This window comes from Pipistrellus kuhlii, unplaced genomic scaffold (genome assembly GCF_014108245.1).
Source record: "Pipistrellus kuhlii isolate mPipKuh1 unplaced genomic scaffold, mPipKuh1.p scaffold_m20_p_3, whole genome shotgun sequence".
Classification (NCBI taxonomy): Eukaryota; Metazoa; Chordata; class Mammalia; order Chiroptera; family Vespertilionidae; genus Pipistrellus; species Pipistrellus kuhlii.
In genome coordinates this window covers 159,318,366-159,462,544 of record NW_023425529.1, presented here as the reverse complement: position 1 = coordinate 159,462,544, position 144,179 = coordinate 159,318,366, and the positions used below count along the sequence as shown (strand labels likewise).

General features: G+C 41.9%; 1 protein-coding gene, 1 long non-coding RNA gene and 1 pseudogene across 8 annotated transcripts; 1 reads left to right on the top strand and 2 right to left on the bottom strand.

Moving 5' to 3' along the window:
- Positions 1-70,814: 70,814 nt before the first annotated feature.
- On the bottom strand, positions 70,815-71,535 carry LOC118729256 (annotated as a pseudogene).
- Positions 71,536-83,201: 11,666 nt separating this feature from the next.
- On the top strand, positions 83,202-112,687 carry IRS2 (insulin receptor substrate 2). Of its 7 annotated transcripts, XM_045588780.1 has the most exons (4): positions 83,203-84,949; positions 84,983-87,943; positions 99,302-99,525; positions 110,209-112,687. In XM_045588780.1, the coding sequence occupies exons 1-3, from the start codon at positions 83,758-83,760 to the stop codon at positions 99,508-99,510; spliced, it is 4,362 nt and encodes a 1,453-aa protein (XP_045444736.1). In that variant the 5' UTR covers positions 83,203-83,757; the 3' UTR covers positions 99,511-99,525; positions 110,209-112,687. The 7 variants fall into 7 exon arrangements, 6 of the variants coding, with proteins under 6 accessions (XP_045444736.1, XP_036314780.1, XP_036314785.1 ...); XR_004991600.2 differs by lacking the exon at positions 99,302-99,525 and adding an exon at positions 105,661-106,131 and having other exon boundaries at positions 83,202-87,943; XM_036458887.2 differs by having other exon boundaries at positions 83,203-87,943.
- Positions 112,688-125,768: 13,081 nt separating this feature from the next.
- Positions 125,769-127,289, bottom strand: LOC123653103. Its single transcript, XR_006742732.1, has 2 exons — positions 126,553-127,289; positions 125,769-125,963 (listed from the first exon to the last, which is right to left on the bottom strand). It is a non-coding gene; the product is annotated as an uncharacterized LOC123653103 (long non-coding RNA).
- Positions 127,290-144,179: the final 16,890 nt, after the last annotated feature.

Genomic DNA, 144,179 nt, shown 5'->3' with positions numbered 1-144,179 from the left:
TCTGTAAAATAGAGATGCTAAAAATAATAATACCCACCTTATAGGGCTGTTTGATGGGTTGGATTAGAAGTTAGAACAGTGCCTACCACAAATAAATGCTACAGAAGCACGAGTTATTTTGACATATGGCATGTTGATTGATCTGCAACACTCACCTCTTACATAGCTGTTACTGGCAGTGGTGCTGATGTTACATTGGCATCTCTGATGGGAATAGAAAAGCCATCTCCCAGTAAGTAAGACTGGGTACCTACAGCCACTGCTCCATGGAGGTATCTCAGACTTCAATACAATAGTCAATATAATACACATAATTACCTGACTAATATTAGCTAATTACAGAGGTCATGGGGCCACTCCATGCCTAAATTATCTAAACTCAGGTAGTGCAAAATGGGGATATGTGTTCTTCCTCCAGAGACTTCTACTTCCACTTTCTGTGGTTCCATGAAGGCCCTACTCATCCCTTGGTAACTCACAGAAAAGGCTTTGGAGCCATCTTCAATTCCTCCCTCTCTCTCAACCCTACTTTGCTTCACTCCTCAAATCCTGTCCATTTTATCTGATAAGTATGTCTCTTGTCTATTATACTCTGGCTCATGGAGCATCCTAATTGATGCCTGTCAGTACTGCAGCTAATCAGTTTGGATTAATGCAGTGGCCTTCCCTCCACCCACAGAGCCCCAAGTCCACACAGGTGTCCTCTCTAAACCCGAATGGGGTTGAGTGCTGCCCCGCACAGAAGACAAACAAGATAAATAAGTAATTTTCCCAGGATCAGCCTTTTGCCTCTGGCCCTGTTAGGGCTGTTGCACCCACTCACCTTTGCAGGAGATTATTCTCGATTCTGCAAACTTGGGCTCCTAGCCTTTAGCATACTTTCTTTCTACTGACTGATATATTCCATTTTATTCATCCCTGAAATTCCTTCTCACACTCTAAAAACCAAGGAAATATCCACCTCTTCTATTCAGCCATCCCCTTCACTCTTAAGGAACCACACAGCTCTCCTGGCATGGACCACACTGTTTTCTAATTATTCCTTCCATACCCAGCTTGAATGAAGCAGCCACATATTCTTCATCATGGTATCCCAGGGCCTTCCCTGACACACTACAGTTTCTCAATCAGCATTGTTAAAGAACCATAAATTGTTGAGTCAGGCCAGAAACCAACCCTCACTCCAAAACTTTCATTCATTCACTCATGTATTCATTCATTGAATTGCCCTGATGTAGCCACAGCCCCAGCCCTTTGTTTTAGGCATTTGTCATTTCCAAGTGCAGCTGCCAGTGTGCAGCCTTTGATGTCAGGCTGGCCAATAGCACTACTTCTGATCATCTCAGTGACTTCAAACGAAATCCCTGCTCAAGTGGAAGCACATTGAAAACACCCACCCAGTGCTGTCCCCTAGTGAAGACATCCGGCACTGGCTCCCAAGCTGGCCTGTGCATTGCAATCATCTGGGAGTCTCCAGCGATCACTGGGAGTTGTGGCCCCTATGATTATTATTTAACTAGAGGCCTGGCACATGAAATTCGTATGTGGGTATGGTCCCTAATACTGGCCTGTGATCAGGGCCATCTTCCTCAGCTGCCCCCAGCCAGCCTTGCCCCCCCACTGCCACCCACCCCCAGGTCTCTATTTGCCATCGGGTGATCAAAGCCTGCTGGCCAGGGGAGGAACCAAGAGGTCAACCAGTCCATCCACTTGCTGGCCCCACCCAACTGTGGGTTGCCCTCTGTTTGTAGGGCAACCTGTGGGGCGGGGGCTTTGGCCTGGCACCACCTGCATCCCCCACCACCTACCCCCAGTTCCCCATTTGCCATCAGGCAATTGGAGCCTGCCGGCTGGGGAAAGGGACCAATAGGTGGCCAGTGTGCCTCATAGTGACTGGTCGAGTGGTCGCTCTGGTCATTCCACTGTTAGGGTCAATTTGCATATTACCCTTTAATTATATAGGATTGGTCTAGGCCATGGCCTAGAGTTTGAAAAAGACCCCCAGGTGGTTCTGACCTGCACACATTTAGGAACCACTGGTTTAATAGGTAGCTATCGTTACCTCTGCTACCATTATAGTTACATTTGATATAATAGATAATCATATATTTAAAAATATCATAAAATATGTTTAACATACATCACATGATTTAATCATGTCCAGAGATGTAGGAAAAGTGTATTGCAGGTTTTACTTGGGAAGATAAATTTATTAAGATAATTTTTATGAGTTTGGGTTAATTTATCAGATTATTTCTATTCTCTCTGAGGGAGATGATCTAGGATGCATAAACCATTCTGAGAGACGGAAAGGGAGGCCCTGGAGGGCTGTCTCCTCTGGCTCATCTCGAATGGCTCAGGGACCTTGGACCTGTGAGGGGGAAAGAGACTGAGCTGAGGGAGAACACAGGTCTCCAAAGGGTCACTGCTTACCTCTCAGGGTATAAAAGCAAGATGGCAGCAGTGCTGATGTTCAACAAACAGCTGAAACCACACCAGCCCTTTGCTCAGGTGACTTGCTAAACTGTATGGTTTATACCCAACAAGCTAAATAGTTCATCTAGCTGAGCCCATGACCAGGCTTCACTCTCATATTAGAATAACTTCCCATTCTTTCCTATCACCCTCTCTGATGTTTTATTATTATTATTATTATTATTAAATTATTATCTGTGTACATATCTTACCATTCCATCACCTCCCATACATGCCCTCCCCTCCAGAGTTTTGTGACCATTGGTTGTACTTATATGCATGTATGCAAGTCCTTCAGTTGATCTATTATCTCCCCCAGATCTCCCTACACTTCCCACTGTAATTTGACAGTCTGCTTGTTGCTTTACTGTCTCTATATTTATCTTTTGGTTCATCAGTTTATAATGTTCTTTATTATACATAAATGAGTGAGGTCATGTGGTGTTTCTCTTTCATTGACTGGCTTATTTCACTCAGCATGATAGTTTCCAATTCCATCCAGGTTGCTGCAAATGATGAGAATTCCTTCTTTTTTATGGCAGCATAGTATTCCATTGTGTAGATGTACCATGGTTTTTGGATCCAATCATCTGCTGATGGGCACCTAGGCTGTTTCCAAATCCTAGCTATTGTAGATTGTGCTGCTGTGAACATAGGGGTGCATATATCCTTTCTGATTGGTGTTTCTAGTTTCTTGGGATATATTCCTAGGAGTGGGATTATTGGGTCAAATGGGAGTTCCATTTTCAGTTTTTTGAGGAAACTCCATACTGTTCTTCACAGTGATTGCACCAGTCTGCATTCCCAACAGCAGTGCATGAGAGTTCCTTTTTCTCCACAACCTTGCCAACACTTGTCGTTTGTTGATTTGTTGATGTTGGCTATTCTGACAGGTGTGAGATGGTACTGCATTGTTGTTTTGATTTGCATCTCTCGGATAATTAGTGACTTTGAGCATGTTTTCATGTGCCTTTTGGCCTTCCTTCTGTCTTCTTTTGAAAATATTCTATTTAGGTCCATTGTCCATTTTTTAATTGGATCATTCATCTTCCTTTTATTTAGTTGTATAAGCTGTCTGTAGATGTTGGAGATTAAACCTTTATCAGTGGTAACATTTGCAAATATGTTCTCCCATACAGTGGGCTTTCTAGTTGTTTTGTTGATGGTTTCTTTTGCTGTAAAAAAGCTTTTTATTTTGATACAGTCCCATTTGTTTATTTTCTCTTTAGCTTCCATTGCCCTAGGGGCAGTATCAGTGAATAAGTTCTTTTGGCATATGTCTGAGATTTTGCTGCCTGTGGATGCCTCTAGTATTTTTATGGTTTCTCGTCTTATGTTTAAGTCCTGTATCCATTTTGAGTTTATTTTTGTGTATGGTGTAAGTTGATAATATAGTTTCATTCTTTTGCATGTATCTGTCCAATTTTCCTAATACCATTTATTGAAGAGACTGTCTTGACTCCATTGTATATTCATGTCTCCTTTGTCAAATATTAATTGAGCATAGTGATTTGGTTTGATATCTGGGTTCTCAATTCTATTCCATTGATCTATATTTCTGTTCTTGTGCCAGTACCAGGCTGTTTTGAGAACAGTGGCTTTGAAGCAATCTATAGGTTCAATGCACTCCCTATTAAAATACCAATGGCATATTTCACTGACCTAGAAACAACTCTCCAAAAGTTCATTTGGAACAACAAAAGACCCCAAATAGCCACAGCAATCTTGAGAAAGAAGAGTAAATACCTGATTTCAAGCTGTATTAAAAAGCCACTGTTCTGATTGGTTTTATATGTCTTTTTATGAGCAGAAATTTTTCCACATTTTTTTTTTGGTTATTATGCTAGTTGTTGTTGTTTTTTTTTTTTTTGGTATTGTTTGAATTACTATTATGAAAAAATAACATTATATTTTTCTTTAAAAGGGTAGAATATTAATATTTACAATCAGTAGAAAGAACACTTGCTTTGTTTACACAATTATATTTTCCAGACACAGAAATCATCATACATAGAGTCAATTGAATTACTTAGCTTCCATTTTCTTATTGTCATTATTTGATACATTTGTTGCACATTTGTCAAATTATGTAAATAGGTAAGGAAGCTGTCATTACTTGAAAATTCTAACAATAATAATTGCAAAATTATAGAGAAACTTCCAAGCATTCAAAAATCAGTCGATAAAATGTTTGTGTTCGAAAACAGGTGTGTAAAAACAGATCTAGTTGGACCACAGCCAAACTTCTGATAATATTGGGAGGACAAGCCACATGTTTATGCATTTTTTCCTATTAGACATGGAGGTCGGAGAGTATGGATCTGGAAGTGGGGTACCCCTACTCTGGAAGGCACAGCCTGGGAAAGGGAAAAAAGTGTTACCTTGTGCATATGAGGATGGCCCCAATTCCTGATTCCTAAGATCCTTGTAAGTAGGAGGAGGTGTAGGCTGGACTTTCAATATTAAAGATACATTTTAAAATACAATAAATAAATATTCTCCCAGTATTCTACTGGGTCATTAAGAAATTAAATATCTATTTAGAGCAACATAAACTAGAAAGAATGAAGGGAGGATAAACTCTATAAATAGCGCCTCCCTTCTAGCTGCTGACCACATCCTGTCTGTGACATTTGAAAACCTCTGAAGGGACAGGACACTGACCTGGGCTGCCTTTGCTAAAGGGAGTGTCTGGGGCAGCCTCCACATGCGAACGCCACAAAGTAATGTAGCTTCTCCCTTTCTGGCGGTATCTGAATTCCAGCCTCTCCCTTTCTGGTGGTATCTGAATTTGCTGCCCAGAATCTCTTCCTGGTGCAGACACAGACCTCCTGGGCCCCCAGGGTAACCTCTGTGGACCTCTATTACAACATCAAGCTCCCGATTGAAAACCGTCCCCTGGATTTGCAGTAGCCTGGTCTTGTTTACCTTCGTGCGGCTGGGTCTGACCCTGGTCCCTGGTGCACAATGAATGTGCAATGTGTGTCTCTTGAAAACAGGGCTAGAAGTCTTCCCAAGGCTTTGCTTCTCAGCATGTGGTCCAGGGACAAGGCATGGGCATCAGCAGGAAACTCAGAGGTTCAGACTGTCAAGCCCCACCCAGGCCTACAGAATCCATCTGAATTTTAACCAGCTCCCCAGGATGAGTACCCACAGTGAAAGCTGAGAAGTGCTATCCTGAGCGACGTGGAGTTAACTGGATTGTCTTAGGTGAACCTCTGTTCAGTGCAGTCTTTGCTTTCTAAATGCATTATAGATAATGGGAGGCATGGAGAGAGATGGTGAATTCGTGAATCTCTCATGTCTACATTTAACTTCACCCTACCATTAACTAAGATATGAGGGCTCTTGATGTTAAAGTGGCTATTTCTGTAACTTTGCTCAACATTTTTTTTGTTTTTTTTTCTTCATTTCAAAATAAAGAGCACTAAAGTCTGAATACCACTTGCATGTTTGTCTTATTTTCAGCTCAATATGGCACCTAGAGAACTAAATACCAAATCCAGGTGTCATGGAATACAGCCTATTATTTCCTTTGATGAGAAAAAAAACACAACAACAAAACACACTACTCACCTTAGCTATCGAACTAATTTTTTTTGAAGCTTATCCCATTTTTCTGATCCATGACCTATATATCTGTTTATTTGTTAGTTTACATTCTGTATCATTCCAAACTGCATTTGGGTTGCCTTGAACTCTCTCTCTCTCTCTCTCTCTCTCTCTCTATACACACACACACACACACACACACACACACACACACACATATATATATATATATATATATATATATATATATATAATAAAACTAAGAATGTGTGACTTTCAACTGAGCTTGACGATGTGTGATCTCCATTTATATAATGTTTCTTTGGAATTTTTATTCAATGATTTTTTTACATCTGTTTTTAAAGTTTGAACTGAATTTGAAGCTAAACTCCTAGGGACCATAAGCTGTGTGTTTGCAGTGTTTTTCTTAGAGTGACTCACATTCTGTGACCAGGCTAATCCTGCTGGCGTTCTGGCATGGAATTCTCCAGGTACCCTTGTCATGTCTGAATGTAATACCTGGAATGTTCGGGCTGACATTTCCTCCCACCTAGCCCTTTCCTTAAAGAGGAGACTCACTTGGGGTTCAAATATGGACCAAAACCCTGGTATTCTTGCTCTTTACTAATTATTTAGCACAAAATGTCTCTAGAATGGAGAAATTGAAATCTGCTTACCTACAGGCATGGCCAAGCACAGTGACCTGAGCCCTCCTAGGACTGTGTCTGGAGTAAAGTGTAGAACTGATGACACTGAGATCCATTGTCACTGGAAGCAACACCAAGAAAAAGAAGAACACAGATGCCTTTGATTCAGCAACATGTGTGGTCTTGAATGTATTATAGCTTATCTCTGCCTCTTAAGACTGTTAGCCTGGCCTCCCTCCCCTCTCTGTCCTCTCTATGTTCACAATACTGTTCTGCATATATTGGGAACATAAGAAGTATATAATACATGCCTTTTTAGATTAAAATTCTCTGAAATATTTTATTGGGGATGGCATTCTAACTGTATGCCTGGCATCCTTAATTGTGCATCATCGGGCAATCCTATCTAATAAAAGGGTAATATCACTCCATCGCAAAGATGGCAGCACTCATAGCCATAAGATGGCAGTGCCCAGTCCCCTCAACCTGGCTAGAATCCCCAGTCCTGGGGGGACTGCAGCTGAGAGCAGGCAGCATAGCAGCCTCGTGGGATGCTTTCTTCATCGCCACGGTGATGTCCTGGCCACAAAGGGCCTCTGAGGGACAGGGAGGCCGCCCTCAGCCTCTGAGGCTGAGCACAGGCCCAGAGAGGAGACAGCAGGCCTGCCTCTTATGGAAGCAGCACGGCTCCCTCCTAGTGCCCATGCTCACTTCCGCCTCCTGTGGAAGCTGCCTGGCTCCTGTAGAGGCAGCACAGCTCCTGATGGCGTGCTGTGGTTCTCAGCCTACTGCACAGGATATCGCGCAATGGACTACTAGTGATAAATAAAATGTTACTATATACACTAGTTTAAGTCTTGATTTAAAAGGCGAGTGTGGGTGAAGAAGAGATTCTTTGTTTAATCAAGAAGAGGACCATAAAGAACAGATCTTAAAACACTGGAAAGTGAGATTGAAGTGAAGATTTTTTTTTAAAAGAGAAAGTCAGCACTGTATTATAGGATGCTGATTTTCCATAAATTGAATTTATTTAAATATACCTAAAATTACATGCTTAGCAAGTGTGGCAGCTGCCCCTGTCTCATTGGGGAGACACCATGTGTATGCTGCTCTGTCTCACCTTCCAATGCTCATTGGTCACAGGAGCCAGCATACCTGGGACTCTTCCTTGGGGAGAATAATGTGACACACCTAATAGACAAATTCCACCGGGCATCTAAGTCATATTTGTGACCTCTGCAGCTCCACTTCTAACAGAATGGAAATGATGCTTCTCCCTGACTGAAGCTTGTCTTTGGACTTGATTTCCTACCTTTTCCTGTGCTTTGCTTTGAGAAGTTTCTCAGGACAATGACCTTTCCCTCAGCCACTCTGAGCTCTCTATGATGTTCTTTCATTCACGTGACTTAAATTTAGCTGCCAGGAGAGAAACCAGAGGGATATCCTGAGCCATGGGAGGGTGGAGCTCTCTTCATGGTGCCAGCAAGCACTGGCTGCAGGTGGGAACAGGGTTGTGAGAGCAGACCATCCTAATGCATAAAAAGCCAAGGGCTGTCATGACTGAAACAATCAGATGGACGACCGAACACAGGCTGTGTGGGGCAAACAGGCAGGCAGGGGGGTTAGTGAGGGACAACCAAATGACTGAACAGCAAGATGTGTGGGGTGACCAGTCTGGCAGGGGGAACAGTTGGGAGCTACCAGGCCAGTGCGGGGAGGCAGTTAGGGGCAACCAGGCCAGCAGAGGGGGAGCAGATGAGGGTGACCAGGCCAGCAGGGTGGTTAGTGAGAGATGACTAAATGATTGAACAGCAGGTTGCATGAGGCAACCAGACCAGTGGTAGGGGGAAGTTGGTGGCAACTAGGCTGGTGGTGGTGGGGGGCAGTTGGGGGTGACCAGGCAGGCAGGGGGGCAGTTGAGGGTGACCAGGCCAGCAAGGATGACAGTTTGGGGTGGTCAGGCCAGTGGTGGGGGGACAGTGAGGGGCAACCAGGCCAGCAGAGGGGGGGACAGTTGGGGGTGACCAGGCTGGCAAAGGCGCAGTTAGGGTCAATCAGGCAGGCAGGCAGGCGAGCAATTAGGAACCAATAGTCCCAGACTGTGAGAAGAATGTCAGACTGCTAGTTTAGGTCCAATCCCAGCAGTCAGACATCCCCTGAGGAGTTCCGGATTGGAGAGAGTTCTGGGCTGAGGGGACCCTCCCCATGCACGAATTTTGTATACCAGACCGACCTCTGATCCAATAAATAAATAACTGCCTGCTTTAAAGGCTTTTCAGAAAAGAAAGGTGCACTCATACCTCCTCTTCCTCCCCTCTCCCTTCCCCACACACCCACACCACCATTCTCTTTCCTGTGACCCATGTTAGAATCTATTTAATATCATGTTCTTCTTTCCCACCATTTGCAGCCTTGGCTGTTCATTTTACCCACCCCTTCTCCCCCGTCCACAACACCTCGGATTGCCATTCTGTGAAATAATAGCTCATGTGAGTTCCCAAGGCTGCCATGGCCTTCATGGACTCAAGGTCACCCAACACTGGTGTGACACATGCCCATGAACATGTTGGGATGGATGCGAGGTTTTAATGTTTCAGTACTGTCTCATTGTGAATTTCCTTGACATGCCTGTTTTACATGAATATAGAGTTCCTCTCAACCATACAACAGCCTTAATGCAGTGACACAGATCAGCACTGGGATTGCCCCACATCTAACTGTTGCTGCTTCTCCAGGTGAACATTTTAGGCGTTATCGAATCTATTTTAGCATCTCTGGTCTGAGCTGTTCAGCAAAGGCCTGGACCTAAGGTTAAAGCTGATCAAATGGGCCTTTCTCCCCACAGATGAAGAAGAGGAAGCCCAGGACTCAGATTATTTGACATGTTAATGTTGGAGGCGAACTTTAACTGTCTTATCTTATTCTTTACCCAAGTGATTGGATATGAAATATATATTGGATTCTAAATATGGATTCCCCCATAACTAGCAGGGGGAAATGACAGTAAAATGTACTAGAAAGAAGCATATCTGGGTTATTGATCTTATTCTACAGCTTAGGTTCTGTGTGATTTTTGAGAAATCCTCTTCAAGCTTCTAACACACAGTTGCCTCATTGTACGAATTAATTGAATAGCCCCTTACCTGCCTAAAAATACAGGCTGGGTCCATTGATGTACTGAGGTCACATCTGACTCCTGGACAGATGGTTCCTGTAAAGAATGTGCTCTGCTACATACAGATATCGATAGGATTCCTAGGCAGGGGGTGTGTTCCTGTGTCACAGGCTGGTCAGCATCCTTACTAAATGCTCAGAATATATGTGAAGAGGCTGATAAACATTTTTAATATATTTATGTTGATTCCAAAGAGGAAGAGAGAGATAGAAACATCAATGATGAGAGAATCATTGATTGGCTGCATCCTGTATATACTTCACACTGGGGATTGAGCCCACAACCTGGGCATGTGCCCTGACTGGGAATTGAACTGCGACCTCCTGGTAAATAGGTCAATGCTCAACCACTAAGCCATGCTGGCCAGGCTGTTAAATATTCTTGACATTACTCCTATAACAATATGTGATTTTGAGATAAAGATTATTCTTCCTGTTTAAAACCACCTGACATTAATTTGATTTTGAGACCCTAGCAGGTATCTTTCCCTACAGTTTCTGGACTCTAGCAGTGTTCTTCACACAACATTATCACCCTTGCAACATGTGTTTTATTTCCAATCAGAAAGTTTCCCCTCTCTCCAGCAATATCCTAGACCTCTTCCACATTTTTCCAGGATGCATCTTAAAGTTTTCCCAATGCATAAGTTTTCCAACTTGTACTGAATTCCTATAACAGAACTATAATTTCTTTTCACTTTCCTTTGGAAAAAATTATGCTTAATTCAGTCTATGCATATGCTTATTTGACTTTCTGAATTAAAAAAAAATATTATTAAATTATCTGCTGCAAGAACTTCATCTTTAACTTGAACAAAAATAGATTATTAACCTATTTTTAGGAACAAATGTTTGCAGAATAGGAAATGTCATAAATTTTAGTAGTAAGTTCAATAATAGAAATACATTGCCAAAAATAAAATAATTCTAATTCTTTAAAATCCTAATTATTTTTAAGAAAATATTAAAAGTAGCTTATTAAGTATTTAAAATACAGTTATGCATGTGCTAAAGCAAGTGAATAGTCAGATAGACTTTTTGGCTCACTGTATTTTCCAAAGATTGCCACACTGATATATAATTGCCACACTCCGTCCACATGTGCTTATACTGCCATTTTGAAACCCTTCCATTTAGAGAGGGGACCCTACATTCCTTCCCCATGTTTATAATAGCCTCAAACAACATAATGTGATGAAAGTGATTGGACATCTTTTAAGGTTAGGTGGGAAAAGCATTATGGTCTCTCTCAGTGGTTGCTCTTGAAATCCAGCCACCATGTTGTGAGGAAGCCTAGACCACATTGGGAATCTATGTGTGGGTATTCTAGATCAACTACTGCAGCATAAACTACCCTTCATATAAACATGAGTCCTCAGAGGTGTGCATGCTAACAACATGCATTTTGCAGTTACCTGTCTGTTTCCCTCCCTATTATTATATTTTACCAGTGACCTTTGAAGACGCCTGTGACAGTTGTGCTGCTCTGACACAAACGTCCTCATGAGCAATGAGTGCTCATCTGACAGGTTCCCAGGGCTGCTCTTCCGAATTAGTAGCAGGGCAGTGGCACTGCTCTTATTGTCACAAGCTGATGGGCCCCCTTCAGAGAAACTGAGATGGACTTCTCTGAGGCCAGGCAATGGGTTACCAGGGACCCGAAGAAGATTATTTCTGGGTTACCTATCTATTGGTTGACCTGGTTTCTAGTCTCCTGAATCTCACAGCAATTCCTTTCACTGACGCAAATAAAACGTGGTGGCATTAATAAGGAAACATATTATTAACTAGAAAAAGATCCATTTATGCTCTGCCAGTTCTTAGATACTTGGGGTGAAGAGAGGACTGGAAACTCAACAAAAGCCCATCTTGTCCCCAGTCCGGGCTTCCCACATGGCCACAGCTCCCTGAAGCTGGCACCCCATGTGGCCCCTCACTCCATTGGACAGTGGCTGTACATGTATGTGAACCTGGGAGCTCAGGATTGACAACACGGCTTCCAACCAGTGAGTGTGTGATTAAAAACCGTGTCCATTTTCTGTGATCAAATCTTGGCATAGACTCTAAGTGAAAACAGTACCAAATGAATGAACCTTCCTCATTTCCATGGTCTTTACCTCCCTTTTCTCTTTCTTTTCTTCCCTCTTTCTCTCCTTCCCTGCCTCCTTCCTGCTCTCTCCTTCCTTCCTCTCCCTTCTTTTCTGTCCCCTCCTCTCTATTTCTGCATTGCATTGCCTTTCTTTTTCTTTTATCTTTTTAGTCTAAGTACTCAGTGTCTCCATTAAAGATGTTCTAAAAATGTTATTTTGAAGGGCATTTTGCATGAACCTAGCCATGGTTTCTAACTAGGGCAGCCTGTCCTGTGTCACCAGCATTAGCTCCTGCTCTGCAGGCCATCACAAAATGAAAAGGCCGTCCTCAGATAATGGTCTTCATTTTACTCATTGTGGAGATGAATCGGCTCTAATAGTTTGAAACCTGTCAAAACCTGGCCAGAAACCAGGAGCAGTCAGGCTTGTTGTGGTTTTGTTTTACTCGTGAATCAGTATCAAAAAGCACTGGTGTGGCTGGCTCTTAAGTTTCTTGGATTTTTTTTTAATCAGTGACCTTTGTAGACTAACTGTAATAAACAGGAAAATATTCAGCTGCGATGAATTATGTAATACTTTGAAATTGTCTAGACAGTGTTATGAGGTCAACAGATGGAGCAAATTCTTAGAAATGAAAAGCAATTTAGCAATAGAATTCCCAACCAAGATGATGTCCATCTCTCTCCTGTCACAATCCCTCGGTCCCTCTCCTCTGCCCTTTAGCTCCCCAACCCTTTTTGGCTGTAAGACACAGAAGGGTTTTTTGGAGTTGTGGCCTACCCTTTCTACTGATTTAGTAACGGGTGCAATGTCAGCTATGTGCTCATCTGTCAGATTTCTTTCTCAGTCTTCTTGCTGCCTGGTGAAGTTTTAATAGGTGAAGGGTCAAGGGTTTTCCATAGCAAGTGGAATCCTCCACCATGGAGGCTGTGGCCACGGTGCTTTATGAACACAGTGGGGGAAAAAACAGAAAGGGCCATCCGTGGGCCCCTTTGGATTACACAAGCATCATCTTCCTCATACAAGTGTTTTCATTCCTTCCACTACAGGAAGTGGCAAGTGTTCCTAAGCCTGTCTTCGGGTGTATTTACATGGTGGGAGTGCTACGCAAAGATAAGAGGCTCCATAATCCAATAATCACTTACTGGGCAGCCAGATGAATGTCTGATGAATGAATAAAGGTGAACAAGCATCAGCAGAACTTTATTTCCTAATGAAAACAATATAAAACAAACCTATATGCAAAAGTCTGTGGAAGCTACAAAAAAAGAGAACATGAACCAGCTCTAAAAGCTTACGCATTCGTTTGGGAGCAAGGTGGCATGCCTATGAGGAAGACAAATAAACTATCTATGATAGGACCCACTCAAAGGATTGAAGCAACAGAGCATATAAAAGACCAAGTCATCTTTGTGCCCCGGTTGTTAGAAATAGATCTGCAAGGGAGATGGAAGGAGGGTAAACTCCAGATGGATAAATGAGAAGGACACAACCAGTGGCAAGAGCATCATCAAACTTTGAAAATAGGAAATAACCCTTAGCAGGGAGGAGCAAGCATGGGAAGGCTGGGATATGGAATCCATGTAGGGCACAGGCGTGGAGCATGGTGTATGGATCAGTGAACTGCGAGCTGTCACACATATTTAGCCCTCTAAGACCTGTTGCACGTACCATGTGAACTTACATGTGAACCCACACAAGGTTAGTGCAGTTACCTGTCTGTGTCCCTCCCTATTCTGCAAACACCTGGTGGGCAGCATCTTTGCAGGGCTCCCCCCACACAGATTGTAACAACAGACTTGCGTGAAAATAGCTTAGGTGGAAGCATAACGGCAGAGCGTGGCAGCCAATGGAGCGAATTGCCCAAGGATGCGGAGTGCTTTTCCGCCCGTGGCCACCTCCAGGCGTGGCTTCAGTGGCACCGGGAGATAGCTATCCCACGCAGGCTCAGGCAGGTAATCACACACCACAGCCCTCCTGAGCCCCTCTGCGGCCAGGAGTCTCGGGTGCAGGAAAGCCTTCGGGAAGGTGCTCAGTGGTCAGGCCTGAAAAGCAGGGGTTTGGGCACCAACAGGTGGGAAACCCCTTACCTTCATAGTAGCCATGATGTCCAACACAGTATCTGGCCACAGGACTGAGTGAGAGTCTGATGGATAAAAAACTGTAGAACTACTGTCAGCAGAACTTTGTGCCCCCGTGAACACAAACCAAAACAATGCAAAATCACTATTTCTATAGCTTTTTAAAAATTTCTCCTCCCCCCCACCCCATCTCTATCTGCTATCACATTCCTGCATCACAGATTATCTGAGCTCCAGGGTCAGAGGTTGGAGGTTGGCCCTTTTCTGAATGGCTGCCACCATCTCCTCCCTGGGGGAGTCAGTGCAGGGGAGGAGGGAGAGTCAGTGCAGGGGAGGAGGGAGTCAGTGCAAGGGTGGAGGGAGAGTCAGTGCAGGAGAGGAGGGAGAGTCAGTACAGGGGAGAAGGGAGAGTCAGTGCAGGGGGGGAGGAGGGAGAGTCAGTGCAGAGGAGGAGAGAGAGTCAATATAGGGGATGAGGAAGGGTCAATGCAGGGGTGGAAGAGGAGTCAGTGCAGGGGAGGAGGGAGAGTAACAGTGTCTGCCCTGTTAGGAATTCTCAACCCTCTCCACAAATACACTAATGGGAGATTGATGTGAAAGATACTGGAAGTATGTTAAGAAAAGCACTTGGGGGACATTATTGGAAAATTGTCCTTGAGAAATTCTGTAAGATACATAACAGTGTATTCATTCCAGGTGAGGTTACCTGTGGCTAGCTGCCTGCCCCTTCTCCACTGGGAACAAGCTCAATGTTTTCCGCAAACACAACGACGGACGCTGACATACCATGGGAAATGGAAAGTGTGCCTGAACGGAGACCAGCTCCCAGCATCTCTATATCCCTTTTAAAAGCACGTGGGTGATTCAATTAGTGGATTCAATTAAAATTGATTGAGAGCCCCAAGACAGCACAGGATCAGGTGTCCTTTCCAGCCTTCTCACCTTTCATTGTCTGGAAATTAACCTCCTCGGGGTTGTTGTGCCAGAAACATTAGCAGGGTCTTTATGCAATTACTTGAGAGAATAAAATGCAACCGGCGTTTTCCATAAGCCTTTAAGAAATAACCTCTCCGCTCAGCTGTGCCCTCCCCAAACCAATAGACCGCCCCTCCCTCGTTTTAAATTTCTTTCCTGTGTCTCACTGAGAGAGACCCTGTGGCAGGCGTTGCATTTAGGGAAGAAAGTCAACTCGGCAGTCAAGTCACTAAGTCACTAGATGTCTCCTTGCCTCTGAGGAGGTCATGTGTTGTTGGCTGAGTCTTCCAGTTCAGAAAAGACTTCTCTATGAAACAAGCAGAAGACAAACTGAGAGTGAAGGGGTGTAGGGTTAGTTACAACCCTCTCTGGTTACCATTTAGACAGATACCCATATTAAGTATATATATGTCTGTGTTTATCAAGGTAGGATTCTAATTGACCTCTACCATTAATATAAAACTAACTTACTCATTCATTGTTGACACCAGAATAAAAATTGAGAGAAAAAAACATGTGTCTGTATATATACGAAGCCCTGGATTTTGCTGGTTTTGAATAAAACTGCGAGGTGTTTTCTCATTTAAAATGTCTATCACATAGGGGATTGCTGCCTTCATACTTGATGGTACTAACCAGAAGAAACACGTGGTGGGTTGTGTCTACTCTTCCCACCTATATTGAGGGCCTGGAAATTGAAACACTGTTGACCTTTGTCTTTGTCCTGATGTCTCAGCTGAGGTTACTGTGTCCTCTTGGTCTGGGTGTCAGCATTCCCTGCTTTTCTGCAGGAAAGACTTTTGAGGTGGAGCTATAAAATAAAAATGTAAAAGGCTACCTTTCCCGGCGCCCTCTAAACTATATGACAACTCCTGTGTCAACTGTTCTTGTAACCACTTATGGAGCACTGGCTAGGTGCAGAGAAGACAGGTCAGGTACATGTGCTTGGCCAGCTCTCTCTCGAGGGGCTCTGGGGCTGTCATGGGGGGCAGTTTTGGCTTATTCCCTGGAACCCCCTCCTCTACTCCTACCTGGTTAAGTCCTGAACTGTCAACTCTCACTGAAGCATCATTTCTTCTTGGAAGTCTTTCCTTGCTGTCCAACATAGGGATCATGTACCTCTCATGTCATTGTTCTCCTGACACATGTAATGTATTCATCACCCTTGATTTGTCTGAATTCCTACCCGATTCTATTTGCAGATGGAAGTAGGGGCTGCTCTGTCAGGTGGCTGGGCACATAGCAGAAAACCCATACATATTTTACTACAGAATGAATAGAATCAGCTGAGTGCAGTTCACAGAGATGAGCTATTTGGTGGGTGTGCATGCCATGCAGATTTCCAAGTCCATCATCACAGACAGTTATGACAATAATGAAGAGCTTGTCCCACAAAGAGCAGAGAGCAGCCTCACAGGCAGAAAACCAATACGCCCAGAGGCACCGAGCTGTGAAACTGTGTGGCTGGAACTCCCACACAAATCTCCACTGGGTGCGAGGGCACCTGAGAGAGAGAGAGAGAGGACGGGAGTCAGAAGGACAGGCAGGAGGCTGAGTGGAGCGGGCATCGCAGAGGTAACCGGTGGGGCCATGGGAGGACATTCCTAAGTCTACAGTCGCTGAGGATCCCTGAGGCTGTGGGCAGGCTCCATAATCCAAAGGTTCTGAATGATTATCTATGTGGCAGCTCCACGCAGTCTCCTGGAAGGACTTCCTGAGACAGACTTGCCTAAGTCTCAGTCTCAGGGGCTCTGTTCCATAGGTGTGGGTGGGCCTCCCTGTTACTTAGCAAACACCAACAGAGCAGTTACAGCCCAGAGATGCTATCCTAAAACTTCAGACCAATATTAACTCACTCAACCATCTTAATACCCCCATGAACTGGTTCTATATGACACAGAGAGGTGCCTGGTGCTAAGATGTAAGGTCAGGGCGATGCTGACCTCTCCAGTACCCACCACGGGGCATCTCAAGGTCCTTCTGACTGGCAGCCAGATTGGGAAGAACAGGTAAGCCATGCATCTTCCTCCAGGTCACAGGTATTTTCTGTAGCAGCCTCCCAACCCCCTCCCCCCCCCCGGGGTGGGGGTGGGGGACACAGACGGGAAGGTCGGAGCCTTACCCTGAGAGATGCTGGTACTGTCTTCACTGCAGCCAGATGCCGTTATTGTACCCTTTTTATTAACTATGGTTGTTACAAAATTACTAACAGTTTGGTCCGGAAGGGTAGCATTAATCATCCCATCTTTCCTGTGAAGCCTTCCTGAGAGAAGGGAGTCATTGCTTCCACCCTCAGTCCCACCCCTGCCCTTTAGAATTTGATGGGATTCCTTTTGGATTCCTCCTCTGGTTTCTGCTCAGGGCAGTTTTTCAGAGGCCCTCATTCATTCTCTCCCAGTGCAAGGAGGGCCTTCTGGGGATCAGTGAGAGAATGGCAGTCTCCCCTTTGTAAAAGGAACCGGCCAGGGCTGTGGGCAGCGTGGGGAGGCCTCCTCCCAGGCCTGCAGCATCTGCTCTTTTGTGTGCAAGAGAGCGGAGGATCAGCCCTGCCGCCTTTTGTCTGAGCTCCCGGGCTGTGCTCATTGCCTGGCAACCTGCTGGTGCCTCCAACTTCAGAAACCACTTTCTCTTCTCCCCGTGTCATGTGTGTACTCACCCAGAAAGATGACAGAATGACTCCCGGGTCGATCGTCTTCTCCTCCGTGGCTTCGCTTCGCCCCGTGGTCTAGGAGCTGCAGATGGTTTATATGCAGCTGATGCCTGATTGTTTTTCAAGGGACTGTTCTGCGCGGTTCCCAGAAACGTGGCCTTTTGCTCTCCGTCTGAGAGGAGGCTGCCGTGTCTGCCTCCGGGAAGGAGCGAGGGGAGAGTTTTGAAACGAATGGCATGTTCCTCGGCTTCTCGGGAGCAGAAGCAACTGGGCCAGGTCTGCTTTGCCACCTGCCATGAACCTCCTTGACAAATGGGCGCCCATATTGGCCGGGGCCTGTTTCTGTTCCCTGTGCAGCTCCCCCAGGCTGGGATTTTCTGAGGAATTATGATCACAGCTAGACTTTAGTCTCATGCATCCTAGACTCTCACGTAACAGTGGATCCAACTGGTGGACAGAGATAGTCATAAAGCCATCCTATTGTTTATCTAGATGTGACCCACTGGTTTACTCACAAGTCTCAACCTTTGTTTCAGTCGTATTGTGTTCAATACTTTCAGGCGATAGGAGGAATTGCTGATGATCTAAGGTCAAGATCTCTCTCAACTTCATGAGCCATGTGATCTTGGGGAGGTAATCACAATAAAAAAAAAAAATTAGTGTAAAAATGAAGGCTGGAAATGTTGAGCCTTTTCTGTGTACCAGGTATTGTGCTGAGCACTTACCAGGAACGGCCACATTCAATCTCATAGGCCCCCGAGGAGGCAGGTGAGTCTCTCTCCTCATGGGTTTACCATAGGTTAAGGTAAGGATGGTTAAGCTGCCTTACTGAACCCAGAGAACGTCCAGGGGATCAAAACAAATAACCTGCATGAGAGCACGCTGTTTCCTCCCAGGGGCTATACAGATGTGAGCACTGTTGCTTCCCATATGATCCCATTATTGACTCATCATTCATAGGATAAGCATGCAGAGATGTTTTGCCAAGAGCAGAGTAAGGTTTATACAGCTCAGCTCAGCACACACTTCTGAGTGGGGTAGATGCAGCCCCCATGACCACAAACAATGCTGCCATCTCAGGGCAAGAACCTGGCTCTTATCACCCCACAGCCCTGTGCTGTAATGACCTGTGCACGCGAATCAGAATTTCCATCACTCACAACTCTTTGGTAGTGTTAGTTCTAACAATGTTTTCTTAATTTTTAATAAAAAGCTGACATGTTTCTGTGTAACTCAGTCAGACGTAGCAACTGAATCTAGTTGTAATTTCTGCTAGTGACATGATTTCCTCCACGGAGTAATTTTTTATTAAGGACCAATAATTCTACTTAAAAATGATGTTGGACTCCCTTCAATGTTTTAGTCATACATGGAGAGCTAAAAGTTATTGTGGCTGCATTTTTTTTTTCATTGTCCCAGGTCATGTGTAAATTAAAAAAAAATACATCTGTACTTTGAACTTAGCTATAAAATTTTGCCAGTATGTATTGGAATAAAATTGTATTTTCTAGGAAGAAGCTTTGATAAAAAGCCAGGATTTTATTAAAAGAATGCAAATATTTTATGGCCCTTTTTAAGTGTGTGCCTGTGTGCCTGTGTGTGTGTGTGTGTAGACATAAATAGATGGTGTTATTGGTTGAATTACGTCCCCCCAATTCATATGTTGAAATGCTAACTCCCAGTACCTCAGAATGTGACCTTATTTGGGAATAGGTCCTTTGCAGATGTGTCCAAATGAAAATGAGGTCATTAGGGTGGGCTCTAATTCAATATGACTGCATCCTTATAAAGAGGGAAATTTGGACACAGAAGCACATGCACTGAGAATGTAATGCGATATGCCTACAAGCCAAGAAATCCCAAAGATTGCCAGCAAGCCACCAAAAGCTAGAGGAGAGGAACAAATGCTCCCTTACAGTCTCAGAGGGAACCAACCCTGAAACAGCTTGACCTGGATTTTCTGGCCTCAGACTGTGAGAGATGAAGTATCTATTGTTTAAGCCATCAGTCTATGGTATTTTGTTATGTCAGCTCTAGGAAGTCAATATGAATTTATAGATGAACAGATAAATGATAGATGGATGATAAATAATGATAAATAGAGAGGTGATAGCAATCCACTTTGCATCCACAATTTTTTCTTGTCTGTTTAATATTGCTGCATTTTTATTGAATTAAAATATACATTCAGACAATTGTGCATGTAATAACCATACAGATTAATAACTTTCTCACAATGTATACACCTGTTAACCACCATCCAGATGGAGAAACCAAACATGACCAGCATGCCAAGGGGCCACTTTACCAATCTTCCCAAAAGCTACTGCTACCCTTATTCAATCAACATTGATTAGTTGACTGATTTTGAAACTTACAAACATGAACTCATATAAAATGTAAGAGCTTGTATCTGACATTTTTTCCTTAATGTATTATATGACTCATTCATGGTGTTGGGTATAGCTACACATCATCCAGTTTTATTTCTAGTTTTTTACATATAAATATATCACAATTTATCACTTTACCATTGAATGGTATAATGGTTATAATTTAGAGCTATTACAAATAATATATTCATTGATGTCTTTAGTGTACATTTGTATCCATTTTGGATAATATGTGTGCTAAGGAATAGAATTGCTGAATTATGGAGTACACCTATGTTGAGTTTTAGAAAATACAACCAGTTTTAGATGAGAGTTCCAGTTGCTCTGTATGTCCACCAACATTCTGAATTGTTGTTTTCTTTCTCTGTCCTTTCCTTTTTAGTGTTTACTTGCTTTCTTCTGTTCTCTCTCTCTCTCTCTCTCTCTCTCTCTCTCTCTCTCTCTCTCTCTCTCTCTCCTTCCCCTTTTTCATTTCTATTTTCTATATCTGTAGTCACTCTAGTGACACAAAAAATATTTTTTTATTGATTTCAGAGAGAAAGGGAGAGAGAGAGAGAGAGAGAGAGAAACATCAATGATGAGAGAGAATCATTGATCAGCTGCCCCCTCATTGGCGATCTAGCCTGGAATTCGGGCATGTATCCTTGACTGGATCGAACCTGGGATGTTTCAGTCCTCAGGCCGACATTCTATCCACTGAGTCAAATCAGCCAGGACACATATTTTTATTTAATTTTGTTTTCATTTTCTTGTTGAGTTTGAGCACCTTGTCATAAGCTTATTGGTTACTTAAATAGCTTCTTCTGTGAAGTACCATGAGACACCATTTTAAGTCCAGGGTTTTGTTTTTTTCTTAAGGTACTTTTCCCCCCTTATAGATAATGCAGGAATTCTCCATTTTCTGACAAGTCTCTTACCAGACATATGTATTGCAAAATTTTTACCTACTTGGTAGTATGCATTTTCAAGTTTTCTTAATAGTTTCTTTTCATGAATAGATGTTTTTAATTTTAATGAAGAAATATTTATCTTCACCCCCCCCCCCCCTTTTCAGGCTAGCACATTTTGCATTCTGTTTAAGAAAGTTTGCCTTCTCCAAGGTCATAAAGATACTTTACATTTTATTTTCAGATTTACAACCCATCTGGAATTAATTTTTGTGTATGGTGTGTGGTAGGAGTCAAAATGTATTTGTAAAACACAATCACACCATTGATTCTATAGCATTTATTATACAGATAATCCTTTCCCTCTGCATTACTATGTCACTTTAATTCTTATATTAAACAAATACATGTGAATGGGTCTTATTCTAGGTGTCCTAGTATACTTGTTTATCCTTGTGACAGGTAACACTATTTTAATAACTGTAGCGACTAGTAAGACTTAATATCTTCTAGTACAAGTTCTCCAGTTTTGCTGTTCTTTTTCAAGATTGTTTTGGCTATTCATAATTTCAGAACACCTGGTGGTATTATATAAATTTAATATATAACTGTATTATGTAATATATAAGTTAAGGCTATAAATTTCCTTCTCGATTTAGTTTTTACATCATCCCACTAGTTTTATTATTATATTTTCATTATAATTTAGTAAAAAATATTTTCTAATTACTTTTGTTATTTTCTTTAACTCATACGTTTTCTATAATTCTATCACTCAATTCCCAATATTTGTCAGTTTCTGGTTATATGTTTTGATTTCTAACTTATTTCCACTATGGTCACATAAGATAATCTTTCTAATTTCAATGTTTTGAAGTTTGTTGAGATGTGTTTTATGGTCCAGAATATTTTCAGCTTAGGCAAATCTTTATGTATGCTTACAAAAATATATCATATTCCTTCTTTGTTGATTGGTGACTACCATTGTACTTTTGGGAGTTATTAAAGAATACTTGTGAACTTTATTCTGTCCATTGGTCTTCTGAAGAAAGAGCAAAGAGCTTTATTATTATTATTTTTTTAGTAGGTACAAAGCCTTTATTGTTGCTATTATATACAAGCCTAGAAATGGTTTCTTCCTAAAGAAAAGTACAACCTATTCCATACTTAGGACAAGTTATAAAAACCTCTCAGTGCCCTGGCTGGAAATTGAACCAGCAACCTTTCAGTGCATGGAACAACACTCAACCAACTGAGCCACACTGGCCAGGGTGAAAAGAGCTTTAAAGTTTTGAAGCATATGTAGACATTGTCAAAAATGCATGCTTTATTAATGCCACTTGGTATCAGTCAAGCAAAGGGCAGCCCAATATGTGGACAGTAGAGTTGCTCTTTGTTAGAGGTCCTGCACATCACTCGGATAGACTTGCTTTTCTTTGTAGAGGAGAGCAGAAATATTTTAGGATATTGCAAAGGTGTGCTTTCCTTCCTTGGTCCTATGAACTTGCATTTAACCTTTCTCTCTTTCCCTTGTACCTTCACTTTCGTTGCCCAGGTTCTCATCTGTATTTCTCAGAAAGAACTGCAAAGCTCAATGCTTCTGATCTCTCACCTTTGCAAATAATATTGTTCTTAAAATCCAAGTATGGTTCACCCACATCCATAGACTCCTTCAGGTAGCTTAATGCAACCCATGTAATAAAGTCCAAACATACTATCATGGCATTTGAGGCCCCGTGACCTAGTCTTACTTTTGTACCTTACCTCAACACCTCCTGCACTATGTGGCTCAGCTCTGCCTGGTCACAAAATGTTTAGTACAGCCCTCTCATTCTTACGATGTTTTGCTATACCATCAGCATGGAATGCTTGTCCCCCCTCATTAAAGCCTTCTTATTCTTTATCTTTGCAAATTCTCTTAAAATTTCCCCATCCCACATCAAGATCTCACATTTTGTCTTTTTTCTGAGATTCTATCCCATTTTCTCCCAACTGCTCCAGTTGTTTTGTTCCATGCACAGTGTCTTGTTTTTCTTTCTCTACCTGACTCACTAGAGTTCCAACTCCGGAAGTACAGTCCCCTCCCCCACCTTGTTCAAAGCATTTTTTATATCCTCACCAGCATTTTACATGGATCTTTGCAAGCCCACTCAATAATAGAACATGGAGCTGAAATCTCCTGGAGTCTGTTATTGCTCATGGTAATTTGGAAAGTGTATGTACTTCTTAGAAACAGTTTTTCAAATGAAATGAGTCACCTGAAGGTCAGGCTGTATCAATGTGATATTTTGTAAGTAAGTCTAAAGCAGGAAGCATTAAGAAAGCAGCAGTTCAAAGTTGGGGGATAAATAAGATTAAGGAGAAAGAGAAGTATGAGTTGCCTTCCAAGTTAGAAGATTAGAATTTCCACTTTCTGTGTATGAAAAATAAATCTAGTATCTGAAATCAAAGAATGTGGTCAAGAGGTGTTCCCTCTCTCAGCTCCTTGGAGAGCTTTTTTTTTGTTGTTGTTTTGTTTTTTGTTTGTTTGTTTGTTTGTTTGTTTTTGAGTCAAGAGTTTCCGAGTTTGCTTCTATAGTCCTGAGTTCAAATACATCAGCTGCAGATTGAGATGGAGATAAGAGCTATTGAGCTCCTTGGTCACAAGGAGCTCATATCTTAATCTCTTTCTGAAATGAAAGGGAGACAACTTTTTTATTGTGTGCCATAATTTAGATGACTTCTCATCAACCCAACACCCAGGCTAGAGACCTTGACTCAAGTTTCAACTTTGCATGCCTCTCATTCTCTTCTTTCTTTGCTAACAACTGCTGTTATTTCTTCCCCTGGAAGTGACCTCAAATTAAATACTTTCTTTCAATTCTGTGCCCTCTAATCACCCTCTGCCCACATTGTTTCCTGCTGGTTCTCTTGCTCCCGGTGTCTCTCCTTTTGAGGCCACTCTGCATATGTCTGCAGAGTTATCTTCCTTGATTGAGGTTTAAACTTGTTGATGTCATTATAATAACATGATTATTATTTAACAGAAGAGAAGGGGCAATCAGATAATATAGTCATGCCATTTATACAGCTTTGCCAAAAAGCTACATTGAACATTCTCTAAGTCTGTTCCTGATCAATGAAAGAAGGAACTAGATAAAGGCAGTTTAAGCTTTTTAAACATTTTTTTAAATTTTTTATTTTTTTATTGGTATCAGAGAGGAAGGGGGAGGGAGAGAGCGATAGAAACATCAATGAGGGGAGAGAATCATTAATCAACTGCCTCCTGCATCCCCCTACTGGGGATTGAGCCCAAAACCTGGGCATTTGCCCTGATCAGGAATCAAACCGTGACCTCCAGGTTTATAGATCAATCACTGAGCAATGTTGTCTGGGCAAGGTAGTTTAGATACAGGCCCAGTAAGCTCTGAGTAACATGGGAAGGATCCTATCTATCTACCAGTCATACCTGGGAACAAATTAGTGGCCCGGATGGGCAAAGCCACTGCAAATGCAAGAAACCTGAATATTTAAGCTTCTAAGTAAACTTTCTCTCTCGCTCACTGGCCCTTTTGGGGACCTGCTGCAGGGGCTGTGCTCCCCTGTGCCCACATGGTGCACTGCCGTGCTGTACTCCACACATGGACTGATGAACTTTAATTAGCTTGAATGCTGAACCATACCCCTCTGGATATTGGCCTTGCTTCTGCTATCAGCTGCACCCTTTCTAGGACTGGTATAAGGGGAGGGGACTTTGGAAGCCGAGAAATGTAACTCCTCTCCAATAAAATCTTCTGTCACCTTTCATCATCCTGTAGGGGCTTTTGAAAAGTCTTATTTCAATGGCGCCCCAAGAACCTCTACCTCACTTTCACGAGTGACAGGAGAATTTAATTCTCCAGTAACAACATCACCCTTTTCTGAAGAGCAGCTAGAGGATCCACAGTGCCTGTGCCACCATTTCCATTTCCTCTGCCTAATTGCCAAGCCCATCCATAACTTAGGCCCACCTTATTTATCCAATTCTGTTTCCTTCTTTTCAAAATGCAAAATCTAGGTCAGAGGTTGTATGACCTAATGGGACTTCTTAATCTTCATAATAGTACCGGTATGAGCCAATTCTTTTTTATCTGCTTACTAGAGGCCCAGTGCACAAAATTTGTGCAAGGATAGGGTCCCTAGGCCTGATGAGTGATTGATCAGGGCCAATCAACACCTTCCAGCTGCTGGCCTGGACCTTCCTTTGTTCCATGCCACCCTCTGGTGGTCAGTGCACATCATAGAGAGCGACTGAACTCCTGGTCAAACTCCCGAGGGACACTTTGCATATTAGCCTTATATATATATAGAGAGAGAGATTATCTATCTATCTATCTATCTATCTATCCATCCATCCTGTTGGTTCTGTTTCTCTGGAGAACCTGGACTAATGTATCTTTCAAGTAGGTTATGTTGATCTCCCCAATTAAATTTTAACCTTCATTCATTCATTTATTAATCCTTTTTTTAACCAAGATTTATTGATATCCTGTTCAATAATGTATTTTTGGTTTACTTATAATCTGTGTCAATATAACATAAAATAAAATAACAGGCTACTTTTAAAAATGTATTGTCATTTTTATTTCAACAAATATTTACAGACATTAGGTGTGCAAAGATAAGACAAAAACCTGCCTTCAAAGAGCTCCCAGTCTAGAAGAAGATATTTATAAACTGATAATTTTAGTATTTATATTATCAGAGTTTACATTTAATTGTGTTCTGGACATTTTCATATTTGCACTTTTCATTTTTAATACAAATTTCTGTGTATTCATATATATACATATATGTGTATATATGTATATAATATATTGATATTAAAATTCCATTGACATGTAAATTTCATACATATTAATAGTACATAGTTCAGGCTACCCCAGATATTTCTACCTGTGAAAAAATGTTGATTGGTTAATGCCTTGTTGTTTTCACTATGCAAGAAAGGATTCCTGTTCAAAGAAGATTTGAAAATAATGCTTATTAGAAGTCCCTCTTTGAGATTTACAATGGACATCAGCAAGTCTAGGCTGTAAGCAAGCCTTTAGTAAAGAAAGTAGTTTACCTTGACTTAATTCAGCATTTTCCACACTTACATGACTTTAGATATTTTCCCCTGGGAAATGTGGTGCTAGAGTAATTATGACTGAAATTCTATTTCCTAACAAGGAGTTATCATGAGATTTTATAGAACTGAATGTACCCACAATAGATTGTAAAAGATGAAATATTAAATGAATAATCAGGCTACCAACAATTATACTATGTGTGTGCATATACGAAAGTTAATTATCTGATTAAGCTTATTATTGAACTCCTAATATCCCGTTTATTCATTACCTAGCTGATAAAAGTTAAAAAGAAACATAAAAGCATGCTAAGTTACATTTCTGTAATATTCAAGTTTAGCTTTTTTAATGATCTGTTTGTTCCTGAAAATGTTAGGAACATGTGATTTGGCTGTAATTAAATTTGATTGGTTAATAATGCAACCCAAAATTATCCATCATTCCCCTGTTTCAGTGATAGCTGTGTTTCACTTGGGATTCACATGATGTCCTTTCTTTGTGTTATAGGCAATTAAAAGAATATATAGGCTTTTACCATAATTATACTACTACACTAAAATGGCCTTTGAGATATGTGGAAGTTCAGAAGGAGCCATTTTTCCTTGAGAAATATATATATATATATATATATATATATATATATATATATATATATATATATATATTTTGTGGTAGACAGAATAATGAACATGTCTACAGAACATGTGAATAAGTGATATCCCAAGGCAGGAAGAATCAAGGTTGCAGATGGAATTAACATTGCTAATCAGTTGACCTTGAGATGGGGGGAGTACCCTGGGTTATCCAGGTGGGACCAATGTAATCCTACAAGCAAAACAGGGATGGGATTCAGAGCCAGACTGATGTCATGTGAGTGAGGCTCAACCAGCCATTTCTCTCTTTGGAGATGACAGGTGGCCATGCACCAAGGAACTTTTGAATCACTGCAGAGATTTCAAACACCAAAGCATCAATGCTGGAAACCTGCTCCAAATAAGAAACTCTGGGAGTGGAACCCCAGTATTGGTGGCATGAATATTAGAAGAGGAAGAGATGGGGTTCCTGAAATTCAAGGGCATACCACTTCCCACGGCATTCTAGCAGGTGGCATCTGAAATCTGACCCTATCTTTAAGAATAATCCTTATTTGTGGGGGAAAATAAGAGAGAATGAGGGAGAGAGAGGGGGGGGGGAGAGAGAGAGAAAGAGAGAGAGAGAGAGAGAGAGAGAGAGAGAGAGAGAGAGAGAGAGAGAGAGAGAACATTCTTCTCTTTGCAAAGGCAACCTTTCTTGTAATATCCATAATGGATTTTACTTTCATTCCAATTTAGTGAAGATGAAAGCAAATGTAAGGAGTGCAGTAAAATATGATCTACTAGGAATTAAAATATGCCAGGGGATGCATTAACTTAATTGGTCTATATTAATAGAATGAAGGAAAGTAACATAGTGTGCTTCATGATATATCACAAAAGCATATTTGTTGCCTCAATTTTCAGAGAAAAATCATATTGTGGCATGTGCATATGAGTGTATGTGCATATGTGCATGTGTGTGCCTACATATGTGAGCATGCTAGTGTGTGAGTACTGTGTAACTGTCTGTGTGCAAGTGTGTGGTCTTGAATTCTCTTTAAATTTACACTTTCTCTCTCACACTGATGTTTCTCTCTCTCTTCCCCCTCCCCTTTCTCCCTTCAACTCTTCCTAAAAATCAATGGAAAATATGCTTGGATGAGAATTAATAAAAACAAACAAACAAAACCTCTCACAGTACAAGCAGGAGAGCACAGCAGAAATTAAACAAACAATGTCCACAAAATAACTAGGTAAGATATCTCCACAACCCTCAGAATGTCAGAGAGGGACCAATAGCAGCCATAAAACTTGGGTGGATCATTATTTGTTTGAAAGGAGGCACTGGGACAGCTGATGGAGATGGGACCCAAAGCAGCCTGGAAACTCTCACCAGAAAACATGGGGTCCAGTCTGAGAACAGTGGTGAAAATGGGAAAGGCTCTGTGAACTCAACTTGTGGGTGAGTGTAAGGGGTCCACTCTCAACCTGGCCAGCCAAGCTCCCATCCAGGACAAAGCCCCACACAGAGGAAAAGCTGCTGGGGGTAGAATCCAAATGAGCAAACCTGAGACAATCAGAGAGGGAGTCGGGGGAGCTGAGGGCTGGTGGTAAACACAACCAGGAAATCTCAATGAGGACTAGCCACATCCTGTACCCCTAAAAACAAGAAAAAAGGGAAAGTGTAAAAGCTCTTTAAAACAATCTCACTCCTAAAAACTCATCTCAGGTAAAAATGAGCAACAGAAAAAGATCACAGCATAACTCCATACACAGTGACTCAGATAAAGGAGAAGAAACAGAATAATGTCCCTACAGATAATGAGACTACACACTTGAAAGACATGTTCATAAAACCAGTGAAAAATGAAACCCACATATCTCAACACAAACTAAAAGGCATTAAGGAAACAATAGGAAATATTGAAAATCATTGTAACTTAAAACTCAGGAATTTGGTAACAGTATTCAGGGATAAATTAGAATTAAGAGAAAGCTCATTTTAGTAATGAGAGCTAAATTAGAAGAACTACACAATGCCTTTATAAAGGTGAAAAAAAAGAAATGTTTTAAAATCAAGCCTGGCCCAGTGTGGCTCAGTGGTTGAGCATCAAACCAGGAACCAAGAGGTCACTGGTTCCATTCCCAGTCAGGTAAGGGCACACACCTCAGTTGTGGGCTCAATTCCCAGTGGGGGGTATGTAGAAGGTAGCCAATTGATGAATTTTCTCTCATCAATGTTTCAATGTTTCTATCTCTCTATCCCTCTTCTCTCTCTAAACATAAATAAAAAAATAAGTTAAAAAAAGTAAGGAATTCAATAAAAAGTGGAAAAAATAGATGATAAGCAAAGAAGTTTTAAATAAAATATAATAGAATTTCCCAAAGAAGAAAGTAATGAAATAAAGAGTAAAAACTCTTTGTTCAATCAATATTTCCTGAAATAAAAAGAAAGACAAACTACATACTGAAATGGACCAATGCATTCCTGAGCACATTGAACAAGCAGGGCCATAAAATTATAGAATTTTTTGAAGAGAGGAAACATCTAGGCAAAGGGATTATTCAATGTTTTTTTATTTTATTTTATTTATTTTATTTATTTCTTATTTTGTTATGTTTAATAACACAATGTGAGGTTTACTCGCAACAACTTTTTAAGTGAACAATACACTAGTGTAATCTATAGGCACAATGTTGTATCCCAGATCTCTGGACCTTATTCATCTCACATAACTGAGATTTTTATACCCATTGATTAGCCAATTTATAAAGGAAAGAAAATCAGACTGTCTTCAGAATTTTCAACAGCAACTTTGAGTAATATTTATGGTACTCAAGGAAAAAATCCGAGTCAAAGATTTTGTGTTTCAGCAACTGACTTTCAAATATAAAATCTGTAGTTAAAAACTTGTTGAAACTCTGGGAATATTGTTCTCATCATAGCCTCCCTGAGGAATGTACTGGAGAATGAGCTTCAGACAACCAAAATCGACCTGCAGATGGGTGATGAACACTACATGAGAAGGCTCCAGGTGATACACTGTGGGCATCACAGAAAGAAACATCCTTAACTGCCTACTTTGAATTATTTATTGAATGGTTATTTTCCAGCCAGAAACTTTGGCCATGAAAGATTACTGTGAAGCCAACCCACAATATATACAGAAGTTTGATGGCTGCAGTGGTTGTAACTTGAATACTACTTGGGCTATCAAGATAAATCATCTTTTATAAAACACACAAGAAGAACTCTGGTCTTTTATTGATAAATTATCATTGGGAAATTATATTTTACTAGAGGCCTGGTGCATGGATTCATGCACTGGTGAGGTCCCTTGGCCTGGCCTGTGCCCTCTCTCAATCTGGGACCCCTCGGGGGATGTCAGACTGCCAGTTTCAGCCCAGTCTCTGCAGACCAGGCCGAGGGACCCCATCTGTGCATGAACCTGTGCACTGGGTCTCTAGTATACATATAAGATCTTTGATTAATCTCTTCCCACCTTCCCCCTCCTCTCTCCCCTCTGAGATTCATCAGTCTGTTCCATGTTCCCATGCCTGTGCATTGAGCGTCTGCCCCCTGATGGTCAGTGAGCATCATAACTACTGGTCAAATGGTCGAATGGTCAAATGGTTGCTTTTTTTCTAATTACAATTTCAATCTATATAGATTGAAATTGTAATTAGGAACATTGTATTTTCCAGATAGGAATGTGATGTTATACCTTGCCAGTGGAGTATGACCTCACTGCTGTATATTTTAAAATAGTTTACAAATTGTTCTTAGAAATGATTCTTTCAAATATATTTTAGTTCTTTCCAAAATGTCCCACCCTTAAGGTTTATTAGTGGATATTGCCCTCTTGGCACATTCTCTTTCTAAAGCATTATCCTAAGTTCCATCAGGGGAAGACATAGGCCAGTGCCATGAGATGAGCTGGCTCTCACGGTAGTAAATTAAGAAGCTCTTAGGGCAACCCTAGCTAAATGGCAAAGCAATTTCTTCCCTTAATTAAAAGAAAACAAAACTGTGTGGGCTGAAGTGTTTACCTACACTATTGACATTTATTTCCTGTTTGGAGATGTCATGGACTCAGAGAATTGACAATGTTCGTACCTGCCCTCTTTCCTGTGATAGTTGTTATGATATTCTGATAATGAACAATACTGTCTTGTGGTCACAGCCACCTTCACCATTGCACTTGTGTATGTTCCCTCATCCTTTTAAAATAAGAAACTAGTAGATCAATAAGACTCCATAGGTTTCAGAATTGCAAATTTCTTTAGTTGTGAAAAATAAAAAGCGAGGATGTGTGAAAAAAGTTTATTCTGTGTACTTTTAAAAACAGCTAAATGCTATGGCACCAAAACTGGTCACTTAATCAGCTCTTTATATGTGAAGGTATACAATAAGTTCATTGGTAAAGTAAGTCTGATGATTCTTTTAAAGACAATTCAAATTGATGAAAAAATAATAGTTTTCCATTTTTATATTAGAAAATAGATGAGGCTTAACTATCTTATGTATTTTCATCAATCCCCAAGAAAAGGATTGATGAAAACAAGTAAATGGCTTATTATACTAAAAATAAAATTAGGAAGATGTAAACAAGGGTTATTTACTCTATCTTTTATTTTAATTTTTTTTTAAATTTACTCTTTTACTTAATTAATGAGCAAACTTTAAAGTTCTATAGGTATTTTCCAGAAAGGGTATTATAAGGTAGAGAATTACTAGAGGGACTATTACAACTAAACAAAAATGAGGAAATATTTGGTAAAGAGAGTATGTAACATATTATCACACCTGTAAGGAACTATGGGTTATCAATACCCATGGGAAAGAATAATGGATGTGTCTTCATTCATACCTTCCTTTCTGACTCCACCTTTTGTAGTGTTCAGGGATTATAACCCTACAGGACAGCCTAGTTGGTCTTCTCATAGGCCCATATTCAGGTTCTGAAGCACACATTAACCCTAAAACCCTGAAATGACACTCCCAAGTACCGTGATGCCATATTGAATTAAGTCCAAACTGGTACTAAGACCCTCCAAAATACAGGCTTGATCTGCCAGCCAAATTGTCAATAAGAGGGTTAGTCTCCCCATATGAATGTGGGGCAGGTCACTCACCATTCCTATCCCAGACCTTTCAGCCAAGACATTCTTTCCAATAGGAATGCCCCATTTCTGCCTAATTAAAAAAAAAAAAAAAAAAAAAAAAAAAAAAAAGGCCATACATTTGGCTTTCATTTTTATCCTCTATCCTTCTATATATTTTCTAGAAAGTATATAATTTATAATTAAAACATTTGAAGGGAATCACTGTCCAACTAGAAATTTCCTGAAAATATAAACATCTTATATAATAAAAGGCTAATAGGAAAATTGACTGAACAACAGAATGACTGGTCGTTATGATGGGCACTTACTACCAGGGGGCAGACACTCAACGCATCAGCTGAGCTCATGGCTGGTGAATGCAGCGGTGGTGAAGGGATCCTCTCACATCTCAGCAGCAGTATTAAGGACCCTTGAGGGATGTCTGCCTGCCAGTTTAGCCTAAACCAACAGGTGGACATTCCCTGAGGGGTCCCAGACTGTGAGAGTGCACAGGCTGAGCTGAGGGATCCACCCCCTACCTCCTAGCCCCCAGTGCATGAATGTCATGCCCTGGGCCTCTAGTTTATAATTAAAACATTTGAAGGGAATTCCTGCCCAACTGTTCCAGCTCCTGCTGATGTGGCCCATCTTCCTGACACTTCCCAATTGTTCAGCTAGAGATTCTCTCTTCATTTCCTAACTCTTAAATGAGTTTCTTTATGCGCCATGCTCCTCCTATGTCACCTGCCATGTGCTTCTTGGCAGCGAGGATGAATCTTTGATCAGGAATCTTAAAGATCCACATCTGATTCAGGGTTGTATCCATCAGGGTGAATTAGGACACTTTAGCCTTTTTCTAAAGACATTCTGACAATGTGGATAGACCTTGAGGCCATTATGCTAAGTCAGATAAGCCAAAGACAAATACTGTATAATCTCACTTCCAGGTGGAATCTAAAAAAGCAGAGAGTAAAATGGTCCTTACCAAGGACTAAGGAGTTGAAGGAATTAGAGAGATATTCTTGAAGGGTAAAAACTTGTAACTAGTAGATAAATAAGTCCTGAAGATCTAATGCATAGCATAGAGATAATAATTGGAAATATGATACTATAAACTTCACAGTTGCTAAAAGACTGGATCTTAATTGTTCTAAACACACACACACACACACACACACACACACACACACTAATTATGTAATGTGATAGAGTGTAGCTAACACTTAAGTGGTAATCATATTTCAATATATAAATGTATCCAATCAACTGGTTATACACCTTAACCTTACACCATGTTATATGTCAACTAGACGCCTGATGCGTGAAATTTATGCAAGGGGCTCAATCCTCACAACTGTGGTGGCTGCCTTGGCCCTCAAAGCCCTGGCTTCATCTAGAAGGTCGTCTGAAAGGTCATTCAGCTTTTATTATTATAGACTAGAGGCCCAGTGCATGAAATTCGAGCACAAAGGGGGTGGGGAATTCCCTCAGCCGACCTGCACCCTTTCCAATCTGGGACCCCTTGGGGAATGTCCCACTGTTTATTTAGGCCCAATCCCACAACCAGCAGTCAGATATCCCTCTCAATCTGAGGCCACTGGCTCCTAACTGCTCACCTGTCTGCCTGCCTGATCAACCCTAACCACTCTGCATGATTGCTTGATTGCCCCAAACCACTCTGCCTGCCTTCTTGCCTAATTGCCCCTAACGGCTCACCTGCCTGCCAGTCTCTGCCTACCTGCCTGATGCCCTTAACTGCATCTCTAACCACTCTGTCTTCCTGCCTGATGCCCTTAACTGCTTCTCTGATAGCCTGATTGTCCCTAACTGCTCTTCCCTGATTGCTTGATCATCCCTAACTCCTCTGCCTGCCTACCTGGTCGACCCTAACTGACTCTGCCTCGGCCCCCGCCATCATGGCTTTGTCCAGAAGGTCGTTCAGAAGATGTCCAGTCTTTTTGGTATAATTAGCATATTACCCTTTCATTAGTATAGATTACATCTCAATACAATAAATAAAGACAGTAAATAATTTTTGTCCTACAAGTTGCCTCCAGGTTCATACATCTGTTACCTCCCAAGAGAAAAACAACATTTTGGTAAAAAGTGGTGGTTTTTACTGAAGGATGAGAAGACATGACTTTGCATCTGGGAGTATGTCAAAATGAGCCCTTGCTTGGCAAGACTCTACTAATATAAGCATTGGCTATACCTGGTTACCTCAGTGAGATAGAGTGAAATGTTAATACTCTGCCTTCTAACTAATCTTCTTTCTAAAATTTACCTTTATCGCTGAAAGTTATACAGATGCCCCCTTTTTCCACATTGACTCCTTCTATCCCCCCTGCTGCCCTCTACTCCCAGGCCTTCACCACACTATTGCCTGTGTCCATGGGTTATGCATATATGCATTCAAGTTCATTGGTTGATCTTGTCCCACCTATCCTCCGACTATCTTCAGATGCATTAGTGATCGATGGCGATATACCAGGAGATTTTTGTTTCAATAGCAAAGTAAATCCTTGCCTTAAATTGAGGTGTGTCCTCCACCATCTCAGACCCACCAGAAAACAAGGTCTGACAAGAGGGTAAGAACAGGTGCTAAGAAATGTGTTCTCAGCTGGCACCCTGGAAGAGGGATGAGATCATCAGGAATTCTTGGTATTTTATGGAACACTTGTGCAGTTTTGAAATTTTGCTTGATTTTCATCTGCTGCCTAACTTTGTCATCCCTTAAAATTCTTTTGCCCTTTCACTAGCTATTCAGAACCAAATAAAAAGTTGGAGTTCTGGCCTATTATTTTTTAAGAGATGTGTTAAAAGTTGGAACCACTAAATAATGGTCTTGATTATGAGGCAGTGTGGGGCACTGAAAAGAATAGAGTGTGGACTGACAAACCTGGGTTTAATCACAACTCTGGCATTTATTAGCTGTGCAACTTTAAGTGGCTTAACTGACTTCTCTGAGCTGCAACTTCATTATCTGTAAAAATCTGGATGACCACATCTCCTGCTGGTTTGTAAGAAAGAATAAAAAGAGATCAAGAATGCCCAGTAAGCATTTCTGAAGTCTCAGTTTCCTTCTGCAAAGTTCACTCAACCTTCCCACCTCATTAGCATGGGAAATTGAAAGTGGGCTGTGGTTATATATATTTAAATACTTTAATGTTCCTGCACAATGTATCTCTGGTCTAATATCAACGGACTTGGAATTTTCTTGCTTAGGAAGGGTGGCCGTGCACCCAGGAGGAAATATTTTTGTACCTCGTGGTATGTGGGGTTTGGGATTTGGTGGAGGGGCATGGTAGCCTTCACCCCACAAGACCAGCTAAGCCAGTGACTCAGAGCCAGGAGAGGGAGCTGCTCTGCTTCCTGTTGCACCCCAAAGGGGTTCCCGAGCCCTGCCACCTGCCAGCCTCAGTCTCCTCCACGGGCTTCCCTTTTCCTGTCTTGGGTTTCATGTCGGTCAGCTGGGGTGGGCACTCAAACACCCAGTGGTTTCTCTCGTGGCACCAGATAATTCCCGTCCTTCCCAAATATGGGGACAGCTGAGTTCCTTCCCCAATCCTGATGCTGGTTCACTTGCCCTGTTATTTGCATGTGTTTTGAGATCTATGTTGCTTTCCTTTGAGTCAGCTGAGTAACACTTGCTAAATGAATTTCCTCTAAATGGTTTTTGCAGAACAAAGTATTGGATGTTTTAAAACATCCTAATAAGAGATAGAAAGTGGCTAAGTGCAGGCTGTTGGGTGTGGAAGCTTGATGTAATTCAGCAAGCATCTGGATGGTCTACCTTCTCCAGGCCTCAGAAGGACACATTGGTGTTTGAGACTTCTTTAAGGATGAAGGTTATGTCTGCTGAACACCAGGTGTTGTGTCATTGGGAAGATGGGTGCTGAAAAAAAGAGCTCTACTGATTCATATCCTGGATCACGTTGGTGAAATGAAATGCAGTGGTTAGGTTTAGTGTTCCAATCTGTTCCTGTGAAAGAGCAGTTGGGCCCACACTGTTTTTAATAAATGAGGTCACAGAATATTTATATGTACCCAGGGGCAGGCCCCGATTGAAACAGGAACCAACAAACTTGCACTTTAGTAACCCCACTGCTCACCAACTTCTAGTTTCATTTCATTTAGATCAGTTTAATATTTGGTCCATGAAAGTAGAGAAATTAAGCAACAGGAAAAAAAATTAATAGATGGAGGAAGGATTTTTATTTTTACCTTTCTCTTTTTCTTTGTTTAAAAAGAGAAGACAGATAAACAACCTGGTGTCCATCCTTACAATTAAATAGTATTCAGTGATAAAAAGAAATGATCAAGCCATAAAAGGGCATGGTGGAACCTGAAGTGCATATTGCTAAGTGAAAGAAACCAGTCTCAGAAAGCTACACTGCATGATCCCAACCATATGACATTCAGAAAAGGGCAAAACTATGGAGACAGTAAAAGATCAGTGGTTGTCAGGGATTAATGGGGAGGAGTGATGAACAAGTAGCATGGAGGATTTTTAGGGTGTGAGACTATTCTGTATGATACCATATAAGGAATGCACATCATTATACATTTGTCCAAGTCCACTTATATACACCAAGAGTGAGCCTTAAAGTATGGACATCTATAATAATAAAAGTGTAATATGCTAATTAGGCTGGACAGCTGAATGACCATACTGACATCATTCTGGATGAAGCTGCTTCAGCTGGGAACAAGGCAGAGGGGTTAGGGGCAATCAGGCAGACAGGCACGGTTAGGGGCAATTAGGCAGGCAGGTGAGTAGTTAGGGGTGATCAAGCAGGCAGGTGAGCAGTTAGAGGCTATTAGGCAGGCAGATGAGCAGTTAGGGGTTATCAGGAAAGCAGGCAGAGGGTTTAGGGGCAATCAGGCAGGCAGGTGAGTGATTGGGAGCCAGTGGTCCCAGATTGCGGAGGGATATCTGACTTCTGGGGGATTGGGCCTAAACAGGCATGTGGACATCCCCCTAGGGGTCCCAAATTGTGAGAGGATGTAGGACCCTACCCCCTTCCCCCCCATGCACAGATTCTGTGGCCTCTAGCTTGTTAATAATAAGATATCAACATTGGTTCATCAGTTGTAACAAATATATTACATTAATCCAAGATGTTAATAATAGGGGAAACTGTTGGGGGCATATATGGGGGGTAGGGAATACAATAGTTCCTCCTTATCAGAAGGGAATATGTTTCAAGACCCTCCCAGTTGGATGTCTGAAATCACTGATAGTACTGAGTGAACCCTATATATATATATTATGTTTTTTCCTGTACATACCTACCTATGATAAAGTTTAATTTATAAATTAGGCACATATGAGGTTAATTACAATCCTATAATAAAAGGCTAATATGCAAATCAACCAGATGGCAGAACAACTGGTTGCTATGATGCATACTGACCAACAGAGGACAGATGCTCAATGCAGGAGCTGCCCCTTGGTGGTCAGTGCACCAGAAGTCGGGGTCATAGTTGGCAAGCACAGTGGCAGTGGTGGGAGCCGCTCCTGCCTCCTGAGCAGCAGACATCCCCCAATGGGATGCAGCAGGAAGGGTGCAGGCTCCGGTGACGGATCTCCCTGTATACATGAATTTTGTGCACTGGGTCTCTAGTAATTAATAATAAAATAGAACAATTGTAACAGTATACAGTAATCAAAGTTAAGTGACTATGGTCTCTCTCTCTCAAAGCATCTTGTTGTACTGGACTCACCTTTCCATTTAAAGGAAACACTTTATGTATTCTCTTTAAAATATTAGAATTGCCAGCATCCCTACTCTTGCCCATTGGGGCAATTAGTAAGTAAAACAGAGGTTACTTGAACACAAGCGCTGCAATACCAAGAGAGTGGATCTGATAGCTGAGATGGCCATGCCGTGATTAACGGGCTTGGAACATGTAAGCATGGATCCACTGGACAAAGGGACGGAGTGGAAATCCTGTGAGACCTCCCTCATCATGCTCCAAAGGACGTTCACAGTTTAAATGGTATAAACTTCTTTATTTCTGGAATTTTCCATTCAATATTTTTGGTCTGCAGTTGAACATGAGTAACTGAAATAGTCAAAAGCAAAACCACAGATAAGGGGACTTCTATAAATGGGAATTCTATATTTTTCACTCAATTTTTCTTTTTTTTCCAATTTATTTTATTGATTTTTTACAGAGAGAAAGAGAGAGGGATAGAGAGTTAGAAACATTGATGAGAGAGAATCATTGATCCATTGCTTCTTGCACACCCCCTACTGGGGATGTGCCCTCAACCAAGGTACATGCCCTTGACCGGAATCGAACCTGGGACCTTTCAAGCCAAACTGTTTTCAGCTTCACTCAATTTTTCAATAAACTTAAACTACACTAAAAATATAATCTATTAAAATTTGTATATGGAGACATACATTTGGAATTCCTAGGGTGATTGCACTATGCTCTAAAAAGGGGACTTTTTGCAGAAACCGGTTTGGCTCAGTGGTAGAGCATCGGTCTGCGGACTGAAAGGTCCCAGGTTCGATTCCGGTCAGGGGCATGAACATTGGTTGCGGGCACATCCCCGGAAGGGAGTGTGCAAGAGGCAGCTGGTCGATGTTTCTCTCTCATCGACATTTCTAGCTCTCTATCTCTCTCCCTTCCTCTCTGTAAAAAATCAATAAAATATATTTAAAAAATAAATAAAATAAAATAAAAAGGGAACCTTTAGGCCACTTGCTTCTTCCTCTTCATCGGCTCCTGCATTTCCCTGCCTCGCCGCCCTGAAGAACCACTCCCAGGAGGCAAGGGTGCCATGAAGTTAGCTGCCGATTTTGTTCCTGTGACTCCTTTCCTGGCCTCAGAGCAGCTAGAGGTCAAGCACACTTTGCAAGCTTTAAGCTGCTACCTTACTAAGACTTCCAGTGAGACTGTATTGTTCCCTTCAGGTGACTTTAGTAAAAACCAGCACTCTCTGCCACATTCCTGAAGTCCAGTGAAGCATGGGCTGTGCTTCTTTTCCATTGAGATGACTGGCCCTGGGAGGAGGAACCACAGGTGGTTAGTAACAAGGTCTTCTCACACCCATGGAGGCCCCTAGAACTCCTGAGAGGTGCTTGGAGGATGCCCCTTGGCCAGCACTTCCGTGGGCAGAGTCTCTGGCTGACACTGACCCTGCCTGGGCAATGGGTGTCTACTGGTCATCTACTAAGTGCCACGCTCAGTACCAGGCAGGGGATGGACACAGTGAGGCAATGGACTTACTTCCAAGAGACTGGGCAGAAAGGGTGAATCCAGGAGCAAGGTAAGTGCTATTCAGAGAAAGGGGTTCTGTAAGAAGGGGTGTTTAGGGCCAGACTCCAGGATTAGTAGGGACTCCCAGACCCCCAGGAGGGGAGGAGAGGAAAGCTCTCCCTGGCTCCATTTGGTGCCCAGAGATACTATCCCTGCAGCCTTCAAAGCGCCAGGTTGCTGTTCCACATGCTCCCCTAGCTCTGCTCAGCTCAAACTCCCAGCAACAGCTGGGGTGCAAGGACCTGGCTTCCTCCTCTGGTCGGACTTACCTTGCTCTAGGGTTCTTTCGTGGATTATAAAAAACAAACAAACAAACAAACAAACAAACAAAAAATCATTCCAAAATCTTTTAGGACAGTTGCCGTACAGAGTAAGCCCCTGAATCATCATAACATCTAACACGTCATGTAGCATAAATGCCTCCATGCAAAACTGAAGCCTTGAAAGCTGTCTGATTAGGGTTTTTCTTCCACCTCATAAAGAGTTCTCAGAAGCAAAGTAAATGGGGCATAGAGGTCTGTTTTGAGATAAGCCCACAGATTACTATGTGCGTACAGTACATGATGTGACCTTTCTCAGAATGCTGCCCGCACTCTCCCATTCCCGGTTCACCTGGGCAACCAGCACAGATGTGGGGCTTTCTGTGGCATATGACCCTCCTTGGATCCCCAGAAGAGTGATGCTAGCTAAGTTGTCAGCACTACTCCATCAGCAGTTAGACATGGGGATGCTGACCAGAATTCCCAATGCAGATTCCCAATCACCTAGCAACGGTTATGAACAATGTCCACTGAAGAAAGCACTGTTGTTTTGCCTCCTACGCATTATGTGTTGCTTGTTTTTGTTTTTTTATTATTAGTTTCCATTTATCTTAAAAGAAGATGAGTGTAGTGCAACCCTAGGTATGCAGGCAGTGGCTTTGCTTTGTGGCCTTCATGGAAAAAAATGCTGGCCTTGACATTATGGGTGAGTTGCATGCTGATGACATCTTCAAGCAAAAGTATCTAAAGAAGGCCGATCTACATGCTTTCTCCAGACACCACCACCAAAAAATAAACTTGTAATATTAAAATGTAAGTGTTACAGCCGAAACCGGTTTGGCTCAGTGGTAGAGCGTTGGTCTGGGGACTAAAAGGTCCCAGGTTCGATTCCAGTCAAGGACATGTACCTTGGTTGCGGGGCACATCCCCGGTAGGGGGTGTGCAAGAGGCAGCTGGTCCATGTTTCTCTCTCATCGACGTTTCTAACTCTCTCTCCCTCTCCCTTCCTCTCTGTAAAAAATCAAAAAAATATATTAAAAAAAATAAAATAAAATGTAAGTGTTACAATTCCAAACTTTTAAATTAGTTTTATAGTTGTGGTAAAGAGAAGTTCTATTCTGCTGTGTGTGTGTGTGTGTGTGTGTGTGTGTGTGTACGTGTGTATGCACGCCGCAATCTTGACACCACTGATATAACATTTTGGCTATAAAGTCCATGGGCTCTTGATGCTGAAAGTATTTTGTCTGTATGGGTTCTAGTAACATTGAGGAATACATTCTGCAGTGCAGGGAGAAAGAAGGCCTGGGTGGCTGTGCTGGGCAGGCCTGAGTCTCACCCTCCCAATAACTTTAGAGCCATAGAGTGCCCCCGCCAGTGCACTTCTCAAGTTACAGCTGTAAAGTGACTGTAGTGCAAATGTCACCAATGCCACCACTGCATACACCTCACCACCCAAAGTAAGCCAGGACTTTTTATAGAACAGAGTGAGTGGAATACAATAATATGCAGTTGTTCCAGTTGAATCTTTCTTTTAAATATATATTTTTATTAATTTCAGAGAGGAAAGGAGAGGAAGAGAGATTGAAACACCAATAATGAGAGAGAATCATTGATTGGCTGCTTCCTGCTCGCCCCCTACTGAGGATTGAGCCCGAAATCCAGGCTTATGCCCTAAATGGGAATCAAACCACGATCTCCCGGTTTAGAGATCAATGCTCAACCACTGAGCCACGCCAACCGGGCCCAGTTGATTCTTAAATGCACACCAGAGAGAGGTTTAAACCAGATTTGCAAACAGGTTTGTGTGCAACCATGATTGGTCCCCTAGGGTTAGCTGACTGCTGTTCTTCAACCTCTGTGAGTCCTTCTCAGAGGGTGACTGTAAACATATTTGAGAAGGAAGTGGGGATGGGGGGTGGCTAAGCCATAGGGAATGTGGCTTGGTTTGCTAATTCTGAGGACAAGGCTCAGGGTTTACACTTGTCTTCTTTCCTTCTCTGAAACTCAGAGAGTGGGGTGGGCACACTGCGTGTGAGCTCTTGGCGCTTGCTTGAGTTTGACTTTGCAAAACCTGGCCATTCTTCTACTTGCTTGCCCAGCTGTGCAGTTCCTCATTCTGTGAACAGCTTAGGTAATACCTCTGGAAAAACATCCCTTCCCTAAGACACCCTGTGCTCTATTTCATCTGTGTGCCCCAAAACCTTCCTTCAGGGTGGCAATGTCGCTATGTGTCTGTGTCCTGCTTGTCCCACTGCACCTGAGCCCCAGACAGCAGCCGTAGTATGCTGCGTCTCTGTGTCCCCAGCACCAGCCAGGAGGCTGCCACATTCTAGGTGTTTATCACACACGCCTCTTTAGGAAGTATTTGAGATGAATAAGAGCCTGGGGGTCATTAGCAGGATACGGACACTGACAACCAGCTGGTGGTGCCCACACTGGCTCTTGTCCAGGCACCGCAGTGAAGCTTGTGATTCCCAGACCACAGGAAGTAGACCCTGTGCTCCTTGGGGGCTGCATTGTCTTACCCTTAGGCTAATCATTCCTGAACATGCTTCCTGCTTTCTCATAAATGCCTTTTTGCCTTTCATAATGATACCAGTATATTTTAAATGCTTCCTGCGCCTTTGTTCTTTTGATATTGGTTGCCTCAATTAGAAAAAGTGGCTGCCTTCTTAGATTAAGTTATATATCAGTCTCACATACCACTTAAGTTATGTAACAGATATCATTTGGAATGTAATACTAATGGAAATGTTGCCTGTTATCCTACCCACAATTTATACCACAGACTGGTTGTTCCAGGTTAATTTATCCACAACATACTTAATTCGTTCAAGGCAAATGCACTAATCTTTATTTTGATGTTTCATGATTTCAATTAAATGTCTTTCATTTCAGTATATGCTCTGCCCAAAATGGATATATTATGCTTCACCACGAAAGAATATTTGATGGCATAAGAAAAAGCAGGCCCTACATTGTTTATTAAATAATAAAGTGTGTTAGAATCTCTATTATGTGATGACCCCAAATATAAAAAGAAAATAATTAGTAAATATCTCAGGTTGGTAGGCTTATGAATGATTTAAATTTTCTTCATGTTTCTCTAGCCTTTGGAGTTTTCTTTGATTAAGAGAAATGTCTTTGTATCAATGAGGAAAACTATTTTAATAGTCTTTGACATAGCTGAAGCTCTCTTTTTCCCTCAAATATCCAGAGAGTGAGGGACCCTTAACTCACAGAGACAACAGGAGATTCCTGCTGCTCTCCAGGAATGCAGGAAATCACTTCCACACTAGGTCTGAAGCAGGTGTGATGTCATTAGGGTTAGAAGGTTGAAAAGCTGGATTTGTGAAAGATGAGAGTGTTCTATAGCTAGATATCATCAATGAGCAGGGAGAGCCATACAGATGTTCAACCTTTTGGCCATGAATGGAAACTCAGTCAGGTAAACTTTGGTCAGCCCTCCAGGCACCAGTCTTCTCACAGACAACCAATCACCTTCCTCATATGGGTACACACCGTTACCTCCTTAGTTATCTTCTCATGTAGCTTTAAAACATCCAGGGTTGTCCCAGGAAAGATCACACCAGACAAGGGCATAATAGAATGTCTGGTACAATTGGATGACTCGAGACTGAAGTCAGCTGGTCTGCCATAGTCCATCTGCAGCTCAATCTGCTTTTAGAGAAAGGTGTAAAATAACATTTCTGAGTATATACTCTATAAACTGGACATTTCACATATGGCATTCTGTTTAATGTCTATAGAAAAGGTGGTGTCTCCACTATACAGATGAGGAAACTGAGGTCCAGGGAGGTAATATCTCTAGAGCTAGAAAGAGGCAGAGTTATAATTCACGCCTGGTTCCAGATTCCATCCAAATTTTATGTTTTTCCCACTAGCGTGTGCCCCGTCTACAAAAACATGAGATGGCTGCATGAGCCAATGTCTCTGAGCCTCCATTTCTGTCCATGAAATGAGGCAACTGAGGGAAGTGGATTTTGAGGTCCTCTCCAGCCCTTGGATTTTATTATTCTTAAACAATTTTGCTCTTATACTAGAGTGACCACTTAATACAATTTTTAATGAAATGCTACATTCTTTCTGGCATTAACTTCACACAGTCCCTTGAGCAAAGCAATGTTATGGGTTCAGATGATAGAAGGATCCAGGAAGGCCATAATTAGAACTGCTTTTCCATAAGGCTTGTGCCTTCCCCCACTGAACAAGAAAAAAATGCTGGTGAAATTGAAGCATTGCCTGTAATGTTTGAAAGGGAGTTTCTGAAGTAGTACATTTACTTATGGATTTATATCACTATATCTATTGACCTTCTAATTTTTACCTGACATGTACAGCTTGGGGTATACAAATTAGCTTTTCATTGTGTTGAAATTCTAATCCCTTCAAAGCCTTTGAAATGACTTCAAAATAGCAAATGGAATCATGTCCGCCTTCACTTTATTCTAAGCTACCATTGAAATAAAAGCATCAATCTCACAGCCATATAGTAACAAATATTTTCAGTACATGGTAAAGGGTCTGTGTTCGTAAGATGGCTAGAAACCAAGCAAGTTAACAAACACACCACTTCAGACAATGCACCAAGTAAGCTCCTGTCCGGACTTTTGTTGATTATGATACACATTCTTTGGATTAAACATTTTCCACTTATAATCAGTACGAATGCCTGGAAAGAAGAATGTCTTTGAATATTTTAGTCTAACGATAGAAATAATAACTTAATTCTTGAGAATTATTGAGAAATAGATGCTGTTAGGGGGTTTTAGATAAAGAGTGTGAGGAAGAGTATTTAGATTTCATTTATGTGCAAAGGTATGCAGAAAGTACCTGGTTAGCTCAAGTTTCTGATTGCAATTGATGTTCAGTAGTTTTGGTGTGAGGACCCAGGTAGCCTCGGTGGCTGACCTCGGAAGAGGCAGTCTGGAGTTTATTTGGAATCTAGCTCTGGATTCAAGGAAGGCGGTGCTGGTCAGAGGATGACTGGGGTGCAGGGGCCACCATGCTGCTTCTTTCTTGCTGAGCTTTGCTGATAAGATGGATTTTTCTCTCTCTTTCTTAAAATATCATTCATCCAATGAATGGGTCTTGTAAAATGTGCCTTCTCACATGAAGAAATAATTCTCACTTTCGTTTTCTCATTGTGGCTGTTCCTCGTCCTTGTGTTTGTAAAAAGTTGAGTGAGTAAATGCTTATCTCCATCTGCCACAGGTCAGAGTGTTGTCTCTGTGTTGGTCTGCACAGGGGACAAGTGCAAGCTGGACAAACTCAACTGACAGGATGAGGTTATCAGCCAGAAGGCCCTCATTATGTGGTTAAGGCAGCCTTTGTGACTGTGAGGAATTCCGAGAAGAGGGTTAAGGAGAAGGCCACGCTGCAGAACAGGGTATGGAAGAGACAGAAGAGAGGAGTGTGCTCCCTGATAACGTAAAGGGCTTGGTGACCCACATGGTTACCCTTCACCAAATTGAAATTTTATCTCTTCTTTCTTCAAATTTAGTCATGAGTCTTCTCTGATTGGATGGTTAATCTTTGATGGATACCATGTAACTCTTTGAGTAATATTGTTATTTCTATATCTGAAATAACACATGTAATATAAAAGATACTCTTTATAATTTGGGAGAGGAATAAATTTGATTAAAATATTTTAATTGCCTGAAAATGAGTCAGAGTACAAGGCCCATCACCCATAGAACAATGTTGTCATTGGCTTGGAAAGTGGATGGAAAGAATTTTGGTAAAAGGTCTGAAGTCTTGCAATGCTAATGAAGTAGGCCTGCTTGCAAAATTCTCCTTTTACAGGTGCTAATCAATCTCCAGGCAGTCATAAAAGGAAAAAATTCTGAGTTAAAAAAGTTAATCATTTTAGAGTATCCAAAAGATTTCTTACTGAGGATCAGCAAAAGCACAGATGGATAATTTGTTTTTCTAACTGGTTATTCCATAAATTTTACTTTTAGTGAAAGATCATGTCAGAATCAAAGCTTATCTAGTAAAAATAAAGCTAACCTATGGGCATTTCCTTAGGATGGGTCCACTGCTGATATTCCTAACAATTAGTATTTCCTCATTGATTTAGTTCATGAATGAGGATGTTATTTAGAATCTAAAATATCACAGAAGCATTTTCATAAGAAATGTAATTATATGACCCATTATCCATGGGGTGTCCATATTTTTCATTTCATTATAACATTGGAGATATAATCTATAATAATAAAATCATAATATGCTAATTAGACCGGCTGTCCTTCTGGGACTAAGCCAGGGCTGTAGCCCCTGCAGCTACAAGAGAGAGATCAAGACAGCTGTGGCTACAAAATTCTACTTTTGCACAAATTTCATGCATTGGGCCTCTAGTTTTTAATATTATGTATGCCTGGGATTCTGTTAAAAATAGAGCATCCAAAATAACTTGGATTAAACTGCCCATTGATGTCTTAACCTCAGGAATTATGGTACACTTCTGATAACAATGGGTAAGAAGTGTGGGTTTTGGAGAAAAATGCCCAAAGAAACTGGTTTAAAAAATATTTTTAAATGGTTAGGCATATGACTTGTTTCCATTGCATCAACTAACAAGAAAATCAAACTGCCATAGGAGACACAGTTGACTCATTTTGAGTGTTGTTTTTTTTTTTAAGAAAGAAAGAAAACATGATGATGTGAGCAACACTGGTGCGTCAAAAGGCCAGATGGCAACAGAGCACAGCTCTGTTCTGGAGAATGAGAGGATCAATTTAAAGAGTGTTGCGTCAACTGCTGATTTGTTAATTAATTTTACAGAAAGATAGTTATATTTCCTTACCTTGATCAACAGTGTCATTACCTCATTCTACTATGTGCTGACATAGGGGATTTTTAAAAAGCAAACCTTGGTTCATTCAAGCTCTTCATATTTTGTCTCAATTGATTTGAACAACAGATACATGTTTATCAGTGGATCTCCACCCTCCTGTGAGTGTGTACTGCTTTCCTCCCCCCGGGGTATGCTGTTCATAATAAAACCTATAATTAGAAAGAGGAAGTGGGAGTGGGCTGCACTCACTGGCTGAAATTTATATTCTCACCAGAAGTCAAGGGCAACACATGGAAGAGATGTAGAATGATGAGCGCCTACGGTAGATTATCTGCTGGGAACATCTTTAATAGTGTAGAAATCTCAATACTCTAGTTGTAAACACTACCTTATGGCAAACTAGATTCACATGATCATAATGAGATCATGGGATTTGGTTGTCAAAATCCATCTTATCAGCAGTTCCTGTCCTCAAGCAAAATTTTAGGCAAGTCTTTAATATTACAAAATAAACAGCCAAGATTAATGAGAAGCTTCTCTAGTGAAAACAGGGGTTGAGTAGCTAGCCCAGAAAGGCTCATTCTGGATGGCTCTAGATAGAACTAAAATGGTTCTTGAGCAAAACAGCAACCCTGAGGATCAAGGAGATTGCTAAAGTGCTATTTTGCTGTTTGGCAAACCATTGGAAGCAAAAGTAATATGAGAGCCTACTTCCTTTGAAAAAACACACTGGGGTGATGTTCTTTCTAGCACACATTGGGTCAACTGAAAATATTCAATTAAGTATGGGACATATAATTTAAGAAGCTGAGAAATTTGCATTTTAGTGTAGAAAGCCATCCATTAAGTGGCCAAATTAATACTTCAGGCATTAAAAATTCACCATTAGCTATCTAGACAAGTTATTCTTAGAGAGGAAAACATCCTTTATGTAACACCAGAGAACAGGTCGTTTGGTACATGTGTCAATGACAACCCAAATACTTTGCTCTTGGTTTTTATATTCAGATTCACACCTTTCAGGGTCTGGGGGGCCCTGACAACAATATGAATAATTTCTGTCTCCTCATCACCATCACCAACACCAGCTCTCTTGGCCATGCCTTGGAATCTTCTCACAATCAAGATGCTATGCCCCATGTCAGCATGTTTCCCCCTAGCTTTTCCCAGGGTAACTCTGTCTGTGTGATCCAAAGAAAAGTCTCTTCCCTTCGCTATAGTGTAAGGGAAGTACATGGGACATAGTTAGTCATGAATCCTGGGTTGTCAGAAACAGGATCATGCCACATCAGTATAAAGTAGCATTGTATCCATGGAGGGGAACAGTCGCAGGACCTCTTTGTATAGTTTTGAAACTTCTTGTTACTCTGTAATAATGTCAAATAGAGTAATTTAAAAAAGTCCTGAAATCTCTCTCCTAGTTGGGACTTGCCCCTTCTCCCCACCTTTCTTCAGGTACCCCTGGTGGGCTAGCAGCAGGTGACTAAGCTCTGGGGGAACTACACTCAGGAGCAGCACTGGCATCTGGAGAGGCTCAGGGACGCCCACACCTCTTCCCCAACCTTCTCTGAGTCACCAGATCCAGATTCTCCATGCACATCAACCACATGCCAGGGTGCCCACAATTTGTAATACGACTTTTGCTGTTTGTAGTCAGTATCCATGTCCACGTCTGTGTAGGACAGATCTGTTGACCGCTCAAAATGTGTGTGGGCTTTTTATTTTTCAAACATACGTTATCATAGAGGAGAAACTCATGTGTGTGTGTTTTTTTTTTAACTTTAAACACGGCTTTCTAGGTACTTTTCAGTGTTGCACACAAATCCCTGTTATCATAACAGAGGTAATCAGAAGCTGCTCCGGGGGCTCACTGTGGGGGTATGGCCAGGAGTCTGAAACCCTTCCTGCATCGTCTAATTGGAGGTGCAGGAAATCTAGGTACTTTTCCCCACGAACATTAAAGTTTTGTATAAAATGAGTAATGTAAGACAACGGGAAAATCCAGTAAGAAATTTTCAAGTATTTTCCCAAATGTGAGTCCTTTGAGAGCTATTTGTTGTCAGTGGCCATAACCCCACAGTGAGCCCTGGAGCACACTCTGATTACCTCTCTTTTGATAAGACCTATTCTTGTGGCACAAGCTGTATCCATGAGACATGCAAATTGTAAATGTAAAACAATGAAGCAGGATGAAAATGTCAATAGGGAAATGAAGATGTTGCATTTCTCACATGTTGGCATTATTACTTTTTACTATATCATAATTCTAATGATTAAAAAGGTTCATTTGTAAGAAAAAATTTTGGAAAGCAGTATTTTATAATTCTCAAAACTTGGCTGCAAATGAAGTGCATTTAAAATTTTCTGAGGGATTTTGCCCTAACCGGTTTGGCTCAGTGGATAGAGTGTCAGCCTGGGGACTGAAGGATTCCAGGTTCAATTTTGGTCAAGGGCATAGTCAAGGGCATGTACCTTGGTTGCAGGCTCAATCTCTGGTCCCAGGGCCTCCTGTGAGAGGCAACCAATGGATGTGTCTCTCTCAGATTGATTTTCTCTTTTCTGTCTCTCCCTCCCTTCCAGTGTCTATAAAAATCAATGGAAAAATATCTTTGGGTGTAGATTGACAAAGTAAAATAACGTCGTCTCAGGGATTTGAGTCAATTATTACAGAATTGAAAATAAAGGGCAATAACTAATCTTGGTCTTTAAAGTCCATTTGAAATTTAATTGACCATTAGGCCACCAACTATTTTGGCACATGACCATTTAATAATGAGAAACGCAACCTTACATTAGGAACAAGAGCAGCATAATTTATCAAAAGCTACACACCACTTGCATTGCTTTCCGTGGAGATTTCTTGGGGAAAGTGCAGAACGCACAGTTTTAATTGATTTATGAGCTTTTTAGTGGTGTTACAGCAATTGAGTTCTGGCAATAATGAAAATGTTTGTTGACAATTATGCTTAACTTTTATTTGACTTGGACCATATTATACCTCATCTCCTGCCTCAGAAGCTCAGGCTGCAGTAAATGAAGTCATGGGGGATGGGGAGCGGGGTGAGGGAAGAATTGAGTAATGCTGATCAACATAAACATCTTAAATATTTAAACCAGGATGAAACAATAATTCTACTTTACAAAATCTATTTGTAAAATTGTATTGCTATTCTGACAAATCTCATTTGATCCATATGGATCAGATTATTAAAATATCAATTTAATAATTTTCAGAGTTGAAAAAGCATTACTCTCACAGTAAGCCTATGATATGCTTGTAACAATGAACTATGACCTACTCCATTTTTTCAAGTTTTTACCTACAAACAGACATAACCCTGATCACTGGTGAGCCTCAGTGGTAAAGACACTGAATTGATCCTCACTTCTCCTTTGGCAAAAGAGGGAATCTACCTCCTCGATGCTGACTTTTCCTCTCACAAACTCCGTGGCCTTGAATTTATCATTCATTCTCTCTGGACTGCGGATTCCAACCTGTGATTCTAAAAATATTTCTGTCCCTTTCCCTATCCTTATCCTTATCCCTACCCATATCCCTACCCCTACCCCTATCCCTATCTCTATCCCTACCCTTATCCCTACCCCTACCCCATCCCTATCCTTATCTCTGCCTCTATTTCTATCCCTATTTCTAGCTAACTCTATCTCTGATTCTATCAATATCATCAGAACATCAACTAAGTGTATGTGTAATCTAGTAATTATAATAACATGTCAAAATTGTAAAATTATTAGCACAGATGTATGATAAATGGAATTTATTCATTCTATAAAATCATCAGAGTTGAGGCTCACTGAGTCCTTATGTGGTAAGCATAGTGCTAATTACATACTTGACATTAGAATGCACAGTATTAGTATACTTACTTTAAAGATGAAGGAACCAGGGCCTTAAGAGATTAATTAACTTGCTCAAGGTCACAGAGCTAGAAAAATGTGAGCATATTGAACCCTTGCAAATTATTTCAGACTCCTAAACTCCCACATTCCCAGACCACATGTTGCGTACTGCCTGAAATGACTATTCTAAGCTTCATCATTCCGTTATAATGCTTAATTTTAAATAAATTCTTCCTCGCCAATTGCAACGTTAGTTGAAAAGACCATAACCTGTTTTATTTATTCCACAAGCATTTATTTACTCAGTTAGGTACAATGGTAGTTTTTAGATATATGCATGATGGAAGTAAATAATTTATTAACTGTGTAGGTGAACCTGTCATTGGTAAAAATGCGTTTCTACTTTGATTCCATCTGACTTATTGAAAGCCCCAGATAAGAAATACAGGAGGAAATGCATTTTTGGAGAAGCTGGCTTATGATGAACAAACAGGATGATGACTTGAAACTTCTTTTCAGAGACACTACTGTATTATTTATCAAAGGGTGTAAATGCCTAAATATAAGGAGCTTTTCAAGGTAAACCTCGATTGAGTCTTTCCACATACCCTAATATTCAAGGAGAATTTTTTTTTGCCTAGATTTTAAGATATGGCCATTGTCTAGTTTCATTTCTGTGATTATACTCACTGTTATATAATTTAGTATCTCCAAAATAATTTTACGTGTCTTTGCTAGGAGAGCCTTATTTTCCACTGTAAACATTAGACTGGTATAAGACACTGCTTTTAAACTTATACCAAATGGTAACCAACTTATTTCTCATAATACTTGTGTCATAAATATAGCCCTATTACCTCCATTCGAATAAGATTCCTCAAACAGCTTTGAATTTGATTAATCCCACCTGTGAGTCAGGAAGACTGTTTTAACTACTGGACTCAAAGGTTGGGTGGGGCCGAGGGTAGGGTTGAGAGGTGGGGGGGGGGGGGGGAGACAGCCCTAAAACTACAGATAAATGAATCAAGTACACACATTTGATCTCATTATTAATTTAGGTTGACATTTTGTTTAATCAAGCAATTAAACAAACATTCTTAACATTGCACTCTATACATATGCATTAATATGGTCTTCTAGACTGAAAATTATATTCATACACACATTATCATAATTATGAATAATAGTAAATCACCCCAAATTGACATATTTTAGTATAGTGAAATAAATCCTGCTATGAAAGTTATTTGCATATGGAATGTTATTTATAAGAAATGTTACTCCTAATTATTTTAAACCATATTCATTATTTATTAAATTGAATATTGACTTCAAATAGTCCAGAAGAGACAGAATTTCCCTACAGAAATCTACTTATTCTGGAAACAGTTGTTTTTTGTGTGTGGGTTTTTTTTTTGTGATATACTTTTGCAGATGCCAAGGTTTTATCTTCTGCCAAGTTCTATTTGTTATTTGAAATTTAACCCACAAGTATTTATTGAGACTTTGTATAATATAATGAACTGCAGAAATTTTAACAATGCTTCTAATAAATAGGAATATTGTCTCAATGATACTTAGATTGAAAAAAAAAGTAAATGCTTTAAGAAAGTGTCTTAAAATGCATGAATATTTGATGCGTGCTTAGCAAGTGCCAAGAGAATAACATGGTATATCAACTTCACTAATTAAAATTATGACAACAAAACCCCCTCAACCCTATGTGTTTTTTCCAATCACAAGAAAAGGTAATATGTACTTTTTACTTTTAATATTGCCACATATTTTTCTACAAATTGTCTAAATAAAATTATTTTTATTTTTGACCAAAATAATATATTCCAGGCTGGGCTCTCAATGTTTTTTTATATTAATTTTTTAGTACTGAAGTACTTAGTTGCTAAACCTAATTTGTGGCTCATTACATCATTTTAGACAAAAATATAAACCAATAATTTTTTCAGGGGGGATATGTCCTTCAAAATATCTGACAGGTTCTAAAAACAAAGTTCAGAAGGACTGGTTGCATACACTGATAAATTCAACAGTTATTAAAGACCTAGGGGGACCCAAACAATTTAGTATATCAGTTAAACAACACATGTGAGATGTAAATGCTAACAGTGGGAAATGTATTACAAACAGTGGAAATAATACATAAATATTATATTGCAAGTTGCAAAGTGACTTCTGTTATGAAAAATAAAGTAGAAATAGTAAAGAGAACCAATTAAGTGACATGTGAGCAAAGCCTTAAAGGAGACAGGAAGATGTCCAGGTAAGATCAGCAAGTTCGAACCACGTCTCCAAGGGGAAGCCTGCCTGGGGTGCCAAGGTACCATGTTGGCTGAAACAGTGGAAGGGGCAGGGAGTTAGAAGGGAAGGCAGACAAGGAAGTAGCTCTGGGTGCTCGATGTCCTTGTAGGCCATAGAAAAGGCCTTCACTTTTCCTCCCAGAATGAAATAAGGAACCAAGTGGTTCCCTGAGTAAAAACAAACTCTACCGAGGAAACAAAAAAGGAACAAGTCTGCCTGAGGGGGTTGAACTATGTCCCCCACAAAAGATGTGTTGAAGTCTAATCCCTGGTACCTGTAAAGGTGACTTTATTTGGAAATAGTGTCATTGCAGATGTGATTAGGTTAAGAGGAAATCACAACGTGGGCCCTAATCCAATATGACACGTGGCCTTACAAGAAGATACAGAGACAGGGAAGAACAACACTAGGTGAAGGCAGAGGCAGATATTGGACTGTTGTGTTTTCACACCAAAGATCCAAGGCCACGGAACTGTGAAAGAATCACTTTTGGTTGGTTTAAGGTCCCCCAGTTGGTGGTACATTGTCACAGCAGCCCTGGGAAACTTATACGTCAGTGAGAGTGAGGATGAGGCAGATGATGGAGGTTTCAGAAGAGAGGAGGGCATGGGGAGTGGAAGGGACATTGGATCGTAGAGATGCTGATGATTGTCCAGCCATCCTGGGATCACTCTGTGTTTATGCTTGTGAATTAAGTGTGGTCTTCTGATGCAGCTGCCCAGTGACAGAGAATTGCAAGTAAGTTCAAGGGGGTACATGACAGGTGGGCAAGCTAGGGGCAGCAGAGGGCATTTCCAGGGGAATGATCTTGGCAGACAAAGAGATCTTTATCATTCTTTTTAATTGTTGCACATGATACCCCTAGTATGAATACGTTGTAGTTGATTTAATCACTTCTTTATTGATGGGCATTTAGGTAGTATACAGGTTTCTGTTATTGTGATCTCTTTTTTAATTTCTTTATTGATTAAGGTGTTACATATGTGTCCTTATTCCCCCATTATTCCCCATCCTGCCCCACCCCCACCCCCCCGCCCAACTCCTGCCCTCACCCCCCTGTTGGCTGGGTCTATTGGTTAGGCTTATTGTTATTGCTATTGTGATCTTACTTACATTTCTAAAAATCTGAGCTTGGTTGCCTATTTTTTGTTATCTATTATAAAATATTACAACATGTGTTCATATTTGATTTACTAAATTTTTAAGTGAAAGAAAAATAAAAGTGTTTGCATGACAATAAAAAAATAAGGTGATCTTGGAATTAAAATTGGGTAAGAGGGAAGTAATGGCTTGAGAGAGAGGTGAGAAAACATGAAAAAGGAGGAGAAACAATGAATTCTGGATCCCACTGAAGTTAATTTTTGTTTTGCATTTCCTGGCATAGTACCTCACATATAATTCTATCCAATAAATTGGTTAATTGAAATATTAAAGCTCAATAGCTTATTACTTACAAAATTAGGTTTCTGGATTTAAACACTGTAGAAAAATGTAGTATCTTAGAACAGGAAGGAGTCTTAGCAAGCATCTAGCCAGATACCCAAATGTTATTAGATGAGGAAATATTTAGGGTAAGTGCACTATTACATAGCTATTAAATAGTAGAAGCAGAAGCAGAATTCAGGTTGTTGGTGGCTGTCTACTGTTGCTACCATTTTTATAAATTACTTGACTTAAAAGTCCCTCAAGTCATCCGCGCTGGAAACAACTTTGAAATGCAATTCTTTTAGTATATCTGTTAATGGTCATTTTAAAGACAGTTTGTTTTACAGAACACATTTTAAAAATCAAGTAATATTAGAATAGTGAGTAACCAATTATTTATCTATGGTCTATGCTAACCTATTTGCTTTTGCTACCGAGTTAGAGCATAAAAGAAAAAAAAAACTGTAATTACTTTTTCTTTTAGTTATGTAAGCAAATGCAGAGTTATTGGGCGATTGCTGGGAGGAGGGTGGTTATGGTGAAAAGGAATTGTATTCCATGTAGTCATTTACATTAAAATGTATACCAGATGCTTGATGATAATTTATGGACAATGCCTTCCCTTGCATTCCCTTGGTTGTCACACAGTGAAAGAAAAATATTAGTCATATGTGGGAAAATCTGCACCAGTGGCCGTATCTAATTTTGTGTTTCAATAATTACTTTGGAGCGGTCTGGAATTTCCAGCACTGCTGAGCATGTTGGTTATTGCCTAGAGTCCACTGTTCCTTTGAGCAATTTACCTATTTTGAAAATGTTAACATAGCCTCAGTACTTTCATTTCCCTCCACTCAGCATCTCACAACTATACACACCAAGGAACAAAAACTAGAGAGGAGATGGGACCTAAGTTCCGTTCCACTGAAGATGGCAGCAAAGTGGCTGCTAAAAAGTAAAAAAAAAAAAAAAAAAAAAAAAAAAAAAAAGAGAGAGAGAGAGAGAAAGAAAAAGTAAAAGTACTCAGTCTTTTCTGAAGTTGAATCAAGAGCCTTTTTTGGTCCTTCCACAGACTGCGCCTGTGGTACATCGGCTGGTGCCTGACCCTCCAGTTCATTGTGCTAACAAATGTTATTTCATTAACCCCCACAATTCTCTTTCCACTGGAGAACATTCCCTCACTCATCCCACGTGACTCTGGCTAGCTGGTTAAGTCTGGGACCAACTGTCCCACCCACAGAAAGGAGATGAGACTGAGTCTGGTGAATCCTGGTATCTCCTTTACCCTTTGCAGGGATGGGTTCAGAAGGTAACGACAAACCCTAAGCAGGAACAGAGTTCTTCTGTGGCCATTAGGAGAAAGAGATTCTTTCTCCCTCAGATCACAAGCTATGAAGACAAAGGGGGAAGTTGCCGACAGCCATCTTTTCTACTACATGAATGACAATAAGGTTAGCAAGAAAAATGAAACAGAAATAAGATGAGAAGGTGAGGGAGAAAGACACACACACACACACACACACACACACACACACACACACACACGAGAGAGAGAGAGAGAGAGAGAGAGAGAGAGAGAGAGAGAGAGAGAGATTATATTACACCATTTCCAGATCCAAATGTGTAGTCCATTCAACTGCTGATCTTGGTGCTGTAGGGCAGTAAATCTTTTCTAGTTAAGCTAGTGCAACCAGTAGGCACCACTAACTTCAAACACTTTCTACATGTTCCCCCTCCCTGCCTCCTAAATATACCTTAAACCAGTATCATAACTTTTCTGGTTACTCTTGGTCATTGGAACATTCACATTCTCATAAAAAATCCCACTCTGATCTAAATAAAACCTTCCCCTTTCTTCCAGTTCAGACATCTCTGCCTGAAAGCTCAGGGATTCCCTGAAACCCTGGAACCGGCAATGGAGAGAGGGCTGGCATCCGTCCTCCCATCCAGCTCTCCACTCACTGCTCTGGCTTCTCCAGAGGAACGGGAGAAAGTCTTCCTTAAACATATTTCATAATCTAGCTGTTTATTCCTGCTGTTTGCAAATGTTGACACGCCGGGTGTTTCTCTCTATATTCCGGATTCAGGAGCCCCACCCTCAGCTGAGGGCTGTTCCCTGACACTTGGCTTTCCCTGCAGCCGTTTTGGGGAAAGGCTTTGCACCGGGCTCCAGCTCAGTGACCTTTCCTGGTATTCGTCTGGTCAACGGGAAATCTTGGCAGCCTTGTCCCCCACCCCACCCCACCCAGTTTGGAAAGATCATGTTTGTCCCACTGTTGCTTTGCCCTTCGGTCCTGTCCCTGTGGGCGGCCACAGCTTTCCTGCCTGTCTGCTACGCCAGGTAACAGCCAGCAGTCTCTTTGTTCAAATGTGCCCACCATTTCCTGGGGGATGCCTCTCAGTACCCTCCACCCAGAGCTCCTGTTCTGACTGCACACTTCTTGACCTAATGCAGGACTTGTGAGATTTCATATGTCTCCTCTTCTTGAAAGCATGTCCTTGCTGCTCAGAGATGCTCATGGGCATCCATTAGTTGACTTGGGTACTCAAGTGATATGAAATCCAAACTAGACCTTTGAGGAAAGCCACCTCAATAATTAGTCTCCTTGAACTCTCGTCTTTTACATTGGCCAGTGGTGAGTAATTGGCGAAGGATCTCAGAAAGAACGTTTTGCAACACCTATGGTTTTTCCCATGGATGAGGACAATCCTGCTCCATTGTCCCGAATCTCTGAGGCACTAGAGAGGTTCAGTTGAATATTCCACTACAATGATTTCAGCTTAAGTTGTGTCAGTTACACACAAAGGAGTCCTGACATGTACACCTCTTTTTTCTCATTCATTTCAGAGGCCTTGGGGTACTGTTTACAGACATTATCTTGAAAGGCCCCTATAAATGCCAGGTTTATTACCGCTGTGTTTCAATTCCCTACCATCCACTTGGCATCCCCTAGGAATTCCCCTCTGCTTACATAGAGGTCCTGAATAGTCTCTTTCCCACGCCTTGGCAACAAGTGCTTGATGAATGCATAAATAGACAAGTCAGCACAGGAACCCATTGGCTGCTACTATCCTGATGTACTCTGGCCAGTAAATTTCCATGTGCGAGTTCACGACCAATTTTCACTACTACCAATAGTCAGATCATTTTTCCAACCCACACAGAAAAGTGTGCATCTGTCTTTATAAAATACTTTCAACATAGAAGTAAACTTTATCAGGTAATCAAAAGGACAATGAAGACTCTTAAAGCAAGGGCAATGAGTTGCTACCAGCTTATAAACAATAAGAAAATAGGAGCATTGTTTGGGTCAAGCTCATAAAACACAGATACCGTAGTATATTGCAAATGTGGAGCTTAATAAATTGTTATGAAGCCAATGTGTTTGTAACAGCCACTAGGTCAACAAATGGAACTATGCCAGTCTTCCCAGAAGCCGTGCATGAGTGCTTACTCCAGTCATAAGCTCTTAGCCCCTCCCAAGTCAGCACTATCGGTACTTTTATACTAATAATTCCTTTGCATTTTTTATTGTTTAATTAAACTTGATATGATCTTAAATTTACACATCCCCCAATCCTATTCCTTTTCTTAAGAACCTGGGCTATTTCTTTTCCTTACAGTTCATTTGTTGAATCATGTAGGTCAATTATCCTGTGGTTTTTCCAGAACTTGCTGATTTCTAGTTGCATACAGCAATTATTCCGTGTCCATTGTAAGCAGCTGGATTCAGAGGTGTGATCTGATTTGGGTTTGCTTCCTTTGGCAAGACCAGTGGTGGCATTGTGCTTAATCATCAGGAGAGATTTCATGTTTGGTTTTTACTCCCTTTCAATGGTAGCAGCTACTAGTGCTCAGTGCTTCAACCCATAGATTCAGTGGAGGTTGGAAAATAGTTATTTTTTAATTGTACCATTTTGTTTTCATTTATTAGCTAGCATAAATCTATGAGACCTTTACCCTCATCTAATATTTAGTTAGATGTACTAGTATATAGTTGCTGTAGGATAAATGAAATATGTGCTTGATTCTTTCCACTTATTTATTGAGGTTTCCAGATAATGGACTCATTACATACTCTCCTAAAAAAAGTGACCAATTTGTTTTTTAAAGATATTATAATCACAAGGATTTAAGTCTATATGATATATGTCAATCTTTGTCATTTCTACGCTTATTGAAATTCAAATTGCACCATTTTGGTCAGTGGGAATTTGTCTAGCTGGCTCTTTAATTCTTTTGAAATAAGCTCAGTAGTTTTTTTATTTTTATTTTTTAAATATATTTTTATTGACTTCAGAGAGGAAGGGAAAGGGAGAAAGAGATAGAAACATCAATGATGAGAGAAAATCACTGACCAACTACCTCCTACACACCCCCTACTGGGGATTGAGACAGCAGCTCAGGCATGTGTTCTGACCAAGAATTGAACCATGACCTCCTGGTTCATAAGTCAATGCTCAACCACCGAGCCACATGTCTGGCAAGTCCAGTAGTCTTTTATTGCTTCTTAATTATCTGACATTTCAAAAATGGTTTAAGCTAATTGTAATAGTTTCCTAGGGATTCTATAGCAAATGACTATAAACTGATGGTTTAATGCAACAGAAATTTATTCTCTTTGTCTAGAGACCAGTAATCCAAAATCAAATTATTGGTAGGACCATGGTCTGTTCCATGTTAGTTTCTGGTGTTGCTAACAATCCTTGGTGTATCTTGACTTGTAGACACATCACTCCAACCTTTGTCTTTATTGTCATGTGCTTTTCCCCTGTGTGTCTTCACATTGTTTTCCCTCTGCATGTCTCTGTGTCACAAGTCATGTTGGGTGAGCCCACATAATATACCATCTCATAGGTTGTGGTACAAAAGAGAGATACACATGTCTATCTGCTCCCTCCTCCATTGTTTGAGAGTTCTGCATGGTATACTGAGTCCCCTGCACTTCCAGGAAGCATGTGCATGAGTGCTGAGAAGACATTGCCTTACATCTTCAGTTCCAGGAAAGCCCAGGGAAAATCAAGAGAGGGGTGCTTTGCATTTGAGTTGAGGGGCTATCAGCATGAGATAAGATGCAGCCTCACTGAACTGCCAGCCATCACTGTGGCCAGAATCCGAGATGAGGTTGAGAGAACTGGAGATTTCATGCAAACCTCTTAAACATCAACCTTAGATGGGCTCCATGTCAACCCAGATGTAGGTGGTGCTGAATTGGCAGGGCATTTCTTTTATTCTCAATACAGATCTTTATCTCTGAGTCCAAAGTGGTTCCAGAAGGTATAAAACTGGGGAGCTCATGCCCATTCCCCAGAAAGACCTGTCCTAAAAGTGTCACCCATCATCTTCCATCATCTGGAACTCAATGACTCACATACATTGGACTCCAAATGAGATTGGAGAGTCATTAGCACATGCAGCCAAGTGGTTTTGTGCTTCCCCAAAAATTACCATAAAAGGGAGAAGAATGGGAGAATGGATATCAGTGGATATGGATGCCAGGACCTATGGTGGTAGGAATGATGGCAGCAAATAAAAGTGACCCAGCACTCAGCAGAGGAGTGCTCCTCGAGTCCTGAGAAGGAGCAGTGACATTCAGGCAGAGACCAGGAGGGCCCCAGGGGACTGCCAAGGACTCTATGCAGGTGGAATTCCTTCTTTTTCATTAGTTAAATGTGGTTCCAATGCAAAGGAGTCAGTGTCCTTTCATTTCAATACTCACCCCAACCTTTTGCTGATTGATGCCCCTCTTTCCCTCTTGGCTGATACTCCTTTTGGGCTTTACCGGGATCTTACAATAACTTTTTCCCATTCCACCATATGGTCCGAGGCAAAATATATAACAGCTGTTCCAAAGATTTACAGACAAAGAACAATAGCTTAAAAACATTTATATCTAGGCCAATTTTCAAATAAATTTGCAGCCAGGTACTTCCAGGAACCCTCTTAGCCTGTCACATTGGCAGGCGCCACGCTGAGCCCAGTGCTCGGTGCCAGGGCACATTCAGTGATATATTGAGGTGGTTCAAGTCCACATTTGTAATCAGACTCAAGATACAGGAAAGGCTTCCCTAGAGCGCCTCTAACCAGGGGCCGACTGGAAGACAACAACCATCTGTGGATGAAGGTTCTGAGAAGTGGGCTAAGTTCCAGGTCTTCTGAGGATTCTGATTGTCATTCTGTCTGCTAAACAAAATCTATTGGTCGTTCTCCAAAAATCAGGGCACTCTGTAAACCACACTCAGCTCCTTCAAGAATTTTAGGGTACAGGTGGCCTCCGGTTGGCCGGTCACTGCTCATTTCTGTCCTATCTCCTCCCCTCCTGATCTTCTCTGCCCAGAGCTGCTCTACTGGGAAAAAAGGGGGAAGCACAAACATAGAATTCTAATCTGGGTTCCTGGTATATAATAAAAGTTTAATCAATGTAGTTATTTCATCTATTTCCTATCCAATTTTGTTAAAAGATACCTGGGGCAGAATTCATCTGACATGCTTCATTGTCCCTCTCCTCCCCAACATATGGCATAGTACATTGCACACAGTAGGTCCAATATGGTACTGTTTGCTTACCTAATAGTGAGAAAAGCATGTTATTGGCAATATTCATTGACTACTGGGTCTGAATTTGCCCCAGTGGCTGTGTGCCTCACAAAACTTCAGAAGGATGTACCAGTGTGGCCTTCAGAGCTCACCCGCCCAGCCCTGAATCTTCCCTTTGCTACTTACTGGCCATTTGATTTTATTATAAGTACCTAAAATTTGATTTTAGGATAAGTACCTAAAATTTTATAGATAATGAGCCTCAGTGTCATTCATTATCTATAAAATAAGAAGAATGATACAGGTAAAGTATTGAGAGCAATCCCTGGTCTATCTCCTATTCTCCTCACTCAGTGTTGTATCTTTGAGAGAAGGATCCCTGTCCTCATTCCCTTTGGGTCTTCCGTGGCCAGGATTTCTGCATGTAGGATGAGTTTAACAGATGCTCAGTGAGCCAAACACACCTGTACTTCCCATGGAAGGTGCCAGTGATGAACTTCCCAGCATCTGCTGAATCTCCAGCACCTTAGGGACACTAGTGGTAGAGACTGTCGTGCTCATGAGTATCTGGCTCCTTTCCTTCCAGCACCTGAAAGACTGCCCTTCCAATATGCTGAGGGGAATGGGGCTGTGGGACAAGTCATAGGCCATAGGCAGAGAGAGGAGGAAGTGTGTGAAGCCAAATGTACTTGCAGGTGCTCAGCCCCCACTCGCTTTTCTGTTGGCTGGGAAACAGGAGGCTACAAGTTTCAGGAGGCGGAACCTCCACTAGCCTAACCCACACATTTGACAGAGCTGACTCCACACCAATCTGCAAGGACACATACTATGAACTATTATATAAACCTCATTGGGTTCAGTCATTATAATTTAGTAGTTACCATAGCATAGCCTAGTCTGATTAATATACCTAGAAAGGAAAACACACACACACACACACACACAATTTAGGGATGAAAAAATTGAGAAACAAATGAAAATAAATGATTTTGACTTGATCAAGGGAAGTGATTGATATTGTAACAAGAATCTAGATTCTCTCAATCCCATACCAGTGTGTTCCTCCCTTCTCCAAGGCTGCCCCCATCAACTCAATCTTCTTTCTGTCTCCCCACATATATTATACTCTCTCTTGGGTCTAGACTTAGCACAAGTTGGTCTTTCTGCCTAAAATGCAATTCCTTACTTCTCCAGCTCCTGTCAATTCCAGGCTCCCACAGACTTGTCCTGATCTCAGCAATAGGTAGCACTTCAGCTGGGAAGTACATTTAATCCTGCTGAGAGGCTTCTCCTCTACTACCCTACCCCTCCTCCTAAAAATAGAAAAGCCCACAGTGACGTGTATTTACACATTAATTTCTCTATAATCGCGGCTAGACTGAAAACTTTGCCCAGTTAGGAGCCATGCCCCTCTTTGCTCACTGTGGCGTCTTCTGGTCCTCAAACTGCACCTGTACACAGTGGACTCTCCATGGATGTTTATTGAATAAATATAATATTATAGCTACCACTTACTAGGTGTTTATCAAGGGCCAAGTTCAATGTCTGCCTCCTCACATAAAGGATCCCAATTTTTAAAATAATCGTATAATATACCTAGAAAGGAAACACACACACACACACACACACACACACACACACACACACACACACAATTTAGGGATGAAAAAATTGAAAATTGAGAAACAATTGAGATATTGCCATGCCATCTTTAAATTCAGGAAAATGTCTTTAAATCCATGGAGATTTAAGATCCATGATTTGAGATTCTCCACCAGAAATGAGCTGATGCACTTAGGCTCACTAACACATCAGGTAATGAGGAGCTGCCAGCACAGGAAGAGCCCAGCCCTTTGGAGGACAGTTGGTCAGGGCCATCTCAGGACACCTGACTCTTATAATGAGGAGCCTGAGGCCACTAAGGATGCCAATGAGGGAGGGGCAGGTGCTGGCCCATGCCTGCCTGTAGTGGCTCCTCGGGTTTCTGGAAATCCCACTGAGAACCATCAGACACGAAACAACAGAGGCCCTGCAGTGCATTGAGCGACATATTGTCACCTTGAAGGCACCAGACATGTCCACCCACAGCGGCTTCTGTACAACCCTCTGAGGTCAGTAAAGGGCACTGGAAACTTGATTCAAAGATTTTAACTTGCACACATTCCATTCAATACACATCTACTTAATACTAACCAGCAAGCGAGACTGCTGTTACCTATGCCTAAGAACTTGACATTTTCACCACCCACTGGCCACATGTTAGCTTCTGGTGAGTCTCCTGGCCGTGGAGATAGGGGATCCCAGCTGGCCCTCGGCACAGTGATGGCACATTGGGGAAACAGAAGGGGACTCTTCATGTCTGTGTTCTAGCACCTTCCAGCATGTTGCTAGGAGTCCCACGTGGATTCTATCAGGCTCAAATTGCTGGTATATGTCCAGATAGTAAATATTCTACCCTCTGTGGAACACATGGTTTTGACATAACCATCAACAGATGGGTTGCAACCAGGATTCTAAGTCAAGCTTATCTGAATCTGAAGTTCCTGAGATTTCCCCTGAGGTTATTCTAAAAACATAGCTATTGCTTGCACTTATATGCCTATATATGACAGACATTGTTTTAGCACTCTTCAAATATTAGCTTACTAGTATGTGATCCCCATATGTCAAAAATATAATTTATTTCTTCTACCTATGAAGTAAGAGTGACCTTTATCTGCATTTTAGAAATGAGCAAATTGGGGCTCAGAGAGTACTAGTAACTTGCCTGGGTCACACAGCTGACTGTGGCTGTGCTGATATTTAAACCCAGGCAGGCTGCCCGGAGAATCTAACTCCTAACCATTATGCTAAAACAGATGTGAACCAAGCATCCATAATAAAAGGTGTGTAATTTAATGCTAAATTGGGTGACAAAGTTTAGAGGAAAGTGCATGTAGAACAGAGCTTTCAAAACAGTCCCCCTGGGTGAGCGAGGGGAAAGGAGGGATTCCAGTCAGGAAGAGCAACGTCTCAATGGCACCAGAGGACAGTGCTGGGTTCCATGGAATGGAGTTATCTGGTCCTTATCCAGACACATTGTATCCATCCATAACTAAAACCTATCAAGCACTTACAATGTGCCTTACCCCATTAAGCACTTTCATTGCCCTAAAAGGCCAATTAATCTGTTTTACTGCACAGGCGATCAGAGACTGTGAAAACTAAACATGGCTTTAGAAACCATGTGCCAGCTGCCCTCCTGAAGGAGAGACTGGCTCAGCACCACTGGTATTGACACCTGACCAATGGCTTTGCATGCGGCACGGCCATGAGAGTTGTGTCAGGTAGGGCTTTTCCTTCTTCAGATGGCAGACCACACACTTCAAACTTGGCCTAAACCCAGAATGGGAGTTTTATTGGCTGCAGACTGCAAGGTCCAGAGCCATTCCCTCAAAGCAGGGTCAGCGGCCTCATGAAGTAGGAGTGGGGGTAGGTGTCCTGAAAGCAATATATTTCCCTCCATTCCATCGTCCTGAACTGAATCTTCTCTCATATCCTCAATACCTTAAAGCCATGGTCGGCAAACTGTGGCTCAAGAGCCACATGTAGCTCTTTGACCCCCTGAGTTGTGACTCTTCCACAAAATACCATGGCCTGGGTGAGTCTATTTTGAAGAAGAGATGTTAGAAGAAGTTTAAGTTTAAAAAATTTGGCTCTCAAAAGAAATTTCAGTCAATGTACTGTTGATATTTGCCTCTGCTGACTAATGAGTTTGCCGACCACTGCCTTAAAGGGATGATACATTGAATGTAAAGTCCTTAAAACAGTTGTCTACTGTCTCCTCCCCCTGCCCACTAATTTCCTGCTACTCCTCTTTACCTGTGCCACTCCACCCCCACTGAAGTCGAGTTCTTCTGCCCTTGCTCAGACATTAGAAGACCCTCACAGTCTCTGATCCCAGGGGCTGGAAGGATGTGCCCACGAGAGCCTCCACTTTTAGAATGTGTTCCAAAGATCCTGGATTTGCCTGCAAAACACAGCAAAAGGCTAGACATTCTTTTTTGGCAGGTGGGAAAATCTGAAGCAAAATGGAGGGTGCTTTCTGTTCTTGTGATCCTAGCTCTAACTTCATGATGCGCTGAGCTAAAGAAATGTTATAGGTACCCAAGAAAGAGAGAATGGAAAAAATAACACTGCCTAACTTGCTGTAAGATTAAAAGAGAGTGAAACAGTAGGAAAACAGAAAGAGTGAACTTTTTTGCTGGTGCCCTTGGCTTGAGTCAGACTGTTCGTATGGCTTTATTATGTAATGTGAAGTTTTTCTGAAGTTGAATGAGTGGCTAACAGCCAACAGAATTTAAAAAATATATATATATATATATATATATATATTATATATATTAATTTCAAAGAGGAAGAGAGAGAAAGAAATATCGATGAGAGAGAATTATTGATCAGCTATCTCATGCACACCCCCAGCCAGGGATTGAGCCCATAAACTGGCATATGCCCTGACTGGGAATCAAACCATGACCTCCTGGTTCATAGGATGACACCAACCTGCTAAGCCACACAGGTTGGGCTAAAATCCAACAGAATTTGTACCAACTTTGTAGGTTCTCTCAAAGATGCACACAGAAGTAAAAATAAAATTTTTAGAGTAATTTCATGCACGCTATCCTGTTTGTTCATTGCATCAACCCTACCATCAGGATTTTCATTTCATAGGTGCATAACTAAATGCTCAAGTATGTCCTCTGCTAAAGACCAGGCCACACTCTGCATAAAGCTAGGAACTACCATACTTCATAGTGTGCAATGACCCTGAAGTAGTGCGTGGCTTCATGTGGTAGTCCTGACCAACCAGAAATAATGGTAAAGGTGGTGCTCAAAACTAGGTCTTTGCCAGGTACATGTTACTTAAATCTGTGAGTAAGGGAAGGATGATTTCCTCCCTGTCCTTTGTCTTCTCTTATTATAAAATATAACATATATTATAAATAAGTTTCCATTCACATATACTAGTAACTTACTGAGAAAATTAGTCTTCGTATTAGACTCAGTATCTTAAGAATTGTAAGTAATTTTGTTCAAATATATTTTATTTAATATTGTATTCTATTGGTGTGATATGGTATTCTCATCAAATGTTATTTAAAGCACATGTATAAAAATAGTTATACATTTATTACATGTAAAAATGAAAGTTTCTAAATTGAATTTAGATATTTTAAATACTCTAGTTTTCCCTTACCAGCAAACTTGTACATTTGATATCCTGAAAAAATGTCTGCTATAAAGTATCTGTAAGATATAAAATGAAATAAAAGTCTGAATCTTTTTAAGTTTACATGATCTTGAAATAACATAAGAAAAATCCCCAGGGGGCAAAACCAAATGGGGCAGGAGGACAGCGGTGAACCAGCGCTATGAATAATGGTTTGCCCATTTCCTGAAACTTTGTGCTTTGGGTTTTAAATCAACAAAGAGGCAGAAGAAAATTATTAGATATCTTGTAAGTGGAGAATCTAACTGGACCTTCTCATGCAGCTAGAAACTCTAAGACCCCACTCAGTGAGAGGATAAACACAAAAATGCATCCACCTTTCAAAGAGAGAGAGATCACTTAAACAATTAGGCACAAAGATTGACAGTCAGCAAACAACAAACAAACAAACGGTGATACTTCAGACACAAAATCAGATCTGAGACTTAAGAGACACACCGAACTTATCTTAAGGTCTGTTTTTATGGGAACCCAAAGTTAAAAAATGACTAGGTTAGAATTACTCTAGCTATGCAAATTTGATTTAACATTTGAAAATCAATCAACGTAGTTTGCCATACTATTAAGTTAAACTAAAAAATCCTAAGGCCATCTCAATAGGTGCTGAAAATATTTGATAAATGTCCACATCCCTTCAGCTTAAAACCATCAGCAGAAAATTTGAATCTACTAGAAATCTTAGAGCAAATATTGTACAAATGGTAGAATTTAAAACATTCCTTTTAAAAAATCACTAAGACAAGGTTGTTCTTACACCATGAACTGGTGGCTGTAGACAGTTGAGTAAGATGAAGAAAATAATTAAATAAGAATTTGAAAGGAAGACACTAAAATTCCACTGTGTGTATATTATCTATAAAGACAGTCCCTTCAAACATTTTTAAATTACTCTTATTAATAATGAGGTTTAACAAAATTGCTAGGTATAAGATAAATTAAAAATCAAGTTTATTTCAATAACCAAGCAACAAAGAGTAAATACAACTTTTATACAGGTGCTATTTACAATAGCAACAAAATATAAAAGATAGTAGGAATAAATCTAACCAAGTATGTTTAAGAGCTCTGTAGTGAAAATGATAAAACTTTATTAAAATACTGTATATTTTGAAATCCCCTAATTAGATTGGGAAATGTGCCATTTTAATGGGTAGAGGAACTCTATATTTAACAGATGTCCAATCTCCCCAAACATATTTTAACAAGGTGGTTTATTAAACTTGTTCAGCTGATTCTAAAACTTATAAGAAATAGGATTACAAATATTCAAGATGCTCCAGAAGAGGAAGGTGAAGGAAATGTTTGGAAATGTTTTACCAGTGAGATTTGTTAAAAACAAAACAACAAAACAAAACAAAACAAAACAAAACAAAACACCAACAGCCCTACTAGTATGGCTTAGTGGTTGAGTGTTGACCTATGAACCAGGAGGTCCCAGTTTGATTCCTGGTCAGGGCACATGCCCGGGTTGTGGACTTGATCCCAGTGTAGGGTTTGCAGGAGGCAGCCAATCAATGATTCTTTCTCATTATTGATGTTTCTATCTCTCTCTCCCTCTCCCTTCCTCTCTGGAACACACCCCCACCCCCACCACACACACACACACTAAAATAAACACTGCAGTAGTTTACATAGTGTGGTACTGGCATAGCAATAATCCAATAAGCAATAACAGTGGGAAAAAGAGAGAGGACTGTATTTACCAATACACACATGGAGACGTGCTGTATCAGAGAGGTCCTAATTACAGACCCATGGAGAAAAGCTAAATATCCAAAACATGTTTTAGAAGAAAGAAGAAAAAAATGAAAGCAAACTCTTATTGTACACCATAGATAAACATAAAATGCAGGTTATTTAAAGCCAAGAAGAAAAAATAAAAGAAAGAGGAGATAAATAAAAAGAAATATGTATATGGTTATGACTTTAAGGGTAGAAAAAATATTTTAATGAAACAAACAAGCAAAAAAAGTAAAAAACCCAAAGGGGAAGTTTGATAAATGTGAATCCATTAAAATTTAGAATTGCTGCTCATTCAAAAGACAACACAAAAATGAGGAGACAATGACAAGCCAGGAAAGTACATTTTTATAAAATATCAATATGCAGAATATACAATATAAACAATTCCTACAAATCAGTGAGAAAAGACCAACAACCCAGCAATGAAATGGGCAAAAACTTGATATTCACTTCACAGAGGAGGAACTGCAAATGGCCAATAAACCCATGAAAAGATGCTCACTTTCTTTAGTAACTGAAGGAAATAAAAGTTAAAACCACAATGAGATATTATTTTATGCACATATAAACAGGAAAATTTAAAAGTCGCTGATACCCTCTGGTAGAATTTTCAATTTGTATACTCACTTTAAAAATATTTTTAAAATATGCATTAAAGTTAAAGTTGGGCAGAATTAAGATAGTCTATTCCATTCCTGTGTCCAAAACAATGTGCCTTAGAACATATTACATATATATATATATATATATATATATATATATATATATATACACACACACACACACACACACACAAGTATATGATAAATAGTGCTTAAATTATTAAATATACATTTTTACAAGTGACTTAAAATAAATATTTTAAATGTAAAACACTGCAAATAACCTAAATTTGTAGTTTCACAGAAGTGAAAAATTGTTATATATTTATTCCAGTTTAAATGAAAGAACTGAAGCTACATGAATAGAGGCACAAAGTGGATTAGTGGTCAACAGGATTGGGGAGAGCGGAGTAGGAGTGAATTACTAATGGGAACAAGGTTTCTTCTTGGAGTAAAAAAATGTTCCAGATTTAAATAGTGGTGATGATTTAACAATTCTGTGTGTATGCTAAAGCCACTGACTTACGAGTACACCTCCTTATGGTATACAAATTGTATCTTAATAAAATATATAATGTTTAGTAAATAAAGCAAGTTGCAGAATAACACAAATAGTATAATAATGCTTAAATATAAGCATAATGCAGAAATGTACTATTTTATTTACATACATATGTGATTAATTTGTAATTAATTTTTATTTATATAACTTTAATTTGATAACTAATTCTAAATTAGTACTAAGTTTAATATTCTTCTATTCACTTTTTCATAGTCTAAAATTGTTCTACAATAAGCAATTAGTTATTGAGATTATTTATTTATTTTTTTAGAGCGGGAGGAAGGGAAAGAGAGAAACAGCTATGTGTGAGAGATATCAATCCGTTGCCTACACATGCATACCACCCAGGATCAAACCAGAACCCTAGGTATGTGTCCGGCTGGGGATTGAACCTCCAACCTTCTGGTGCACCAACTGAGCCACACCGGCCAGGGGAGCAATTATTTCTGCCACGATCAGAATATATGTAGTATGTTACATTGTGGCAGAAATCATTGTCAGTCTCTTCAAGTGTATGTAAAGGCACTGAAGTTGTCTAGTAGGTTGCAAAGCCACACATGAAACCATGTGTGTGCTGCAAGATAGTGTGGGAAATCAATTGGAAAGAGAAATGTATGTTTGTGGTGACATAATCATGTGGTTGAGGTTTAAAAGCCTCTTTCGGCAATCAAATTATAGCTTTCAACTCAAGATGTTTTTAACGCATGATCATAACGCCTTCTTTTCAAGTGCATCCCAGGTGATCCAAAGTGAGTGTTCAGCACAGCACCTTCTTGCACAAAACTACCTTGGGGAAGAAAGCTTGCTAATTTATCAGAGACATTTTAAAATCTGGTGGGACTACAGGCACTACATGGTTTTTCTCTTCTCCTTAATTTTGGGAATGTTGGAACTTTGTATGTTTATCCTGGCCTTGCCCATTTTTTCTAATTTTCTCTACCCCTTTTTTCTGATCTCCTTCCCTTCCTTCTTTTTGAAAGAACATGTTTTGGAATAAATGTTATGTTTTGGTTTGTCTAGTCATTATAGTAGGGAAACCCTGGTGTTCCTTGAACTTTCTCTTAGAGATGATGTGCTTTATTCCCGACAGATTTTTTTTTTTAGTAAAATTCACATTATATAAAATAACTATGTTATTGTAAATTATAACATACAGTGACATCTAGTACTTCCTCATGGTATTTTTTTTCTTTTTTTTACATTTTAAGTGTATTTTTTTTTTTAAAGAGTAATTTTAGGTTCACAATAAAATTGAGAAGAATGTACAGAGATTTTCCCATGGCCCACACATGCACAGTCTCCCTTCTTATTAACATTACTCGCTAGGATAGTATAATTTTTTGTTTGTTTGCTTGTTTCGCCAAGGCTTGAACCTGCATTACTCCTCCCTACCCCACACTAAGAACCTCAAACTGCAGCCCCTCTACTCAACAGTGACAGCTTTGCTGCACCTACCACGGATGCCAACACAAGCAACACACAGAAAGTGAGTCTTGAGTGCCCCCACCGACGCCAGGCCTCACTTTTTGGCTTCAGCTTAATTAGCATCTTCACAGACACTGTTAAAACTCACCCTGCCAGGCACCACCCTTCTGCCCACAGCAGGAGCCCCTCCAGCCGTCCACCTGCTCCCACAGGTTATCCTGACTGGTCCTTGCCTTTCAGCAAGCCCAATTTCCCTCCTTTATCCCCAGTAGGTTCTTTCGAGTGCCCATTCCACTATATACATGGGTCTTGTCGGAAGCCTGGTTCCATCTGGGGGCACCAAATGCCCTTTGCTCCCTGAGGATGCTGCTAGTCTCGTCCCTACCTTACCTCGGAATTCAGTGCCTTTCTTGGTCCCCGCTTTTCCTGTCAGCCCAGGACTTTCAACTCATCATTGAAAGTACTTCCCTTGTTAAATGTCATCTCCAAGAACCCTGGCCATCTTTTGTGCCTTCCCTGGGCTGCATTCCAGCCTCCCCCATCTCCACGAGGTAATTGACCTAGTCTAGGTCAACAGCGGCTTCCAGGCACCCAGGCCTGCCTGCTGGACCCCTCAGCATGCTTGTCCACGCCCGCTGATCGCTCTGCCTCGCTATCTTCTGCTAGTTTTCTTCTGCTTCAAGGAAGGCTTCTTCCAGAATGTTTTCCTTGGGCCCTTCTGCCTCTCTCTGACTTTCATTTTATTTTATTTTTATCTTTTTTTTTAACTCCCTTTTTTTTAATCTTTCTTTTTTAAAAACATATGTTTTTATTGATTTTGGAGAGGAAGGGAGAGAGAGAAACATCCATGAGGAGAGAGCATCCTGGATCGGCTGCCTCCTGCATGCCTCCACGCCCCACATCTGGAGGTCCAACCAGCAGCCCGGGCATGTGCCCTTGACCAGGAATTGAACCCATGACCTCTTGGTTCCTAGGTCCATTCTCAACTGCTGAGCCACGCCGGCTAGGCGCTTTTTATTTATTTTTTAACTGGTCAGCATTGGTAGAAGTTTGTTACAAAACTGGGCATATGTAATGTGAGGGTCTGGTCCGCTCTGTCCCACATCCGCACTAGGGCTGGTGCAGCACAGAGCTCTGTGAAGGGCTGTCTTGAGCCCTCTACCCTCACCTCCACCCAGGGCAACAGGCCAAACACAGTCGCTCAAGAGGAAGCTGTCCCTCGGGCCCTACTCCTTGGCAATGGCAAAGGGCTTTTCCACCTCGATCTTGCCACCGTCTGCAATGATCACACCCTTGACTGTTGTGATAAAGAATCGGGAGCAATTGGTGTCTGCCAGCCCTGGCCATGCTCACCCAGCCGGGCCCATAATGTTTCAGCTACATTGGGGAAGCATGCACCTTGGATGCTCTTTCCTCCAGTACCATCTTCTGGAGTGAAGTCTCCGCCCTGGATCATGAAGTCCTTGATCACATGATGGGATTTGCTGTCTTAGTAGCCAAATCCTTTCTCTCCCTTAGCTAAGGCCACAAAACTATCCACTGTTTTTGGAAGTCTTTCCAGAGAGACCTATGACCACCGGGCCTATGTCTGCAGTTCCAATCCACAGGCCGAAGCGCACAGTGATGGAGATTCTCATCAGCCGTGGAAGGTCCTGGCAACAGAAGGAAGACAACAGAGCCCACGATCAGGGCGGTGGAGAAGAGAAGTTTCATGTTCCGCACCGAGAGGCATAGCATCCATGAGGAGTGACTTTATTTTTTAAATAAACTTTTTATTGTTGATAGTATTGCAGATATCTCCCCTTCCTCCCCTTTGCTCCCATCCTCCCGGCCCCTACCCACCCATCCAGGCCTTCACTACCCTATTGGCCCTGTCCATGAGCTATGCCTATTAGCATGTAAGTTCTTTGGTTTGTCTCTTCTCCTCCCCTTCACCCCCATCAAGGTATGTCAGTCTGTTCCATGCCTCCATGCACTGGGTCTTATTTTGTTGGTCAATTCATTCTGATCATTCGCTTCCCTGACTTTAGAATGTTAACGTGGTCTGGGCACAATCCTGGGTGATCTTCTCTAGCTCATCTCTCACATCAGATTTTTGTTAACCCTGCAAACTCAAATGCAGCTGTATGACCCTGACTCCCAAACTGATACCTCCCATCCAAACCTTTTTAATGGTCTACCTGACATCTTCTCTTGGATCGCAACATTTCTGTCAAATCTCCACTGTCTAGATCACTCTCTCAGTTTCCCCTCTGGGCCCTCTCTCCTCGGCCAGTCTCCCCTTCTGCAGGGAAGGACGCTGCTGTGTGCACAGTTCCTGCGCACAACTTTCAGGAGCCATTCCTGATTCTTCCCCCCTTCCTCATTCTCAAACTGTCTCTAAGGTCTACTGAGCTCTTAACAATTAAAACACATCCTTTGTGCACTTTGAATATTTAATAGATTCTTGCGTTACAAAATTCAGAAAAAAATAAAAAAAGTAACTTGGTGAAACGTGAGTCCTTCCCTGTCTCCTACCCCTAACCTCTCTCGGGGCTATAGGGTTGCCAGCTTTGTGAGTATGCGTCCAGAGTGTACAGGCACACTGCTTTAAAAAAAAATAAAGATGTATCACTCTACTATGCACACTGTTTTGTGATTTATATTCTCACCTTACACTGTTTCTTCCAATATTATGAGTCAGCATAAATAGAGCTATCTCATTAATTTTACAGTAGCACAGTATTCTGATATGAATATATATACACATACCTGTATATAGATAGATAGATGATAGATAGATATATGTAGATCTATAGATCTCTACATATTACATCTATATGTCTCTATCTACATATCTATCTATATATCTTTATCTATTTATTATCTATCTATCTATCTATCTATCTATCCTTTATCTAAAATTTGACCAGTTCCAATTGTTGGCATTCAACTTGATTCCAATTTTTTTTTTGCTATTCTAGACAAAACTGTAATGAAAATATTTCAATAATATTATTGCACACATGCATGAGTTTTTATTCTAAACAATAATAAAATAAATACGCTTGTAAAGAAACCATCACATATATTCACAAGTAATTTCTAGAAGTTAAATCGTGGGTCAAGGAATGTCAGCATTTGTCATTTTGATAGTTACAGTCAAATAGCCCTGCATAGGTGCTATGTCGGTCTGTACCATCAGCGACCCTGTGTGAAAACCTTTCCCAACATTCTGGCAAATAAGCTGTGTTAATAAACTTCTCAATCTGTGCCAATCTGATAGGTGAATGACTGTAGCATTCAGTGGTTTAAATCTGCATTTATCTTATTATGAGAGAGGTTAAGCAAACTTTCATTTGTTTAATACTTTCTTACATTTATTTTCATTATTATGAACTTTGTGTTTAGATCCTTCATATAAAAATATGTCGCTTTGGCCTCTTTATTATTCTCTTCTAGGAGCTTTTTACATTATTAAAACTCAACCTTCCATTCAACATACATCTGCCCACAACAGAAGCTATCTCAAGCCATCCACCAGCTCCCACTGGTCCTTGCCTTTCTTTATTATATGTTTAACTAATTTTTTTTTAAGTTTTCAATTGCAGTTGACATTCAATATATTAGTTTCAGGTGTACAACCTAGTGATTAGACATTTATATACTTTACAAAGTATTCACCCCAAATAAGTCTAGTACCAATCTAACACTGTACATAGTTATTACAATATTATTGACTATATTCCCTAAGCTGTACTTTACAACCTGTGACTATTTTCATACCTGACAATTTGTGCTTATTAATCCTTTTCACCTTTTTCACCAATTCCCCAAGCCTCCCTTCCATCTAACCACCATCAATTTGTTCTCAGTATATATGGGTTAGTTCCTGTTTTCTTTGTTTATTTTTACTTAATTTATTTATTTATTTATTTATTTATTTTTAGATTCCACACAGAAGCAAAATCATATGGTGTCTTATTCTGACAATTTTCAACAACACAATGGACCTAGATAGTATTATGCTTTTTCCTTGTTTATTTCCCAAATACTTCCAATGGGTTCTTTCTAGTGTCCGTTTCACTGCAAACCTTTTAAATACATACATACATCATGTATACATACATACACATATACATATGTACATAATTAGCACTTCATCTGTGACACTAGCTGCAATTTCTTCCCAGTTTGCAAACTATACTTTGACTATGTTTTTACTGCATCTTTACTCAGAATTCTTTTTCAAAAAGTCACATCTTTCAATAGTTTTTTTTTTTATTTTCTCCTAAATTTTATGATTTCATGTGTTAATATTTAAATCTGTGATTCATCTGACATTTTAGTGGAAGACCTAGGACTCAACTTTTATGTGTCTTCAGACTTACTTTCCAGTATTCCAACCCCATGATTTATCTTCTCCCCAATGAAATAAAATTTGTAACATACAAATCTCCCCTATACAATTGGTCCTATTTCTGAACTTCACACAATTAGCCCTTTGCTTTGGCTATCTGCCTATAGGTTCTTTCTCTCCGGTTAGACTGTGAACTTCTTGAGGATACTGTGGGGTCAGAATTTCATTTCACTTTTTTTTTTTTTTTTTTTTTTTTAACAAACTGATGGGTCAGCCTGCTGCTATGTCACGCATGCTGGTGGAGGACATGAGCTTCTCAGATCTGAGATTTCTGGCACAGAAACTTGCTTCTGTTCCTCTTGTTTCCCTCTTCCCAAGCATGATTGAGGTGACATAGAGAGGCCCAATGGTCATTACCCCTGGGGGGCATTTTCACAGCTGACACCCTGGGCTTGAGGCATCCACCTCTTTTATAGCAGGAAATAAGCTAGCTGTTTGTCCTGGAGGGAGCCATTATTTTATGGGTTAAGGTGACTGGCTGCAAAAGCAATCCCTAGAGGTGGCTTGACTAAAGGGACGTCAGGGACATGTAAATTTCACTTGACCCCAAAAGGGGAAATGGAACAGGTGGAGGAGCTATTGTAGGTTTGCATTTTGTTGTCCACAGGACCACACACACAGTGTTTAACACAAAGTGGATGCTTGAAACCTATTGACACATTTAAAAGAATCCAATGTTTCATGGGGTTAGTATGAATTTACCAGACTACGTAATTGGGAACCTCACTGTTATTCCATACTAAGCAGATAATTCCTTGTACTCTAGACCCAGGCAGAATCAATAGTATAAAACATTAGCTTTAAAAAAATTAACCTAAAAATAGACTAAATAGAATTACTGATGTTTGACTAATTAAAACTAACTTCTTTATTTACAATTTCATTCCCTGCCAAGTACTCAGCTGATAACTTTGAAAGCACGCACCGAGTTTAAGCACCCTTAATAGCTTTTAAATGGATATGTCTTATTTATAAAATGGGCACTTGGTTATAACCATTAAAATGTTGCAATTACGCATTATTATGTTTGAAACTGTAATCCAATCATGATTGGGAATACTATTCAGAAAATAAACTCTGGGAGACTGAAAAGGGTTTTCCCTTCCTGTGAAATTATAATAGTTAGGATGCAAACAACATTGAGAAGAAAGCAAAATGAACTTGTTCAAGAACTTAAAAAAAAAGAAAAGAAAAAGAACTAACAGGAATTAACGATGAGACACCAATAGCAAATAGTTTCATTATATTTAAGGAACATTTTGAAGCAAATGACAGGGACTTCAGTGTCATTACAAATGGAGTTACTATTTAACTTAACACTGAATAACGGGACAACCATGGGGATGCTTCGGTGGGGAACACTGAAGATGCTGAACAGCAAGGTGGGAGTGTCAGAAGCTGCAGGGTTGCTTCCAAACCAAGGTAACTGCTCAATACCTAACATCAATCAAATCAAATAACGTCAATTTTAAAGTTGTCCCACTTTACCTTTTACTTTATCCCTTCTTTCTTAAGGGAAAACAAAATTTCAATTAAAATTTAGTTCTACTTAATCAAAATGAAGTCCAGTTCTTGTTTTACTATATTTTCCTAGAATTTTTCTGAATGTGATGTGACATATGATACTTTGTGAAACTTCCTGGGCTCGAGATAAGAACCATTTTATCTACCATGTGGTATTAGTAAGAAGAGGTTAATATAGCAATTCTAGGAATTAAAATAAAGCATTAAGGAAATTAAGAAAAATGCCAGATGATAGTTTTAATAAAATATGACAATTTTTGTTTCCAAATTACTTGACAATATTTAACAAAGGTACAAGAAAAATAAATCAGCTGTATAAAACATTAGCTTTTTAAAAATTAACCTAAAAATAGATTAAATAGAATTATTGATGTTTGGCTCATTAAAACTAATTTCCATGAAACGAAAATTTAGATACTTTATTTACAATTTCATTCCCTGCAAAGAATTCAGCTGATAACTTTGAAAGCACTCTCTGAATTTAAACACCCTTAGTAACTTTTAAATGGATGTGTCTTATTTATAAAATGAACGAAAAGGGCTTCAATATAATTAAAAATGTAGTTGTTACTCAAACATAAATAATTTAAGAAAAATAGTGCTTTATTATTTAGATCGAAAACACAAGGAGCAAAGACCTGTTTTTAGATAATTCCTAAAATATACTTGATACTTAACAAATATTTAACACATGTTTAGTAATGCAATATTTGCTGATTTTTTTTATGTTTTGACTTGAGAAAGATATAAATTACCTGCATAATAAACGATAATCCTATAATCCTACTTTTTTATTATTCTATAACTTTAAAGTAACGAGGATCAATGATAATCTGCATAGTAATTTCCTTTTTAATATATACTGTGGAGGATATGGATGCAACTTTGAAATTGGGACACAATTTTAGTTTGTACAAGTTTTAAAATCAGGTACCAAAATAAAAACAGAAAAATCTCATGTCTCAAAATATTCACATATTTTATTTTCTGAGTGCTGCTTTTCAGGATGGATAACATGACTTTTTAATTCTTACTCTTTACTATCTAAAGAAAACATTCTTGCAATACAAAATGTAATTTTAAGAAAAATTTAATGTAATTCTTTTGTCTCTCATTTAGCAAGACAATAAGTTGGCATCTTATTTAAGAAGTAGCAAACTTGAAAATACAGGCTGATGCTTACACTTCCAGCAGTAATTCTTAGAATGTGTTTATCTAAACTGAAATCTCTATTTAACATTTAACAGTCCTTGGGAAATGGCAAAAGGTGGCATCTGCTTTAATTGCACAAGTTGCTGCTTTATCTATTTTCTGTGAACCTCACTAATCCATATTTCTTTAAGTCTCTTTAGTTAATATCATTTGTATTGTAATTGTTCTAAATAAGGCAAAAAAACATAATGCATATGTAAATAGCTAGTCATGCTTCTTAAACATTGTATGTGCACTCACAGGACAGGTTAAAAAAGATTATCCACTAGGGGAATTTTAAGACTTAGGTTCCATGATCAGTTGTGTTAGAATCGTATATTTATCACATATTTATAATAATGGCATTATGGGGTGATAATATATATATATTTTTTTATTTATCCCACAGACTGATAAGAATCAAATGGCTTAACTTACATAAATACACTGATAAACTACTCTCACTAGTTATTATTTTTATTATTGCTAATTTATATACAAGCTTTTTTTCCCACCCACAAATAAAGGTACCTGAAGAACATGTTTGATAGCAAATAAAATGTCTTCTGATCCTCTCACTCTATTTGGATAACTTAGCTCTAAATACCATCACTAATTTGAATATTTCTATCATTGGCATTGTCTAAAGACTGAGACCAAAGCAATTAATGTAGAAGATGTAATTTATACATTTAGGGTTGATAAATAAGTCATGAGTACATAAGTCCAAATTATTTTAATAAAAAAGATAGCTACATTTGACATATTAACAGCCATTTATCATTTAAAGTTTTAAAATGTTTGTATTATTTATAGTTTTCAAATATATTTTATTTCCCATCTATGCTTTTTTCAAATTTTGCTTTTCAATAGGACTTGGCTTACTCTTAAAAAAAAAAAAAAGATAAGGAAAAAGAATGAAAAAATATGAGACTGATAGGCCAATTTAGGGGAGAGATATAATTAAATGTTTACCTACAAGACAAGCAAATTTTGTCTGTAACTCTTAGGATTGCCATAGCAAACATTCCAAAAACAATCCTGAGTGTTATTTTGTTGGCTAGATAGTTTTCTAAAATCTTACAAATTGGCACAGTTAATATGCAAGTTGGTAAGTAAATATGCAAATTGAAATATAAAACATATTAGAAAATGTGAACACATTAGCTTAATACTTACTCAACCATAAAAAATAAGTTTGTAAACTTATTACTGTACCTATTCCTTATTTGTCATCTGATATTGTTCTTAGTCATTCATTGTCAATATTTCTTTGTTTTATCTCAAATTGTTTCTATCAACTTATTTAAAGATTTGTACAAAAAAAAAAATGTACGTTAGGTTGTAATCAACTTTCAAAAAAGCAGCCACCACCCTGGCTGTGACAACTGGCAGGAGAGCTGGTTTCTGCCCTGGGAAGAAACGTTGCCAGTTGGTGGCAGCATTCACAAGAGCAGGTCACATTTCCTCTGTTATCTTTGGGTTCTATTTCAAAACAACTCAAGAAAACAGACTCAGAGGCAAGCCTGGAAACAGCACGTGAACCGCAGAAAAGTGAAATATTTCTGATTAAAATTCGGTTCCACAAAACAGTAGAGCATCTGGCGGAAAAGGTAGCTCGTGTCCTATTTACCTCCTGAGCAGTTTTGGAAAAACAGGTGAAAGCTTGCTCCTAGAACAAACAGTGGGATCAATGACCAGGGGGCTGGTCTTTCCCCTTCCTAACATTTGCTCTTGGTTCAAGGACACGAGCAGCCATCCTCACTGCTCATCCCCCCTCCCTCTCCTAGAAAATAGCTGCGTCATTTTAGAGACTTTTTTTTAGAGTGATTAGGTTACAGGACCAACATTCCCAGGGAGAGGGATGTTCTAAGAAGAAACCTTTTGCTTTATTATTATTATTTTTTTATGATTCAGTAATGTTATACAGTCAATAATGCATTTTTTTTTCTTTAATCATGGGTAGTCTTTGAGAGATTTTTTTAAAATCTAGAAATATATTTTCAAAATTTAAACATAGCAAAATCCAGTGGTGAATTAATAAGAATTTTAAGTTGCTAACTGTAGTCACTTTGTAATTGGTTGTTTATATGTTTAAATTTCTTCAACTTAATTATATTTAAAACAAAAATGTTTTTAATATTCAGTTAGCTGTTCTTGTGCCTACTGGATGAGTATTCTTCAAAACAGTATTGTTATCGGTGAAAGTCAGTTATCTATAGCAGTTTGCTCTATTTATATGCACATGGAATATTCTTTTATTATGGAAAATTCTTCCTCTCTAACTGAATATTTAAGAAACAGAGCATTTGAAATATATCACTATTTCAAAAAAAATGTTTTTATTGATTTTTAGAGAGGAAGGAAGTGGAAGAGAGATAGAAACACCATCCATCCACTGCCTCCTGCACACCCCCTACTGGAGATTGTGCCTACAACCTAGACATGTGCCCTGACCAGGAATCAAATTATTGACTTCTTGATTCTTGAGTTGACCTTCAACCACTAAGCCATATCAGCTGGAGCATATCAGTATTTTTAATGATCAAAGTAAATACTGAAGTGGAAAGTCTTTACAATTCCCAAGGAAATGATGTGACCTATTAACAAATTATGATCCTTTAGAGTCTAAAGTTTAGACATTTGGAATGCCATACATCAGATAGCAAGTGATCTGAACAAAGTTACATATAAAACATTGCAGCTCAGAATTAGCATGTTACAAAACTTGTGAAATTTCAGTTGACACATATTAACAAATATATTTGTGAAGGAAGAAAAAAAAAAAACCTAGCCACTATAATGTAGGATGTTCCTTTAGAATTCTAGATGAGGAAAAGTCTGTCTTTGTATGGCTCATTCATCAGAGAAAGGGAAACTTACTAAATGAGCTACTAAAGTACTTTATTTATAAAGCAAAATGTGATGATATGTTGCCATTCATTTAAAAGACAAATATATCCTGTGACATAAACCTCTGAAGTTAAAATCTATGCTTCCTAAAGTACATTTTATCATAATTTAAAGCAATTTTAACGGGTCATCTAATATTCCACTTAACGATCTCCCTAATAAGGTTTCAGGTAGAGTTAATCTAGATAGAAAATACTGTCAAATAATTGCCGTGTTATGAAATAAAAAGAAAGAAAAAAAAAAAAACCTAAGCACTGAAATGTTATCTATTTTTCTCCTTCTAACATGCCCTTTCTATATGAAACAGAGAAAGTATAAATGATGCTTACTATTATAAGTAGTATGGATTTTTATACATTTTAACATCTATATTTTAATGAATGGACTATTTTCTTAAAGGCAATTAAATTATTCCAGAAAATACTTTAAAAAATATATAAGGGTCATTGTATTAAAATACAATTTTATGGAAAACACACACACACACAACACAAAACAAAAACACTCCTTGCTAAGAGATATGGCCATTTTGTTATCCATGAAGGGAACTATCTATCCAATGAAAGATCTTGGACCATGAGAAAAAAATGACATCCAGGCTGCTTGCTGGCAACAGGCCACACGAGCAGTACCCAGCCCTGCATGGAGAGCAGGTTGGCAGATGTTGTTAGCTGACTTTTGCTGAAAAAGTATGGGAGAACAGTTGGAAAATCACAAGGTGTCGAACAAGCTTTAAAGAAATAAATAGCTTATTTGGCAATAGAAAGGGAGAAAGACAACGAGTTCCTTCGTGGAGGAGGAAGACGGGGATACTTCCAATTACAGAGTTTCATGAACTGACTTAATAAGAATAGAATTTGTATTTAGATGTAGAGCCCCTGATACTTTAACCTGAACATTGGCATTTTACACTAGAATAGCCCTAAGGGAAAAAACACAAACCCAAGATGACACTGTGAACACCTGATGGCCATAGCAAGTAAATATTCAATAAATATGTGAAAATCTAATTTTGTATTAAAGTCTGAATCAAAAAAGAAAATATGAAACAATTGCAAAGGATACTTTCCAGAAGAAAGCATTATTACATGATGCTGAAAAGAGGTTGTCCCATGATCATTGTCTGCTAGTTAGCATGACTGAACATACAGGCAGGCCCATTAACATCCCTTATACAGTGGGATGTAAATCATCACAGAGCCAATAAAACTGAACCACATTTTCTTCAAGCTCTAAGATAAAAATCCTTTCATCTGAGTAGACATATTGCTAGGCAACATTTGTTAACATAAAAAGAGCAACAGGGTCTAAAAGAATAAAAAAAGCCAGAGTACAATGCTCATAAAGGTGGGTTCCCCCAGCATACACACAATTATACATGTATAGATATACATACCCATACATACACACATATAGATACATATATAAACATGAATGCACGCAGACACACATATACATACACACATGCCTACATGTACACCTATAAATACATATGTATACAAACACATACATACACACACACTTAAAAATGGCATTCCTAGCCGTATTTTTTAAAGCATGGTTTAAAATGGAGGTGCAACTTCAAATATAATTCTATTATATTTGCCTCACTGTTTATTCTTCCCAAATTTATGCTTTTCATAACTGTATGCATGCTACAAATGCTATGATCTTTGTGTAAGTAGGGTTCTCTTTACACAAATTAGCTAACAGAATCTTTGTCACATTCTTACACATATGTTATATCATAATATGCCACAATATAACACATTTTCAAAAATTACAATCCTTACTTTTATTTTCCTTAGATTTAAGGTTTCATTACATCTCTAAAAAAATAAAAGTCTTATATAGACTACAGAGGACATTCAAAGGCAGGGCTTAAAAAATACCCACATTATTGTTTCAGATTATTTCATGAAGACACATTTTTTTTAAGTGGACAGGGGTTTGTTTTGTTAGCGTTCTTAGTTTCTGCAACCCCCAGCCTGTTAGGACCTCAACCCAGACCTCCCATCCTCACCAGTAGCCCTCACTTCAGTCATTTTCGAGAAGCCATTGTATGGGTCCTTATTTGTAATCGACTTTGAAAGTCAAAAGCGGCGCAGATGAAAAACTAAGAGCACTTATTCAAGGGCATCCTCAATGCTGCAATTGCTGCCTGGTAAGGGCATACAGGTCTGGAGCCACCCATTTCCAGCGCCTCCTCGCAGGGAGTACAGGGTCCAAGGGGGGGGGGGGGTGCGGGGGAGGGGCGGGGTACTCCGCCACAGGCACCAGGATCCCCAAGCTGTTTTCTCGCTGGAGCCCACCCTCTTCCCGGCACTATGGAAACTGCTATTATTTTATTTATTTATTTATTTTTACGTTCTCCTCTTTCTATTACATCCCTAACAGAGAATTTCAACTTCTCAAGACAAGTGAATGGTGCTGGCGACGCCGGGGGGCGGAAAAGCCCGCGACCCGGGTGCGGGGGAAGGGCACCCCTGGAGGGTGGGGCCCGGGAGCCACCCGAGACCAGTGGGGCCGGGAGTTGGGGGGCGCCTCGGCCCCTCCCGCACCCCGGCTCTCCTTCCAGGAAGGCGCACGAAGCTGATATCGATCCGGAGCTCACCGGTGACTAATGTGATGAGCAGCGTAAACAAGCCGCCGCCGCCGGCGGGGCACCGAGGAACCACCCAGGCGCAAACCCGCTGCGGCGGGCGGGCGCGCGCCCACCCTGAGTCTGGGCGCAGGATCCGCGCGCCCAAGTGGGTGTTGGTGGGAGGAGATTACGAGAGGGCAGCTAAGTTCATTACCCTTTCTTGCCCGCCGCGAGCGTGGCGGTGGCGGGGTAATGCAGCAGGGCCACAGTGGGGTGTGATCCCATTCCCTGAGCCCAGATCCGAGGGCGGTATCGGGCCTGATCATCATCGGCCGCCCCCTGTCCCCTGTGCCCTGCAGCGTCCCCTCCTCCGATCCCCTCCCAGGCGGATGTTCCGAGCCTAATTAATTGAGTAAAAAGCGGGTGGGAGGGAAGGATCCTCTGCGCGGAGGAGGCTGGCCCCCACCACTTCTGCGCGCCCTTTTTCCCCCGCCCAGGGTGGCATCTCCTCCGCCAGCATCCCACAAGGAGCCTCTGATTAATGAGGTCTGGGCCGGCCCCCACACCCCGCCCCAGCCCCAGCCCCAACCTCCGCGGGAGAGGGCGGGGACGGCGGGAAACGCAGCCCGGGGAGAAAGGGGGGCGGGGCAGGGGCGCGCGGCCCGCCCACCCCCCGCGCCTCATGCCCATTGGCCGCGCGTGCCGTCCGTCGGGAGGCGCTGCGCCAATGGCGGCGGCGGGGCGGGGCGGCAGCGCGGTGTGTGCCTGCGTAACGGCGAGTCACATGTTGTTTTGCTCTTCTTAGTTCAGTCACTCGGTGCGCGATGTGTTACTCACAGTGCGGCGGGGACCGCGCAGAGCCCGGGTCGCCGTTGGCAGCAGGAGCAGCAGCAGCAGCAGCAGCAGCAGCAATAGTCCCGGCAGCAGCGCGGACCCCGAGTGCCCAGGCGCACCCCGGCACCCCGAGCGCGGTGCAACGGCGGGACTAGAGCCTTAGGCTCGGCCCCTCGACTAGGGGACCCCGACTCTCCTCTCTCCAGCCAGCGAGTCCCCAAGGCACCGCCCGAGACAGAGCCCGGGAGGCAGCAGCGGCCGCGGGCAGCCGGCGGCCAGGCGTTCGGCCACCGCCGGCGCTGGGCATCCTCTGGGCTCCGGATCGCGGAGGAGGGTGCTGCGCCACCGCCGCTCGGTGTCGGCTCCCCCCGCGGCGGGCCTCCCCGAACCTTCCCTACCTTCTGGGCCCAAGGGACGTGGGCTCGAGCGGGCAAGCAGGGGTGAGGGAGCAGCCCCCGCCTGCGCCCCCTCCGAGCCCCTTGACACTGGGCTGGGCATCGCGGCCTGAAGTGCCCGGGATGGCGAGCCCGCCGCCGCTGCATGGGGCCCCGGCGGCGCCGGCGTCCGCGGCGGGCGGCGATGGCCCCAACCTCAACAACAACAACAACAACAACAACCACAGCGTGCGCAAGTGCGGCTACCTGCGCAAGCAGAAGCACGGCCACAAGCGCTTCTTCGTGCTGCGCGGGCCCGGCGGCGGCGGCGCGAGCGGCAGCGGCGACGAGGCGGCGGCGAGCGCGGGCGGCGGGGGTCCGGCGCCGCCGCAGCCCCCGCGGCTCGAGTACTATGAGAGCGAGAAGAAGTGGCGGAGCAAGGCGGGCGCCCCGAAGCGGGTCATCTCCCTGGACTGCTGCCTGAACATCAACAAACGCGCCGACGCCAAGCACAAGTACCTGATCGCCCTTTACACCAAGGACGAGTACTTCGCCGTGGCCGCCGAGAACGAGCAGGAGCAGGAGGGCTGGTACCGCGCGCTCACCGACCTGGTCAGCGAGGGCCGCGCGGCGGGGGGTGCCGGCGGCAGCGGCGACTCGGCGATCCCCGCGGCCGGGGCGGCGGGGATCCACGCCGGCGGCGGCTCCTGCAGCGCCTCCTTGCCCGGCACCCTGGGCGGCTCAGGCGGCGGCTCGGATGACAGCAGCTACGGGCTGGCGGCGTCCTCCGCGGCCGCCTACCGCGAGGTGTGGCAGGTGAACCTGAAGCCCAAGGGCTTGGGCCAGAGCAAGAACCTGACGGGTGTGTACCGCCTGTGCCTGTCGGCGCGCACCATCGGCTTCGTGAAGCTCAACTGCGAGCAGCCGTCGGTGACGCTGCAGCTCATGAACATCCGCCGCTGCGGCCACTCGGACAGTTTCTTCTTCATCGAGGTGGGCCGCTCGGCCGTCACGGGCCCCGGCGAGCTGTGGATGCAGGCCGACGACTCGGTGGTGGCCCAGAACATCCACGAGACCATCCTGGAGGCCATGAAGGCGCTCAAGGAGCTCTTCGAGTTCCGGCCGCGCAGCAAGAGCCAGTCCTCGGGCTCCTCGGCCACGCACCCCATCAGCGTCCCCGGCGCGCGCCGCCACCACCACCTGGTGAACCTGCCCCCCAGCCAGACGGGCCTGGTGCGCCGCTCGCGCACCGACAGCCTGGCCGCCACCCCGCCGGCCGCCAAGTGCAATTCGTGCCGGGTGCGCACGGCCAGCGAGGGCGACGGCGGCGCGGCGGCGGCGGCGGCAGCGGCAGCGGCGGCGGCGGGAACCGGGGCGGCGGCGGGTAGCAGGCCGGTGTCCGTGGCCGGGAGCCCGATGAGCCCGGGGCCGGTGCGGACCCCTCTGAGCCGCTCCCACACCCTGAGCGCCGGCTGTGGCAACCGCGCGAGCAAGGTGCTGCTGGCGCCGGCAGGGGGCGCCCTGCAACACAGCCGCTCCATGTCTATGCCCGTGGCGCAGTCGCCCCCGGCGGCAGCCACCAGCCCGGGGAGCCTGTCGTCCAGCAGCGGGCATGGCTCGGGCTCCTACCCGCTGCCTCCTCCCCCGGGCCCGCACCCGCACCTGCCACATCCCCTGCACCACCACGCGGCGGGACAGCGACCCTCCAGCGGCAGCGCTTCCGCCTCTGGCTCCCCCAGCGACCCCGGCTTCATGTCCCTGGATGAGTATGGCTCCAGCCCTGGCGACGTGAGAGCCTTCTGCAGCCACCGGAGCAACACGCCTGAGTCCATCGCCGAGACGCCCCCTGCCAAGGATGGGAGTGGGAGCGGCGAGCTATACGGGTACATGACCATGGACAGGCCCCTGAGCCACTGTGGCCGCCCCTACCGTCGGGTATCGGGGGACGGAGCCGCCCAGGACTTGGACAGAGGGTTGAGGAAGAGGACTTACTCCCTCACCACGCCTGCCCGGCAGCGGGCGGTGCCCCAGCCCTCCTCCGCGTCCCTGGATGAGTACACCCTGATGCGGGCCACCTTCTCCGGCAGCTCCGGCCGCCTCTGTCCCACCTGCCCCACGTCTTCTCCCAGAGGGGCCTATAACCCTTATCCGGAGGACTACGGTGACATTGAGATCGGGTCCCAGAGGAGCTCCAGCAGCAACCTGGGCACGGATGATGGTTACATGCCCATGACCCCCGGAGCGGCCCTCCTGGGTGCTGCCGGCAGTGGCAGCGGCAGCTGCAAGAGTGACGACTACATGCCCATGAGCCCCACCAGCGTGTCCGCGCCGAAGCAGATCCTGCACCCACGGGTGGCTGCTGCAGCAGCTCTGCCCCCGACGGGCCCCGCAGCGCCGGCACCTACCAGCGTGGCGGGTAGGGCCTTCCCGGTGAACCGAGTTAGCTACAAGGCTAGCTCCCCGGCGGAAAGCTCTCCCGAGGACAGTGGCTACATGCGCATGTGGTGCGGCTCCAGGCTGCCTCCGGAGAACACCACGGACAGCAAGCTGCTTCCCAACGGGGACTACCTCAACATGTCCCCCAGCGATGCGGGCACCTCGGGGACCACCCCGCCGGACTTCTTCACCGCAGCCTTGCATGGCGCCAGCGGGGAGATGCTCAGGAGCATGCCCGGCTACTGCTACAGCTCCTTGCCCCGTTCCTACAAGGCTCCCTACACCTGCAACGGGGACAACGACCAGTATGTGCTCATGAGCTCCCCCGTCGGGCGCATTCTGGAAGAGGAGAGGCCAGAGCCTCAGGCCACCAGCGTGGGGACCACGCACCAGGCCAACAGGGTGGTGGCTGGGGTAGGTGGGGGCAGCCATGCCCAGCCTCCTCACTCCGCAGTGCCTTCTGCAGGGAGGCAGAGTGGCAGTGGCAGTGGCAGTGGCCGCCCGGAGGGCTTCCTGAGCCAGCGCTGCCGGGCGGTGAGGCCCACGCGCCTGTCCCTGGAGGGGCTTCAGACCCTACCTAGCATGCACGAGTGCCCTCTGCCGCCTGAGCCCAAGAGCCCGGGCGAGTACATCAACATTGACTTTGGCGAGGCCGGAGCGCGCCTGTCGCCCCCGGCCCCTCCGATGCTGCTGGCCTCGGCGGCCTCGTCGTCCTCGCTGCTGTCCGCCAGCAGCCCGGCCTCGTCCCTGGGCTCCGGCACCCCGGGCACGAGCAGCGACAGCCGGCAGCGCTCCCCGCTCTCGGACTACATGAACCTGGACTTCAGTTCCCCCAAGTCCCCCAAGGCGGATGATGAGACCCAGAGTGGGGACCCCGTGGGCTCCTTGGATGCCCTCTTGTCCCCCGAGGCCTCCGGGTACCCGCCGCTGCCCCCGCGCCCCGCCGCCCCCTCCTCCTCCAGTTCGCAGCTGCAGCCGCCTCCGCCGCCCCCTCCAGGGGAGCTGTACCGCCTGCCTCCTGCACCCGCATCCCAGGGCCCCAGCGCCGCCGCCTCTTCTTCGTCCTCCTCGGAGACAGGGGACCATGGTGACTACACCGAGATGGCCTTTGGCGTGGCTGCCACGCCGCCGCAGCCCATCGTGGCCCCCGCGAAGCCGGAAGGCGCCCGCGTGACCAGCCCCACGTCCGGCATGAAGAGGCTGAGCCTCATGGACCAGGTGTCCGGGGTGGAGGCCTTCCTGCAGGCCGGCCAGCCCCCGGACCCCCACCGCGGGGCCAAGGTCATCCGTGCAGACCCGCAGGGCGGCCGCCGCCGCCACAGCTCGGAGACCTTCTCCTCCACCACCACTGTGACGCCCGTGTCTCCGTCCTTCGCTCACAACCCCAAGCGCCACAACTCGGCCTCCGTGGAAAACGTGTCTCTCAGGAAAAACAGCGAAGGGAGCGGCAGCGGTGGCGTCCTTGGTGGGGGCGACGAGCCCCCCGCGTCCCCTCGCCAGGTGCAGCCGCCGCTCCCCCAGCAGGCGCGGCCGTGGACACCGAGCCAGCCTGGGGGCCTGGTGGGCTGCCCAGGGGGCAGTGGCTCTCCCATGCGCAGGGAGACCTCAGCTGGCTTCCAGAATGGCCTCAACTACATTGCCATCGACGTAAGGGATGAGCCGGGGCTGTTGCAGTCTGCACAGCAGCACCCGCACCTGCATCCGCATCCGCAGCCAGGTGACAAGAGCACCTGGGGCCGGACCCGGAGCCTCGGGGGCCTCATCAGCACTGTGGGGGCCAGCAGCACCGGTGGTGGGGTGTGTGGGGGGCCAGGCCCTGGAGCGCTGCCCTCCAACGCCTATGCCAGCATTGACTTCTTGTCCCATCACCTGAAGGAGGCCACCATTGTGAAAGGTGAGGCCCTTCACCTTGTGGCTGGAGGTGGGAGGAAGGGTGGGTGAGTGAGCGTTGGTGGGTTCACGTCTCTTCCCTTTTTTTTTTCGGTACCTGGACCTAAATGCCAAAATATTGGCCCTGGCTTCTTGTTTTGTTTTACTTTAGGCTCCTGGGTCCTCCTCTCTCCCCAAAGACCTTGCCAAGAACAGTCAAATCATCTTTGAGTTGAATGTAAAGCTTGCTATTCAGGAAACTACTATTTGTATTTGTGTGTTTTGTGTTTTTTGTTTTTTTTTTCCCCCAACATGTTTCTTCTTTCCCACAGTCCTCTTCCCACCTATTAACACTGGGCATGCTCTGCAGGTCCCCACCTCATCAAACCCATTTCTTGATCTGAGAGTGAGAAAGTTCTGCTGGGAAGGGCCCTGAAGTTCTGAGTTCTCCCAGGCTTGTACCTTTCATTTTCCTCTTTGTTTTCCTGGCGCAAGGTCCCAGCTGATTCTTGCCGAGCCTCAAAGTTTATAAAAACAGGCTCGAAAGCCACTTAGGAAATGAGCATCCATTTTTGTGGCCGCTAAAGAGAACAGTTAACCATTTACAGTTTACACATAAACTATAGGGGCCTTTCCATTAGAGACATTCCTTTTCTCCTGAGGGGCTGAAATAGTAATGCCGCTTTTAAACACAGCTTCAGAGCAGTGGTTCTCAACCCTGAGCATACCTGGGAGTCACCTGCAGAGTCTGCTGAAACCAGGAGGGCTGGGCATGTGGGAAGCCCCAGGGATTCTGAGGCAGTAGGTCTGGGGTGTGGCCCAGAATTTGCATTTCTAAGAAAGTCTCCAGGTTGTGCTGCTGCTGATTCTGGGACCATCCTTTTGAGAGCCCTGTCCCAGGTTAGACCCACCTGAGGAGGCTGGAGAAATTGGCCTATGGGGGCCTCACGCCAGACACTCAAGAAAAACATCCAGTGGGCAGAGTGGAGGCAGGAGCATTTTTCGGTTGCCCAGGTGATAATATGCAGCCAGGATTTAGAATCTGTGCTTTAGAGAAAAACAAGGGAAGACAACATCATGGGGCTTTTCGAGAACAATTGGATAGGATGGTAACCCCGTATTGTTCTTCACATTCTCATCAAATATCCATGAGGAGAGAGAGATGGCTTGCTTTGCAGTTGGCGGTGCATTCTGACTGTCTCAAACTTTGAATGGTGTTGTGGGGAGAGAGAAAGAAAGGGGTGAGGGATGTTCCAGGGTTTCTTCTTTAATTGTGTAGCTGATTCTCTGCAGGGTTGCTAGTAAGACAGAGGCACTGTGGGAACCACAGAACACATAGTAGTGGATGCTGTCCTAGATGCTGGCCTAAGGTCAGCAATCTGCAGGGTTTACAACAAGGTGATGATCAAGGTGCCTTGGACATCCACATGGCGTTTTTTTGTTGTTGTTTTTTGTTTTTTTTCTTAAAGTAAACAGTTCAGTTTAATGCTGTCTAAATGCAGCATGTGTTTGATAACATCCATGGGGTTTTAAATTACAGCTGTAGGGTAAATGCCCTGTAATTGTGCTATAACAGAGAAGAAGCTATTTACGTTTTTATTAAAACCATAGAATAAAAGGTGAAAAGGGTCACAGAATTATAAGGAATGTGGTGCTTCAGTATCTAATTAAATCAATTGAAAGTTGTCAGAATGTTTCCCTTAAATGGTGACTCGCAGCTGAAGGTCATTTTGCTTGGAGTTATATGATGGGCACTACAGGTATCTCTGAAAAATTGCTAGTGTGTCGTGAAGTTAAGGATTAGCTACCTTTCAAGACACAGACCATATAAACACACCGTCTAACTAGAATCAAGTGTTGGGGTTGGGGGAGGGGATGTACACCCACACACACACACAAATTTATTTGGTATGCCCAAATGGGTATATGCCACAGTGAACATGAAAGTACATTTTGCTGAAATCTGATTCTAATCAGAAAAACAGTCTGAGAACATAACACCTTTTACTGTTTCTGGTGGAGTAGGCGGTAAAAACCTGGACTGGATTCAGGAGGGCCCCAGGAGTGGGTTCTTGTAGTAACAGGAGGAGTGAGCCAGAGTGTGCCTGCGACCACAGGCCTAAAAGGAGTCGAAGGCCTTTTTGATAAAGTAGATACATTCAGAAACATGATTCATGTATGATATAATGCCCTTTTCAGTCTCAGGAAAATTTTAAACTGCAAGAGATAAGTTTAGTTAGAGACCCTATTTAGCTTGTTTTGTTTTAAGATTTCCCACCAGTATAAAATTCCTTTCAACCTATAGGATTCAGGATTCTGAAATCAAAACAGCAGTTTGTATGTTTCATGGTGGCTGAACAAAGATGAGAGATCGTTTTGGTGGCTGTTTTTCCAAAGTCTGTGTGGTAAACACGCTTTTGAGAAGGAAAAGGGTTCTTTTTAAACAAAATTGATCATTGCAATTAATCCATTGTGCCCCAACCACATTTTAGAAAAAAGGATCATGTGTTAAATGGGTTTCTAGTAAACACATTTGAACACAGAGAACAGTAGAATTGGAAAGAGGAGGGTGTCATCTTAATTAATGTGCAAGCTGTGGTCTGTGAAGCCAGGAGGACATTTAGAAACTCAGAATGAGCATCCACTTGTATTTAACTCGTGTATTCCCGTAGACATTTGTTTGGGGCGCTCATAAATAACAAGCTCATGGGAGATTAATAAGTTAATCCTTTGAGAGAATAATTTCTAGAAGGAAGACTTGCAAAGCATCTCTTTGAAGATGAAATAGAAAAAGAACATCCTGGGTCATGGCGTGCACTGGTCCGTCGCTCAGAAGTGGCATATGTTTGTTTCCACATCGAGCTTCTTGGGTTCTGCATGGAAAAACTGCATTGGTGATCCTGAAGCAGAATAATTTGGGGTCACTGGGTAGTGTTTGGTATTTGCGTAAGTGGTGACCAAGACTGAGATTCCAGCGATCTTTGATAGTTGTTTACAAAATAATTGGGAAAGGGGGTGAGGTTTAAATGCTCAAGCCAATTAAAAGTTAGTCCACTTGAGACCTATGTACATAATGTAGACATATTAGTCCAGCGAAAATAAAAATTGAACTAAAGTTTGCATCTCATTTGTAAGTAGAGGAGGTTAATAATCGTGTTATTTTTTACGTGTGCGTATGTAGAAAAATCCAACCAATCTGTTAGCCTGTTGTTGTTGGGGCAGTTGGAAGTATATTACTGAATTTGCTGTGCTTTAAAACTACTTTTAAAAATTAACTTTTATATATTTTTGGGTTGATTATAGATTGGTACATACCATAGAATATTTTAGTGTTCATTTTTAGTGGGATTTTTATTCTAAAATTGTTTTTTTCTTTGTGCACAAGGCACATTAGGTAAGAATTGCCACTGGAAGCATCTGTATTTAAATTTTGTTTTGAATAAAAGAGTCTTTATTCATAGCCTATGGTAAAAGAATCATGGCATAAGATAAATGTTTCCATAGGAACAATACAGTCATGGCATATGTTTAAAAGTATTGCCTGTTGAAGTCTTAAAGCAAAGAATTTGAACACTTTCAGAAGGCCAGTGAGATTGCTTGACAAACCATACCCCTTATTTTCTCTGTTGGGCATGTTTTTCTGCTTTCGCTGGATAGCTTTGTCATGGAGGATAATAATAATGTGCACTGCTCCTACCTCATTCTTAGTTGTCTAACTAAGATCCAATGAAAACACAGAGGCTTTGGTGAATGAAAGTCACATGACTCATTCTATTTCCTTTATTGAAAGAGAAACCTTTACAAAAATAGTACTTCGTAGAAGGAAGCATACATAGTTTGTGGAACACTAAGCCAGAAATCAGGAAACCAGGTTTCCAGTTGCTGATCTTAATGAGTCTTTGTGTGACCAGAGGGAAATCATTTAATCCCTCTTTCTCACTTTCTCAGTCTGTAAAATGGAGTAATTATAAGCCTCTCCCTTCGGTGTCACTGGGCCACTGGGAGGTCCAGGAGATAGTAAATAGTTAACAGTGGTTAAGTTCTTTTAAAGAAATGTGCTAACACATCTAATGACACTATTGATACTTGTTACCTTGAAACTGTGAGAATATACAGGAAAGATGCTTTTGTAAATGGGCGTTCTCTTAAAAAAAAAAAAAAAAAAGACAAAAACTCATAGTTGTCTGATAATGGAGCCAATCAATACCTGCTTGACATGTTTGCCTTTTCTCTTTGATTGCTAGTTCCACCTCAGTCTCCAGGAACCATTGTTTTTCTCCCTCCCCTCCCCCCATAGATAATTATAAATTGTAAGGAAAGAGTGTCTTAAATTACATGATAAAATAACTATTAAGGAAAATAGTGCCTGGATCCTGAAACTATGCTAAGACCATACTTTCGATTATCTTTTTTTATTTGTTTACATACTAAGAGATATTGTCAAATGGTGTCAAGATGAAAATGTATCATTAGAATATAGATTTATTTAAATGGACAGTTTTGGTTCATCATGCTGGCTGCAGTGAAAGGCAGACACAACTCTTAAACTTTCAGTAGTTGAACCATCCATTGTTTAAACCTGGATTTTCACTCTTTGGAGTTGATTTAATGAGAATGGTCACCCCTGCACTGTTTTGATTTGTTTGGTTGTCAAACATTAGGAAAAACTTGTGGTGTTTGGTTCTTCTGTAGTTCCACAGACCCAATCCCCCCGCAAAATGAATTTTATTAGATAGTTAATGTGTTAAAAGTATGTCCTTTAGAACTATTAGTATTTAAATGAAATGTCTTTCTGAAGAGGAGAACTTGCAGAAGTTTTAGTAACAGCTCAGATATAATGGGTTTTCTGTTAAAATTCCCACTAATGCATTTTCTGTAGACGCATAGTCACAAGAGCTAGTTAACTTTTGGTATCAGATTTGGCAAGTGGAGAGGTTTCTTTGTTGTGTTTTTTTTGGAGGGGGAGGTGGAGGGGGGTAGCACAGAATCAAGTGTTCCCATTTCACCTTAGAAACTTAAGGGAAAATGTAACTTTACTCTTTTATCTGCACTGCCAAGCAGAGTGGGGGAAACACTCCGAGAGGGAAGCAGAGCGCTATGCCCTGCCCCGAAGCCAGCCCTTCCCTGAGGCCACTGTACTGGGGACTTCTCTGCAGGCTGGACTACAGACAGGCAGCATCTGTATATCTGTGCAAGTCAGGCAAGGCATTTTCATGCTGCTGTTTTAGTAAACACGTGAAAAAATTTTCTGAACCTCCGTAGTAATCAGTTCAGTGGCAAGTTGTGTGAAAACAGAGCTATGCAAATCTAAATGGGAACATTCTTTCTGTGTTGACTTTGTTGACTTGAAGGTATTCTTAGGGATTGCAGTGGCTATTTTGAATCATTCATGGTAGGTTATTATAGACAGTTCAGTGGTAGGTCTTTGTGAACTGGTGAAGTTATCACTCAAGGCAGAGGAAATGCTGAGATTTTTGCTACTGATTATTCGATTTTTTTTTTTCTAGATAGCTACAGAGACTTACACTGAGTGGCCAGATTATTATTATCTCTGAATGCATAATAATCTGGCCACTCCGTGTGTGTGTGTGTGTGTGTGTGTGTGTGTGTGTGTGTGTGTGTAAAGAGGCTTGGTGCATGAATTCGTTCATGGGTGAGGTCAGGACAGCTTAGCCAGGGGGAGGGGACATGGGCAGCTGGCTGGTTTGCCGCTGGTCAAACTCCTGGGTGAGGGGACAATTTGCATATTAGGCTTTTATAGGATATACACGGAGTGGCCAGATTATTATGCATTCAGAGATCATAATAATCTGGCCACTCAGTGTATATTAACTATGAACTAAAATAAAAGGCACAGAAGAAAATTTGAGTAGAGAGAGTTAGAGTTTATGTTGCATATTGTTTTATGGGCACAAGTAATACAATGTACTTCTCTGCATTGTATTGGAACTGAATTCATTGAATTTTGCTGAAATATAATTTGGTTAAAACTTTTAGGCTCCCGATAACAGAGTCAATTTAGGGATTCTGATTTATTTTGAGCTAGAAAAATATTAAATTTGCAGAAATTCGCTTCTACATGTCCAGAAACTTTATAAAACTAAGCAAGCAATTGCATCTTCAAACCTGGCCTGTATTTGTGAATGTGACATCGTGCTTTTTCTATGCAAATTTAAAAGTAGCTACTTAAATCAGTTTATCTTTTGCCTCCAAATTCTAAGTATAACTAGCAGTACCAAACTTGGTGGGCAATTAATGATTTTAAAAGGATGGTATTGAAATTGGAGATGATAAAAAATGTAACCATTATTCTGATCAACATTTTTAAAAAATATATATATTTTATTGATTTTGTACAGAGAGGAAGGGAGAGAGATAGTTAGAAACATCGATGAGAGAGAGTCATGGATCAGCTGCCTCTTGCACACCCCCTACTGGGGATATGCCCTCAACCAAGGTACATGCCCTTGACCGGAATCGAACCCAGGACCTTTCAGTCCCCAAGCCGACGCTCTATCCATTGAGCCAAACTGGTTTAGGCTGATCAGCATTTTTTTTTTATTCTGATCAATATTGAAAGATAAGCACAAGCCCCCCACAAGCCCCATTTGGATCAGAATATTTGCTTAAAATTCAAAAGGTGTTTTTCTTTACTTCATAGTGGTAAGACATTTTCTTATATATAGTATCAGGTAACACTCCAAAGACCTTATGACATAGGCAGGGCCACTTGGGTCCGCAATTTTTAAAATAAGGAACTTGCAGTTTTAAGAGGGCTAGTGATTTACCCAAGATTCTCAAGCCAAAAGGAATAGCGTTGGACTTTATACAAAGATGCTGTTTCACCAGCATTTTCCTTTAACATTTTGCTTTTTATTTCACTTGGTTGATAATTTCTCTTTGTGCATTATTCGTTTGGAGTAAAATGGGGACAGTTAGGCAGAAAGACCGGACATTGAAGGAAAGTCCCTTCTGAAGAGCTTAGGATTTGATATTACTTTCAGGGCTCTCATATTGTCAGGGGATTTTAAGGTTCAATCAAGTGGTTGGTTGGCCATCTGTTCAGGTTTGTTTTTGTTTTTTGTTTTTGTTTTTTTTGTTGTTGTTTTTTTGCCTCACTTTCAGGACTTCTAGTGGTCTGCATAATGGAAAATTTACATTCCTTCTCCTGTTTTCGTTTCAGAAAAGCAAACTATATATTATACTTGATAAGATACTTCCCCATCACCACCACCACCAAATACATTAAAACTCTTTCCACACAGTGTAGTGACAACCAGGAAAAAACACAAGGACATTTTGAGGGAAAAGGGTAGGGAACCATTGGTATAATGTAACTTATTTTTAAGGTTGTGAAAACAGAGCTCAAGGGAGGTCGGGAGTCTTTTCCAAGGTCACTGATTTAATTAGTTGGTAAAGATGTTTGTAAATATTATCAAGAAAGAATAGGGAATTCTCTGTCTCTGTAGGTCTTTGTGTACTGATGAATAACTTTCGCCCAGGACATGGCCCGTTTCCTCTAGAACAGTTTAGTATTTGGGGAAGTGGTATCCATCTTTTTACTTTGGAACATTTCAGTAAACTCTTTCATGCATAGACAAGGTAGCTAGTGGGCAGAAATAGAGAATGCAGAGGTGTTCCTAAGCCAGGAGTATGTTTTAATCAGGGAGCTAGGGCTGCTCATGACTATGTGAGCAGTGTTACTGATGAGGCAGAAGAGTGAAGTTTTGCTAAACACTCCCATGTGCTTGTGAAATAAAAAGGGAGAAGAAATAAAATTTGGGGGATGATTCCAATCAAAAGGCCTCTATTTGGGAAAATGTAAGTTCTTGCTCTTTGTAGATAGGCTCACCCTGGGCCACTGATTACCTAAGGGGTCATTTGGTGCGTTGGTTGCTGCTTGAGGTGTCTTTAAGATGCATTTACTCCGTAAGTAGTATATCATATACTCCTCATTATGAATAAGTTCACTATCAGGTTCCTAAAAAATGAGTCATTAACCTATTTAATGATGAGTTTATTTAAAAACTAACCAATTTAGAATTTACCTAAGAACTCATAAGTCAGTCATCAGTTGTTGCAAGGTATTCTGGGGAGTGAATTCTTTTACCAGTGTCCTTTTTATCAGGTTCCCGCCCCCCCCCCTGCTTTTTTCCCCCCTCCTAACAAAAACATTTAATTGAGTTTTTATATGAAGAGAAATGTTTTTCCCAAAGGTGCTACCTTTCTGCTAATGTGACTATAACGCCACATGCAAAAGAATAAAGAAGATGTAAGCAGACATAAAAAATCATAAGCTAACCACATTTTTCAGAAATGTAATCAGGCATCCATGGCCTCATGCTCCTGCGGTGACTCAGGGTTTGTTTACATTCGCTGTCAGTCTCTGCAGCATCCTAGGAGAGAGTACTTCCTTCCTAGCAGATGGCAGCCTCAGGGCCCTGTGCCTGCCATCATAAGCAACGTGCACAAGTGCTCTACCCAGCGTCTCTGTTGACAAGAGGCATGGGATTGGAGACTGACTGTCACACAGGATCAACAAAATAGGGGAAGGCTTTCTCCTTCCATTGGGGATTAACGGAGCGCTGAAGCTACTTTTCAGGTTATGAAGAAAGCAAAGTTCAGAGTATCCTTGTGGTAGGTTATCTGTGGGTCACTTCACAAGTCAGGCAGAAAAGCTGACAGGATAGAGATTCTGATGTGGTCTCCAGGGAATCCTCACAGTGAGGCCCAGCAGGCTTCTTCTGTGGGAGAGGTTCGGAGCCCTTCTGTGAAATCTCGCCTTCCGCTGAGGGCCTGGGAATGGAGCGCTGACTTCGGTGTCCACTGCTGGTCAGGGAAAGTCACTGAAAATAGGGACTGAAGTAAGCGGCCATCTGATGCCTGTGGATTCCAGGGTCTGTTGTAGAGGTCACCCCCAAGCCCGTCATGTGAGATTCACCACCAGCCCCTGGCCCTGTCAGGCCCCTTGCACACCCAGCAGGGCCTCCTGCAGCCCTTGCCTTGCTCCTGGCTTCCGGAGCTCTTTGGTGGGTGAGTGGATGGATGGATGGATTGGGGGGAAATTGTGAAGCAGGGGGAAAAATTTGCAAATAGGACCAGATTGTTCTTACCAAATTTAAACATGAAGCAAATAATGCTTGAGGAACTCTGGACAGTAAGGCGTGGATTAGAATGTGATGAGCAGTGTGGTTTTTGTGTGCAGCTCAGAAATGGAGGTGCTAGCATTCTGGTACACTGGGGACATCACTGGGTTCTGAACTTACAAGACAGCAGAAATTCCTAGAAAGGAGGGTAATAGTGGCCAGTTTCTTAATACCACACCCTGGATGTGTTTAAAAAAAGATTACTAAAGTGATCTTTGACCATGCTGTGCTTCTGTTTTATTCTTATATGATCATAGGAGTTTTATTTTAATTGGTTTCCAACAGAAAAGTGACATAAAAATAACACTTTTCATATGCAAATGGAACAAAACAAATCCATAATCTATATCTATGCTCTTCCAGATATATATATATATATATATATATCAAATACATTTGTGAAACCTTTACAGAGAAGTAAGATGAAACCTCTATACTTCACCAAGTAGACTTCTAAAAAATTGAAAATATTCAGCTGTGCTTTAGTAAAATATGTTAGTTGCACAACTGCAAAAATCTAATATTTTCCTTCTTTAGGATCCTATAAACCCAGGAGTGTAAATTTATTGTATGGTCAGTTTTAGGAAACTGACTTGAACTGGTTGAGTAAACAAATGTAAAACTTTAATAATGAATGGTGTGGATATATTAAACAGGAAAGCCTGACAAACGCATACCCAGGAATAACTTTTTAGAAATTCTTTAAAACTTTACTTGTTTTGGCAAAGTTTTGCAATGAGCCTTTTCTTTTAAAGTTTTAACATTTCTGTAGCTTCCTTAATGACCTTTTTGTCTTTAGGGTCCTATCAAAATGCTAAAGATACCACAGAACTGACTCACCTTCATTCTGTTTTACTTCTTATCGTTATTTGCAGTTTAGCTTATCAGCGGTGCTGGTTTATTAGTCGTCTTAGTTCCAAGTGAAATAGCCGCAGCAGTAAAATATCCGCGTTTCCCTGGCATGGAGCATTTAATTAAGTTCCTAGAATAACTCCGGGCGATAAGCATTCATCTTCACAGCTCCGGGGTCCCTGCAGTTCAGTTGGAACGCTCCGAAGTCAGGGGGCGTGCAGCCATTTCCTAGGGCTGGGAGATGGTTGATGTTGAAGCCAGTGGGTTTATTGAGAATTCATTGTGTACCAACATGGAGTAGATGTTCTGGGAGATACAGGAGAGTCTGAAACAAGCCTCTGTCCCCTCGGCGCCTTTCTAGTCCGCTTGGACAGCACCCCACTCCAGCTGCTTTCTGGGCAGCCGCTCTGCACCCTTCGCTAGATGCCCACTCTCCAGGCATTCTTGGCCCAAGACAAAGAACGGGTCGTCCCCGCTGGGGTTGTGGGTGCCCTTGCTGGAAAGTTCTGAAGGGACCATTTCAGATGTTGAGCCCCCCCCTCCCTACACAGACTCGGGGTGCATTCGAGGAGGAGGCTGCCTTTCTGGATCGGTTTTCTTCTCTGAAAAACTGTAGGTTTGATTCTGCTGGAGTCCTAGCTCCTAGGTGTTGGCAGCCTTGCCTCCTCACGATTCCAGTGTTTCTCCTTGTGCCCACTCTTTGTTGGCAGGGGTGGTATTCCAGAAACTTCTCAGGGCTGGTGTATTGGTCTTCCTTTCCTGTGCCTGCTGATTCTTCTCTGGCTCGCCTTGAAGGATTGCTTTTAAAAAGACACTCCCTCTTTCATATGTGATGGGAATTCTTCCTGCAAGTTCCCTAGACATTCACAGCTGCACCCGCGAGAGAGTTCACGTTGAAAATGGGGTTCGTGCCCTAGCTGGCTTGGTTCTGTGGATACAGCGTCAGCCTGGGGACTGAAGAGTCCCACGTTCGATTACAGCGAAGCGCACATGCCCAGGCTGCAGGCTCCATCTCCAGTGGGGGTCATGCAGGGGGGCAGCCGTTGAAGGATTCTCTTCTCTTTCATCATTGATGTTTCTCTCTCTCCCCTCTCCTTGACTCTCTGAAATCAATAAGAATATATTTTAAAAAAAGAAAATAGGGTTCATACTGCTGCTTGCACCCAACTGGGCCTTTCCACAGAAAGTAAACCTTTTTAGTTAACTGTTTTCCTCAGAAAGAATCCACACCCATTTATCATAATACGGTCTTAGTTCTTTTTATAGTTTATGTTTCAAAATTGCTTGATCTCTAATCACCCTTATAACATCCAGATAGGATTGCGTTTTCTTAAGAAGCACCTAGAACCCCTTTTGTAAAAGTGTGTATCCCGTCGTTTTTGCAGACATCCATGATCTATCCAGGAAAGCCCCCTTCTCCTCCTGTGCAGAGGAGGCCTCCTGGCCCGCGGCAGCCCCCTCCACTCATAGTGTCTCCTGCTCTGAAAGCCTGCCGCTGCTGGACCCCCTGCCCTCCGTCACAGGGGCCACTGTGGTCCGAGTAGGGCAGTCCCATTTGGTTGGGCAGCTCTGTGTTGCCAACACATCAGGCTGATGGAGTCAGCTCCAGGTGAGTTTCCTGTCATTCTTACCTTTTACCATCTTGTATCTGTTCTTTCTGGAGAAAAGAAACAAACAAAAACGACAGGAACTTCACTGAAGGGCTGCTTGGGAGGAGGGTAGAAGGCTGCTGGGCTTTGGGGCAGGAGGGACAGAGGCAGAAAGGGTCAGATCTCCCTTCACCTTTCAGGTTTAACCCAACTGTTACACTTTCATATTTTTTTCATTGCAAAGAGGCCAGTTGTTCCATGCTAAATACTTTTTTTTTTTTTCCTCAATATTTCACTCCTTTGGAATATGTTAAAGCACAGTCTATAAGAAAGAGGATTGGTTTCTAAGCTAAGAAGAAAAGAAAAAAAAGCAGAAGGCACTGAGTCTTCAAAGTCTACCTTTGAAACCTAGGAAATAGACTTAATTTTAAAATGTGTTCAGAATATGAAGTATTATAGGTAGTGATAAATGATCTAGAAAATAAAGTGGGAAAGGGAGAGAGGGAGAAGGTGTCAACCTCAAGGCGGTGAAGAAGCAAGTCTTGCATATCTTTAGAGGGAGAATCCATATAGGCAAAGGGAATGAGTAGCCATGCAAGGGCCCTGGGGCTGAAGATTGCAAGTATGTCCCAGGGTCAAAGGAAACCTGTGTAGCTGACACAGGGGGAGCTGGGAGAGAGTCAGTGATGTGAAGGAAGGTAGCAGGGGCCATGGAGAATCTGGTCAGCCATCGATCATAAGGATGTGTGTTCAGATTTAAGTGTAAAAGGGAGCTATAGTCTCTTTGGGACAATATGCAGAGCATTTTAAAACTTTTCTATTGAAGTCATCTCCTTTGGTCATAGTGTCTTCTTCCTCGGTGAGGTTATGTCTGGTCTTCAATTTCTTTCTCAAAAATAGTATATGAGATGTGAAGAACCCTAAACGTTTTCTAGTGCCTTGAAGATACCGAGATGTAATTGAAGTGAGGGAGGTAGCCAGAAATTTGCACAAGATAAACAACGAAATCAAAGTGCCCGTGTTTAGTCATAGAATTGCATACTTGATTGCACAAACATACTTGTAAAGCACCTTATACTTTATAAAACATGTTCAAATGGTATTTAATCCTCAGAACCTCCTTGGGAGGGGAGGTCTTGTTGTTGTTCTTATTTTTTAAAAGGAAAACCCCAGGATGGAGAGTTCCTCCCGCAGGCCTGTCTTGGCCATGCTGGAGAGCCTTTCCCGACCTAGACGGAGGCACTATTCGAGGAGGCCTGCTGAGCCTGGTTCTGTGTCTTCTAGGCAATATGGTGCCTTTGTCTGTTAAAAAGAAAAAAAAATTAAAAAAAAAATTCCTGGGGCCCAGGCTGCATGGCTCAGTGATTGAACGTCGACCTATGAACTAGAAGGTCACTGTTTGATTCCCGGTCAGAGCACATGCCCAGGTTGTGGGCTTGATCTTCAGTGTGGGGCTTGCAGGAGGCAGCAGGTATCAATGATTTTCTCTCATCATTGATGTTTCTCTCTCTTTCCTTCTCCCTTCCTCTCTGAAATCAATAAAAAAATTATTTTAAAAAATTTATTTAAAAAAAAAATCCTGGGGCACATCTTGGACATATATATCTCTTGGATCTACGTCAGTGCTGTGTGCAGCCTCATTTCCAGCTCTCTCTGACCCAAGGTCTCCCAAATAGTTTGCTTTCCTGTGAGGGATGCTAAATTCAGGCTATTCAACCAACTGACTTAATTCTTCAGCTGATTTGGAAACTGAAATCAGTCCAGGTATTTCATAGAATTTCCACCTTAAGAAAGCACTGTGGAATAAGTGTGGAGCGGAGGGTGTAAAACCTGAGAAGTGCTAGTGTGCTGCTTGTGGGAAACCTCCCCCCCTCCAGCCCACCCCCCCGTCCCCCTCTTTGCCTGTCTGTAAGGAGCATGCACAGTGAATCGGTGGACTTGGGTCAGCTCCATCTCTTATCTGCACCAGAGGAATTTAAATGTCCATCTCTATTTTGGTGCATCTTTGTATAGAAGCCAGAGAAAACAGAAAGACGATGATGCCCTGTGGCCCTGACTAATCAGAGCTCAGCTAGTTGATAACCTATCGTGCCGGCTGGGCACAGGCCACATGAAGAAAGATTTGTGCATTCTCCTTGGGCGCAGCTGCCTGCCAAGGGACACATGGAGCCCCTCTTTGGGCATTTTGTCCCGTCCACGGGGCGTGAAGAAAGCAGCTAGGCAAGGCGCCCTGTGCTGCGATTGAGAACTGTTAGCTTGACATGGCCTAGAGTTACCCCCAGAAAAACAATTCTACTTCTGTTCTGCTGCTCTCCCATTAAAGCGAGTTTATTCATTTTATTCCGGGAGCTGTTCGCCATTGTTTTTGTGTATTCATCATTTGTTTGTGCGCTGCTGAATTTGCAGTTGTTCGTGATGTCATTCATGGATATAGTTTTGAATGAAGGGAAAGCTGTGATGGCCAGTGTGCTCAGACACCGCGGCTGTAGCTCCACAAATTAGCCCAGCGAGCAGGGCGGGAGGAGCAGGCTCTCCTTGGCAGCCAAGGGCTGCCTGGTTTAAGAAGTCTTTGTAGTTCAAAACAAAACATGTGGTTACATGTGTACACCATTTAAAGGTGCACGAAGAAAGCAACAGGATCAACCACAAGATGCAAGTCATGCCAGTAGCATGTGCCTCGCCACATATGAAAAAAATATAGGTATGTGTGTTTGTGTTGTTTATAAATTGTTTACATAAAACTTTGTTTGGCGGTTTCACAATGACTCAGTGAAAAATTCAGGGTGGGAGGATAATGTCCCCATTAACAGGCTGGTGTGGTGGGTCCTGGGCCCCAGAACCCTAAGTCTGGTGGGGCCAGTGGCTTTCCACACCCACGTCTGCTTGAGCCATGGGACTGGCATGGGGTTTTAAGGTGTGGGAACAGCTTGCCCTGAGTCATTCCTAAGCTCCCAGGAATGCTTTTGTGGTGACTGATGGTGGAATGAGTACTCTGACCTGTGCCAGGTAAAGAGACTACGCACTTCAATTCCTGAGGAGGGTTTGCCTTCAGCCTTGACCTTACTGGTAGACCTGAAAGAGTGCCCATTTACATGAAGGCTGTTACATTAGATACAGTTTTCCTCCCAAGAGGCAAAGCTGGCATCCTTTGTTATGCAGATGTTACACACCATGGTCTGGGAGGAATTTACCTATAGAGGAGCAGACGCTACTAAGGCCACTATATTTGTGCCCAGTGGGAGCTCAGTTTCTAGAGGGAGGAGTGGCTCTCTCACTGGCCTAGTGGGGTGGGGAAAAGGGGAGGCAGTGGATTATATAGTTTTTCCCTTTTTTCTTGAATCTTATTTTTTCCTTGTAGTGAAAGACAAGTACTTCAGTATACCTATTTGCAATACATTTTCAAATTACTGTATTTTTGTTAAATATGAAAAAGATTACATTTTAGAATCCCAATGGTATACCTATTTAGGTGTCTCATAAGTATGTCACATTTAGTAATATTATAGAAGGTATTTGAGTTGCATTGGGTATAATTTCAGGCTTCAGAAAATGCTTATTTCAATTTCAGTGGTAAAAACAACAACAAAAAATAATCATGAAACTAAAAAAAACAAAAAATGTAGTAGCAACTCTTAAAATATTTAAACATTTGAAAGAAAGGTTCATTTGTAATGATATATAACAAGCTACTGGGGATGGATATAGTTTGAATAAACTGTTATCCTACTAGTATATTATATAATTTCATAGGAAAAGCACTTAGGTTTGAGAACTTCAGATATAAGCAATATAAACATTTTTGTAGTGTAAATAAAATACATATTTTTTACATCAGTATAAAATCATAACTATAATGTGTTAAATTTGAGGAAAGAATTATACCATACATTGACTATTTGCATTTTTAGGCAAGTTATCATATATCCCAAATATTCTTATTGGTTTGTAGGGCAGAAACCGTAATGCTTATATTCACATTTTCCAGTAACTTAAGAAAGAGAAAAGGTTTGGTCCTTTAGCATCGCAGATCTGATGTGAATAACTTTACCTCTGTTTAAGTTGAGAAAGTGATAGTGTGGGATATATTTAGTAATAATCAGAGTTATTCAGTACTTCTGTGTTATGCATGAGAAACCGCATAGAAGAACCTTAAGTAAGGAAAATTAATTCCAAAAGGGTGCCAGCTTCATAAATGATTTCATAACTTGCTTCCTTATTTTCAGCAGGGTCTGTAATCGGAAAGCATGGTTCTTAGCAGATAGTATTGCATTTCTAAAGTATGTAAGCTTGCAGATAATTTTCAAAGGGGGTATCAGTTAGTCCCCAGGTGTAAGATACAGATGGAACTATACAGTGTTATTTTGACAAATTAGTCCTTCTTTCTCCTCATTGTCTTCCTTATGTCGACGGGCATACAGCCTCTGTAACAAATACTCAACTCTGCTATTAAAGTGTGAAAGCAGTTATAATGCAGATGAATGAGTGTGGCTGTGTTCCAATAAAACTTTATTTGCAGAAACAGGCAACAAGCCAGATTTGGCCATACTTTGCTGACCTCTGTCTTAGAATTCCACTCTCCTTCTTTGAAGGTCTTTTCTATTGGGCCTCAGACAGTTCTAAAGTTTTGTTCTCCTTTAGGAAAAAAAAATGTTTAGCCTTTCTGCCTATGAGAAATGGCATAAACCACATGGGTTTTTGTTTCAATTTAATTCAACAAAGCTTTGTAAGGACCAAATAAATACTGTGCCAGATGCTGGGGACAGGCATGGTCCAACTCTTCGCCTCGCAGGGGAGGCAGATGCACAGAGCAGAAATTCATTGTCTGGGCAGTGAAAGGGTTGTATAAAAGCTAATGGCACTGTGTAAATAAGTGAAAATTCCAGGCCTCCTCTTCTAGCCCCTCCTCTCCCTTTTCATCATTTGCAGAAATTGGCATGGATGGCCCCAAGTGGAGTAGTGAGGAAAGTTCTGGGAGAAGTTAAGGACTCTCCTGTCCTTTTGACCAGATGTGAGGTTTTGGGTAAATCACTGATGCTCCCTCACCTGGATTTTACCTAGGAAGGTCTAACATTGTATAATTGAACCATATTAGGGTCCACCGGCAGTTAGAGGCATTGCTGCCTCTTGGGTGTTTGTGCTGAAAAACAAACAAACAATATTTCTCCAATGGACACTGCTGCTGCAGGTGTGGGAAAACCTTGCCGTAGAAGAGTAGCTTACAGGATGCACAGATCAGTCCTTTTAATAACAGGTACAGAAAAGAAACAAATACTTAGGTGATATAAAGTTGGCTGAAGCTATGTTGTGGATGAAAGCGTGACTATGTGGAGATACATTGGAAGTGTATAGCTAACAGTCCAGGAGGCCTGGTTACTCTAGTCTTTGGGGATTAAGACAAAGTCTTATGAGAAGGATTAAACAGGAGCTAAAAAAGGAGAGATACCTTTTATTAACCCCAGCCTTATATGAAAACGAGGTTTTCTCATTGTCTCATCCTGTTTCGTATTGTGTCATTAACATCAAGTTACAACTTGATGCTAGGAAATGTCTTTAATAACAAGCATTCAGAGTGAAATGGTTTTGTCAGTGGAAGTGATGAGCTCATGTAACATTTTTAACTCTTTCACAGGTAGGGTTGGTAAAGTAATTTACTACCCCCATTTATCCGGGGAAACTTGTTCTTCCATATTTTTCTTTTAGGTGATTTTTTTTTCTCTTCAATTTAAAAGAAAGGTTCCAGTAACCGTTTTTCTTAGTTTTTCTTAGAATCTCTGGCTTGTTCGTTATCACACCCAACCTTAACTTTTTTTTTTTTTTTTTTTGCTTGTATATTCTAAGAGTGTTTTGCTTTCAGTAAAGTGTGGAGATACTGAATTATCAGGTATATTTTTCTAGGAATTTCTCATTTAACTGAAAAGTTTATTTTTCCCTCCATAATTCTATATTTAACACAAAAGATCTGAATGGGCCTTAAGGACATGTGTGGGCTCACCGGAGAGTTTATTTCTTAATCATAGTTGCTACAAAAATATCAATTTTTATTTTTAAGTATATATTTTTTTCATTTTGTCATGCAGAGCATGCCTATAGAACTCTTAATTCAGATATGTCTAAAAATGTTACCTACTAAATGGACTGTACTCTGTTTGGTCCAGTGTTGCTTACTGTGAGGCCAGTGAGGCCCTGTTCCCTTCATCAGTGCCATGGAGCCCTCCATGGGATTGTCTGCATGGGCTGCACATGAAACTCTGCACTGAGCTCCATATGGGGCCTACATGGAGCCTTACATGGGACTATATGTGCAGCCCTACATGGAGCTATATATGGAGCTCTACATGGAGCTGTATATGGAGCCCTACATAGAACTGTATGGAGTCCTCCATGGAGCTGTGTATAGAGCCCTCTATGAACTGTTTATGGAGCCCTACATAGAACTGTGTATGGAGTCCCATGTTGCTGTGTTTGAAGCCCTCAATGGAGATGTGTATGGAGCCCTACATTGAATAGTATCATGGAGCTGTATATGGAGCCCTCCAGAGAGCTCTACATTCTAGACCTGATGTTTCAATGTATCTTCCACTAACAAGTCTGAAATCATGGAGCCCAGTGCACAGGTGCCGTGGCATGTTAGTTATTTTAAACTTTGTGCCATCTGGGAAAGAGAGCTTTTCCACTTGTTTTAATGGCAAAGTTTTTCAGTTATCTGTCTGTCTGTCTGTCTATCTATCTATCTATCTATCTATCTATCTTGTAAAATAGGGCAGATTGAATGTTCGGTCTTTACTAGACCCTACCTTTTTTTTACTCTTGTCATTTGCATCCTGATTGCTCTTCAATATTTTAGAAATGGAGTGGAATTATTACTAGTCTCCAGGGAATTAACTGGCACCTGGGACTACACTCATATGAACATCATTTATCCTATGTGACAGAGCAGAAAAATAAAATATGGGAACTAGCTAGCCTGCATGACCTGTCATATGGAGCAACTTTAATCTTTTTGCTGAAAGTTCTGTTTTGAGTCAAGTAACTCTAGATCAATGCTCCTGTGGATAGGATTCTGGACGGACCAAGGTCTAAGCTGCAGAATAGCACAGTGTGTAATTATATGACAGATTCAATGAGTATCAATAAGTTTATTTTTAGATGCGTTGCCTCTGAGAACAGAGTCGGTGCAGGTTGTTCTGTAATTGCATTCAGGACCAACACATGCTTCTTCTATATTCTCTTTTGTTTTGCTGTTGCACCTAATGTGTTCCAAGAATGTCTTCCATCTGAATGAATATTCAGTGTGCAGTGATCCTAAAATTAATCATTTGTTCTTTGCTTCTACTAGAATTAATATAGATAATAAATAAATAAAATTTTGCTGAATCTCATCATTAGGAAGCCCTCCCTGGAAGTTGAATATATCAGGTCAGTAGTAGTGTTAGCAGACATTTTATTTCCTCCTCTGGAAGAACCAGATTAATTTGCAAGGGGAGGGATAACTTAACTTAATTTAAAAGTAGGTAAATAAAAAGGCTGAAAATGTCCTCGCATTCCTAGGTTCCAGTTCCTGCCTCTCCTCTTCTTCCTGTGGATGAGGGAATGACACTTAAGGATTTCCAGGTGGCCTTCAGACCTGGCTTGATGCTAATGCTTTTAGCCCTGGCTTCTTTCCTGAGTACTTCCCACACCACTTGTTCTTTTGGCTGGTTCCCTCCTGTGGTCCTAGGTCAGAGCCCGTGCTGGCATGTGCACCAGAGATTTACATCCCACCCATATTGGAAACAGGTGTTTTAGATCTCAGTTGAGGCACTTTTCTTCTATCTCCAACTTTCTTTCCGTAACATTAAGAAATTGTAGGTAGGTTTCTAAAACTGACCCCTTTTTGCTCTGTGCATTCTTCGTGAGTATTTACCTTCCGTAGATTTTGTCAGAACCCTTTTGCTCAGCAAGTAATAGTCATCTCACTCCGATGTGGAGATATCCACAGCCTTTTCCTTCTTTTGCATCTCAGCAAGGATTGCTCTATTCATGTTTGCTGTGGGTACTTCTGTGGAGGAGGATGTCCAGGGAATTGCTGGTAACCCACAGATGTTTCAGGGGCAGGCTGCTGAGTGGCACGGACTGAGGTTCCATGAGCCATGAGGAGACCCACCATCTCCATTCTTTTCCGTGATAGGACTCGTCCAGGGAAAGCAGTTGGTCTGTATCCCAATAGGAGACAGGTTGCATCAATGTTGTCTTCGCTCTAGTGCACATCTCTATATTCAAAAGTGTCTGGAAGCACTGCACACCTCATGCCCAAGATGAGCTGGTGGCCATCCTCCTTCTGGTCCTCTGTCCTGAGCCTGCTCGCTCCTATCTCAGGTGCCATGAACAGATTCCTCCTCCTGTGACAGTACATGCATGCGTGAGCCTGTGCACTCAGTCATCAGTGGCTCTCCCTGCCCCTTCCTTTCCGCAAAGGACTAGGGCAGCTCGTCCTCCTGGGAAATTGGGTTCCTTACTGTCCCAACATGAAATTGTATCCCTGGGCTCCCGACAGCCCTCGCTTCTGCTGTGCTTTTGGAATAGCTTGCTACTTTGCTGGTAACTGCAGGCTGGCAGTCCTCTGCAGTCTAGGCATTTCCAGAGTGCTGCACACATTTCAAAGGCCTGCTTTCACTCCCTCCCAAGAGAAGGGCTGCTGTGGGGCTCCCGCTTTGATAGGACTCTCTCACTCATGCATATCCCATGTGTCTTAGAGAGGCCCTGCGCCGAACTAGAATTTCTTTTGAGAGGTTATTTTGTGAATAAAAGCATGAATGAATGATTTCCTGGCCATTATCAACTCTTTTCATAAGGTTAATGCATAGAAATTAAGGTCATGATAATTGTATCATTAGTGTCAAAATAAACCATGAATAGAAACCTTTCGTCACGTGGATCCATAGGGTCTGGATTAACTACTCTGAGGTGGCAGTGGGATACTTCTCATAATCAAGGCTTGAGTGACAAAATGCAGTCATTTTAGAATGAGAGGCAAATCCAGGTACATTTTAGCAAGCGCCTGCTTTTAAGGGGCGTGAACGGAAATCTTAACGATAATGGGTGAAATAGCTGGAGGTCACTGACATCTTTCCTTCCAAGGACAGTTTGGGTCCTGTTTTCCGTTAGGTTTCGTTTGTAGTACAGTTTGCCTATTATATTTTTTGGAAGGTCCTAAGTAACACTTTTTAAAAATAATAAGACACACTTAGCACAGCCTCCTTGCAGGGACAATTTAAAAACAGTTAGGTATGCAGGAGGCGGCTGATCGATGTTTCTCTCATCAATATTTCCAACTCTCTATGCCTGTCCATTTCTCTCTATAAAAAATCAAAACAGTCATGAAAAGATCCAGTATTTCCTTCTAGGTTGACAGCACCCTGTCTGTACAAGGCTTTTGTTTTTCTGACCACACGATACAGTCAGTACTTTCAGTTTGTACCAGGGGACTGTCTGCCTGGTGTGCAGAGCCTGGGAGGTTTCACACATGCACTCCCCATTGTGGGACACACGGGAAAATTTTTTAAAATGTATTTTATTGATTTTTACAGAGAGGAAGCGAGAGGGATAGAGAGTTAGAAACATTGATAGGAGAGAAATATCCATCAGCTGCATCCTGCACACCCACCCCTATTGGGGAATGTGCCCAAAACCCAAGGTACATGCTCTTGCCCAGAATCGAACCTGGGACCTTTCAGTCCACAGGCCAATGCTCTATCCACTGAGCCAAACCAGTTAGGGCCACCCTGGTAATTACTTGTTGGCATTGATCCTCTGAACTCAAAATGAACAGAGAAGAATGAGATTCACAAAGAAGTAAACCAGAGAGTGTGATGGGTGTCTAGGATCAGAATTCTAAATGATCAGAAATGCAGGTTATGAAATGTGCTATGCTGTGAACTCATAGTCTGTCCCTTAAGGAACAACTCCAGTAAGAATATGCTGTAAATGTTGGAAACTGGAAAAAAAAAAGGTTGAAATCTTTAGTCTGGAAGGGTAGTAGCAACGATGACTGGTTGGGGTCCAATGCCATGTCCCCTCCACGCTCAGCAAGAAAATCAGTTAACCTGGAACATGGAGAGTTGGGTGGATGAAGAGTTACTATGTAACAAGTGCATCATTGCAGGAGCTTTTGAATCTTGGGTTGTTTCAGGAATAGGGTAGATGATCCAATTGGAAGGCTTTTCTGAGAGCAGGACTCATTACTACTTTCTCTTTCTTACTATGATACACAGTTTGGGCAGTTGGGCAATCGGTGTAGCTTATAGTGTATTAGTACTTGAACATGTGCCGTGTTTTCTCGCCTTCTCAGCAGCCCTGGCAGGAAGGCAGTGGGTCTTCCCCCTCAAACAATCTAGAGGGGCAGTTAGAGGGCCCTTGTTGGGTCGCCTCTATGTCTCACTCAAAGGAATGACTCACATCAGCACGTGTGAATAGTTTTCTTCCATTGATCTCACAGCTTACTCTAAACCTAATAGTTCTGCCTCCAGGGAAACCAAATAGGAGTGCTATGCTACCCATCAAGCTTGTTTCTGGAAGAGGGAATTGCATAGATGTTTGCTTCCCAAAGTGCATCGTTTTATGAAATTCACAGATTAGACAGGCTGGTTAAGAAGGGTCTTTCTCTCCCTCTAAGGATCGTCTTGTTCTCCTGACAATACTAACTGACTGACTTCTTGTCTTTTCAGAGTGAAGACCTGCCTGGCTTCATACCACAACATCACACATCAGAGAATCACATGAAGAAGAAGAGGCTCAGCGTTTTAAAAACATTTGAAGCTGCTTACAATTGTTCTTTTGTATCTGAGCAATGACTTTGTTTTAAAACATCTGTGGCTGTCCTAGACATGAAACCAACAAGGCAAGAACAGCCGCCTCCCTCACTGGTTCCCACAGGGGGCATTCATCCTTATGCTGTTTGTGTTGTGTTTTGTTTTGTTGTTTTAACACAATTTACCGAAGAAGTGTAATTCTCAAGAAAATTGGGTGTTTTCGTTGGCCTTTTTAAATTGTGGCCAGTGTCTTAATTTTCTTCTTAGGTTCATTTTGGCCAAGCCAAATTGTCCCTCAGCATGCTAGGAGATTCTACCAATACCCATGAAAGTGGTAAAATCTGGTATTTACTGGCATACACTCAAAACTACCACAGTCCTACCTCAGTTCCAGGTGAAGCCGGATTTGCAGGATTGGGGGCCGGCAGGACCTCCGTGTATCTCTGCTGAATGCGGCGCAAGTGTGGTCATCAGCCTTATTCAACTGGTCCCAGTACACAGCTGCTTGTCGGACTCCAATCCAGGTTCCTGCGTGTTTACTCAACAGACAGAGCCCAGTGTGGGACTGACATTTCTCTATGGGAATGAAATGTGTGATTGGACTTTGAAGATGGATGAATAAATAATAATTATATGTAACTGAAGCAGCCTACTTTTGAAAATCATCAACTGTATTGGGTATTGGGGGTGGGAGGGGAGGTGTTGGGGAAGAGGCTGACTATCTCTTTCTAACGGACGTGTTGAATCTTCTCTATGTAGATGTGTGTGTAGGTACTTCAGATTGCGAAAGCCTTTGATCCTATCTACAAGCTCAAATGTCTCTACTGTCCTTAATTTTGAGCTTGCATTTCTGTAACCAAAAAAATCACCTAGGCATGCTAGCAATTCAAGGGTGGTCACAGGTTTAGCAGAGTTTTTAAAAATGTATTTATTATCTTGTCTATGATGCTATGGTGTGGGCCAACGAGGCTTCCCTGAACAACAGTACAACAAAACAACGGGAGGGGTGAGTGAAGGAAAGAAACTGATACAAGAGGCATTTTAGGCCCTCTTGTTGTTCATGGGAAAAGAAAAAAAATAAGGAAAACAATCTCACACTACATGTCAAGTGTTGAAAACCTCCTGACAAGACTGCTCTTACGTTTCCAGTGTTCTGAAAATACCAGTGTTGTGTCGATTATCACAGGTGTTGCCTAACACTGCTGCCCTTGACCAGCAGAATGTCACATCATCTCGCTGCTCCCTTGACACTTGGTGGAGGGCTCTCGACCTTTTTCTCCCATGGGTGCATCCCCAGTGCCTATCTTCTCTGATAGTCCTGAAGAGGTTACACTAGTTCATTGGAGGTGTGAACTTGTTTTTTTTTCCTGTTTTTTTTTTCTTGGAGAAAAAATTATATATATAAATATATAAATATATATCGCTATAGGATAATGCATTAATAAAAATGAGGCTTTTTAAAGAGGAAGACCAAAAAATTCAATGTCTTAAGAATATATTTAATGGCAATGCAAACGTCTTCCTGCTTCCGTGCTGAACTTTTAGAACAGAGGATTGTATTGCAAGACAAAGTTGAATGTAAAGTGGTCCCCGGGACATTTTCTAAAAGTTTTACTTTTCTAAAATTACCCATCACAGCAGTGCATAGACCATATGACATTAGTTGGAAGGTCAACTTCAGTGTATAATAGGCATACTTTATAAAAAAATGTATAAAATGTCCTAAAGTTTTGATTTAGTCTTGGGACTAGGACTCGGGTGGTATTTGCTATGTGACTCCTCCAGGTACGTAGGACTGAATATGGACCCTACTGAATACAGTGTATGACGGTATTTAAGTAGCTCTCTATACTTAGAGTAGTCATGCCACTATACCAATGGTTCATGTTCATACTGCAACTTCAATCTAGCAAATGACACGTCGGTAGTATACTAAATTTTCCTCTATCCTGTACATTTCAAAAAAGGCATATGCAATATTTACATTTTTAATTTAGTTTACAGAATGGAACCAAAATGTATAAATGTTATGTTTGCTAAAACTTCACAATGTATATTGGGGTCTTTGTACATTTTGCCTGACTTACCTTAAATTTAAAATATTTTTTGCTATATAAACTTTAACAGTTATTAAACAGTGTTTTCTTTTTTGGGTACGTATTTGTTCCTGGATTTCAAGATGTTAAATATATTTCTTGCTATTGTGATATGACAAAAGACTTAACTAATCTTGCTCTGTCTTCCACTGTACACGCTGTATATAAGGGTCAATGTGATGCTGCTGGAGACAAGAATAAGTGGAACTAGAATAGTGCATTGTATTTAGTCTGTATTGATCATGGATGCTCTCAATAGCCATATGCAATAAAATAAAATACATTATTTATGAAATGAATAAAGCCTTGAGGATATTTTTTTCAAGGTAGATTCTGGATTTAACATAAAGCCATTCCACTCTTGGTGTTTTGGAGTAAACAAGTAAACACTTGGCTCCTAAAAAACCTTTGATGGCTCTCAATATGTTAATATGTTCTGGGAACCAGAAAACCCCCAAATCACAAAATGTTTAAAAAGTAAATGTGTTAAGAAAAAAAAAAAAAGTTTTGCTTTACAAAAGAGAATCCTCGCTAGATGCTGTTCCAAATGCTATACAAATATTAAATCCTTTATTGCTCACAACCACCTCAGGTGTTAAGAATCACCCCATTTTACAGATGATGAGACTGAGGCACAGAGAGGTTAAGTGAGTTGTTGGAGGACGCATATAGCTCATGAGCAGCAGAACTAGGGGTCAAACCCAGAACTGCAATCCCAGAATCCGTGCACCTGTGCACTCTGCCATGCAACCTCCCAGAGATGCACACAGGAGAAGACATAGAAGTAAAGTCAGAGCCACACTGTGCAACTTAGGAGGCAGAAACTATTAATTAACATAACGATGTTTTAACCAAGGACAATGCTTCCTCCTTGTCAGAAATACTTCTTATACCTTTTTTACCCTAAAATTATAGCAGTGCAGTAACATGAGTGCCATCTCTTTTGAACAAATAAAAAGTGGAGGGATTTATAAGATGATTTAAAAATAATGGCTCTTAATTCACAAGCCTGGCATGTATCATGTGGCGTTTGGGAACGGGCAGGTGACCTATTTGTGCCAAGATGGATTGTTCTCAGGGTTCCTGTTTGGCAAAGAAGGAGGCATGATCTGCAAGGTTAGGTATCCCTGAAGTGTAATGACAAAAGGGTAAATGATAGATGTCACTCCAGGGGAGTCTTTTCTAGCAGGAATTGGCAAATGTGTTTTCCCAAAAGACGCAATTACAAATGAAGAAGAGAAGAGTTGTTTCAAAGGGCCATAGGTCTGGAAATATTCTCTCAAAACCAGTTCATAAACTTTTAGGAGGAAGCTAAGTATTATAACGAGATGAAAGATAAAGATTGCATCACACTGATGTAGGAAGTTGGATTCTGATCCATTGATGGTTTTAGTAGTCAGCTGGGAAGAAACAGATGGCTTTTTGGTGCTGTCATATTCTCATGGTGCTGTCATTAGACTCAAGAATCCAATATCGTTAAGCTGATCTGCAGACCGTAGTTAGTCCCTCTTGAAGCAATAGACTCAGATTTAATGTCACTTAACAGGTTTCCAGGTGGGCTGGGCAGACTGTTCATTCATTTGGGTACCTAACCCTGTGTTAACGGAGGTATACTAGCATTACTTATAGCAGTCTTTAGATGCCACCAGTTGAAGGTCAGAAGGCAAAACTGCTTCTTTTAAAATATGCATTGTCTTCATTGTCACCCCAGTTGTACAGCTCTTCCACATTTCTCTGATTTACACAACTAAGTGAACTATGCTTACAATCCTTGTTTGGGCAGAGGTCTCTACATAATAGAGACTGCTGTAATCTCATGTAGTTGACAGTTTGAAAACACTGAACATCCCTCCAGGTTCTCTTGTTAAATTTGGACTTTTCTACCTGCATTTCTGCTCTTGTCTCTTGAGCTTGCTTTCACCCCATAGCTCCAAAGGACTCTACATAGTAATTTGGGAGTTTCCTTGGCACCTCCTTGATTTCATGTAAAACTACTTTTCTTTTTAAAAAAATATACATTTTTTTTGGTTAATTTCAGAGAGGAAGGAAGAGGAAAAGAGAGATAGAAACATCAATGATGAGAGAGAATTATTGATTAGCTACCTCCTGCATGCAGTACATTGTGGATTGAGCCCTCAATACTGGCATGTGCTCTGACCAGGAATTGAAGAGTGACCTCCTGGTTCATAGGTCATTGCTCAACCACGGAGCCACACTGGTTGGGCTGAAACTACTTTTCTTGAATCCACCTGAGCCCACAAGTTCAGTAACTTTCTCTCTTATATGTGTTAGTTACATTATTATTTTTGCATTGTCCGAAATAAAAGTTACATTTGTTCTATAATTTAATCAACAGGATTTTAGAATTTGAACCTCAACTTGAAATGATTCATCATCTTTTGACCATGCTTACTTTTTGACCCATTTATGAATTGTCTGGTTTTCTTTACTAAAAGCAAACAAACAGAAAACTCAAAACTTTTCAAGAAACTTTTCTATATGCTATATGTTTAAGTTCTCTCATATATGAGGATATGTGCCTGTTGCCTTTGTAGATGAGCAACGAATTGGTTGGGTAGAATATCCTTAGATCAATATGTTCTTTTCTTAAGAACTTTACATACATTTTTCCATTGCCTTCTGTCATTGAATATTGATACCTAAGCTGATATCTTACTCTCATACTAACTTTTCCTTTCTGTTTAGATGCCTGATAAGTTCTTCCTTTGTTCTTTGAAGTTCAGTAACTTAACCAGGGTGTGTCTAAGTCAGCGTTTTTCAACCACTGTTCCGCGACACACTAGTGTGCCGCGAGATGTTGCCTGGTGTGCCGTAGGTGCAGACAAGACAAGAATTTTATAATTTTTCACTATTTTGTTTACTTAATATTTCATAATAAAGTAATTATAAAATACTTTCTTTGTGTTTATTTGATTCCTATTCAAGAGAATTACTTTATATATAGTCAATATAGGCACAGAGTTAAATTTTTTAACATTTTCTAATGGTGGTGTGCCTCGTGATTTTTTTTCATGAAACAAGTGTGCCTTTGCCCAAAAAAGGTTGAAAAACAGTGGTCTAAGTGTTGGGTATTTTATTTCAAATACTCTTGGCAATACTGTGACCTCTGTGTTTGCAGATACAGATCTTTCTGTCAAGATAACATCCTTGTTTTATGCTTTTGAATACTTTTTATTTTTAATTTATTGAGTTTTCTACCTAAGGGCCAATGATCATTTTGATGGGCTTTACCTTTAATGTATCTTTATATCTATTATATCTTTAGCTTCTTTCTAAATGTCTTTTTATCTTACTCCTTTTTTCATCTGTTTGTATTCATTATGAGTTGGATTTTTTTTTTTAGTCAGTAAAAAATTTCAGCTACATCTACCCTATTTCTTACATTAATAATATATGTATTAATACTGTGTCAATGTTGATTTTGTCCTTAATTCCTTGATTTTAGAGCTATAGCCCCCATTTTCATCTTATTCTGATTTTTGTTTACTAATTTGTTTCTGAACTCTTAATTTATTGAATCTAAAGGTTCTACTGAATGGTTCCTGAGCTTGAATGTCTTTGAGGGAATTGGCTTTGTTAATGGTTCCTTATGTACACTGTCTCCTAGCTACCTAATTTCAGGAGCAACTTCTGCCTCTGTCCCAACCTCCCACTGTTAGGAGCAGTTGCACTGAATTCTCACCAAATGTTAAACCTTTTATAAAACTGTAACTTTGCATTAAAAATTCTCTTGATGCTCCTTCTTTACCTGGAAATGGGCACTTAGTCTTCAAATATCACTTGGAACAGTTAGGATGGGATAGGATAGGCGATGCTGCAGTGACAAGCAGCCCCAAAATTTCAGAAGTTAATTTCTCATTCACAATATATCCAATGAGTATGGGTGGAGGTGGGAATGGGGTCTGGCTTATGATGCTACCAGAGACCTAGGCTTACTCCACAATCACAGCACAGTTAGTAGGAAACATGGTAAATTGTTCATTGCTTCTTAAAATTTACACTCAGAAGTGAGACATGGTGCTTCTGCTCATGTTTTCATTTGGCCAAAGCTAATCTTAAGGCCAAGTCTTCAAAGAGGATGGGAGACAACCTTGCCATGTGTCAGAAGGAGGAAATCCAGAAATATTTGGTGAATAGTTTTCATGAAAACACAACCTATTTTCAGCTTACCTAAGCAGAACTAGTTACTCCCTTCTCTGGATTCCAAAATACTCTGCTCACCCCTCTGTTATTGAATCTTCCAAGTTTCACTGTATCATCTGGTTATGTATGTTCCTCCATGAGAAAGTTCCTTGATGGAGAGAATCACATTGTAGATGCAGAAGGTACCAAAACTCTGTTACCATAACTGTGAAACAATTATTGTATCTACATTCCCATTTCATATTCACAAACCCCCTTGCTCCAAATGTTATTTAGAACACCGAACCTCAGAAAGATTAAACAACTTGCTCAAGGTCACACAGCTAATAAACAATGAGTCTGAATTCAAAGCTGTTTTTCTGGGCCCCTGCTTTGTCCCACTATGTTTTGATAGAGCCAACACAACACATGATGTATAGCAAATATGGGTTCAATATTTTGAATGAATGCCTTGCTCTTATATATTTCTAAAATAATACCTGCATGATTTTGTTGTTTTTAATGAGTATCAAGCATACTTGCATTATTTCCTCAATATTTACCTTGTTATTGTCTTTATGAAGGCATGACATTGCTCAGGAAATTGAAATACATTCTCTGAATTATAGTAAGTGACCAATATTGCATCTCCATGCTCCTCCAATGCCAATATGTATGAGAATCCTATTTAGCGTCATATAATGGAAAGCAAGTACAACAGTAGTTTAAACATAGAAAGGTTTATTTTCTCAGGTTAAACTAGACCAAATGTGGGCATTCCAATGTGGGTAAGGTGTTTCCATCAAGTTTCCTAGGACTGAGGCTTTTAGCTTTGCCATCCTCAGTGCACATCTTTTGTCTTCAAGTTGGCTTTATGATTGGAAGTGGCTCCTGCAGCCATCACATTTGGTTTGCCAACATAAAAAATGACATAATCTTCTGTTGTGAGAACAACACAACTTTCCCAGGGAAAAGTGTACAAATTTAAATTAACTAGATTTAAAAATAACTAAAAAAGTTTCCCCTCTTGACTTAGGAAGCTACTTTAAAGGTGAATCTTCTGCTCAGGTCTTGCAGGCTGGAATTTAGACACATATAAAAGCTGGTACAAGAGCTGCTGGGAAACAAGAGTTGGAACTGAGAGCACTGCACTGCAGAACTCGTTCCGGCTCTTAATTTAAGGAGGATGGGAAGAATGACAATTGGGAAGACAACAACCTCTGAAATATCATATGTGTAGCTCTGACTTCAGAGCAGCTGCTGCTTTTGGGTTAACTTGATCGTTTTGGGTTAACTTGTATGTTTTGCTTTTTAAATATATGTCTTTTATTAGGTTTCTTTCCCTTTGAAGAGTTTTAAAAATAGCAGGACTCTGAAGTGAATGAAGGAATTAGTCTGAAAGAGGGTGCTTGTGGATGAGAGCTAAAAGCATTGAGCATAGCAGCATAATGGCTTCACTAACATGCACTTCCTTTGACATAGACAATGCTGAATAGGAAATATACATATGGATATGTCTATTAAAAATGACATAATCTGTCATGAGAACAACAAAGCTTTCCCAGGGAAAAGAGTACAAATTTAAATCAACTAAGATTACATATGAACCTCAATTGTGGTAGGACAGTCTTAGCTCTGATCCCTCACTCAGCTGCCCAGAGACAACAGGGAAATTCACTTAACAAGAATGCATGGCAGGAATTCCATGAGAAAGGGCAGGCCATGCAGAAAATCCACTCAGCCTATCCCTCTCCTCAGAAGATATAGAAAAAAGCACAGCCATCCCTGTCCAACTGGGAAGATGGTTGCCTTTAGGTAAGTGAGAAGGCAAGATGCAGTATACACATACATATTTGAAATACATATTTGAACATTTCTTCTCCATTATTTATTTCTTCAACAAATGTTTATTGTAGTTCTTCTCCATGTCTGACTCTTTTCTGTTCACAGGATATAGCATGATGAAGAAACCTTAGTCCCTAACATCCATTAAACTCCCTCCTAGTGATAGACAGATAAGTAAATAAATATAAAATGGGAGATGAAGATAAATAAGACAGTAAATAAATGTAGAGCAGGCTAGATCCGGAATGAATGGATGAGCACTATTTCTTGTAGGGGTGGTTGGAGAAAGCCTTTCTGAGGTTACACTTACACAGAGCTCTGTGGGAGGCATGGGGGATAGGGGGATCTGTGTGGATATTTAGAAGAAGAGCATAGAGGGCCAGGGACCAGCATGTGTTAAGGCCCTGGGGCAGGAACATACTAAACCAACTGGAAAAACAAGGGGGAGGCCAAATACTTAGTTCTTGCTCCATCATTCTATTCTTTACAGTTCACTATTTAATGCTCATGTTTAAATGAGAATTAATTATGCACATAATCTATCAAAGTTGTGCCATTTAAATTTTGCCCATCTGACATCCATGGATCCATGGTTGAGCAATGGCCTATGAACCAGGAGGTCATAATTTGATTCCCAGTCAGAGCACTGCCCGGATTGCAAGCTCGATCTCCAGTGGGGGCATGCAGGAGGCAGCCAATTAATGATTCACTCTCATCATTGATGTTTCTATCTCTCTCTCTCCATCTCCCTTCCTCTTTGAAATCAATAAAAATATATTTATTTATAAGCAAATACATACATAAATAAATAAATGTGGCTATTGACAGCTTTGCTTTACTGCTTAATAGGGAGAACAGGTGAGCCTAAGAGGAAGGACAACATTAAACAAACAAATAGAAACTTCCCTTGGCTTTGAAGGGTTACTCACTCGGGTGGCAAATCTATTCCGAGTGAAGGGGCAGGACCTCGTAGGCTGAACATTAGCAGCCATAAAGAATGTGTATCCTAGAGAGGGAATGTGTGATGTCCATACACCCCAGAAGGGCTGTAAGTGAAGTCTCAGGCAATCATCAAGTGCTTGGAGACAGGCTTCTGCTGGGGACATGGCCTTAGCTCTGCTGTTTCCACAAAGTGCTTGATTTCCTGAGAGACCCTGAGCTGCCGCAGAAACCACAGCTGACAGTGCAGTGATCCTCTCCGTACGGACATACTGAAGGACAGTGTGTGGGAGCCAAGGCTCTCAGGGCCAGCGTGCATGGTCACTGCACGTGGCCGTGTGCTGATAGGCTGTTGTCTTTGGCCCCCGTGTCCTGCCGTGACCAGGCTGGTCTCCGTGGCGGGATAACACATGTGCTATGTCATCACTGGCTAATCACACGGAGGCCTTGGATGAAATCCAGGGTTAGAAGAAGTTGGGCCCTATGCTAACAAGATCTTGATGCTGATGAGTCCACCACCCTACTTTACATAATCTTAGGAGTCAGTTTAATTAAAAATTACTAGACCCCTTATTTTCTTTATCCACTGTGATAATTATTGGTATCTCATATCTTAATTATTGTCATCATCAGTGACGTCTGCTGTCCAAAAATAAAGCAAAATACACAAAAGTCAGAGTCCCGGTTCTCACATGGTGATGAGTCTTAACTGGTGTGCTGAGGAGGGAGATAGGCATGTTCTGTTAAAATAATCAGATATTGGGTTTTGAAAAAAGTGTCATCACTCCCGATGTGTTTTTCCATGATGCCTCACTGCATCATCCTGGGATGCCCAAGGATGCCAGAAATTGTCACACCCACAGCGACTTTGCTGAGATTAGAAATTTGGTTTATAACTGTCCTGCTGGCTGTGGATGAGCAGATTTCCCCTAAAGAGCAAGAGGAATGCCCAGCTGGTGTGGCTCAGTGGTTGAGTGTGGACCTATGAACCAGGAGGTCTGGATTTGATCCCACGTCAGGGCACTTGCTGGGGTTGTGGGCTCAATCCCCAGGGTGGGGCAAAGAGGAGGCAGCCAATTAATGATTCTCTCTCATCATTGATGTTTCTCTTTCCCTCTCCTTTCGCTCCCTCTCTGCCCTACCTACCCCGAGGCCCGAGAAGGGAAAGGATGCCCACTGCTCCTGGCCCGGCAGCCCCTGCCTGCTGCCCCCTCTGCAGCCCTAAGGAGGCCCCATCGGTGGTGGCCTGAGCTTTCGAGGATCTGCTGGATGTCAAGCTCTCCTCTGGCAGGCAGCCACGATTTTGTTTACTGCTCTCATAGCAAACTCGCACTCCTTCCTCCCGCCCAGCCCTTTTTTCAAAACATTAAACTCTTGGCTCGCAGTCATCACTTCCTGCTTTCATCTGCTTGGCCCGAGCCGATGACATCGGGCGGGGGGCCAGAGCCAGCCATCCCTCCAAGGACAGCACCACCGCCCCCACCAACGCACGGCGGCCCAGGGACAGCAAGGCCAGCGCCCGGTGCTCCGGAGAGCTCTGTGTTCCCTTTTCTTATCGCCTCCCCTGCGGTTGCTAAAAGTTAGCTGACTTCTGAAGACTCCCTAGGAAGCGGTATGTCTAACTTGGGCCACGGCGGCAATATGAAATGAAAGTGACACAGCAGCCCCATGATCCCCGAGGAATACAGAGCAAGACCCACAGGGGCTGCCTGAACCCACAGATGGTGCCCACCCCTATGTACACCATGTTTTTCCTACGTATACACAGTGATGGGAAGATTTAATTTATAACTTAGACACAATAGGGGATTAACATCAATAACTGACAATAAAAGAGAACAATTATAACAATATACTGTAATAAATAGGTGAACGTGGCCTCTTTTCCTCTCAAAATATTTTATTGTATTGGACTCACTTTTCCACTTAAAGGAAGCACTTTAGTGCTTCAAACTGCCAACATGACTTCTGTTGCACACTGAGGCAATTATTACGTAACTGGGGTTACTTGAACACAAGCCCTGTGATACTACATGTGATACTGTGACCGTCAATACGATAACTGAGATGGTTACTAAGTGGTGACCCGGTGGGTAGAGTGGATACACTGGACAAAGGGATGATTCATGATTCCCGGGAAGAACAGAGCAGGAGGGTGCAAGATTTCATCAGCGTCTCAGAAAGGCACACAATCTAAAAATTATGAATTACTTATTTCTGGAAATTTCCATGTAGTGCTTTTAAACCATGGTTGTCTGTGGGTAACCGAAACCGCAGAAAACAAGACCACGGATCAGGGAGACTACTGTACCTCTGCGTCTGGCTTAATCTTGACACCCTGCCTTGGTTTCACACCGTGTTTGCAAGAGGGCAGCCCCCCTGGGCTTGTCCTCCAGAGTTCTGGTAAATCCTGGAGCCGCTCTGATAATGGAATTCCCTTCTGGCATGCTCTAGAAGCCTAATTGAATACAGCAGGAAGCAGTTACGAAAGCCTTTTAGTGTGTCTATCTCCTTCCAATTGCACACTTTCCCAATAGGAAGCAAAGTGGCTCTCTTCTGAGGGGATAACGCAACCCCTCCTCCCTCCCACTCACTTTCCCCTGCACACACATTCCCAATTTCCAATTATTCAAAGCTATGTGGTTCCCCTTCCCACTAAAAGTTTTCTCCTAATTACCTGGAGGCATCCAGGTGTGGCTGAAAATATGCTCAACCCTGGGAGTAAATATACACACACCTAAGGGCCCTGAGCAGCAGATCGTGACAGCCTGTACAGCGAGCCTTGTGCTTCCAGCAACCTGTAGCTGTTTATCTGGTGACTCAGGGAGGATGCAGAGGCCAGATGGTTGGCATACTGCAGAGGCTGACAGTCACTTTCATTTGATTGCTTAAGAATATGTTCAGTGGAAAGGAGGTTTCACATGCCCTCTTCCTCTCTGTAGTTCCATCGTGCAGCTCTCTGAACTCTTATCAAGGGGAAGGAAATAAAACTTTTTAACTGTTTTCTTTGCACTCAAGGTCAGGTAGGAAGGTGAGGCTTACACATCTTGAACTGCACAAAGGTATACATGTAAGTAGACTTAAAATAGATATTGAAATAGTTTTTGTCATTCTGTGGGATCATTTCCAGTCTTTAATTGTTGCTATCGACTGAATGTTTGTGTCTCTGCCAGATTCATGTGTCGAAGCCCTAAGGCGCTGGTACTGGGAGGTGGGATCTAAGGGAGGTCATGGAGGGGACTCGTCCCCTATAAAAGAGGCCCAAGAAAGTTCCCCTGCCCCTTCTGCCACCGGAGGATACAAGGAGAAATCAGCAGCCTGCAACCCCGAAATGGGCCATCAACATGCTAGCATCCTGAGCTTGGACTTCCAGCCTTCAGACTGTGAGCAATAGATTTCTGCTGTTGTTAAGTCACCCTGTTTACAACAGCTGTTATAAGATGTTTGTAAAATACCCACTTGTGACAAGTATGTGGAAGTGGCTGAACTGAGACACAGCGGTAAATGTCCAAACTAGTAGAAGGCAATAAATAAATAAATAAATAAATAAAGTTAGAGTTTGCTCCTCTCTGTCTCTGACACGTGGAGATTGCAGGAACTACAGCATCAAAGATCCTGGGATAACAACTCAGAACCAAGGTCTGTGTCCTGCACGACTTGGGACAAATGTCATTCAACTTCCTGTTCAGGAGCTGGTATAGGGGAATTCTCTTAGACTCTGCTGGGTCCTTGAAATAGTGAATATATACAAGGGGACTCTTAAAGGGGTGAGAAAGTGCTGTACCAAGCAGGTATGAAGGATACATGAGCCACTAACAATAAGTCCCTGCAATCTGCATGGCTTTGCCTCACCTCTTTGGTTTACAGCTAAAATAGCTCAAGTGCGTCCTTTACTGAAAAGTGAGGAGTCTGTGTAGTTTCTTTGAAGGTTTTTCTTTGGAAACACCTAAGTAAAGTGTTATTTAATAATCCATAGTAGTGCTTCTCCAACGTGAATGTGCACCCAGATATTGCATGCAGACTCTGATTCTGTAGATCTGGGGTGGAGTCGGAGACTCTGCATGTCTAACAGGCTGCCAGCTGATGCTGACACTGCAGGTGTGGGGACTACACGTTGGGCAGCAAGGGGTAAAATGCTAAGCACAGAGTGAGAGGACCACACATATTGGGAGGAGGTGCTGACTCTGAGAAATTAGTGTTCTCCACCTTTTATTTAATTCATCTTCAAAATCTGCCTTTCCCACCGAAACCAGTTTGGCTCAGTGGATAGAGCGTCAGCCTGCAGACTGAAAGGTCCCAGGTTCGATTCCAGTCAAGGGCATGTACCTTGGTTGTGGGCACATTCTGCGTACAGGAGGCAGCTGATTGATGATTCTCTCTCATCGATGTTTCTGACTCTCTCTATCCCTCTTTATTCCTCTCTGTGAAAAATCAATGAAATGTATTTTTTTTTTAAATCTGCCTTTCCCAATGGGCACAATAATAGGGCTAATGAACCAGAGTGCAATCAGGAGGTTCATTCATGACATGGCACAAAGTTAACTGTAACAGGTTATCTGAGTGTCTCTCCCCTAAGACTGATGTACTGAGGGCCTTGTCCCTGCTAGGAAGTAGCTAAGTCAGGATGGACTCAGACTTCTTGGCATAGCTAATCCAACTGTGCCACCAATGACACTGTGCAGTGAAAAGGATTCCTGCGAAACCACTCTGAAACAGGGGATGAAACTTCCACTATCAGCAGCTGCCTTCTCCCTAAGCATCTCCGTATGTCACCACTTGTCACAGAGGTCCACGTGAGAGTTGTCTTTAGGAGTTTGGGGAGAAATGATGAGAAGTTATGCAAAGTCGTAATAAGAGTTTCTTTCCTATATCTACTTATCCTTGAGGTCCTCCTACTCCATTGTGGTCAGTGTATGACTTTCTTTCTCTCTTTCTGCGTATTTACCCAAAAGCCCCTTAGGAGTGTTTACTGAATCAAACCCCCTTTTCTTATGTTTATACTGTTTGGTGGACAGAATTGCCATGGGTGATAAGAAGGGACAGTGATGCTAACCCAGATGTGGGAAGCAGATCCTCTCTTGACTGGAGTTTGTGTGACACAGCTTCTCTCATTAGCACATTTTCCTCTTCCTGTGCCATGAATCAGTGTTCTTAACTGTCCCAGTGCTCTCCTTACTGGACATCCTTTCTGGATACCCTCAATCTTCAATTCCCAACACTATATCCTGACTTTCTCCAGTCCTCAACTCTAATTTTCATGAGTCTCAACTTCACTTAACTCCAAGCTGAACAACTCATAAGGGCTTATCACAGACACCTCGGGCTCACCATATAAAACAAAACAAAATCATATTCTTGCCTAGACCTGCTCTTCCTCCTGAATCCCCCATTCTGTTATTCTTGCCAAATATCCTCATTACCACCTTCTTCCAAAACACAAAGTTTGGATGGCGATCTTACAAAAACATATGGCTCTAAATACCATCTATATGCCAATGACTCAAGTCTACTGAACATCTCACCTGCATGTCTAACACATGCCTTGAAATCAACATGATCAAAAAAGACCTCATATTTAACACAGCCCATCCCATCCACCAGTCTTCCCCACTTCAGTAAATAGCACCATCATCCATCAACACACAGGCCCAAGAAGCTGAGAACCATCTTGTTATCTTCTCTCTATCTCATACCCTATATTTAACCCTTCAGTAAATCATAATTTCTTTACCTTAAAAGATGTCTTGCCCTTAATCTAACCTTCTCACCATCTCCCCTCACAGCTCATGTCATCATCATTTCTTGCTTTAGTTACATAGCTGCCTCCTAAGTAATCTTCCCTGCTCTATTATTCCTCCTCCCCCCAATTCCATTCTCCATACCACTCAATGACATGTATGCCACATAAATCAGATCAAATCATTCCCCAGTGGCTTTCCAGCACACCTGAAGAAGAATCCACACTCCTTTCCATGGTTGACAAGTGGCTAACCATTTGTTATGCCCATCCATACTAGTACAGGTCTATAATCGATACATTAATTTACCTTTATATTTTTTTAGAGTTATGGGAGGAATTGAAAATGGGAAAGTAGAAAAGAATGATCCAATTATTATTAGATACTTAATATTTACCATTCATTTGAATTAAAATACATGCATGCATATCTGAATATTCACACAGATATGAAGCTTTAAATACAACCAATATATTAATTTATATAACAATGCATAATAATAAGCTTTGTTATGGGATAAACAGGATCCCATGTTTTCCTTTATAACGTTATGCCTACAAATCCAGTTTCAGCACCCTAACTTTTACTTGATCACTTCTGCTGCTGCTACAGATACTTCTAGTCAAATCACTTTCCATGGCACATGCTCATTCTGGAACCTTGTCTTTGAGCTACTTCTCCTTTTTTTTTTCTTTCTATTTTTTTCTTATTTTTCTTTTACTATCTTTTGCAGCATCATTCTTCTGTGGTTTGAAGCTGTTTTTAGCAAAGGGCTATCATGCAGTTTGGGGATGGAATCTCCACTAGCTTCTTGACAAACAGATTAAGACTATAAAAACAAGGATCATTTTTTTTTATTAAAGCCTTCCTTGAATAAATATGGAATGAGTTATTATAGAAAATTACAATGCTGAAATAAATATGGTACAATAAAATGATTGAACAATGTTCTTGGATTTGATTTTCTAAGTCATGTTGTTAAGTAAATAGCATAGAATCTGGTTTCTTATATAATATGATACTCTATTTCATACCACATAATGTATCACATTAGCCTCAGTACTTCTTTGGGGAGATGGGGTAAATAAAAATTACATGACTTACTGTTACTGTTACTTCAATCATTTTCTTTTTTTCCTATCAGCCATATAAAACTTATCAACAAAGAGTGAAAAGAAGATGGGGAAGACTAGGAGAATATTCTTCTTCTGTGTCACACTAAGCAAATTATCTTACCTTGCTGGGCCTCACTTTTCTTATAAGTGAATTATCTCCTGGGTCATTAAATTATATCCATTCAGCAAATACCTACACTTTTTCACTTACTTTGTTTCAGGCACAAGCCCTTCATGAAGTTCATTAATTTTATAATAAGTCACAAGCATTAAAATAGATCATAAGAAATGATGACGATTTCTTATCCAATTCATTAAATGACATTCTGCATGACAGATTCTGGTATCAACAAGTAACTGTAAGATTTACTCATTAGGCCTTACCAGGAGTTGAAAGTGATTGATTGCCAAGACCTCAAACTCCAAAGTCCCTTGCCTGGACATCCACCAATCTTCTTTGTTCCCCTTCTCTTCTTCAAGCTTCCTGTGGTAAATTGATTGCAAAACAGTCCTAAATTACTCCCCTCTCTGGTCCCAATGCCCAGTCCCCTGAGATGTGACTTGGAGATTTCTTTCATCAAGAAATAGAATCTAGTTGGGCTGTGACTTGCTGTTGCCAGTAGGATGTGGAGGAAGTGACAGAACCTGGTCCTCAGTAAGCCTTACAGCTTTTTCTTGCTTTCCTGGAGCCCTGCCTTTACCATGGTACATGTCCAGGCTAGTCTGCTGGCTGATGAGAGACCACACGGAGCAGACACCAGTCAGTCTAGTTGTCCAAACACATGAGAGAACCCAGTCTAGATGAGAAGTCACCCAACTGACTCACAAACTCAAAGCAAAACCTTCAGAGCAAAGGTAAAGGTTTATTGGTGTCTGCCATTGAAGTTCTGTGGTTTAGTTTGTAAAGTCACATGATAATAGGTACTCCTTTTGAACTTGTGCACCAGTCAGTGGTTACCACTAGTCCCTCCCTTCTCTCTATTCTCCCAGTCCACCTCCCTCAATGGCTTCACATGCATTTCTATCCACGTTCACCCAGGGGAAGTAAGGAGATCAGTCATGAAAGGCCTGACAGGTGTCAAATTCCTGGCCCCTTAGGTGATCCTGTGGTAAAGGGCATTCCTGGCATTGGGTTGCACATGATACCCCACATTAAATTTCTAATTTCAATTTGGGTTGCATTGATGTTTTATTTCTATATTTTTGTCTCTAATTAACAATTCAGAACATCATTGGAACCTATTATATGATAAGGACACTGTATGGGTTTTCTCAGTCCACCTCCTTAGTCCTCACCACCCAACAGTGGCCCTGGCTTTGTATAAATGATCCATATTTCTATGCAATTGCATTCACCAATCAGAGTTCCCTTCTTCCTCCTCTTCTTAAATTTCAACCCATTCCCCACCTCTTGCACACCCGTCCTCCTCTGTCTCATCCATAGTCAGTCATCATTCCTGTTTGAATCATTCTCAGTCTAATCAGTGTGGGCGAGTTCCTGAAAAATATGCATGTAAGAAAGTAAGTGACTAGATTGTGTCATTGGCACCTAATATAAAGAAAAGACCTATCAGGACAACAAAGGCTGGAGCCACTAATTCTGGTTTGAAGAGTCAAGGAAAACCTTCAAAAGATAAATCATCAGCTACAATTGGAAAAAAGGAAAAAAGACTTTCTCCAGGTCAAGAAGAGAAGACAGAAATGCCTGTCTGTTTCCATAGTCACTCCCTCCCTAGTCCTTTGTAGTCTGGCTCCCACTATGCCAGCCAGTGAAATGGTTGTGTTGACAACTTTCTACTTACCAAAACAAGAACACATTGCTGTTGAGCAGCTCCCTCTGACTCATCATCCCTGTTTAATGAAGTCATGACACTTTCTCTTGAGTGCTTGTTGTGGGCCAGACCTCCCACCAACATCCTCATCTCACCCTCACAATAACTCATTGAAAACATGATGAATCAGAGAGAGTTGAGACCAATTTCCCAAGGTTTTATGACCACAAAAGAGCAGGATCAGGGCTTCGACCCCAGTCTGTCTGATTCCAAACCTGTACATACAGTCTCCATGCCCTTACTTTTTGGTCTCTGATTGCTGGATAATCCTCTTCCTTCACCCCTTCTTGTTCCTTCTGGTCTATAACCTCACCGACTCCAAATTTCCATCAGTGACCTTCTCAGCTCTTCATTTCCTTTCTCTATGTATGACCTCGCTCTTTGGCTTCTCTCTGCAGCTGCCTCTCAAATCCCAGAAGCCACAACCTTGCATGTACAATTGCCTGCGAGATGCCCTTAATTTGGTGTTCCCTAATGGCATCTTAAATCCAACATGTCCAAAACTGGATCATTGTCTTCCCCAAAAACCAATTCCACCTCCTGACCATTTTCTCTGAGTCAGGGATGCTAAAACTTAGATTGGGCAGCTTATTTCTGACAGCCTCCTTCACCCTCCCTACATTCAATCAATTTCAGTCTTTGACATGTCACTGGAATCCATCCAAACCCACTGATAACATTGCTTATTATGCCTGGACTTCCTGTCTCAGTTTCTCTCACTTCAGTCCACCTCTGCATAGAGACAGACTAATGGTTCTGATGCTCAGCTTGGATTATGTCACTGCTCTATGCACAAAACTGTAACAGTTTCCCCCTTGTTATCAAATAAAGACCAACATCTACATATTAGTGTTGCAGGTCCTTACATCTCCAACCTGGACTCTAGCCTTATCAACTGTAGTCAATCTGCACATCTCCTGTGCTGCAGCAGCCCCATGGCAGGTAGGAATAAGGGGTCCTCTCTGCACGTTTACACCTTTGTATCTTCATGCTTTCTCCACTTCCCTAACTGTTCATCCTTGAAGGTGCTTCTCCACTGTTACCTCTTTCATGACTTCCCTGATCCCCTCAAACACATGACTGACCCACATCAATTTTTTTAGCCCATATTTGCCCCTGAATTAGTGTACCTGTTTTATCTCTCTATTAAAGCGTATGTCTCTTAAGGGAATGATTGACTCTCATGGATGCAAATATTTAGAAAATTGACTCAAAATAATAAATGATGATTATATAAATATGGTGGTAACTATGGTTTTATAACTCAGGGATAATACTTTTAGAAATGTTCAAATCCTCCAAAGAGTGAACTGGAGAGGTGTGCCATGTGGTCAAGAAAGATCAAACAGCTTCAGGAAACTTAAACATTGTGCGGTGTAGGCCTCTCGCTAATTAAAGTTTTTGTACCAATAGCATTGGATCTCTCAAAAAATGTGAATTTTTGGGTCTTCAAAATCATCTGTTTGTGCGATTGTGGGTTAGTATGAAAAGGCAGTTCTGTAGAAAACTAACTTTGCATTTTGATAAATAGCTTTTGTGGCCAGTTTGGGTAACTCAGTGACACTCTTTTGTGTATTTTGGCAGGGCTGTTCTTAAAAGATATGATTATGTGTAACAGGCAAATATATCATGAGTGTGTATCCTTTTGGGAGGACTTCTTGGATTTAATAAACCTATTCATAAAATGAGCCCTAGATGTTCCTTTAGAAGATCTGACCATTTGATATTAGCATTTTGAGAAACCCTCTACCTGAATTCCCTCATTCATTGAAAATTATGTTAAATCCCACAATATGCACATTCACTTCTTTAAACATGCAGGGACATTATAAGGAATAAAATAACAGTTTGAGTCAGAAGCAACAGAGTTCAGCTCCCCTCATCCCTACTTCTGCCCTCCCTCCCCCCCAAGCCCCCACGTCAGGGCAACTAAACAGAAAAAGAATATCATCTGCAAACCTACACTTTTTATCCCATTAGTGCAACAAAAACAAAGATTTTCTCACTCTAGTAAGTTCAATGTTTCACATTCTTTACTGTATTTAAGTGCCAAAATTTGTTTTAGCTCATACTTTCGTCTCCCTCCCCTCCCCTCCCCCTTCCCTTCCCTTCCCTCCCCTCCCCTCCCTTTCCCTCCCCTCCTCTCCTCTCCTCTTCTCTTCCTTTCCTTTCTTCCCTTCCCTCCCCTCCCTCCATTTCTCTCCCCTCATCTCCCCTCCTCTTCTCTTCCTTTCCTTCCCTTCCCTTCCCTTCCCTTCCCTTCCCTTCCCTTCCCTTCCCTTCCCTTCCCTTCTTTCTCTCTCTCTCTCTCTCTCTCTCTCTCTCTCTCTCTCTCTCTCTCTCTCTCTCTCTCTCCCCTCAATCATGCAGATCCCTCCTTTATCTCTGCCTGCTCTCATTTAGTCTCTTTGACATTATCTCTCCATCTTGGGCCTCAGACATATGTGCTGCTTTTCTACATGTACTACCACGGTCACACCATTCAATCCCATGTCTAAATATGCAGAAACCATCTATATACCCATGGCTCTATATACCCATGGCTCTCTACTTCACATCCCCAGATCTGTAATCCCTGAAGCCTCCTCAAATTATCCACTTGATGGCTAGTGAGCATTGGAAGTTTGTTATTTCCCAAACTTAGTCCCTCCTCCTGACCTTACTGTTCCTGTTGCCTCACCACCACATACAGCAGCTCCATTCTTTCAGTTGCTTAGGCCAAACATGGTGGCAGGTGGCAATATTCCTGTTCTCCAAGAAGAGGCAAGTCCGGGGGTCTGTCCCTTCAATAGGACCTCTGGCCACTGCTGAAGGCTCCTCAGCTCCGACTGCTGTCACTTGGCCCAGATGCCTCCTCTAGCCTGGATTTTGGCTTCCTTCCTAACTGGTCACCCTGCTTTTGCCCCTGCTGCCTTTCGATTTATTCTTTATTAAGAGGCACTGTGATCCTGTTAAGAAAATAGGTCAGATATGTCCCAACTTCACTGGGAGGAAAACTGTGTCCTGAAAAGCTTCCTGGTTTGGTTTGGTTACCAGCTTCTCTGAAAGTTTCTCCTTGAAACTCCTGTTCCCATTGCCTGCTGTGCTTTTCCTGATAACCACTTTGCTTGCATCTCTCAAAGTCACCCTAGCAGGACTTGGGGCCTACCACACCCCCATCTGCTCCCTGTGGCCTGTGACTCCTGCTACCTCTTCATGGTCCTGCCTGAGGGAAACCTCGAGCTGTGTCCTCCCTGATTATGTGGTCCTCAGCCACCTGGACTCCCAACTGCCCCCATATTAACTCACTCCCAAGCACATCCTTCACTGAACTTCCCTTTTTTGTCGACCTCCCCACCTCCCCACCTCCCCACCTCCCTACCTCCCCACTGGGAGCTGTGGAGTTGCCTTCCAAAGTAACCTCTTGAACCCACTAAACTGCCCCTCAGGGAAGGATTTGGATTCAAGTTGTTTCTTTTTTTCACAGGTATAACATCTGACAGAATGTTGGAATTGAAAAAGCCTCAGAAGGGGTTGCATCTTGTTTCCTTTCCCGTGCAGAAAACCTGATGACATTCCTGACAGGTAATCAATGGTTTCTCTCTCTTTGGATTATTCTTATGATGGGGATTTGCAACTTTGTACAGGCTGTTCCTTTGCTACAAATCCCAGCCAGCTTCAAAATGAAGTATGGTAGCAATCATACTTGGGTGCTATTTGGCTTCTGTATTCATTTGTTTGCTAAGATAATAGAAGAGTTATTTTGATTTTTTGAACTTCTGTATGCGATCACAATACTCCATTAATAATGGTTTAAATATCCCATTGATTGTGATCTCACTGGTCACCGAAGCACATTCTTCCTAGAATCCTAAGTTGTCTCAGTAGCTACAGATAGTGTATTCCTGTTGATTCAGTGATTCATAGATACTTTAGATAACTAATTTGCTCAGTTCCACTTCTAAAAATCGCTAAACAGGTTTCTCATTCCAGACCCAAAGATGTAATTGATACTTTTGTGATATTCTGCCAATATAAGACAGAAGTGGCAAGTTGTTCGAGGCTGCGAGATTTGGAGCTTTAGTCCCTCGCATGCCACCAGCCTTTAATAAATGACTCCATAATTCAACTTTTTTGAGGCGTCCTTTATAAGATGAGGGTTAGACCACAACATTTTGACAAAAGTTTCTTAAGAGAAAGCTAAATCCAGGCAGACCAACAGCAGTGAGGGCGGCTGGTCCCACTTGCAGTTCTCTCTGGGAGGGGCAACTAAGCCACCACTGTGCTGTTGTATGGCTCAGGACTGCTGCACGCCCAGGGAGGGAGACTTTTACAGCTCATGGAGGACTTTCCCAGCCAAATGAAAGTTCTGGAAATGATCACTCAGTGGACATAAGAATGCTCTCAGGGGATCAGCCCAGGACACAAAGAGTTTTCAGTGTTGTGACAAAACCAATGCAGGTGAGAATCTGAGACTGAGGACACAGTGGACTCCTGGCTACTCCAGATAGGAAGCAGCCCCGTCTCTTGACTTACAGCACAGGGGCCACTAAAATTCCTATTAATTAAATGGCTTTGTTCAGAATTTCTGCCATTCTACTGGCACATGTACAATATGCAGGAAGGTTTACTGTAGACATATTTTCATGGAATAAGTCAACAGTAATGAAATTTCTGATGCTACCACTGACATATAGTATGGAGGTTACCCCTAAACTCTCATTTCAATGAAGTCTGACCTACATTACTCTCTCTTGAATTTTACAAATAAATACCAAGTAGGAAAATACTGAGAGTAGCTTTATTTTCTTTTAATAAATCAACAAGATAGACTTCTCTGTACTGGGATCTACCAAATATCCTTTATATTAATTTTGGAATATTCTGCTTTTAGGTGTATCAATTTAAATACTTTCATTACAGATTCCCAATTGTCCCTACATTTTATAGCCCCTACAATTTATAGTTTTGTTGGTGGCTAGAATGGCACCAAGTGTAACCTGGTGTAGTCAGATTACACTTTGTCTCAAGCAACCTTAGCACTTGAGTTTGGCTAAGAAAGAATTCAGAGCCAAGACTCAAACTATAAGAGAAAGTTTATTTAGAAACTCACAGAGGTGGGAGAAGTGAGTGGTAGAAGAAATGGGCTCAGGAGGTAAAGTGCCTGGGGTGAGAGGATAGCGGGTGAAGGAGGGAGAGGGGAAAGGCACTGGGTCCTCCATCATAAGGGCTTTTAAGGGTGGTGATTTTAGGGAGGGGAGGGGACTGTCTTCTATTCTCAGTAGAATATTTATCAGCATTCCTGGTGTGTCCTTTCAGGGTCCTGGTTGCCATCGATTGGTTGGCACTAAAGCAGGATATTAGTCAATGCAGCTGATCCTGAGGTCATGAGAAGGAGGCTTTTGCTGCTTTTCTGTCCCTAGAATTTGAATACAACCGAGGCCTAGATGTATTTGATGAGGGTCAGAACCTTATTGTCCTAGAGGTTTAATGCTTAAGACCTGTTATCCAGCCCCCTTGTTCATTCTCCCTCTGAGGGGATCTAACTCTCATGACTAGCAACATGCTTGGGGAGGAAAGGTCCGGGGAGGGTCCAAACTGCATGACCAATGATATAAAAGGTCATGGTGTCTAGACCGAATGACGTTGTGCTGGGGAGAAAAGGTTACCTGGGGGTGAGATGCTTATTTTCCCAGTTTTTCCTACTGCTAGGCACCTGAGGCTTTCCACCCTGGTAACCCTTTTGCACCCGGCCTATCACCCTTGCTCTGATCTTGTCTAACTGCCTACAAGTTTAGATCACTTAACACTTGATTTTATAGAAAAAAAAATGGTTATCTAAAATCACAAAAATGTGTTTATTTAACATAATCCAAGAATTTCATGGATACAGTCCAAATTATAATTCAAAATTGAAAAGAATGTGTTGGGCTAAAGTATCCAAGATCTAAGGCAGTAACTATGAATTCATTTTATTATCCTGAGTGGCAGAAATATTAACTCGTACCTAGATAGAAAATTAATCCTGGCCTTCTTGGGTATCTTAAGCACATTTAAAAAAATATGATACTCAAAGTTGGAAATGGGAACTTAAAAAGTCTGACAATGGAACAGGCGATTGGGCTCTGAACTCTGTTGAACACTTGCACACATTAGGAGATCTGATCTTCCCGTACCTTCAAATTTTAAGCCACCAGTTTCTCTAAAAACAAACTTAAACAAGTCAACTCATTCATAAAATGTGAGTTGTTTACACATGTTTTCCAAGCACTGATGGAAAAAGAAAAAGAAAGACAGACGTGGACTCATGTGTGAGGTAACGAGTTGGAGAAAATAGTTGGCTACCTTCTCAACAATTTCTTCTAAAACACACTCCCCTAAATTAGCTCTGCACGATCTGTCTTAGGGGAAAAGAAACAATGACTTTTTAAAGGACAAGTTCAAGTGTGTGCTCTCTATGTCGAAGCCAGTGAAGGGAGACGGGGGTCTACAGCAGACCTGGGAAAGTTTTAATCATTGAACTCTGCACAACCGTGGCTGGGCGGAGCAGCAGGGAATGAACTGCCTTTGCAGAACCCAGCCAGCCTGCAGGCATTCCTGATCTGAGGAAAACACTTTAATTAATATGTAAAACAGCAGTGGGAAGAAAAGCAAGGTTAATTTCCAAACCACATCACTGCGGGCAGCATCCAGGTTATGAAACCCGGGGACACTTACAGGAGTTCCTGTTTAAAGGCACAGAGGTGCTTTTGTGTGTGAGTGGCTTCGGAGAAGGTGCTCAAAGCCCTTTTACCCGCCCCCTACAGTAGTATTCCTCTTTCAGTGCTTAGAAACATCGCCTTTGATTGGCAGGCTGTTGTTTTTAATTTGCAATAGACCGTCCCGCTTTGTGAAGGGTTCCTAGTGGCTGCAGGCAATTGTTCCGGATGGATCTGAAAGCTGAGTTGCAGGGATAGCAGTAGGGAGGGGGATGCCAGCTTCCTTTCTCTTTTTTTGCTGCTTCCTTTTTTTCCAGCCGCTGGCTACTTTTGAAATGTGTGAAGCAGGCTGCCTCACACTGCTCAGGAAACTGTTCTGTACTTGGCCTGGGGTGAGGCTCATTTCCTGGGCTGAGGTCTCTAACCATGACCTGGGCAGAATCTATCGCATTCTCCTGGTCCACAGGATCACTCTCTGGCTGACGCAAAGATCGTCCAAGGCAAGGAGAAACAAAACTGACAAGTCTTTCCCAGATTGACCTGAGACAGGTTCACTCGGTGCTTGAAAAATTAACCTCATTAGAGAGCACGTGCAGCTGCCCAAAGACTTGCCCACATGTGAATGCATGTGCGCCTCCTGATTCCTGCCTTCTCAATGGCTCACAGACAACGCATGAGCAGCATACATGCAAACTGTGGAGGAGACACCCTGGGGAGAAGCCAGAAGCTTGGACATGTCACTGTGATCCCTCATTATCCAATAAACTACCCAGTTCTAGCCAGTAGACATGCAAGCATCTCCAAAATATATGGACGTTTTCTTGAACCACAGACTTTTTAAAAGAATTAACTCTCCCCAGAAAGAAAAGCAAATTTGCTCTTCTATGCAAATTTGTACATATTTTCATGTTTTTTTGCATACCCACCCATAGCCCAGTTGTCTTCCTTGAATTGTCCTGTCCAGTTTCCGCTGCCATTGCACCCATCTTTTGCCTAGATTGTTATTGGCACCAGTTTCCTTCCCATCTACCACACTGGCAGAGTTGACTTTCTGCCCAAGGGCTCTTGATGGCCTTTAAAAGAAAGCCCAAATACTAGCTCAGACTTACAGTCATGTGGAGTTCCTTTCTGGCCCTGGACAAGCAGGATGTCTTAGGTTTTTCTGAATTTGCTCATTCTTCCCTCCTGCTTCTCCTAGTACATCCTGTTGACTCTCTTCTCAGACTGGACATCTCATATTAGGCCCCCAATGTTCAGGACATTCTCAGTCCCTCTGAGAACATTCCTTGCTATCTGATGGAATCTTATGACCCCCAGGTACACACTGGAGCACCCCGGTCTACTTCTCTCAGCATGTTCTACATAGTTGGTGTTGTCACTGTTAACTGAATGTCTGCCTCCTTCACTTGACTTTCAGCTTCTGTAATTGTTACTATAGGTAGCTAGATAATAAAAGAAGGAAACAAAGGGAATCAGACATTGTTGAGCCTAATGGGCTGGGGAGCTGAATGGGACACTGAGCCTATTTGCTACATCAGGAAGCTACAGCTTCACACACACCATAGGGGACTGCCCCAGAGTGGACAGGAAATCTCCCCAGCAGCACTCCAGTATGAACTGTTAGGGGCAGGAGGGGTTTGTGTGTGAAGTAGGGGGAAGTAAGCACATATGTAGAAGTCAAAATGGCACAGGAAGTGGTATTTGACCATAGAGCCCTTTCAGCCTAACCTGGGGAAGGGATCAGGGTGTGGGCCCATTAGAAGCCTACAAAAGCTTGAAAATTGGTTATTTTGGAAAAGCTCCTTGTCCTTCCCTAGCCTGAGTTGATATAAACCCCAGAGAAACAAATAAGTTGCCCTCTCTCCTCTTCCTCCCTCTCTCTCTCTTTCTCTCTCTTATTCTCTTTAGCTCTTTCTCTCTCTCCCCCTCCACTAGACCCATTTGTTAGTGTACTCTCTTGCCTGGGAACATGCTACCATGGAGGTCTAGCAAGCCAATTGGCTGGGGCAGTCTATGTGGGCTCCAAAGGACTAAGCTTTAATATGAAAAAGAAACTCTAGACACTGGCCTTTGTTTTGAACTCCATGAAGACAAGATTGGATTTTTTCCCAGTGCTGATAGGATGGAGATGGGACATTGGAAACTCTGGAACAGTCTTCCTGAATAAATCTTGTCACACCACAATCTCCCAAGTATGGATCCATGAAATAATTTTTCCCACAATCCCATGAAAGAACACAATTTCCACCAGCAACACAATCACAGTTTTGGTCTTCTGTGTACTCCTCTCTAAGTCTTCCAAGGCAGACACTGCCCTAATTTCTACGGAATAGAAACCCATAAAAAAGGTAGTGATCCTTGTTTTGAAACTGAATGTTATAGCAAGAACAATGTTCCAATTTATAATCTGTATGCATTTGATATATTTGAGGTGACTTGAGGAGTTGATGGAGAACATACAAAGTGGGAGCTAAAGCCCCTATCCTATCCATCAACTACCCCTTTGGGAGCTGTTAACTGCCTGTGCACAGCCACATTGCCTGGTATATAGGTGCTCATGAATATTTGTTGTATGAATAGATGACTGCCTTTGAAGAGACATAATGCAGATCTATGGGTAGAAAGAACAGAACCCAGGAATTGCAAGTTTTGGGTTCTAGCCAACCTCTAACCTAAGCCATGCTTGGACTCTCTCTCTCTCTCTCTCTCTCTCTCTCTCTCTCTCTCTCTCTCAATCTCTCTCTCTCAATCTTTCTCTCTCTCTCTCTCTTTCTCAACCTCTCTCTCTCTCTCTCTCTCTCTCTCTCTCTCTCTCTCTCTCTCTCACACACACACACACACACACACACACACACTCACACACACACTCTCCCCTATACCCACGAGCCTCCCTAATTTTTCAAGTATGTTGGCTCATACATTATCCCATATCTTCTCACTTTTTCATGGCTTTGTACTCACTTCTACTCTCAGTTTATACACCTGAAGTAACCTCCCCTCTCATAGAACAAGCTATCTTCAAGGCTTTACATTAACCTTCTGCCATCCATGTGTACCTCTCACCCCCAGGACAACCGCTGGTAGCATCTACTAAATCACTTTCCAGTTTAGTGTGGCTCCCATCTTCCCAGCTCTGCCAGAACAGCTCACCAGCATTCTCGATTGGCAAATTCAACATTCCTTCTCAGCCCACACCCTTTGACCTCTGGGAGGTGCTTTAAACAATTGCCCACATTCTGCTTCATTGGGAACTCTCTAGGAAGCTGACCACCACAGAAGTAAGGAAGCACTGTACCTCATTCACTGTTCTCCTTACTCTGATATCCTGTGTTATCTTTCAGGGCTTTTTATTCTCAACTCATTTAGTAGATGTAAAGATGTAGTTCATATCCATCTTTCAACTCTTTCTTCAAAGATTTCATTTTCTTTTATTTTCTCTTCTTTGTTGGAGTTTTATGTTGTTTTAATTATGATGTTGTCCAATGGCCAGATCTACACTTCTGGCCCCAGTCACGTGACTGTGGCCCAGACTGTTTTTGCTCACTGCCTTCTGGTTAACTCTCTCATAGGACAGGCAGCTCAGCTTCCACATGTTCTGTAATATGTTTCACTGTGTCATCGAGTACTTCCATCTGTGTAGCTTCATATTGCCTCTTTCTTGCAAGCATCAAGAGGATATCTTACCTCTCATGCAAACAAACAAAACTGAAAGCTACCTCAAAGACATGTATGGATTAAAAATTTTATTATTATAAAATAATTAAAATTTGCTTGCAACTTACAAAATGACTTTAGTTAATTTTATGTGAAAATAAGTCAGAACTATCTTGGTTTTGTTTCTTTTATTATAATCAAAGTCTATGTAAAAACAAGAACAACAAAAAACAGGAGTTTATTAATTCATGAAACTAAAAACTCCACAAATTGATCAAGAGCAGGGGTTTTCAAATGGTTCGAGCATCAGACTCACCTGGAGGGTTTGTGAAGAGAATATCACTGAGCCTCAAGTCCAGAGTTTCTAATTCAGGGAATCTGGGTGGCTGGAAATTTGTATTCCCAACAAGGTTTCAAGTGCTACTTCTGCTCCAGGACCCATTTGAAGACCGTTGGCCCAGAAATCCTGGCACTGCTGGATCCCTGGTTCAATGATGCTCCTAGGAATCTATTTCTCTTGTCACCTCCCCATACTGTATTCCTCTGTGTTATGTCCTGACACAGTAAGTTCCTGGCAGTCCCGGGCCAACACCCCCTTTAAAGTTAGTAATTTCAGAAAGAGATTTTCCCTAATATCCATACAAATTTCCCTCAACATGACTTTGGCTCCAGGAGACTCACATGTTCACTCCCGAACCCATCACTTAGTACCTTGCAGGGTATCCCTTATGTGGCTGGCAGCTTCTTTAGTGACAGCACTCCTGCCCACCCTATTTAAGGGAAGGAACACCGGGCAAAGTGATATGCATATCAATATACAGGGGAGGCAGCTATTTGATTGATGTATGTGTACACACTTCGAATAATTATTAATCCCAATGGGTTAAATCTGAGAGTAAAGGAACAAAGGAAATCTCAGGTAATCCATGTTTTGATGCACCTCTAATTTTAAGCACCAAATTAATTTCAGAAGTTGCATAAGGAAAGGGCGACCCTTCCATTTTCTTTGGCAGTGGCAGAAACAATGAGCTATATCAGCTGTTAGGGTGTCCCCCCAAAATGTATATACACTTATCTATTGAGCTGGGCAAGGTACTCAATGGCTCTGAACCCCGTTTCTCTTATCCAGATAACTGATTCAATAATTGCTATATTTTAGGATCACTGTGGGAATTAGAAATATCACCAGTTTAAAACAGCCAGCAAATTGCCTGCCACATAAAATACATGGAATAAAAGGTAGTTAGATGTTAAGGGAAACTTGCTATGTCTCTGACTCATGCCTCTCCCAGTTAAGATGGTTCATGAGATGCCTGGCAAGAGAATGGGTGGACCCCAGTTGAGGGTAGCCACACTATCATTTGTCTTCACCCATCTCTCCTTGACCAGAGGCCACACCCTCTTCATCCATTCATGGGAGGGCTGAGGTTCTTCATTGGAAAATGAGCCATGTGTTAGAGGAACATTCATCCATTTAGCACCAATCAAGTAGCTGCCTCCCCTTAGCCAGAGATTCTGGGGCTCGTCTTGGGCTCCTTCCTGCTGCTAAGATTAATATTTGTGTGCTTTCACTATTTCTCCCATGTTTAAACTTCCAAGACTTCAGGTATAAACAGGTTTGCAATGGTACCATGAGGTTAAAATTTACCTCCTATTTGAGCTGATAATTACATCTGTAGCTCTTTCTTGGAAGTCTCTCCTCTGAGGTCTGATATAGAGAGCTCCTCATAAAGCTTAGATTAAGGTAATATCAGGATTCTCAATAGTTTGAGAGGAGGGATGGGTCAAAGATCATGTCCTTTGCTTCTCAGTTGAATCTACCACAGCAACCTGGAGGATAATGATAACAGTAACCATTACTTGCTGAGAGCTTATGTGCTGGCACTGAATCCTCACAAAACCTATGAGGTAGGTATTCGATTTTATAGATGAGGAAACTAAACTTTGTGAGATTAGTGGCATAGCAGAGCTTGGAGAGCCAACTCCACTCTCCCTGGTCTGTGAATGCAGGCCTCCTGCTTGGTGTGCTGTTCTTAGCTCTCTCCAGACTTGAGCTGGATTCCTCCCAGGCAGAACTGGGAACACTAAGTTGTTGATGTTGTTGTTGTTGTTCTAAATTGGATTACATATAAATTCTCTTTTCCTCCAATATTCAGCGAGATGTCTGGCAGCCACTGAAGACTCATTGCCTAATTGTTGCCCTGGGTGATTTTCTCAAATCACTGCTCTGGGCCTTGGGCCATCACACCGATTCACCACACTGAAGAGATGCCTTTGTTAGTGCAAAGGCAACCTCAGGTAATCCATGTTTTGATGCACCTCTGATTTTAAGTACCAAATTAATTTCAGAAGTTGCATAAGGAGGGGTCAACCCTTCCATTTTCTCTGGCAGTAGCAGCCACAGCTCAGCTGTGGGTAAGCATCCTCTGCCTCTGTCTCTGACCTCACCCCCCTCTGCTTTCATCAGACCAGAGCTGCATTTGGATGGGGAGTCCTGTTCCAAGGTCATTGGCAAGCACTTGACTTAGGATGGACTGAGGATTAAAATATTGGACTTCCAATCCCTAGGAGTCCTATCATCCTATCATCATCTACCAGGAAACTGAGCATACTACTTTCTTTCTTAGCAGATACATGTAAGTACTTTAGTTATATTATAATGTTTTAGGAAGTTAGAAATAGTCACAATTTGGGGACTCCCATGGATTTTTATACCTTTCCTGCAAGTTTGCAAGCTGAACCTGAACAATGATTTCTTCCACTGAGGCTGAGGTTATATTAGACACATAATGGGGGGGAGCAAGGCATGTCAGTTCCAATGACATTGGAACTGCAAAACATTTTGTCTGGCCATCTTTCTTGCTTGTTTTTTATTTCCCTTTTTAATTCTTTTTTTTTTTTTTGGGGGGGGGGGAGGTGTGTAGATAGGATTACCAGAAGAGGAGGGAATGCTCATCAACACTCATGACTGGATATTGAATTTAAGGAAGCCTGGAGGTGACAAGAGGAAACCTTATGATTGAATATTGCCTATTAAGATAAGTCCACATAAATCCAGGCTCACAGGGCTCTTATAGGAATAAAATATTACACCTGGAGGCAGGAGGATGGGATATATTTTACTATCTTCATTAATCTGCAAGTTTGCTGTTCAAGGCTGAGGCTACTCATCACTGTAGGGAAGAGACAGACCTGAGGGTCAAGAAAACGTTCTTCATTTAGTAAGACAGCCGAAATCGGATTGGCTCAGTGGATAGAGCATCTGCCTGCGGACTGAAAGGTCCCAGGTTTGATTCTGGTCAAGGGCATGTTGCGGGCACATCCCCAGTAGAGGGTGTGCAAGAGGCAGCTGATAGATGATTCTCTCTCATCGATGTTTCTAACTCTATCCCTCTCTCTTCCTTTCTGTAAAAAATCAATAATATATATATATATATATATATATATATATATATATATACATTTAGTAAGACATATCTCTGTTCTCTGTTAAACACCTGACTTAATCTATTCCAAGGATTTACAAAATTACTTAGACAAATTCAGGTTCAGGGATTAGTTAAGTGCTTGCACCCTATCTTAAGGTGGCTACTATCCAGTATTCTATATCTATCTATATAAAAGCCTAAATGACCAATACAACCAGTTAATGGTTGCTATGACACACACTGATGGCCAGGGGACAGATGCGGTGCAAGAGCTGCCCCCTAGTGGTCAGTGTGCACCCACAGCGAACCTCCCATTGGTACCTCTCCCCTGCTGGTGGGCCCAAATCAGCCAGGCTGAGGGACCCCACCCACGCACGAATTTGTGCACTGAGCCTCTAGTTTTATAATAATTATATTGTCCTCAGTGACAGTCAGGCAGATGTGTTATAATTAAAACCATTGTAGGGACAATAAATTTGCTGACTGGATCTACACACATGTTGTCCAGGTTGCTTCACATGGTCACAGGCCTGGTTTTATAAGTGAAGAAATGAAGGAAGGGTTGAGACTTAAGTTCAGGCCTTTTGTGAGGCAGTTATTGTGAACTCTGGAGAATTTGATACATTAAACATTTTGCTATGGTCCAATCAAACAGTGTTCATGACCTCCTGTGACAGTTATTCAGGATGTGCAATAAGGTGATTTTTCTTTTAAACTATCTTATCAACCAAGCAGAGTCTTCCTTGTGGCCAGTTGCTCCTTTTTGCAACCCTCAGCTGTTCTTGGAGCTAAAAAAAATCCTGCTGTGGGAAAAAAAAAAAAAATCAATGCACTTCTATCAGAGAGACATAGATTTAATGTGTCACAGGAATGGATGCCGAAGAAATACCTGAATTGATAACACTGATTATATCTCCATTTGATCGAGAGATCTTAGGGTAAATAAAAGATGGCTTCATGTATGGTCAGTCGGATTAAGTTATTGTTTTAATAATGAAGTCAGCAATTTTAGAAAGTAGAAGAAGAAACCTATAACATTTCCACAGTGAAAGAGATTTCAGATATCTTTCCTATAGTAATGTCTTGTTGAGATTATTTTCCTGGTGTTTTTAAAGCTGTGGTTCTGTTTGTAGTTTCAAAAATGAAATCTTTGAATTTGGCTCCACTTGGGGTTCAGACAATTTGTGCCTTGTGTATGAGAGGTTCTGTTTGGTACAAGGCCTGAGAGTGGACACCGTGTTTGGGAATAGGGCCCACTTTCACTGGAGAGTGTAAATAACAGGAATAACTATTTCCATTCAGCCATAACTCCCCCATCCCATCCCCTCCCACTTTTGCATTCATGTCGCCAGCTTGACATTTGACCCTAGAGGTCAGGGCTTCCCTAGTTTAGAGTTTCAGGGGTGAGCCTAATGAGACACATAGGGTATCAGTCTGTTGTAAATACAGAGATCAAGATGCCTGACTTCTGCTCCCTCCCTGGCACATATGCTGAGGGGTTCAGACATACCCATCAGTGCTGGTGTTTGTTGCTGGAATAATGCAGAGGTTTCCAAAAAGGAGGGTGCCTGGACCGAGTGCATATCAGGTGTCAGGCAGAGAGTTCAGCCCTCCTGTGGGTGCAAACTCAATGGTTATGGGAGCTCTCGGCCATGCTGCCCCATTTTCACATTTGAGGAAAATGAGACTCAGGAAGGACTCATGTTTGAAAGTCATATGACAAGGAAGTGAAGTTTATTCAAATGCCTTTTTGGCTCCCAGCAGTGGTGCTTTCTCTTCTTTGGCTGCCATAAATGCAGGTAGGGGATAGGCTATACATTGTAAACTGCACCATTTTTATACAGCAAATGTTTGTGAAAACCACAGTGATGTCATTATAAAAAAATCTCACTCAAATGGAATATTTCAATGTGGTAAAACCAAGTAACAGCAACCACTTTTATCTGCATATAGATTCATCATTGACCAAGCATAATCATAACCAATAAACCTGTTACTTGTGTAAAAACAGTTTCCCTCATTCTTGCTACAAAAATGGCTTTTCTGGATTAAAAAAAAAATAGACTATCTAGTTTTTTGTTCACTAGAAGTGGGCTGACCCATGGGCCTGGGGGAAGTAACACATTCACAGTGATTTCATTACACCGCTTCACCTCAACCCAAGGAGGTGGGTGAGACACTCTGCTCATTCAGTCACGTGAAGCCTGAAATTCTGTCACAATCTATGAATAAAATGAAATCTACACAAATTTCTACTTTTCTTTGCTCCAAATTAGTTAAATCCAGCAGGCAACAGGAAAAGGCTGCCAACGACAAATATGAATAACATAAATGAAATATTTAGAGCAGGTGTGATTATTGATTTTCATACATAGTAAAACTCTTCAGAGTGTGGTGTGCTGTGGAGGAGTTTTTCTCCG

What these genes read in the sequence shown, in the direction of transcription:
- IRS2 (XM_036458887.2), top strand. Translation starts at nt 83,758, where the DNA reads ATGGCGAGCCCGCCGCCGCTGCATGGGGCCCCGGCGGCGCCGGCGTCC. An exon ending in GGAGGCCACCATTGTGAAAG is followed by an intron (nt 87,944 to 99,301) that starts GTGAGGCCCTTC and finishes TCGTTTTTGCAG; the next exon opens with ACATCCATGATCTATCCAGG.